The 143,622-nt window shown below is 46.9% G+C and overlaps 2 protein-coding genes, 1 long non-coding RNA gene and 1 other non-coding gene across 4 annotated transcripts; 2 read left to right on the top strand and 2 right to left on the bottom strand.

Annotated features, from left to right (window-relative positions):
* Positions 1-13,667: 13,667 nt before the first annotated feature.
* On the bottom strand, positions 13,668-16,446 carry LOC118500914. The gene is made up of 3 exons (XR_004903499.1): positions 16,085-16,446; positions 15,539-15,661; positions 13,668-14,241 (listed from the first exon to the last, which is right to left on the bottom strand). It is a non-coding gene; the product is annotated as an uncharacterized LOC118500914 (long non-coding RNA).
* Positions 16,447-24,570: 8,124 nt separating this feature from the next.
* Positions 24,571-24,732, top strand: LOC114498368. Its single transcript, XR_003684787.1, has one exon. It is a non-coding gene; the product is annotated as a U1 spliceosomal RNA (small nuclear RNA).
* Positions 24,733-34,625: 9,893 nt separating this feature from the next.
* Positions 34,626-99,713, top strand: PDZD8 (PDZ domain containing 8). Its single transcript, XM_028513538.2, has 5 exons — positions 34,626-35,702; positions 56,926-57,051; positions 63,122-63,224; positions 90,943-91,105; positions 94,601-99,713. The coding sequence occupies exons 1-5, from the start codon at positions 34,837-34,839 to the stop codon at positions 96,805-96,807; spliced, it is 3,465 nt and encodes a 1,154-aa protein (XP_028369339.1). The 5' UTR covers positions 34,626-34,836; the 3' UTR covers positions 96,808-99,713.
* A 1,690-nt stretch (positions 99,714-101,403) lies between these two features.
* SLC18A2 (solute carrier family 18 member A2) lies at positions 101,404-133,791 on the bottom strand. The gene is made up of 16 exons (XM_028513197.2): positions 133,691-133,791; positions 133,127-133,261; positions 131,031-131,388; positions 121,330-121,388; positions 120,970-121,053; positions 120,555-120,647; positions 119,674-119,763; positions 119,538-119,581; positions 119,408-119,468; positions 117,072-117,167; positions 113,375-113,453; positions 113,148-113,199; positions 112,441-112,504; positions 109,390-109,509; positions 109,115-109,248; positions 101,404-102,628 (listed from the first exon to the last, which is right to left on the bottom strand). The coding sequence occupies exons 2-16, from the start codon at positions 133,245-133,247 to the stop codon at positions 102,527-102,529; spliced, it is 1,557 nt and encodes a 518-aa protein (XP_028368998.1). The 5' UTR covers positions 133,248-133,261; positions 133,691-133,791; the 3' UTR covers positions 101,404-102,526.
* Positions 133,792-143,622: the final 9,831 nt, after the last annotated feature.

Raw genomic sequence — 143,622 nt, 5'->3', positions numbered from 1 at the left:
CGTGAAAATTCCATTTCGGGGTGAGACAAACCAGAACTTGGGTATCTGGATGAACGCAAGCCACGTTGGCTGGCCACCATCTGCCTCCATGCGGGTCACCCACCCACGCATCCCCTAACACCGACCCCGCTTCTTAGGGAGTTTGCTACTCAGCTTCTCACAGAATTTGCAGAATACAGTTTGACTGCTTGACTAAATCCTCAAGGAAAGACAGAAGAGGAAACATAAAATAACCTCTAGTTGGAAAATGGCTTTGTGCCCTCTGATGGTTGAGGACCCAACGCCACCAGCAGGCATAGCTTTGACCCTGCGAGTGGCCCTGAAATGGCTTCTCGTCCTTTCTCAGCCTTCAGGGTCCTGCCACCGTCCTCAAGCAAGACCGCACAGGCTGACAATGCCTGTCTAATAGAAGGTGGGGAGGCCAACGAAGTGGCTAAAGGCCACAGAATTTGGGAGGAGGAGACAGTTCAAGTCTCAGGGATGTCACTTACTTTTCGCAGGTCACCTCACGTCTCTGAGCCCGTTATCAGCCCTCAGCTGAGTTCCTCTCCAGGACTCGCCCTTGGCTGGAGAGAGAGAAAACTCGTCCACGGCCATGCCCTCTTCCTGGAGCAGCTGCTTCCAGTGACTGTTGACAGGGGGAATATAAAGGCCCAGCCCTCGCCCACCTGGAGGGGCCCTCCCAGCTCCGGAGCTCTGGGAGGCTGCCTGGGACCTTGGCTGTGATGGCGTGCAGCTCAGCTTCTCCCCCTGCCTATTCCTGCGGGTGTCACTCCTCCAGGAGTGTGACGCTGAGAACACTCCCCAATAAATTTCTTGCACCCAAATCTCTCTCAGAGCCTGCTTCCTGGGGAACTGGCTTGTGACTCCGTGTAATGGGGGAAGAAAGGCTCTCACTCAGGAATCAAAGTGAATCCTTGCATGCTGGAAATACCCCTGGGAGGAGTGCAGAGGCCCGAGGAATCATGGAGGCTTCCTGGAGGAGGTGAGGATTAAGCTGACATTAAACCTCCAAAGACAGGGAAAATTATAATATTAGCTGGTGTTAAACAAAGAAGTACCAACACATGCTCAATCATGGGTGAACCTTGGAAACATGCTAAGTGAAAGAAGACAGCCCCAAAAGACCACATATACATTTCCATTCCTATGAAATGCCCAGAAAAGGGAAATCTACAGAGGAAGAAAGGAGACTGCTGGTTGCCCAGGTCTGATAGTGGGGGACCAGGGGACTGGGAGGCGACAGCTAAACAGTACAGGTTTCTTTTCGAGGTGGTGCAAATCAACTGTGAAAGATGGCACGTGACTGTGGATATGCTACCTACCATTGAACCTGACGCTTTAAATACATGAATTGTATCGTGTGACTCACTGGTACATCTACAAAGACGGTTTTGAACAAAGACAGAGGAAAATGTGGGTAAGTTGACAGGAGGGTGAGAGAATGGCAGATCGGCAACCACATGGGCAAAAGTGTGGAGACCTAGGTGGAGTACATGAGCGTGTGTTTGTGCACCTGCGTGTGAGTACAGGTGTGACAGGAAGCAGAGAACAACAGAGGTGGCAGCTGGGAAGCTGCGGTCATGAAGGAAAGCCTGACGTCCAAGCAGGGAGGAAGTCTGTTCTGGAAGGTCTGGGAGTGATGAGATGACGCGGGGCGTGAGGCCGATACATCTGTGCAGAAGGTGTGGTGGCCCCAGAAAGCCAATCGTTTGACTAAAACATGTGGTCACTGTGCACGTTGCTTCTGATGAACACGCCGCTCCCGTTCCCTTTTAAACCCCGCTGCTGAAGATTCTGCCCAGGAGGAGGTGCCGTTACCAGGAGTAGATTGGTGCTAACATCCAGTGGCCACAGAGAATGAACCACCAGAGACCCTCCATCCCTCTCTTCCCAGAACCCCCTGGGCGTTCAACCAGACGAAGGAGGAGTGACGGAGGCCGAGAGCTCCCAATGGGTGCTGTTAACTTTGGAGAACTGTGTGACTTGCCTCCAGAGGCCAGCAACCTGGACCAGTTTGTAAGACGCCCGTGGGTGATTTGAACGCTGACCCCAGAGTCAGAGGGAAACATGGGGCCGTCACTGGCCCTGTGGTGAGACCATGAAGAATAAAATGTAAGGGGCCACATGGCCTTCTGGAAAACACACTGGGCTTTAAGCTAGAAACTTTGATTCCATACCCACTGCTTCTGTGTCACCGTGAGCAAGTCCCTGAGCTCTCTGTGCTCTGTGCTTCCTCATCTCTGAAGTGAGGCTGAGCCAGCCTCCCAGGGGTGAGGCAAATGGCAAATGGAAGGAACTCAAAGTGTTTTGTCAACTGTGAAGTGCGGTACAGTAGGGGCTGCGAGGGGGAAGGTGGCGATGCATAGGGCGGGGCAAAGTGGAGCCAGTGAGGGGTGCTGGGGGGCTTGACCAGATGACAGATACCACTTCCAATTCCCAATCTCACGCAAGCGTTGGAGACCCAGCCTTGGACTGCCAGGGGATTCTACCCGTTCTTCTGGACACAAGTCTCTGGGATAAACATTCATGAGTAACTTCAAGGGCCATCTAACTTCAAAAATTATATATCGAAAGTGTTTAAAAAATAGAAACATACCCCAAAGGAAAAATCTGAGGCACTGGGCATTCTTATGTCAACGGGATCCGTTCCCAGTGCTGGTTAGATCAGCAAACTGCACCCTCATTTATTTCCGTGCAATGTTTTTCTTGTGTTCCATTTGCACTTGGCCTAGAGTTGTGCCTTGGAAGGCTAGCGTTGCAGAGTGGATGCACATGCAATTAGGAGCTGACCAGAAATAGCGGAGTGGTATGTGCGTAGGAGGGAAAAGGTAGAGAGGTGATTTTGGAGGCTCGGAGACCACATTCCTAACTCTTCTGGTTTGTGCCATCCACTTTCATAAATTACTGGAATGGAACCTTAAGGTTTAATTTCGTCTTCCTGCTTGACCTTAATTCATAAGAAACGACCTACTCTCACATGCTTCCTAAAGATATCAGAGAGCACTGAACCCAAGAAATAGGATGCTGCTTTTTTCCAGATTTCCACATATCTGTCAAGAAAAAAAAATCCACTCTAGCTAGTTTAAACAGAAAGGGGTTTATTAGAGTTTACGAATTATAGGAAGGGCTGGGGGAACGTACAATTTCCGATCACACAGCAGAACCAGGCCATAAGGGAGCTGCTGACTCTTCGACCACCAAGAAGCTACCTGCCGAGCTGGAGAGCTCCAATCCGGACCAGCAATCGGTGCTCTGGTCCTGACCCCATAAGATGAGAGATTGGACATTGAGACTTCTTTTAACACTGACCCTATAGAGCTGTGTCCCTCCTCGGCTATGCTTCTCAGCCTAAGCAGCAGCAGAGCAGGTCTGCTCCACAGTCCCCTTCCAAATCTCACCTAAAGGTGTCTGCCTGGCTAAAGGTAAATCACATGTGGAATCCTAGCTGCAAGGGAGTCTGGGAAGTGTAGTTTTTGGCTGCTGCAGTATGAAAAGGAGACCAGGAGAGAGTAATGAATGGTCAGCACCAATCCACCATGTCCACTACAATATTTATTTTTATTTTATTCTAGAGCTATATTAATTTTTTATTTTAATCTTGTTTAATTACCAAAATAATACATGCTCACTGTCAGAGATAACAAACAGTACAGAAATAAAGTAAAAAATGAAAGTTTCCCGCCCCCTCCCATTCTCCAGAGTAGCGGTCCCCAACCTTTTTGGCACCACGGACTGGTTTTGTGGAAGACAATTTTTCCACGGACGGGGAGGGTGGTGGGGAGGATGGTTTCAGGATGATTCGAGCACATTGCATTCAAGCTCACTCCTGCTGCGTGGCCCAGGTCCTCACAGGCCCTGACTGGTGCTAGTCTGCAGCTCACAGGCTGGGGGCCCCTGCTCCAAAGGAAACCACTCTTCACAGTTTGGAATTGTAGCCCACCAGTGGTTTCCGTGCATTTCAGGGAGTAGGGATATTGTGCTACCTACTGTTCTGTAATTTGTTTTGTCATTTGAACATTGACCATATCTTGAACAACATTCCATAAGAAGAGATTGATTCTAACTCATGTTTTTAAAAGAGCTGCTGAGTGTCCCATGAGAGACTTACCCTACCAGTGGGCACCGAGGCTGCCCCTAATTATTCCCTATCATGCATAATGCAAAAGGAACAGCTGTTCAGGCATTTGGAAAGGTCAGGTTTCCATAAGTGAAAAATCTGTACCATATTTTGAAGCTGAATCTTCTAAATCACCACATAACCAGGGCACTCGACTCAGTTTAGCTGGCCAAAATGTAAAACTCAAAAAATCAATCTAAACCCTACAGATGTTGGTTCACCACACATTGCTGGAGCCTCAGTTGTTAGCACGAAGGGTTCATAAACAGGGACCCCCATCCTATCCTCAAAGGGTCTTCCCTCTGCCAAAGACAGGCCTGTGCACACAGCTAGTTAGTGCCCAGCTCAGGGAGATGAAGTGCAGGGGTCTAGGATAGCTGGAGAGGGGACATGGCTTTGACCCCAATGAGCAATAGGAGCGGGAGTGTCAGCAAGCTGAAGTGAAGAATCCTGCTCCAGCCCATGGGGGTCAGGAGAAAGGCTGGGTCACATGTCATCTGCTAGGTCTCCACATGGCCACCTAGGACATGTGACACCATTTGACAAAGTGCCTGCAGATCACACCAAACTGTTTCCCCTGCAGTTATTTTCAAAACCTTCACTTCAGCTTGTCTGTCGCTGAGCTGGGCTGCCCCCAGCATCTCAGCCAATCCCAGCTTACGTCTGTATAACACAGCAGCAGCCATAAGGGTGGCAGCGGGCATGTGCTGCTGTGTCCATCACGTCCAGTCACTGCTTCTCTCGCCAACAGTATTCCTTCAGAGAATTCTCCCTCCTCCATTCTCTGCCATCAAATCCAGATAGAATCACCTTCCATCCTCCCTGCACTATAACCCCCTTCTTGGGCCAGGAGCTGATTCAAGCATGGGATTCTGATACAACCTGGGCCATCGAGGAGTAGTAAATCCAGCACTTGTGCAAGATCTATGGTAAAAATATCCCCTCTTTCTCTGAAGGTCTGAAATTGGACACACTGCTACCATAAGGGAAAGGCTGAACCCTGAAGATGCAGCAGTCATTCTGTGAGCCATGGGAAGGCAGATTAGAGAGGGTTAAAAAAGTGACTTCAGGGACATCATTAGATGGAGCCTGGATCGAACATCACCTGAAGACAGACTTTTCTCTAGACTTCTAAATTACATTAGCTATTAACTCTATGGTCTACACCAGGCTAAGTTGGACTTTTCTATCATTTACATCATAAAGAGACAGACACTTTTGGGGGCATCATCCACAGGGGCATTTCCTTTAATAGTCTCTGAAAACAGTTTATGCGCAACCTCCACCATGGCTCCGGTCATGCCCCAGATATTGCCCCTGCTGGCCTCTCACTGAGAGCTCTCTGAACGTACATCCTAGAAAGTAAACTCAAACTGGCTTAGGCGAAAAGAAGAATCATCCTGGCGGGAAGAGCAGGAGGCAACAAAATGAGGGTCTCCCACAGTTCAGGACTCTCTGTCTCCTTGGCCTCTGGCTTCACACCCCAACCCACTTTTGCCAGGAGGCTGGAGCCCTGGCTGCCCTCAGCTGGGGTCTCACATGTGCGCAGTGGCTACCTGAGAGGAAATGGGCTGTTCCTCCTGCTCAAAGTACAAAATCCCTGAGTTCAACTCTGACTTGCCCAGCAGGGGTCACACACACATCCTTGAACCAGTCATGGCAGCCACAGCCGTGGTGCAGCTGTACACTACTGGGGTAGTGTAACTGGCCCTGGTTTTTTTGTTTGTTTGATGTGCTTGTGTGGTGGGAGGCAGGATCTAAGGTTATAGCCTAGGCCCCATTCCTTGGAACGAGGAAGGTGAGGTTCCTTAAAAAGGGGCAGCACAGCTGTGGAAGAGAGTCAAGGATGATGACAGTCATAATAAAAATGTCCACGACATCTCATGGCCATTGTGCAAATCAGTGATGATGGGCACAAGACACTCCCACAAAACGGCTTGCTGTGCGATGCTTTCTGTCATCTGTGGACAGGGAGTCACTGGTCGAGCCAAGAGGCCAGGTGGCGGGGCAGCCAACCCGGGACTCAAAGGCGGGCGTGACTGGCTTGTAACTGGGGGCGTGACCTGGGGGAGTCGCACGACCTCTCCATACCCAGTCCTGTTAGGATCAAATGATGCACTGTGCCCAGCACCCAAGATAGAAGAATTTAAAAGCCTAATTTTGGAAGTCTTTTCTAACGTTGTCAGCAGCTGGTTATTCCAAAATGTTGGGCCCTGGACTGAATGGGGCCCAAGTATCCAAGAGAAAAGCTGACGCTGAACCAGGCGTGACCCGGAAGAGTTTCAGCATCTCATCCATTGCAAAGAAACGCCGAAGGGAGGATGTGAAGAAGGAACGCCAGCTCGGAGTGGGCATTTCCGCCCTCTTCAAGCCCTAGTCAGTTAGTGCATCCGGTCCGTGTCTACCCCAGTTTGGTGCCTGATCGTTCTGGCTTCCACGTTGCCTCTTCCACCACTTTCATAGTGCTGAGGGGTTCATCCTCTTCATCAATGGACACAAGACCAAACCCTCCCCCTTTCAGCATTGTTAAGTGGTAAGACAGAAGTGGGCTGGTGGGCCTCTCAGGTCCCTGCCAACTCCTGTCCATCTGTGGTTTGGCGGGGGGGGGGCGGGCAAACCACAGTCCCAACTTTCCCCCCAAACCTGAGCGTCCCTCTGCTCTCTCCTCATACAAGCGGAAAACCAAGCAGCCAGGCGGCCTAATGGGGCGGGAGAGTGCACTTGGCTGGAGAGGATGAGACTCGGTGGCCTCGTGGCCTGCAGAAGGAAATTTCTGGCCCACAGAAGCAGCCCTGGGTGGAGCCCAGCTGCCCCAGTGACCCCAGCTGCCCTCTCATCGGTTGCCTGACGGAAGCGAGCTGCCTGGTGGAGGTGAGAGATAAGAAGACCAGGGAAGGACAATGTGCAAAAGACACACAAGAGATCAGCCCAACCCAGGAGATGGCAGAGAGCAGCTCAGAGGCTGGCGGGGGTCCCTCAGCCCCGAGTTGGCCCCGAAGGCGCTGCGCCTAACAGTGAGGCCCAGAGGCACGGCAGAAGGTTTGTCCCCGCTGGACAGGAGGAAGCCCCTCCTTCACGGGCAGTGGACCCCCAGAGGAGGCGGGGAAGCTGGCCAGGGCAGAGCAGCAAGCTCTCAGGCAGCCCAGGGAACTGCTTCGCTGCTTCCTCTGCTCCTGGGAGCCGAGGGGGCCCCCCAAAACGGGCACAAAGTCAACAGGCCTTGGTCGCAATGGCTGTAGCCTCACACTTGTTCTCCCCAACCCCTCCCCATAGTAAAAGGCAACTCTCCTGATTAGTTTCTGGTTGCTTGTCATCGTCCCTGACTTGCCATCAATCTCGAGGTGTGCCGGGACGCTCTATATTTACTTGAAACCGCTTGCCGAGGCCTGCTGAGTTGGCGATCCTATTAGCAGGATTTTTTCTCATTGTGTCTGTGAAATGAAATAAAATGAAAAGGCCCTGTCTCCAGAGAGTTCTTCCAGCCCCATCTCCCTGAACACTGTCAGGTTCTGGGGAGATCATGAGGTCTTTTTTGGGGGGCGGGGAGGAGGGCGCAAGGGTGCTCCTCTGCCTTTGGTGTTGAGAAGACCTGGGAAGGGGCATTGTTGGTCCTCCCTGCCTTTAATGAAGACAGGGTGGTGGTGAGGGTGGAGGAGAGGACCCCTGACTGGCAGAGCAAGGGAGCCACGCAGCTAAGCTCACAGCCAAGAGGCTGGGGTGCAGGGCTCAGGGCTCAAGGCGGGGAGGTGGGGCCCAGCCTAGTTCTGCCCTTCCCACCTGGCGGCCTTGAGCAAGTAATTCAAGCTCTGAGCCTCGCTTTCTTCGTTTGCAACGTGGAGAGAACAATCCCTGCCTCAGAAGGTGACCCTACGGATTAAATGAAATCTCACACGCATAAGTCCCTGGCACCTGGCCCGGTGCAGAGACGGCATCTGACAACTGTTTCAGTCTTTCCTTTTGGACACTGCGTCCTCTAGTACGTTACAGCAGGGGTCCCCAACCCCTGTCAGGAACCCAGCCACCCAGCAGGAGGTGCGTGGTGAGCAAGCTGGCAAAGCTTCATCTGTATTTGCAGCTGCTCCCCATCGCCCACATTATCCCCTGAACTCCGCCCCCTGTCAGGTCCGCAGGTGCATTAGATTCTCATAGGGGCGCGATCCCTACTGTGAACTGCGCATGCGAGGGATCTAGGCTGTGGGCTCCTTATGAGAACCTAACACCCGATGACCTGAGCTGGAGCTGAGGCAGTGCTGCTAGTGCTGGGGATCGGCTGCAAACACAGATGATCATTAGCAGAGAGGTTGGGCTGCCGACGGACCAGGATAAATCAATGCCTTGCAGACTCATTTTGAAACCCTGTCAGTAAGTGGCAAGTGACAATTAAGCTGCATCTGGTGGCAGGCTATAAAGCCATCTACCCTCAACCCCAACCCCAACCCAGCCCCCGGTCTGTAGAAAAATCGTCTTCCATGAAACCGGTCCCTGATGCCAAGAAGGCTGGGACCTGTCCCTGGTGCCATAAAGGCAGCTGCGTTAGAGCACGGCTTCTGGTAATGCGGAGAGAAGAGGGGCCTTTTTCTGGGTCGTTTGGAGGGAATAATGAAAGTTTGGGAAAGGCTTCAAGAGCCCGAAGCACACAGATGATTAATGAGACAAGGGAGCAGTAAGCTCTCCTGAAACCGCTCCAAGGAAGAGATTTATTATGGAAAAGCCGAGTTTGCTCCAGCTCCACGAACCGGGGAGGACTCGAGTGCACTCCTCTGGGCAGCAGAGCTCAGCCCTGTGCTCACCGTGCTCCATGGGAAGAACCTTTAGAAGCAGTGGACTCTTCACCAGGCTTTTCTGCAGCTGCCTGCTCTGTCACCGTGAGCATGGGCTGTGTGCAAAGTGCCATGTTCCTTGATTGTTGTCACAGCGGTGAGTTCCCCAGTGAAAGGTGAAGAAGAGTTTTACACAGTTCTCATAGAGAGGAAAACCCTCCTGCAAACCTGCACTCGTGTGAAAATCTTGGTACATCCCGGTGATGAAATATTATATAATCAGCAAAAAAGCTTGCAGTGAAAAATGTCTGCGAAACAACAGGGGTACAAAGTTGTGGATACTGAGTGATCTAAGCTGTGTTGAAATGCATTTTTAAGTGTTTTAGACAAAAATACACCTTCTTGTCTCTGTGCAATAGATGGCAAAGGCTTTTTTGTCTTTGTCCTACATTTCCATTTTACTAATGCTCCAATAAGCATGTATCTTTATCATTATAATAATGATAAATGACAACAAGGAGGAGGAAAGGGAGAAGATAAAGAATTTAAAGACCTCTCCAGCCACCAGGCATTGCTGGTTCCCATGATAACTCGCACTTTCCCTCTCAGGAAACTGGGGAGTCATCGGGGAGGGGTCTGGGGGAGGGAAGGAAACAGCACCATGATGACAAGTCCATGGGCATCAGACTAAAATTCCCAGGACTACAAGGTGCTGACAATCTAGGGAATCACACACCTTCACGGGGACTTTCTTATAAAGAAGCAGAAAAGGCCAATGAGGCCAGTGGTTTTCCAAGACAATCTTACACAGAAGTTTAGTGCATCAAGCAGGTTACGAAGGAGCCGAACAGGTTATCAGTGCGGGGGGGGGGGGAGCGATGGAGAGATGCTGGAGCCTCAGCCACCCCCCTGGATCCCCCAGCCCCCATCACCAGTCCGTGAGGCCCTTCTTTTGATCTCTCTGCCTAAAAAGGAAACACGGCTGGGAAACCTTGTAATATTCAAGTGGCCCAGCATGTGGAGGCCAGAGAAGCTGACAGTGGGGAAGTGGGGAGGATGCTATTTCTAAGTAACTGGGAAACATGTTTTTGCTAAAAGTCCATTTCCATTTAAATAACTCTACCAGCTCTGTTTCAGAAACTAGCAATAAGGATGTTTTCCACCAAACAAATATGTCCTCTGGGAAGAGTATAAGGATTGATTTGTGACTACAGTTAAGTGTTTGACTTATGTAGATGCGACGTGGACCCTACAGTCTATAAGACTGAATAACATTGTGATTGCTAGCAGTTGCTTCGGGCTTACAATAAATTATTTGTCCCTGGTAAGTTCTGTGCTTGGCTTCCATGTTTGGGGGCTGAGGGAGGGAACACTTTTTAGATTTGTTTCTACCCAATTGTCTTCTGGAAGAACAGATTGCTGTGGGCTTGGTTGGCGGCGGCGGGGAGGGGGGGTTGGTTTGTTTTTCTGTTCTTTTTAATAAGTGTGGGTTTGTGTATTTTTAGAACTCATTTGCAAATACCATCTGAAATTTTAAAAGCACGTCTTTTCCGCAGTTTGATGACCTGTCTCAGCACGTCGCTGAGGTCTGGGTCGCGGGGCATGGGAAGGTCTCAGCAGCCTTCAAACATGTCTGCCGTCCAGTCTGTCCAGCCAGCCATGGGGGCTGTTTCTGTTCTTCTGGCTTCGAAGGGCGGCAGCCAGGGGCATCAAGAAGCCTCCATAAAACATGCTGGCGCGAATGCGTGTGTATGGGGGCAGAGGGGCTCCCAGGGTCACTGGGAGTGTCTTTGGGCACCAACAAGCACCCTGGGGGCCCAGATGAAAGGAGCAGAAAGGGTCTGTAGAGGCTCCAGGCTTTCCTGTTTCCCACGGGCTGCACACAGCTCTGCCTGAACCCTGCACCGGGACCAAGAGCGGAGACTGAGACAAGTGAAAGCACAGGCTCTGAAGGAAGACTGTCTGTCTGCTCCACCGGCTACTAGCCGGGCGACCTTGGGCAGGATTTTGAGCCTCCTTGAGGCTCTGTGCCCACTTGGAAAACAAAGGCAATCCTAGGAGCTTGTTATGAAGACAGTTTACATAATCGCACTGGCACCGTGACGGTGCAAGAAAAGCACTGTCCAGAGAACTGTTAGAGATACTTGCAAAGTATGTAGAGACGTAACAACCTGAGCTGTGGGGCTGGCTTTAAAATATGTCCGCAGAGACAAAGTGGGATGATTTCACTTGCATCAAGCCCAAGAACAGGCAAAACTAATCGATGGTGATCAAACTGAGAATGAAAACTGAAATGAAATTGAAATGAAATGAATGAATGAAAAGAAATAAAAAATGAGAAGTGGGAATTTTCGGGGGGTACTGAATGTTCTATGACTCAATTGGAGTGATGAGCACTCGGGCATAGATATTCAACAAAACTCATTGGCCTAAGGGTGGTTCAGAAAAATCACAATAGTGTGTGTGTGTGTGTGTGTGTAATGCACGATAAAGCAAATGTGAGTTTTATTTGGTGAATCTCATTGAAGAGTGCGTGGGGCTTTTTGTACTATTTTCACATCTTCTGCACATATGAAATTATTTCAAAATACAGGTTTAAAAACTCATCAAACTTTATAAGATCTATGCATTTTACTGCATGGAAATCATACGCCAAAGTTCAAGTTAGAAGGGGTGGGGGGTTAGGAAGCATATGGAGCACAGGAGTGACAGGTGTACGGAGGTTCACACACTATTCTTTCCACTTTTGTGTATGTTTGGCTATTTTTACCATGCAAAACAAATTTTAAAAATGTTAAAACTACCAAAATATTTAGTCAAGGTTCTGGCCCAGCACAGGGTGGCTTCAGCCTTTGAGAGTGGCCCCGTTAGGGCCAACCTGCACCGTCTCTCCCGGGCGATCAGCAAATGACGCATATGTGAGACTGCTGGTGATGGCATTGCCCGTGACCACGCTTGACAAAAACTGCGCCACACCAAGCTGGTTTTCTCTGCCCTTCAACTACAGCATGGCGAACCAAACATCCAGACAACACGGGGGACACTTGTCCTTTCTAAACGCCCACTACTGGTGAATCCCTTTGCCTGGGTATCTTCCGCTGGCAGAAGCTTCACTCGGAGCAGCCACAGCCACAGAAGGCCACCAGGAAAAGTCACAGAGGACATAGACAGATATGTAAATACTGTGTGAGACAAGCAGAACCGCTCTGGATCTAATTTCACTTTTGCAATGGAAACATTTACCTTGGCGTAGACAAAGGGGAGAAGTGAGGGCTAATGACCTTTGAGGTGAATCAAAGACATCTCTTAAGAAAACCTCCGTTTTTATGAGGATGATGGCCACCTGTTCCCAAGGGCTGAACGTGAGCCCTGACCCAGGAGGATGCAGGCCTGGGTGCTTTTCCCACCTGCATCTCTAATGACCCCTGTGACCTTGGGGGGGTCACCTCCCCCCACCCCATCCTCCATCCCCCACCCACAAATGGAAGTGTGAACCAAAGGAACCCTCCAGCTTTGTGATTCTTTAAAACAAATATTGAGCCTTAGGCGGGAAGGACTCCAGGTCAGAGGTAACCTTTGTGCTTCCTGAGCCCAGGAGGGAGACAGGTGAGGACACAGGTGAGAGGCAGACGGCAGCAAAGATGCCTGGTGTGGCCAGGTGGTCCAAATTTCCCAGGAAGGTGAAAATCTTGATTTTCATGTCTTATCTCCTGATTTCCAAATGATAGTAATTCATTCAAAAAATTTTATAGGTGCTATGTGAGTCTAACGAAAATACTTTTTTGTTCTCTTTGTTTTGAAAAACTATACTTTATGATTATGCTAGTTATGAACAGAATTAAGTCCCCGAGCTGCCAGAATGTGCCTTTTGTGTGTGGCACATGGGCTCCCTACTGGGGTAGACTGGAGGTCTCTGGGCTCTCAGAAGCAGGGCTTTGGACTCCCTAAGTCCCAGAGGTCGCCAACTCGAGGCTAAAGGTGAATCTAACAACAAATACTTCAAACATTTTTTACCATAAGTGGCAGTAAAACATCTGTTTTACAGCGGTGCACATACATATATGAAACTGAAAGATTCACAAAATAAAACTTACCCTAATGCAATGCCCTCTGGTATTTTCTATTCTATTCTATCCTACTTCGTTTTTTAATGTCGATGGCAACCCGCTGAACCGATTTCATGGGTCATGTTGCAGAAACATTGCTTTAGAGTTCACATTTACTGAACTCTCATTTAATTCCCCCTCTCACCTTACGAGGTGGGAATTATTACCATTTCCATTTTACAGGCAAGAAAAATGAGTCCCAAGCCTCATATGAAAGATCTGATATTCTTTCTTTTATTCTTTTAATCAAGAAAGGCAAGGGTGAGAGGACTTAGAGGGCTCCAAAGGTCAAAGTCAGAGAGGAAAAGTCCCAGAGGCAAAGCAATGGGAGGATCTCGGGGAGGACAGACAAAGGAAGCGGGAGGCGTGAGGCTGTGTCCCGTGGGACACTCACCACTCTCCCCTCCGCCTCCCTTGTGAAATTTCCAGTGAAATCTGCATGGCTCCCCATGCCATGGGTGTATGGCTTCTTTTTTTTTTTTAAGATTTTATTTATTTATTTTAAGAGAGGGAAGGGAGGGAGAGAGAGAGAGAGAGAGAAAGAGAAACATCAATGTGTGGTTGCTGGGGGTCATGGCCTGCAACCCAGGCATGTACCCTGACTGGGAATCGAACCTGCAACCCTTTGGTTAGCAGCCCACGCTCAATCCACTGAGCTACGCCAGCCAGGGCTGGTGTGTGGCTTCTTTAAGGAGGAGCCACATTTGTCATCCAGGTGACTCCACTGCAGACTCAAAGGAAGTGATGAGATTGCTAATCTCTAAGGTCACATTCACGAACTTGAAGTTCCAGCTCCAGACTAGTAGGAGTGGGTGATTGGCAGTCACAGGGGGAGAAGGAGTAGAATTCAAATCCAGATCCGTTTGACCATCAAGGCTGGCCCCCGAAACCTCATCACTCAACTCTACAACCTCCCAATTCATTATTAACGAACTGACAAAAATCCCACGTCTTCTCCATAGGCGATGATCATAGAGCACAAGGGGCGGAAGGCTTAGCCTAGTGATGCCGGGGGGAAGGCTCAATTAGATCAACGACCCAGCAGCTAAGCCTCATGGTACTCTTCCTAGTCCAGCTTTGCAGCTGTGTGGGGTGGGGTGGAGAGCCTGGCAACACCCTAACACAGCCCAGCACACTTCAGCACGGCCCAGCATAGCCCAGTCTCCCCTTGTAGTACATCTGACAGTCTTCTAGGCTGGTTGAATCTATCTCCAGCTCTTTGCCTCTTTTCCTCGTCTCTTCTACCTCCAGATTCCTAAAGAGAACCAGTAGAGTTGAGTGTCTGTTTACAAAGCCCAGAGGCAATGATTTTAAGCATTCGCATTGGGTGGCTTTCTGCTTTCTCCAAAGTGTGTGGTACAAGCACAGTTGCTAGGTAATGTTTAAAGCCACTGTGTCTTAGATTAGCATCGCAAAAGTCAATTAACAAGGCAATTTCTTCCCTTGGTTTGTATTTGTACATTATTAATGAATTACGAGGCCTCCTAGTGCAGTAAATTAGCCTAGGTAACTGGGGAGCAGAGTACAAACATTTTTTTTCCCCTTAATGGCCCCAAACGTTTATCTCATACAGAGAAAACTATATAAAAGCACAGGGAGGCTTCCCGGTTCCAGCAGCCAAGGAAGCACATTGGAGCAGCTCTGATAAATATTGATGTTTGTTTATCCAAAGGCCACAGACAGACCACGCTGGCAAGCTGCCACCCCTGCCACCCTGCGCAGCCTTAACTAGCAGGACTCATTATGCACGGAGGAGATACAGGAACCTCGACTGCCTTTGCTGAATGATGTTCAGCTTTTGTTTCCTGAACACACACAGACACACGCACACTCAATAGGGGAACCAGTTGTCTCAACCTACAAGGGTCAGGGATAGGACCAAAAACCCTATGTCCTTCTTTAGTCGAAGGGCAGAAGTATATAGTCGCACATACAAAGAGAATGGTAATTGGAAGATCTCAGCCTCACTGCAATAACTAGCGTAGCGATGCGTGCTTGCTGCTCCGAAGTGCTATTTTGTTACAGGATCGATGCCATTAAGAATGAATTGTGCTACATATAAATACCGGAGCATTAACTGCAGATATTTATAAGCACCCATTCGATAAGTCACAACTGAGCACTTTCTAGTGTACAAGGCGATGTGAACAATACCCTTCATTTAGTCTCATTCATCTCATTCTAAGCACCATGATTCAGCCTCAACATGTCTGGGACTAAAGCAGAGTATAAATTAATAAGGCCCGTGTATTCATTCCTTTAATAAATCTGTATGGAATGCTTATTATGTAAATGCCAGGTGCTAGGCACACAACAATAGCTGAAAAAGATACAGTGCCCTGAGTAGCCCAGCAACCGGCTGGGGAGGTGGAGAGGTTGGCAAAGCATCATAAAGCAGACCGTGAGAAACAGGGGCACCGGCTCTGGGACACGCAGGAAGGAGGGGGCACCAGGGAGAGCCAAGAAAGTGTCCTGGGGAGAAGCCAAGTGTCCCCTACCCATGGCCTCTACATTTCCCCACGTGATTCCTGCTCCTGGGGTGACAAACTTACTCTCCCAGGTGGCCTTCTCAGGAGGACTGGCACACCTCCGGTGGGCAGACCTCACACGGGCATATCTCAGGTGGGAAAGTCTCGGGGGGCATCTCCCCAGGCCCCAAGAATCCCATCTTCTCCCTTTAGAGACCCAAGGAAAGAAACCCCAATAGCTCCTCTTCTTATAAGGCATTTCCTTTCTGACAAGATCTGTCATCGTTTGGTGGCCTAGGCTCCTACAGACTGAGAGCACCCTGACAGTCCCCTGACGCTGACACAGAGAGCCCTGAGGGCTCCCAGCAAGGCCGGGGATTCCGGGAGCCCCTCAAACACCCCAGGGACAGCGACAGGGGGTCTTGCAGCCTCCCGCATCCACAGAGGGCAGAAAAGCCCAGCACAACAGCCTGACATCTCATCCTTCCCGGAGTCCGAGGCCTGCACGTCAACGTGTCTCTAATTCACATTTTATGGGCTTCCACCTGGCTGGCATCGTGAACGCCTGCACGCAATATTCCCCTTGCCTCCCCACTCCTGCCAGCTTCATGTAGTTAAACACCCACTCACCCTTCCGATCGCAGGGAAATCTGCCTTCCCCCGAGAAGCCTTCCTGGACCCAAGGGGCTAACCGTTGCCTCGCCCCCTCTCCCTGTGCCAGGCACCTCTCCCCCATGCCCCATGCCCATTGTTACAGTTGCACGTTCCACGCAGGACTCACGGCGTCCAGCTGAGTGGCCTCAGGTGTCCTAGCTCTAGCCCAGGGCCCAGCATCTAGTGTGCACTCAACAAACTCTCCCAGATTATAGAATAAAGTTCAAGGAATGGACACTCCCCAGAACCCGTTTCTCCCGTTCTACCACAGCCCTGCCTGGCTTGGATCTCTGTTCGGTTTGAGGCTTTGCTTTGCTGATCAAAGGCATTATAACCAAAGTCCCTCCTCCAGCCTCCAAATGTGTCCTGTGCCATGTGGCCCAAAGGAGCCTTGCAAAGGCAGCATGAAAATAAACAAATAAACAGGTATTAAAAAAACAACAACTAAGATCTAAATCCAAAAAGAGCCAAATATTGTACCAAGAGCAGCCCAAATTTGGTTGTTTCATTAGACTCTAATAGACAAAAAAAAATCCATAATGTTTCTGTTCCGGTAGATGAACTTCATGTTTGAACAGGAAGAGAACTTCGCCCCCAGTAATATGATGCGGTTACACCGGAGCGGCGTTCGAGTCGACAGAAGGGGAGGAGGCCAAGGCCGTTGCCTCACACAGGAAGGAGGTTTGGAAAGAAGGTCAGGTTCTCCCTGACTTGTCAAAGGGTGGACAGAGGAACACTGTCTGCGCTTCAGACTATCTTCAGTGTTCTAGCAGACACCGTCAGGGATCTATGCCGGCAGCCTCCTCAACCCCAAACGAAGGCCACAGACACAAGGTTCACCCCTGGGCAAGAGCTGATTCTGCCAGGGCTGAGGGGTCCTGTCCCTGAAATTTGGAGTCAGACTTCAGAGCCCTTTGTGGGTCTGTTATGCACTTGAAATGCGATGTGAAGACAGGCCCGGTTGGCCGCGTGCATGAAGAACCAGAAGGCCAGTGTGCAGCTAGGACGAGGCGAATGACCAGAAAGGAGAGGTCAAGTGCCCACGAATGGGAGAGCCACCTTATTCCCAACTTTCTAGGCCTGGTCCTTGCTGCATGTGAGGCCAGCCTGAATTTGTCATCTTTGGAATCCACGACATCCCCTCACGTCCTTCTAAAGAATGCCCTTTGCACCTCTCTTGTTGCCAAAGTTAGTCTGAGTACATTTCTATCCCTTATGTGTTCCTTTCCTCTGGCTGCTGTGACAAGCTGCCACACACTGAGTGGTTCCAAACACCAGAAACCTGTTCTTTCACAGTTCTGTGAGCCGGAAGCCTGAAGCCAGCGTGTCAGCAGGCCCACACTTCCATGAATCTCTAGGGGAAATCCTCCTTCGCTTCCGACAGCTTCTGGTGACTCCTGGCATCCCTTGGCTTGGAACAGCATCATGCCAACCTCTGCCTGCGTCTTCACATGATCTGCTGTTCTCTTCTCGAGTCTGTTCTTCTTCTGATAACCTTCTGATCAGAGGATACTAGTTATCAGAGGATACTAGTTATTCGATTTAGAGCTTGCTTGGTTAATTCAGGATAATGCCAGGTCAATGTCATTAACTTAATTATATCTGCAAAGATCGCCTTTCCAAATGAGGTCACTTTTATAGTGGGGGTTCAGATTTTGGGGGGACCGCCATTCAGTTCACCACACCTTACAGTCCACCGAACTCTAAAACAAGTTTACCAAGTATTCCTGACCAGCCTTGCAAAGTATGACGACCAGCTGACGCACAGCCTACAGCCCAGACTATTTATAGATTCCCAAGGGCGGATGACTACATAAAGCAAGTTGCATTTGTGGGGAAAATGTTTCATGGCATTTTGTTTTCTAATATTCTGGGGTGGAGTCAAGCCTGGTCTTCCCCGTCTGAAGTAACCGTCTCCCCTCTAGTCACCTTTGAATTTGTACTCATGATGATATAGTTAAATGGCTGCTGTGGTGCACGGATCACTTGCCAGGGATCGGGCACTGCACTTGGTGCTTTAGGAGACATCTCACATTGTTTCTTTGGAGGCCAGGATTACGGGTCCCCAGCACTCACACCCAAGTTGATTTGGTACCAGCTTGGTGCTTTTCACCACTAGGATGACCTTTCTCATGACCTGGCATATTTGAGGGCTATGCATATTGGAAGAAAGAAGAAGACCTAACATGAGCAGTACCTACTATGTGCCAAGCACTGCATTTGGTGCTTCACATTTGTTACCTCATTTAATCTGCCCGTGAGAGAGAAGGTGCACCGGTTAGTGAGAAGTGACCACACTAGTCAGGGCTTCCCATGGGCATAACCTGCTCAGGTCGGTGGGACAAAGTCCCAGTTGTTCCTGCGATAAGGACCAATGACGGGGGGCAGGGGGGCAGCCCCTACGGATTTGCTCATAGTAACTCAAGGAAACACGACGCAGGCAGACACCTGTGTCTGACGCAACGGCCCTTGTAAACTGCAAATGAGAAAGCACTTCCTGATTAGGATGCTCGTTGTGCTTGAGAGGCTGCTAATGTCACCGCCCAAATTATGGGCCTGGGTGGTGACTGCATAGGGCAGCCTCCAAGGGAAACCCCCATGGCAAAGGCTTCTCTCAGCACATTTTCATTCTTAATGATTTTCTACCCCGGCCCTAGGAAAGCCTCCCTCTAGTCTCATAATGTCCCTCCTGCCCCCAATTGTAACTGCTGTCTCCCCCTCCTCTACCCTTCAGAGTGAGGACACGTGGCCCACGTAAAGATCACAACCGATCTTCCCCCTGTATTCCTTTTTGTGTGGCTCCATTCCCAGTCACCCGAGCCAGGTGCTAGGACCCTTAGCTCCCCTCTGTCCAAGAACCACCGGTCATCAAGTCCTGTCTACCCGCCCCCTACCCCCCGCATGACTTCCTCTCTTCCCCAACCATCATTTCCATGGATCTCGTCCCCAGTGTCTTTTTCCTGGACTCAGTCAGGTCTCCCTGCCTCCGGCAGCTGTTGATTTGATCTTGTTCCTTTGCTTTCAACTCCGTGATGCCCACTAACCCTCCATTAACCTACAGTAGTGGTTTTCAAATTGTATCTGGAGGACCCCCAGTTTAATGGGCCCTGCTGGGGTTTGAATGCACCCAGTAAAAAATTCTGCTGAGCTTTCGACTAATTGACAGACACAGGATTCCACTAGATAGAAATGAAAACATCCCCTTTGTTACTGATAAGTTATATTGGAGGACATGGCTCAGCTCTGGCCAAGTAGCATGGAAACACTTCCCTGAATTAAACCACAGATGCCCCAAGCTGTACAAACATTCCTCCTTTTTGAGAAGTAATTGTTCTTTGAGAGGAGGGTTTTCAGGTATGGATAAAGCAGTGTGAGTTTATGTGCAAACCCACAGGTTAGACTCTTATCAAAGCTGCCAGGCAGCATTTCCCAAAGTGTGTTCCGTGGAACACTCACCGTGAAAAGGGATGATCGGGGAAGATTGTGTTCCATGGTCAAGTGCCTTTAGAGACACTGCATATCACATTCTCCCTTAAGAACCATAACGTGCATGAGCATATTAGAGGCTCCGTGGTCTGCAGTAAGGACTGACTTTTCTTTTCAGAGTTAGCCCACTGTTTCCCCAAATTATCTGACTTAAAAAAAAAATAACTTTGGGAATAGTGAATCCCTTTATATTTCCATGTGGAGGAAACTCCATCAGAGTAAGGCTACCAGCCTCACTCTGGCACCACCCCCCCCCCCCGCCCCCACCGTCCCACACACACCACCACCAATGGGGGAGGGGAAGAGAGCTCAGCTCAAGCCGTTCTTCTGCCCCTCTCCAACTTGGGTTTCCCTAAGTGGACCTTTGCTGTTCATTTCTGTTGCTTCTAATAGATTGTAGCTCTAACGTCTCTTCTGAAATTCTGCTGTTTTGGTAGAAGAACAAGCAGTTAGGAATGCTTTAATAAAGAAGTTTAGGGCTCAAGTAGAGGGTAAGAGAATTATTGATTTCACAAACTTAGAGCAATTCATTCAAGCTTTGCATACGACTTCTGAACTCTAAAACAAAGGCACAGCCATTCGTAGTGGCTTTGTGTTTCAAAGTAGCATGAAGTCCTTTGAAGGATCCTTGCCAGAGTTGACATGTGGAACAGGGTCAAACAGAAGATTCCTAACCTTCATTCACATTGGAAACATGGGTTAGTTTTGTTCATTAGAATACAAGAATGGAGTAGTAAATGTTGGGGGAGAAAACTGTCCTTGGCCAAAGACACTTTGGTTCCTCTTTAAGGAAGGAATCCGCCCCATCCCCACCCTCAGAGACCTTTGAGGTAACTGAGCAACATGGAAGAAGAAAGGGCTGCCCAGCCAAGCAGTTTTGTGGAAAGGACCGTGCCCTCATGGGTCTAGAGTCTTAATCACACTCACTCTGATGGAGCGACTATAAAAAGGCATGGGATCTAAACTGGGCAGGATCGATAGTCTTAGCCAGCTCTTGAATTGTCTTCGGTCCAAAGACACTGCGATCTGAGCCAGGAAGGAAGACAATAAGGGTGAAAACACCAGAATCACATGAGCATCTTCTACCTGTTGATCCAAAGGTGTCGGAAGGTGTGATAAACCCAAGTATGGTTGGAAGTAAGAGGCTTTAGCAGAAACGAGAACAGAATTTGCTAGGGGTTGGACGAGCCCCTAGCCCAACTTATATCGAGTTCCAGAAAAAGAAAAGTTTGACAACCATTTGTTTACTTGCCCAATGCATTCAAGCCCTCAAATGAATTCCTTTTAAATATGTATGTATAAAGCCTGACAAGGCTCTTAATAAACCAAAACCTTCCAGTGAATCCAAGAATTGTCAAAACTCCTCTTCAGTGTGTATAAAAACATGCCCACAGATGTGCTTTCCAGGGTTAATAGTTGTAAAATTTTACTTACTCTTCTACCCATTGTTTACATTTACCAAATGTATCCAAGTCATTCACTCAACACACTTTGAATTCCTGGGCCTGGAGTGATAAGATGTAGTCTCTGCCTTCAAGGAGCACTGTGTAATTGGAGTGATAGGCAATTAGTAAATTTAAGTGACAGGGTCACGGATAGAAGCACGTACCAAGAACAATGAGGTCCAAGGAAGAGGTGTCATAGTGCCTGGGAGAAAGGATAGAGTCTTTAAGAATAAAGGGGCAGCCTGGCAGGAAGGCGAGAGAACTTCATTATGAAAGAATTCTTTATGCAAAGGCCCCGAGGTCTTGAACTGTGAGTCTGGCAATAAACTCTCACATTTATGGTCAACTGATTTTTGAAAAGGGTACAAGGTAATTCAATGAGGGAAAGAATGATTTTTTCAACAAATGGTCTGGGACTACTGGATACCTACATGAAAACAAATGAAGATGGACCCCTAGCCTCACACCATACACAAAATTAATTCAGGATGGATTAGACCAAAATGTAAAAATTAAAACTATAAAGTTCCTAGAAGAAAACTAGGTAAATCTGACTTCATCAAAATTTTAAAACCTTGTGCTTCAAAGGACATGATCAAGATAGTGAAAAGACAGTTCACAGAGTGGGAGAAGATATTTGCAAATCACACATTTGAGAATGGACTCGTACCCAGACATATCAAGAACCCTCAAAACTTAATAATAAAAGACAAGTAACCCAATTTAAAAGTGCACAAAGAATTTGAACAGGTGTGTCAACAAAGACCATTAGGCATTAGGGAAAAGGCACATCAAACCCACAATGAGACACCACCCGCACCCACGTGGATGGCTGGCGTGAAGACGGCCAGGGACGGCGAACGAGTGGAGAAACTGGAAGCCTCACACACTGATACTGGGAACGTGAGATGGTGCAACTGCTTTGAAAACCAGTCCGGCAGTTCCTCAAAAGGTTAGATACAGGGCCACCGCATGACCCGGCAGTTGTACTCATGGGTGTGTACGCAAGACACATAAAAACATGTGTCCACACAAAAACCGGCACACAAATTGTCATAGCAACATTATTCATCACAGCCAAAAAGTGGAAAAATTCAAATGCCTCACAATGGATAAATGCATAAATAAGTTGTATATCCATACAATGGGGCATTATTTGGACATAAAAAGAATGAAATGCTGGTATATGCTATAACACGAATGACCCTTGAAAGCATTACGCAAGTACAAGAAGCCAATAACAAAGAAAAAAGCAAGTACAAGAAGTCAGTGACAAGAAAAAATCACATATTATATGATTCCTTTTACATGAGACACCTAGATGAAGTAAATGCACAGAGAGAGAAAGTGATTCACAGTTACGGGGGCGAGGGCAGGAGGAGGTGGAGAGTGACTATGAACAGGTATAGGGTTTCCTTTCAGGGTGTCGACAATGTTCTAAAATTAGATTGTGGTGATGGCAGCACAACTCTGAATAGATTAAAAATCTAACCAACTGTATGCTTTAAATGGGTGAATTTTATGGTATGTGAAACATATCTCAATAAAGCTATTAAAAATCTAATTAATCATAAAGATAATGACAAAACATAAAGATATTGTCAATATCCTAATAGCATTACATGTTCCCCCATCTTTCCGCAGCTGATCCTTGAACAAACAGGGGGTCAGAGATGCCGACCCCCACCCGGGCAAAAATCCATGTGTCAGTTTTGACTCCTCAAAAACGTAACGATTAGTAGCCTACTGTTGACCCAAAGCCTTAACTGATAACATAAACAATGAACGTATTTTGTATGTTATATATTACATACTGTATTCTTGCAATAAAGTAAGCTAAAGAACAGAAAATATTATTAAGAACATCACAAAGAAGAGAAAACACACTTACAGTGCTGTATGTACTTATTGAACAAAAATCCCCATGTGAGTGGACCCACGCCGTTCAAAACCTGTGTTGTTCAAGGGTCAATGGTTCTTGAGGCCCTGCTGGCACTTTTCCAACGTGTAGAAACCTTGTCAAGTTTGTGGAACTTTGAAAGCAAGCTGAAGCAAGTCAGCATTTTGTAATTAGAGGAAAGAGGCACTTCAAAATTCATCGGTCAGATTTTTACCCAATAGGAAAGAGCAGTCAGTAAATGTTGCTTTGCCACATCTTATGATCTAACACATGTTTATTAACTATCTGCAGTGCTAATAAGACCTCTTTTCCTTGCGGGGGCGGGGGAGGACCTGAAGAGTAAGCAGAAGAAAGACGCTCAGCCAGGGGTCCTGCTGAATTTCTGCTAATGTGGAGGTGTCGCCGTGGTCACCAGGTCAGAATCTGGACACAGACGAACCCTGCTTGGAGTGCCGTCTCTGCCACTTTAGGAGCTGTGTTTCGTGCAAGCTGCTTAGCCTCTCTGTGCTCCCCTTTTCTCTTTGGAAAATGAGAATTCTATGCCTACCTTCATTTTTATTTGAGGGCTTGTCCCATAGTAGGGTGCTCATTAACATAGTAGGGTGCCTGTATTTTAAAAAAGGCCTTTAGTTGGCATTTATGAACAATATGTCTTGGTAATTTTTTCCTGATTAAAAAATATAGTGTTGGCATTTTCTGCATGTCTTTCATTAGTTCTATTTTGATGTGTTTTTTATTCAGTTACTTGTCAAAGTGCTTCCCTGAAACTCGGCTGTCCATCAGGAAAGAATTAAAATGTTTACTTGCTAAGTCTTTTCTTACTTAATTGTGGCTGTACTGTTGTTGAGCTAAAATACGTAGAGCACAGAGTGAGAATGAGCACGCTTAGCTGCAGGACCCCCTTCTTCTGACGTGTGGTGGGCAGTGAGGAACAGTGAGGGCAGAGGCTCTGCACGTATCCTTGGTTCAGAATTGCCTTCCAAGGCCCCGTTCACCCCAGAAACTCGTTGAGGGTTAGGCAAATGCCCTGAATGGCCTATCAGCCCAGGATCCAGGCAATTCCTTTTCAGACTGTTCTAAGACCTGGGCAGGGAAGAGAGGTCCCTGCTCTAGAGGACCCCACATTATTTTTCACTTTCTCTCTCTGTCACATACACACACCCATTAAAAAAACATGTCACCTTGGACCTGGGGCTTAGAACTGGCACATCACTACCCCAATCCTAAACTAAATATCCAGTCTGGGGACCAACACACTCAGGCCCCAGGGAAAACTTTTCCACAGTTTGCTTTTTGGCCTCAAAACCAAGGCCAGTCCCATGAAGGTTTGTGACTTGCTGCCGCCAGCATCTGAGATGGGTGTCGTTTCAGAGGACAGAGGGGACTGGAGTGATAGCAGAGCTTCGCAACAGAAATGGCAAATCAACTCACCTGTCAATTCCTTCCCCCTCAAAGACAGCATGAATTAAGCAGATTTTTGAATACTAAATATCATTCCTGCCAATGCTGGGCATCTTCCTTCCTTTTATTTGTGTTCCAGTTGTAGTTTCTAAAGTAATGATGAGTTAGCATACTCACAGAAAGCAGGGCACATGGGCAGTTGAGAAACACACTCTAATACTGCACAATTGTCACTTACCTGGAAGGGGAGACACCATGACCAGGAAGGCTGTTTTCCCAGAGGACGCTCGCCCATCACATTCTGGGTGTGCTGACCCTGGGTGTTCCCCGAATGTGGGACACTCAGCTGCATGGTTTGTGCTGGTAAGGGACTACATTCATGCTTTCTCCTACAAAATATTCATACTGCTCTGAAATATAAGTAGTTGCAAATCTAGGGATAACACGAGGGAAGGAGGATTCTGATTATTTCTATTGGCCACTAAGTGAAAAGAATGAGTCCTAGAATTGTAAATAGTTTTGTTTGTTTATTTATTTATTTTTATTTTCACCTGAGGACATGCTTTTTTTCCAAAAATTCTCCCTTTTTTTTAAAGATTTTATTTATTTATTTTTAGAGAGGGAAGGGAGGGAGAAAGAGAGAGAGAGAGAGAAACATCAATGTGCGGTTGCTGGGGGTCATGGCCTACAACCCAGGCATGTACCCTGACTGGGAATCAAACCTGCGACACTTTGGTTCTCAGCCTGCGCTCAATCCACTGAGCTATGCCAGCCAGGGCTAGGACATGCTTATTGATTTTAGAGAGAGGGGAGGGGAGGGAGAGAGAGGAACAGAAACATCGAGGTGAGAGAGAAACACTGATCAGTTGCCTCGTGTACACACCCCAACGGGTGATGGAACCCACAACCCAGGCCTGTGGTGCCCTGGCTGGGGGTCAGACTCGTGACCTTTCAGGTCTGTAGGGGAGATGCTCCAGTCAACTGAGCCACACTGGTGAGGGAATAAATAGTTTCATTTTTTTTAATTATGTATTTATTTTTAGAGAGGGAAGGGAGGGAGAGAGAGAGAGAGAGAGAAACATCAATGTGCAGTTGTGGGGGTACCCTGACTGGGAATTGAACCTGCGACACTTTGGTTCTCAGCCCATGCTCAATCCACTGAGCTACACCAGCCAGGGCAATAGTTTTATTTTTGTAAAAATACTTATTAAGAGTTAATTCCATTTTTAAAATGTCAAATAAAAACTGCAGATTTAAATAATTTTATTTATAGCTTTTATTCATTATTATATTTTATGCTTTAAAAATAAACTTTCTTCTAAAATATTCAATTCTTAATTTTTCCCTGTACTTTCATTTACATTTTAATGGAAATACATTCAAATTTGATACTCTTTGAAGATAATTATGTTAATTTTAATCCTTTAGATCTCTGTCAATGGCACATAAATTATGTATACATTTTGATTATAATTATATAACCAGTGATTTTTTTTCTGACATGAAAGCAAAAAAAATAAGATGTAGAGAATATATAAATGATAAAATATGCCTTTATTTTACCACTCATTGAAATATTTCTGGGCCATCAATAGCAAATGTACAATAAAAATTAAATTCAGTTTTTTTTGATATTTTGGCAACTTTCAGTCATTTAAATCTATAGTTTTATCATTTTAAAAATAACTTTGCCATTATGAAGCCCTATTTGTCAATGAAGAGGAAAAATTCAATGAATACCTTGACTTATAATTTTTAAACATTTAGACCATTCGACCCCACATATTTTAAGAATGGGCCAGATTGCGTCAATGAGATAATCAGATTGTTCTTTTTCTAAAATTTAGCTATTAATAGTTCACTGATTGACACTCAGCATGCCAGACTTTAAATTAAGTAATGCCTACACATTATCTCATGAAAGCCTCTCAAAAGCCCCGTCACAGGTAATTTTATTACCCTCGCTTTACAGAGAGGAAACTGGGCTTTGGTGTGTTTGAATGACTTGCTCCAGGTCCTATAACCAGAGAATCCCGGAGCTGGGATCGGACCCCGGAAGACCTGAGTGACTTTGGGAAAGGGCGCTTTGGGAGAAAGCTGAACTTGACTGACATCCTCATGGAGAACCTGGCCACACGGAAGGCAGTGTGGAAGGGGCAGGATGGTGGCGGAAAGGGCTGCCAAAAAAAAAAAGTCCCTAATTCCACAGTCAAGCCCAAGATCTCATGTCACCTCCAGGGAATATCCCCAAGCATCAAAGGCCACCAAATGTCTGAATGGACAGGAAGGACGGCTAAGTCCTCACCTTCTACTGATCACAACAATGGGCAGACAAGAAAAGTATTTTTTTTTTTTTGCTCTTGAATGCTCAGTCAGATTCAGAGAACTGACTCCTTCTTTCCTCCTTCCATCTTTCTGCCTCTCTCCTCTCCCATCCTCCCTCCCTTCCCCCCTCCTTTTCTTTTAAAAGTAAATGTATGTTTCACACAATGCACTAAGCACTGTCCAATGCATTAAGCACTATCCTAGGCACTGTACAAAACAGACATGGCCTCATACAGATGGAAATCATTATCCAGTGGGGAGACAGACAGAAAATCCCCACGAAACCCTGAAAAAGCACAACTACAACACAAATACCGTGAAGGAGAGAGAGTGTGCATCCGGAGAGCGCACCGGGGGAGTCCGGCCTGGGCTCTGGGTATCAGGGAAGCTCCCGGGGAAAGCGGCATCTGAGCAGTGACCGGGGCGGTGGCAGGGGTTAAGCATACAAGGGCTGGGGAGAATGTGCCAGCAGAGCGCCCTGTGAGAGAAGGGAGCCTATGGGGTGGAGCATGAAGATTCCGACTGGAGGCCCATGGGGCTGGATCTATGCCTGCAGGGCAAGGTCCCAGACCTTCCAGACCAGGTAGTGGGCAAATTATGGCCCATTGCCTCTTTTCCTGAAGAAAGTTTTACTGGAGCTCAGCCACACTCGCTGGTGTACTTACTGCCTGCGGCTGCTTTTGGCTGCAATGGCAGAGTTGAGTCGTTAAAATAGAGACCTTATGACCCACAGAGCCTAAAATATTTACTCTCTGCCCTTGAGCGAAAAAATGTGCAGACCTTTGATCCAGACCATGGAGGTCAGGCCTCCTAGGCCTGTTAAGGGTTGTGACCTTTAACCTCACATCTGTGGGGAGCCATTGAAGTGTTTTAAGAGGGAAAGGGGATAAGAAATAATAGGATCTAATCTTCAGAAGGATCACTCAGGAGCCAAATATATATATGCCCTGGGATGTCCCAGGCCAGGCTCTCCAAAGACCCCCTTGAGGAAACCCGCTTTAACCTCTGCAGTAGTGGGTTCTAAGTCCTCTCTCGCCTGTGGCAGGGGTCCCTATCCGTTTCTTCCTACCTAAGCCCCTTGTATTAGCCAGACTTTGGGGACAAGCGACAGAAACACAGTCGGAGCCTTCTATCCAGCAGGAAGGGAATGCGTCGGTTCACAAAGCTGGGAAGGTCTGGGGTGGGGGTCGGGGGAGGCTCAGAGAATGTAAGAACAACAGAAAACAGGGCCTGCAGCGCTTGAATCGGGGACTTGCCATCTCAAGAACCATCTCTTCATTCACTCTTCATCTTTGCAAGACTCTGCTTCACCTCTTGCACAAACAGGCATTTTTTTTCCCCACTGGGCACTTCCAGAATCACATTGTCCCGAGGTTAGCCACCCCAGCAGGAGGAGTGAGTCTACTTCCTATGGTCTGCATATTCTTCTTGGGTTTGGATTCTGATGGGCTCTGCTGGAGTCCCTTATCCACCCTCTCTGGAACAATCAGCGTTGAAAGGGGTTGGGCTCTATCACCTGGCCCGACATGGGTCCCATGCCTATCGTTGAGGCCGGGGGTGGCAAGGGAGGCTGGAAATGAGAACCCTGAGAGCACAGCCTCGAAGGAGAAGTTTCTGAAGGAAAGGAATGCTACACAGACAAAAAAAAAATTCAAATACCACAATGGGTCTGCTTATAGCTACACAGCTGGCACCCACAAGCTTTGCAGGGAGAGCCACCTCTGCTCTCGTGACCAGAGCTGACTGCACCAGAGGTCAGTCCGGGAACAGCCTGCAACACCTACTGGCTGGACACGGGGAGGCGGATCCGCTTCCAAGTGACTCAGCACAGCTGTCCGGTGGGCGCCCTCCTCCGAGTGGCTGCAAGCTTACGAATCAAACCTTCTCATTAGGAAATGGAAACGCCAGGTCAGCAAAAGGGGAGGCTTGTTTGCTCTCAGACTGGTGTTGCCAACAATGCGGAGGACTGGGTCCAGGTTTCCGTGTAGCTCGCTCTACGTCCCAGGGTATAAATAGAAATCCACCCAGTAAACCCTCCTTGGCTGAAGGAAGGCCGGGCCCGTCTTTTCTCCTAAGAAATTTGCCTGTCTGGGTCAGTGAAACCCAATGCTCTGGGAATTCCTTTCCCTGTCTTTTAAAAGAAGTGTTTCCATCACTGAATTTCATGCAGAAAGAAATGAACTACTCTTCTGGCAAAGAATATCACAGGCAACAGAAAGATTCCCTCATTGGAAGGGAATTTGAACACTTTGCTAGGTGGCCAAGAGAGACTGAATCACGTGACTTTCTGGGGGAGGAAGCTGAAGGGAAAGCTAAGTGCAACAGAAATGATAACCGACTGATCACTGGGCAAGAGTCCTGGGTTCAGGTCCTTGCTGGGGATTGTGGACAAGTCACTTCTCCTCCTCTCCTTCTTCTGGAAAATGAAGTTTCAAGATCATGCACTCCTTCTACAGAGCTGTGCGGCCGGAGCAAGAGGCCAGCGTGGCTGAAGAGTGAATGAGGTGGAGGGACTGGCCAAAGAACATGCATGAATAACCCACGGACACAGACAATAGTGTGCTGAAGGCCAGGGAAAGGGAGGCGCTGGACGGAGGTGGGCACAGTGGGGGGAAATGGGGTACATCTGTCATAATGTCAACAATAAATACACACACACATACACACATACATAAAATATTTTTTAAAAAGCGTGAACGAGGTAGGTGGCAGGTGAGGCCCCAGGGGTTATAGGGGACGTGTCACTTGGCTTTTACCTTGCTTGAGAGTGGGAACTGTATTCATTTCTTGTGGCTGCTACAACCAACTACCACACACTTAGGGGCTTAAACAACCAGGATTCCATTATGTGAAAGTTCTGGAAGTCAGAAGTCCAACCTCTAGCAGGTCTCCCTGGACTGAAATCAAGGTGTCCGCAGGGCTGTGTTCCTGTCTGGGGGTGCTCCAGGGAGCCTGCCTCTCTCACCTGCTAAGCTCCTAGTCCCTTCCCCTCTTCAAAGCCAGCAATGCCAGGTCGAGTCTTTCTCACATCCTGTCCTTCCGACCTCCCCTTCTGCCTCTCTCTTCCCCTTGTAAGGACTCTCATGATTGCATGGGGCACAACTGGTTAATCCAGAATGATCGCCCTATTTTAAGGTCAGCTGATTAGCAACCTTTAATTAGCGAGGATCTGCAACACTAATTCCCCTTGGTCAGGTAACAGAACATACTCACAAGGGTTAGGACTCGGACCTCTTTAGGGGAGGGGGGGCATTATTTTGCCCATCACAGGAACCACCAGGTGCAGGGGGGCCAGTCTGGGCAGATGAATGACATGATCGAACTTGTGCTGACCACGGTCACTTTGGCTTCTGTGTTGGAACAGACATCGGGGTGTGATGGACAGAAGCGGAGAGGCCAGTTAAGTGACTCCTCCAGTAATCCAGGCTCAGCATGGTTCAAGCACCAGGAGAGTGAATGCGGAAGTGGTGAATTCCAGGTGTATTTTTTTTGAAGGGCTTTGTTGACCGAGTGCGTGCGAGAGGGAGGCTGGAGTGTAAGCGAAGACCAGATCACAAAGAGAGCGGTTTCCCGTGCTGACATGTTTGGGCTGTACCCTAAAATGGGAGGCTTTGGGGTTAGACAGAGTTTACTCAAATCTCTGCTCCTCCACTTATTAACGTAGTGACCTTTATCAGGTTATTTTATCTGTGTTTTGTGTGTCTCCTTACCTATAAAATGGAGATGATGCTACCTACCCCAAAAGACAGTTGAGAGAATGAAAATGCTTCTGAAGTGCTGAGCACGCCTCCAGTTACTATGCTCTTGATGTATGACAGCCATTATTATTATTAATAGGGCTGTAGAGAGCCACTGAAGAATTTTTAGCCATGAAGCGACAAGATCAGATTTGTCCTGGAGAAACGTCACTCTGGCAACAGTGGGACTTAGGTGGTGGAAGGAAAAGGGTTAAAACCATGCTCTTGCTTAAAAACCTTTGGCAACTTTTGAAAAATGGTAGAATAGAAGCCAAACTTACCCTGACATTCAAACCCTACATAATTTGGCTCAGTCCTACTTTACCTTTTTTTTTTTTTTTTTTTTTTTATCTCTATCTATTTTCCTCCTGCGTTGACCATTTTCAAACCACCCTGCAGCCATCCTGGTCTCAATTTCCCTAAACTGTGTTGGGTTTCCAGCTTCTGAACTTTGGCCTCCTCCTGATTAGAATATCCTTCTAATCATCAAAGGCCAGTGTGAATTCCACTTGCCCCAAGAAACTCCCCACCTTTCCCAGCCAGAATGAACATTTCGTCTCCCATTGACCTAGAATTGCCCATCTATGCTCATTCTCAATCCTCTCCCCCTCTTTGGAGAGCTTGCTCCACCCACCAGCAACCCAGAAGCGGCAAGGCAAGACCCGTGGGCATAACTGATAGGATTAGGAGAGCCCAGCTGTGGTTCCTCCTCCAGCGCTTGAAATTGAAGTGGCATCATTTCACATTAGGCACCAGAAACATAGGCCCCTCAGGATCTGGGTATAGAGCTGGTGCCTTTCAAAGCTGCCTGTGTGTTGAGGCTATGAGGAAGGAGGAATCAATAGTCTTATGGAGGAATGTGGTACAGATATACAGAGAGATGTGGAGACAAGATACCAGGTGGGGGTGGGGCCAGAAGGAATGAGAGAAACGGAGAGAGACACCTCTCACTCCCAGGTTTCTGAAAATTTTGCAGCTGAGTTTTTGGAGGTTCTCCAGTCTCTTTAACATAAATCCAATTTCAGAAGGTTCTGTTCCCACAATACACTGGGTACTATCTCTTCTTAACATCAGTTACGTAGGGGTGTGTCTGCATCCACCTGGACATGGCACCCCCAAAGGCAAGGATTCTGTCCTGTTCATTTAGCACCCCCAGAACCTGGCACGTGCTGGATGCTCAAAAATGGTTGAAATTGAGCTGACAGTTCACAAAATGGTTTAATGTATTGTTTTTAGGCAATTGTTCTAAACTTCTCTGCTTTTCACCATATGTTGCTATATCTGCATGATTTTATGTCACTATATCATTTTTATTAGGTTGGTTTTCACCCTACTTCCAAACTCTCCATATTCACAGGCTTTGACCTGTCTTATTTGCAACTCACCGGGAACAATTCAGAGTTTAGTAGTAGAAGTGATCCATGCCTCTCTCTAGTTGGTGAGAATGCTTGTCTTACATTTTCCAGTATTCAACAGCCTTTACCCTTGAAATGAATACTTCGCATGAAGGCTGTTGGGGCAGCTTAATTTCAATGATGTCATTTAAAACTCATTAAAAGGTCACCAGGCAAGCTAAGTACCTTCTTCCTTCAAATACCTATTCGGAATCATAGATTTTCAGATCTGGAGCCAAAGGATCTCAGACTCTTGAGTTTCTATGAACCAGCATTAATATTAAAGGGGAAGAAAAGGTTGCTGACTTTATATTCTTCCAGGGAATGCCATGAAAAATAAGAAGCTTCTATTAACACAGCATTACCTCCTGCAATGCACAGGACAGCCCCAACAATAAGGAATCTTCCAGCTGCAAACGGCAATAGTGCTAAGGTTAAGAACCCCCTGGGTTAGCTGACAACCTGGTGAAAGGGAAAAGCAGCAAAGACTCCCCCTCACCCCCGGCTGGTAGGCATTTGCAGGCTCAAAACCAGGAATGGCCTGCCCAGCTGGGCTGTGATGGGATCGGCCAGCTGGGGGCTGGACCCGCTGCCCCCAGGCCTGGGCAGAGTGGCGGAGCAGGGCTAACACTCACTGACATTCTGCTTCTTAAATGGCATAAGGCACATACAATGCCTAACACTGTGCCTGGCACACAGTCCATTCTCCACATATATTACCATTATTATTGTAAGGGTTCAACTAATGCTACTATTTTTAACACAAGGGAAAAATATTTGTCTTTTATCTTACCAAAAGGTGTGCTGAGCTCCTTCATGGCTTTGAAGCGTGCCCCTCAGGAGATGAGTTTTGCTGGGCAATCAAATGACTCTAGTGGATTTCAAAGATTTGGGGTTCCCAGAGGTCATCAGAGAAGTAAGAAAGAGGGGGGAGGAGGAAAGGAGAAGGAGGAGCCTATGGGATGGAGTGTGACGGGAGGACTCTCTCCCATGAGGAACAGCAACTTGCCCGGTGGGTGAGAAGGTGGTTGAAGAGTATCTTAAGATGCAGGAAGGGTCAGTATACAGTTGGAGGACTTTGTGTCTCAGTAACATGAGGAACAAATCTTTTGCTCCACCCCATCTGCAGCTTCTGTGACATTTTCTGCCATGGTGCATACATTTTATAAACAAGGTTTTTGGTGGAAACCGAGGAAGAGTCCACCATTTCCATCTGGGCTGAAACAGTGTAGAGCTGAGGCAGCAGTCCAGAAGCAGAGGCCAGGAGCCAGAGGTGGTCACAGGAACAGGGGTTGCCTTGAGCTCCCGGAAATCCCAGTAGGCCCTAGACTTTCTTAGGATGTGGAATGTGGGGGTCGAGGCTAGTTCCTCAGCAGACACCTATCTTGCATTTTTGTAGTAAAAGAGCCATCTGGTCTTACACCTGGGCATGAGTAAGACGAGATGGACCTGGTCCCAAAGTTCTGCACTTGCTCCAGCTGGGTCAGAAGGTGGCCAAACTCCGGTCTTTGTTCTAGAATCACCCAGAGTCAAGACAAACACCTCCTTGAAGATCTTGGAGGGCTAGAGAGGAGCCCCGCCCTAGCTCCTCCGGGCCAACCAGAACTGGTCTGAGTTTTGGGTGTGTAATATCTAATCCTCATAGGAATAGAGGTAGAACTGTCACGGTGTTCTCGTGACTGAAGCCACATAAGCATCGTGACAACCAAGTAGCCAGAGGGCATGAGGAATAACAATGTTGTTGGCAACCTGACTTAATTACCTCTATGACTTTGGACAAGGTGCTACCCCGTGCAAAATTCCCTGAAGTCTTCCCTGACCCCGCCTCCCCAACTCCCCCTTCCTGTGCACCAGGGAATCAATAAGCCCCCTTCCGACCCTAGCAATCTCAGCGTCACGGTACAGAGAAGTGACCAAAGGCTTGGGGTTTATTTCGTGTTGGACAAACCAGGCTGCACTGCGTCACCCCAGGCAACTTTGTCTGCCTCTGTGCGGCAGTGTTGGTACCTGTAAAATGGGTGGGGGCTAGCAAAAACCACCACATGGGTGGACTAAAGGTGGTAATACACAGGGGGCTTATCCCACTGCAGGAGCTTGACAGCGAACCACTATCCACCTTCCAATCATCTGGCAAATTCGTCTCACTCACCTTTCCTGTCCCATCTCTTTAACTTCTTTCCTTCTCGTTAAATCTTAATTGTTTTTCTCTGTCCCTCCCTCCCAGGGCCCACCCTCCGCGGACGCAGAGCGTCTGCTGGTGGGATGGTCGGTCAGCGACAACGGTCTGTGAGGCAGCCAGTCTTCTCTTGTCCTGGGTTTAGGAAGTCTCCGAATGGCCAGTTCTGGGTCTCCGTGGCACTGCCCTGCAGGGAAATCCCCCGCCGGCCCACATCTCAGGGGCGCGAGTGGAAGAATCACACTGCAGCAGAGGTAACCGACGGGAACCGCGGCCAAGGACGGGGGATGGGCGCACTAGAAGATAACGGGAGGACCAGGATCGACACCGCGCCACGCCATCTCCTCCGGGCCTTCTTATCCTCCAACCGGTGGCCCCGGTTATCTTCTCCGATTTCGACAGCGGCTTCAGAAGTGACAGCCACGTGGATCGCGGGGGAAAGGAATGTTGGCGTGGGGGGCGGGGCTAGAAGGGCGCTGGAGAAGGAAAGAAGGACCCACGTACGCGCGCCCCGGCGCCTGCTGCCGGGCGACACCGCCGGGAGCGAGCACGCTACCGACGTCACGCATCGTTCATCCAATGAGCAAAGGCCGAGGGAACGCGCCGTCCCGCCCCTCCCGCCCCCGCGGCAGCCGCGGCCAAAGCGGCCGCCTCCCGGAGCGTCTGGGGAGCCGCGGGCCGTCGCAGGCTCGGGCGTCGCAGGACGCGGACCCGAACCGCGGGACGCGGCCCTGGGAGCAGCTCGCCCCGTCCCCGCCGCCCGATGTCCTCAAGATGGAGGCAGCGGGGGCGGCGGCGTGAAGAAAGCCGCGCTGTGCGCGCGGGAGCAGCTGCCGGGGCTGCCCGGGCGGAGACGGCGGCGGGATGGGGCTGCTGCTCCTGATCCTGGCGTCGGCGGCGCTGGGCTTCTTGCTCACGCTCCTCACCCAGTTCCTGCTGCTCTACCGCAGACAGCCCGAGCCGCCGCCGGACGAGGCCGCCCGCGCGCGCGACGGCTTCCGCTACCTCAGGCCGGTGCCGGGCCTGGCCCTGCGGGAGTACCTCTATGGCGGTGGCGGGGCCGAGGAGCCCGCCGGCGGGCCCTCCGAGGGCGGCGCCACGCCGACCCCGGAGACCCCAGCCCCGCCGACGCGGGAAACCTGCTACTTCCTCAACGCCATCATCCTGTTCCTGTTCCGGGAGCTGCGGGACACCGCACTGGCCCGCCGCTGGGTCACCAAGAAGATCAAGGTGGAGTTCGAGGAGCTGCTGCAGACCAAGACGGCCGGGCGCCTGCTGGAGGGGCTGAGCCTGCGGGACGTGTTCCTGGGCGAGACCGTGCCCTTCATTAAGACCATCCGGCTCCTCCGGCCCGTGGTGCCCTCCGCCACCGGGGAGCCCGACGGCCCCGAGGGAGAGGCGCTGCCCGCCACCTCCCCGGAGGAGCTGGCCTTTGAGGCGGAGGTGGAATACAACGGGGGGTTCCACCTAGCCATCGACGTGGACCTGGTCTTCGGCAAGTCCGCGTACCTGTTCGTCAAGCTGTCCCGCGTGGTGGGGAGGCTGCGCTTCGTCCTCACCCGCGTGCCGTTCACCCACTGGTTCTTCTCCTTCGTGGAGGACCCGCTAATCGACTTCGAGGTGCGCTCCCAGTTTGAAGGGCGGCCCATGCCCCAGCTCACCTCCATCATCGTGAATCAGCTCAAGAAAGTCATCAAGCGCAAGCACACCCTCCCCAGCTACAAGATCAGGTGAGAGGCCGGAGAAGGGGGCAGGTATCCCACAGGTGCGGGGGCTTAGCTGCTGGGCATCCGGGTTTGGGCGGGGAAGGCTGCTGCCTGCGTGGGGTTGGGAGTCCCTGCTTTTGCAGGGATCTTCCCAGCCGTGGACAGGGTCTAGATAAAGGCCAGTGGCGCACACCTTTTCTTCCGAAGGGCATCGAATGGGGCTAGCTTTGAGCAGCTAAGAGGTGCTGTCAGTGTGGGTAGAAGCAGCATACTGAAGGGGGGAGGGAAGCCCACCCTAATCCCCAGGAGTCGGCTCTGGGGCCCTTGAGAAACTCGGTGGTTGCCGCATTAGGGGCACTTTGCAGCATCTCTTGAGTCACGTTGAGAAATTGTTCCCGAGCACTTCGCTTGCAGGAAGAATGCGCTGGTGGCCCCGGGCTGTTTGTTGGGTTGTGCAACTGCAGGCCACTTTTGCTATGACAGCTGTTGTGAAGGAGTGCTTCTGGGCCAGTTGTAAACGAGTTGGGATACTTACTGTCGTTCTCTGTCCGTGTTGTATTAATGACACCTGCCCTCCTGGGGCGGGTTCCGAAGCACAGACCTGCACCCTGCCCCTCCTGTGTCAGCCCCCTGTACCTGTGAGCTCCTCGCACGGTACCTGGAGTCACCCTGCGGAGAGCATCCTAGTGATAGGTAGTGACTGCAACTTTCCAAAGCCCTCCTGTATTTGGTGGCTTAATTTTATGTAGTATACTGATTTGGTTAATGTGCAAGGTGTGTGTGTGTGTGTGTGTGTGTGTGTGTGTGCTTAGTAGAAGTGGAAGGGAAAAGGAAGTTTTGTGGGACCAGACTTTGGTCTGGGAAGGATCGTTGGAGTAGAAAGGGTTGTACATAGCTGTTTCTTCTAAAATGCCTGAGTATTTAATTTCACTTTCTGCCCTTTAATTTTGTGTTCATTAAGGTAGTCAGCTCTTTTGGATTTTGTCCGTTATTATAAAATTATGTCCGTCTGGTGTTTGTCTTTCCTAGTGCTCACTAGTGGGAGTTGCCTCTTTCTATGGAGATCACTGATTTTCTGTGAGCCTCAAGCATCAGTGACCCACATAATCCAGGAATATTTGAGGTTTGGGTTTGGGGTGGATTATTGACTTGTGTATGTGGCAAATTGGCCTTACTAATTATGCTTTGTTTAGGCTAACAGCCCAGAGTAACAGCTTAAAACCAAAACTGCGAGGTGGCAGGAGAGGTTGACTCTGCAATGGAAATATTCCCATAGGTTTGCAGGGGATGGTGGTTCACAGCTGGGCGTCCTGCTCTGTGCAGTAGAACACGGTGTACGGGACCTGCTCTGTGGGCTCTGGACACACATAAGTGACTAGGTTATAAATGCATCCTAGTGCGCGTGCAGGAAGAGGGTTATAGCGGCGTGTTGCTAAGAAAGTCGTGAGAAAAGTTACAGATTTTGATATTCTGTCACAACTTCGATTCTGGTATTTTCTGGGTAACTTTCCAAAAATAGAATTTGATTTATTATTTGGAGGATATTAGCAGAATAGTCACAGTGGCAGTGAAATTACATGCCATTATGGAGGTCTTTAAAAATTCAGACTCAGAATTCAGTTAACCCTGAAGGAAATTATGGATAGAAGTTATGAAGCCATTGCTAGGGCTGTTGCTTTGAAGGAACTTTATCAGCTATCATTGCACATCATCACCATTTAAAATACAAGTAAATTGCTTTCATTTACATTATCTGGAGTCAATGGTTGTGTATATTTCACAATTTGGTTGTGTATATTTCAACTTTTAAACCTTAAACATTAAATGATCACGTCCAGAAATGTAGACACATGTGCTCTTTATATTAGAAGGCATTTCCACATTCAATTAGTAAATACTGCACAAAATGTATCACTCAGTCTGTAAATATTGTACACCTACTACGTGCTTATCATTGTTCTAGGTGCTGGGGCTTCAATACCGAACAGCCTCAACCTTTGTGGGAGCTCAGAGCTTAGTAAGATTTGAATTAGCTTTACTTAATAAGATTTAAACTAGAATGTGATTGATGGGGTTGAAGTAACTAGGAAGCTAATTTTAGTTTAGTAAAAGAAAATGAGAGAAGTGTGAGGATGAAAAGGACTGTTTCAAAAGTGTTGAGTTCTCTTGCTTGTGTAGCTATTCTACCAGAAGTGGGGTGGATTTTTTTTTTTAAGATTTTATTTATTTTTAGAGGGGAAGGGAGGGAGATAGGGAGAGAAACATCAATATGTGGTTGCCTCTTGCACGCCCCCCACTGGGGACCTGTCCTGCAGCCCAGGCATGTCCCCTGACTGGGGATCGACCCTTTGATTCGCAGGCTGATACTCAGTCCACTGAGCCACACCAGCCAGGTCAAACCAGAAGTGTTTTAAACTACTGATATTGTGGATCAGATTCAAGTTTCAGCTAAGAAAATGCATTAAAACATTTAAGATGTATCACAGTTCTCATAATGAGAATTAAAGTAGTGTTTATTTTTTTTTAATAGATGAGGGAATAGTGCTCAGAGTAGTTAAATAATTTGCTTAAAGTCACACAGCTGTCGGGTGATGAAACCCTGCTCTGTTAAAACCAGGCTGCCTTTCTCTTGAACTCTAACACCTTGTTCTTCGGGAGTTAAATCTTTGGGTGGTGCCCCACGTAGCACTTCTTTTTAATCCAGCAGATTTTGTTCCCAGACAGAAGGTCTCCCTGGTTTATTCCTTTTGGCCACCTAATTCACATAGTAGAGCTAAAGTAGTGAAGGAAATTGTGTTGAGTCCTAGGATCCTTTGGCACTGTTACTATGTAACAGAAATATCTTGCCAATTAACATGGCTGTCACCTCTTCCCTCCTTCATTTGGTTTTCCGTTTTCATGTTACCGAGGTGAAGGCGGCCCACCAGGACGCCAGCTCCTGGGGTCTCATGCAGAGACATGAAGGAGCTCGGGGGGGTCGCTCTCTAAGGACCCGGCTGATTGACACTCATTTTAATCAGCTAACACAGTTTGTAAAACATTGTATTCTTTTAAAAAAAGTTTCAATATGTATACATTTTCTAGATATTATAATTCTAATGTTACTAATATAATTTTAAATGTAGCCACCTCAATATTGTTTCGATTTTTTCCTTTGAACGTATATTTTAAAATAGCAAATTAAAGTAGTCGTATTTTTCACTGCAACTCTTGTCTAATAACCTTTTTCCCAAACCCCTTACCTGCCCTTTCTTCTCCTTGTAAAAAGGTCAGCATGAGGTGAGATGTTAAGACGGTTTTTGAAGGTACGTAACCCACCGTTTTCTCAGGTAGCCAGCATCTGAATAAAGTACCATAAAGATTCAAAAAAAAGGGTAGTATTTTTAAAAACTAACCTAAAAATTAGTCTTCAAGAGAGAAAGATACCACTAATGCTCTTGACTACGTGGAGAATCCATCTTTAACATGAAATCCAAGTATAGTAGTCCTGGGGAGGTTAAGGTCTGGGACGCAGATACTTGAGATTCTTACTGAGGCTTGTCCTAGAATATTACTGCTGTGCAGCTAGCACTGATTACATATTGTGAGGCCAGATTCAGTTTGCAGGTACGTTTTAGTTGGCCTGCATTGGTTTTTTATTGGCTTGTTTGTTTCTTAATTGCCAACATTTTAAAATGGAAGGTTTTGCATGATTTAGCTTTCTGGATGCTCTCAGGAAAAACTGGAAGGTCTTGGGGCCCTAGGGTGGCGGTCCTTGTAGCAATAACAGGATGGAGGGATGGAGTCTGGTGACAGCTGCAGGAAGCACTCATTCATAGTTTATAGTCGCACTTGCTCGTTGCACTTCCTGATGCTACTCGCCTGGCCCGTCTTCATGTGAACTTGAGACCCTCGCTAAATGCTCACCATTTAAACAGAATGAAAACGAGGTGAGTTAATATGGATAGTAGAGGGTGATAATTTTTACCCCTCTTTAAACATTATATTTTCAAAGGGACTTCCATTGAACACTTTATTTTATAAAAGACATTATCAGTATAATGTTGAATTTTTAAAAATCATTCTTCCAGAAATATTTTTAGATACCTTGAAGCATTTTCCATTTCTTTGCAGTATAGAATGTAGATAATGACTGCTTTTCATTTACTTCTCTGATCTACAAATAAGGGGAGGGGGTGGTGCATCCACCTATTGACAGAATTTGAATTTAACTAATGAGTATGGAATAAATATTTGGGGAAAACATCACTTTTCAGGCTCATGGAATGTCTTCTGAAAATGACTTTTTTTAAAAGATTTTATTTACTTATTTTTTAGAGAGGGAAGGGAGGGAGATAGAGTGAAAGAGAGAGAGAAACATCAATCTGTGGTTGCTGGGGGTTATGGCCTGCAACCCAGGCATGTACCCTGGCTGGGAATCGAACCTGGGACACTTTGGTTCCCAGCCCGCGCTCAATCCACTGAGCCATGCCAGCCAGGGCTTTGAAAATGACTGTCTTGTTACCACTATTTTATTACTCCTGAAAATAGTCTGATAAGTATTTGTGGAAATTTTAAAATATTCTTAGTGATTAAAAATGGAGGAGGACCTCTATCCTCACTAAAGGTAAGGTCAAGGCTTTCAGTATTTAATTAGAGCTATTTTCATATTTATAGTTAAATCTTCTCTAAATATACCATTTATTTCAGAGAACTAAATTAGGCCTGGAGAGCCTCATATTCTATAATGTGGTTTGTAATTGAATCATTTCTTTGGTCTTCTGAGATGGGGAAATACAACATTTATTCTTAATTACCGCTTTTCTATTTTATAGTTATTTAAGATAAAGATGGTTTTGAGTAATCCATATTTTCTGAAAAACTTTCCAAGAAAATTTGCTGGGAGCTGACAAAGTCATTTGTAAAGCGAAGTGTAATATACTTTATTTATTCACTTACTCTTTCATCCTTTTTTTTCTGTATGTGGACAACTTTTAAAAAGTCTTAAGCAGGAAAACACTTTAAAATAGCTGCTACAATTTTTGCTTATCGTAGGAATTGTGGTTTTACTTCCCAGTGTTAGGAACTGTTTGGGAGCGTCACACAAGGACATAGTGTATCAGTCTCGCTGTTCTGCAGTAATGATGTAATGCAGTGGTAGTTAATTTTTATCTGTTACGGTTTTTCTTGTACTGCTGCTCAGATGAGTATCTTTCTGTGAAAGGAATGGAAAGATCATTGTCTTAGAGCTGAAATAAGTTGTTTTAAGAAGTCATTTCTTTTCGTTAGTTACTTCCTGAAGACTACCAACACCTAGTGTTGTGGTAGGTCTGGTGAAGATGATAAAAAATAGTTGTAACACAGTTCACGCTCTCAAGACGGTTAGTGTTTCTGGGGAAAACAAACAACAGTTAAAGCTTGGTAAGTAGGCATTTGGAGATATGTATATATATATTATTTATTTATTTATTTTTAGAGAAAGGGGAAGGGATTGAGAAAGACAGAGAAACATCGATGTGCAGGGGAAACATAGATTAGTTGCCTGTCACCTGCCCCCAGCGGGAGACCTGGCCCCACTTGGCCCCATACCCATGCATGTACCCTGACCAGGAATTGAACCAGCGGCCCTCTAGTTTGCAGGCTGAGCCACACCAGCCAGGGCACGTTTGGATGTACTTAAGACCTTTAGCTTTGTGAGAGACAGGAGGAGGAGAGACAGTGTCTCTGCGAAGGCAACCGCGTCATTACTATGTGTTGTATAAAATTTTGTGACCTCAGGTTTCTCAGTACACCTAAACACATTCCAGCTTACTTGCTGGTTTTACTTATTGCAAGTTGTTTTTTTAATCTTCACCTGAGTATACAATAGGGAGGGAAAGAGAGAAGGAGGGAGGAGGAGACACAGAGAGAGGAAGGGGGAGGTGAGAGAAACATCCATTTGTTGCATCCCCTTTGCCCCAAGACTGGGATTGAACCTGAAACCTAGGTATGTGCCCTGACTGGGGATTGAACCTGCAACCTTTTGGTGTACTGTACAATACACCCGACCAGCTGAGCCTGCAGGCCAGGGTGAAGTTGGGTTTTCTTAAAGCTGCTTTCAATTATTGTGATTTAGGCATTTAAAACATTTAGATGGTAAATAGTGAATTGATCGATTAAATCTTTGCTTTAGAAATTTGATTTACTTGCTGAAGGGTACAGAGTAATTCTCACCATTGTTAAGTGTAATATTTTCTGTAAAATTTAGGAGACGTGATGTCTGGTCTATTTTAGTGTTTGAAAAGCTTATTCTCAGTATTTAACTTCAGATTTTAATCAGGACTAGAATTGCAAATTCTTGACATGGCAGAATTTAAAATATGTTTGTGGCAAAATGTGTCTTTTTTAAAACTAATGCCAGAGTACTAGATAAAACAGATTGAATTTAGCTCAGATATTTTTGAGGTTAAGGAAGTATAAGGAGAAAATTTGTGACCGTTTTGGTCTGTAATCAAGCCCATGAATACAATTTATCTAAATCATGGGCTATTGTTTTAGTGAATTGCTTACTTAAAATATTTGGATAAAGTACTCAAAATATGTGAGTTTTTTTAGTGCTAGAGAGTTAGAATGTGGACTCAATTATTCAGAGATTCGTGTCCGCAACAAGAGTTCGCTAGACTGGACGGTGGCAATCACTGCTGGAGCCTGGGGGCACGCTGCTCTTCGGTTCCCCTGGAAAGTAGCTCCGCCTCCTTCCGGCAGCAGTAGGACTGCGTCGTGAGGAATTGACATTTTATTTCTGGAATTACTATTGGTTTGTCGCTTTAGTGTATCCTTGGGCAACTCATGCAACTTGTTCTTTTTGAGACTGAATGAAATAAAAACCTAAAGTTGTTAAAGATCTTAGAGAAAAGAATTATGTAAATGTAAGGTAGCACTAGGCATTTCTCTGTTATTTTTGCATAAGTTTAATGCAAGGATTTTTCTCAAATATGCAGGTACAAATCATTTTAAAAATATTTCATATGATAAGTTCTGACATTAGGTAACTATAAACTAAGAGAAGCAGAATACAGATACAATAAAAATCATTTATACTTCCAAAGAAGCTTTGCTGCTTTTATTTGGATAGAAAAAAAAATGAGAGACCGGACAGGTAAGTATTAACTTTTCTCATTTCTCTTGTTCAGATATTTTTGCTGTTCCTTACTTCATACCTGGAATGCAGTTTTTGTCCATACAGCTAACTGGCTTTAGAAGATCAGACCTCTGTATCATAAACTTTATTGTTCGTTGTCTTGACCATAGTAGAGAGGTAATGATTTTGACTTAAGATGTTTTCTCTTCCCTCACTCACTAGACTTACTTCAAAAGACATTTAATGTACTCAGTAAATGTTTGACACCATTGTTGTCCAGGGTGCTATGCACTGCAAAGACCGTTAGTGCTAAGAGGAAATAACTAAGACAGCCCTTCCTGCAAGATTTATTTTGAATGTAGTAGTGAGAAAGGGCTTACAACTTAGGATCTAGGAATTGCCGTAGGTAAGCGTTGGCACTCTCTAGCTCAGTGGTTTCAGAGTGTGCCTTGGTGACTCTGCTGGATCTCCAAGACCCTTAGGCTCGGCGCGTCTGCCGGTCAAAACTATCCCCGTATAATACAAAATGTTACTTGCCTTTCTCACCCTCATTTCCTCACAGGTGTACCATGGAGTTTTCCAGGAGTTACAAGAGGCAATGGTGACACTCTCACCCTGGTGGCTACAGAATGTGAGCTTGAGTTATTCTTACACTGAAAAGTGTCATCATTTTTAATTTCTAATGTAGTAAATATCCGTAGATACAACCCACATAAAGAACAGGTCTTTGGAGTCCTTACTAATTTCTAAAAATATAGGGATTCTGTGAACAAAATATTTGCGAACTGCTGGGCTAACCTGAAGATTACTTGGTTTTACCCTATGTAAAGGAGGTGCTCCCGTTGCCTGACTTGCTGAGCCAGCTGTCATAAATATTAGATACATTATTTTTAATTGACTTACAGTACTGCTTTGGTAAGGAGCACAGGGATTGTTGCAGTTTTGACTGTACCGTTTACTGTGTGATCAGGGAAAGCCACTTGAATGTCCTCATCTTTAGTTTCTTCATATGTAATATAAGACAAGGCTGTACATGGTTATGAATCATGAGAATCAAGGATGTATATGAAGGTGTAATTGACAGGTGTGCTAGAAACATATAAAATGGTACTTTTTATATTGTTTAAAGGCATGTGTTGGGGGAGCTGGTAAGGAGGAATAGGAGTTTCTATTTGAGGGCTGTTCTCATGTTTCTGTCTCTCACCCCCCCCCCCCATTTATTTTTAAGCTTTGCAAAAACTGGGAATTTTAATTCATCATAGGCTATGGTAAGGGACCCTCATATTATGGGTTGTGGTGAACATAAAAAGATAGGAGATTTATCAGACATGGTCAAGAGGATTACTTTGGTTCCTTGAGCAACTCATTTGATACTTTATCTCTGGTGCATGGGGTATCAGTTAACATTGACTCACCTTTGAGTCACCAGCTATTGAGTTCTATTATGAGGGACCTGCGACCTCTATTAGCACGCTTTTGTTCCGTGCACGTCTAAAACCACTTCAGAAAATTGTGGGGCATTTCAGACATTGGTTATGCTGTGCAGAATCAGGAGTTTGGATAAAAGCAAACATTTCATATTAGGTAGAGGATGTATGGAAGAGTGGGGGTAAGGCTTTTTGTAATGGTATCTGTTATCCTCGTTCTTAGTTTTATAACTGTTCCGGAGCACTTTTTTCTCCTTAGGAGTGCAGAAATTAAAATCATTTTCCCAAGTATGGACTTTGTCAGTATACTGTGCACCAAGAAATTCCATAAATAGAACATTCCTCCATTGGTTCTGTAAGTCAGTTTCTTAATATATTCTGCTTAACGTAAGCCTTGGTTATAAAGCTCAATGACGCAGAAGCAGAAAGCTGATACTTAGAGGAGGGAGGCACCCTGCCTATTGTTAATTTGATATCCTCACAAAGAACACGATTTTTTAAAAAACCAATTAGTATGGCGGCTGAAATTATGGCCACGTGGAATCTGAAATCTGAGGAAGACAAACAGCTATGACCTTGGACATCATTCGTGGTGAATGCTGAGTTCTGCAACGATTCTCACGGAAGGGACGGCATTCGCTGTCTAACGTGTGTCTAGCAGATCAGCCTTAAACAGATAAATAGAACGTGCGATAGGAAGTGTTTCTAGAGCACCTCACTGTGCCACACGCGTGTATGAACTTTCTCATCGGTCCTTACAATGACTGTCTTCTGCTGATGAGGACCCTGGGGCTTTCAAAGTTGTCGCTTGCCCAGGGTCTCAGAGCTAGTGAGCGTTAGAACCAAAATGCAAAACCAAGTGCTGACTCTAAAACCTGTGTGCTTGACACCTCTTTAAATTGCCTTGTCAGAAAGAAGCTGAGAAGTGAAGGCTGCTAAGAGCTTTTTTATTATTTTATGTAACCCTGATAATGGTCCTGTGAGGTGGAGGTGGAGTTATTATCCTCCTTTTGCCTATGAGGAAACCGAGACTTACAGTCAAGGGCTTGCTCAGGGTCACATTGCTGGGATGTGGCAGAACGGGATCCCAAGCCCAGCTGCTTGGCTCCGGGAGCCCGCCTTTAACCGCTGCGCCGCACTGCCTATCGTGTTTCCTTTCCTCAGGCATCTCACAGCTCAGTCGCAGGGAGGGGGTGGTCTGGGGAGAGCCAGAGAGAGACAGGCATGTAAACAGGGTGGTTAGTGGCGTAGTAGAAATATATATAAAGAGCATTTAGAACACAGACGAGGACGTAATTGCCAGATGGTAGAGGGAGGGACAGGTTACAGAGATGAGGTGACTTTGAAATAGAACTTGAATAGTGAAAAGGAGCTCACCATGTGGGGCTAGTCACGGGATCAGAGTGGTCAGCAGGTAGTGTCTTAGAAATAATGTGGCAGCGCTAACTTTAGTAAGCATGGAGCAGCTTGGTGTATGAATTGTCTTTTTAGTGTAATGTTCATTGAAAATTGTCGAAATAAAATTGAAGATTTGGAATTTAGGCTCATGGTTTACCAGCACATACAGAAAGTTAAGAGTATTTTGAACCACTTGCACTTTGTTTATGTCTACTTTAGGTTATATCTACTTTCATACTTGACATATAATGGACACCATAAAATATGACTAATTGAGGTTTTGTTATTATATTTAAATGCAACAGGGAACACATTATTTAAAAGAATACTGCGCTGCCTATGAAGAAACAATTTGAAAAAGATCTCCCTGTTTATCTAGTTTCCATATTTGGTGTAGGAGAATTTGGAGCACACTTAGGTTTGCTGGTTTCTTACGTGAGACTAAAAGGTAGAAGCCTCACAAACTCCTAGTTGCCTGTTTCTAGCTGCTTGTTCTACTTTCTTTCCTAGGCAGGATGCAATGTTTGTGTTCCTGAGCCTGTAGAAATAAGACTGCAGTCTCTGAGTGTCTCGCTGTGATTGGTCTCTCTACTCCCAAGTAGGCATAGTTAATGAAGAGAGGAAATGACATCTGAGTGCTCTGGTGAAGGGCAGTTGAGCTTTAAACACGGGAGATGGGATGGAAATACAGTGCAGGGGTGGGGGAGAGAAATAGCAAAGGGACAGAGTCAGGATATTGTGCGGTGTCTTCAGAGGTTCAGTAAGGACATCAGTTGGATAAAAGTTGAGCACTGAAGAAAATCATGATTTGTGTGCCCATTGTGTGCCAAGAGCTCGACTAGGTGCTCCACACCTGCGAACTCTCTAAATCTTTGTGATAGTCATGTAAGATAGCTTTTTATTAAAAAGTAAAGAGGCTTTTGTTTTGGGTTTTAAAAATACTCTTTTTAAGAAGAGGAAACGTAAGTTGAGAAATTTGAGAAATCACAACATTCTGACTAATCGTGAAAACCTGAACGGGGCCAGGGGGAACACAGAAGAGCAGCAGAAGAGACAGGTCAGCAGTATTATAAGGGGACGGAGGTGGACCTCATGGGTTGTGAGGGGGAGCAAAAGGTAACTGCTGGTTCCCTAGTGGCTATGAAATTGGTGGTGCCAGTGAGAGAAAACAGGAGTGGAGGAAGAAGTTTGAAGAAAACTTGTTTAATTTACTTTTAAGCATCAGTACAGGGAACTTACAGAAGCAGTAGTAAGAGCAAATGATGTCGCTCGGGAGAGTGTAGAAGGAAAACAGGAAGAGAGAACCCGGGTGGTTTCAGTGTGTAGAACAAACCTCTTCGAATTCTTCATTATGGAGTATTTCAGACTCACTCAGAAGTTAGGAGACTAGTTCAGTGCACTCCCATTATCCACAGGCAGATGATTGACTCGTGGCCACTTTTGATCATCTGTGTCTCCCCACACTCCCCTCCATGATTATTTTGAAACACAGCTCTAGGAATTGGAACTATACTCTGTATTCGTATGATTTTAAATTTTGCACTTTTCACAACACCTTCCCTCCTTGACAAAGCCTCCTCCAGCCTCCGCCCGAATGTTTCTAGAGACAGAAGGCGTGCAGTGCAGCGAGGTAGCTGTGTCCTTTTTTGACTAGCTCCGACTGTTAGAAAGTCTTCCCTTCTACTGAGCCGAAAACTCTAGCAGATTTGATACTTTGCCCATTCTGGAGTCAAGAGTAGATTTAGACCTCTGACTATTTTTATATTGGGTTTGTAGTAAACCTTCTTTCCCTAAAGATCATAGTGTTTGCAAATAGTTTTTCTGCTGCCATGTGATGGAATTGTCACCAGCTGGCATTCAGGGTGCTTATAGAGCAGTCTTGAAAAAAACATCTTGGAACGAAAACATATTTTAGATGTTACAGAGCAGATTCTGGTGGAGGACTCCGGTCAAGATGGAAGCATAGATAAACAGAGCTCGCCTCCTCACACAGCAAAAATTACAGCTAAACTACAAAACCACTATCACCCAAAATCCAACTTTGTGGAAGTCTGACAACCAAGGAATTAAAGAAGTCACATTAATACAGATGGGTAGGAGGGGCAGGGTCATGGAATGGTCAATCTCACACCCATGTGTGATGGATAAAAATTGGGAGAAGTAAACAACTAAAAATTGGGGGGGGGGCAGGTACCTTGGAAGGCAGGGACACCTTGGAAGCAAGGGATCCCAGCCCCACATCAGACCATCCAGCCCAGGGATCTACCACCAGGAAGATAAGTCACCATAACTTCTGGTTGTAAAAATCAGTAGGAGTTGGGGCACTCTAAGAAACTGAGGGATTCCCATGTGTCTCCTTTTAAAGGGCCTGCAATGGATGTAGGACCTATACAGACTCACTCCCTCTGGGCTCCAGCACCAGGGCAGCAGCTGGAAGGACACCAGTGGCATACCGGGAGAAACTGACGTGTATGGCATCAGGGCGAGTGCAGGGGGACAGCCTCCTCCTAGACAAAACTCCGGAGACCAGGCAGTTGACATTGTTCCCTTTCTGAGCCCTACCCCACACACAGCCACAGAGCAGTGACACCATATCACAGACTCCATCAATCAGGTTCACACAGGCTGCCCTGCCTTGGTGGTTACATAAGGCTCTGCTCTATCCAACTTACCACTATGCTTTTCTACAATAGGCCACACTACTAAGATTGGGAGTCAAAGCAACTCTACCTAATACATAGAGACAAACACAGGGAGGTTGCTAAACTGAGGAGACAAAGAAATATGGCCCAAATGAAAGAACAGAGCAAAAATCCAGAAAAAGAACTTAACAAAGGGGAGATAAACAGTATACCAAATGCAGAGTTAAAACACTGGTTATTAGCATGCTCAGAGAACTCCTTGGGTACTCCGAGAGCATTCAGAAGACCCAGGCAGAAATGAAGGTTAGTTACACTAAGTGAAATAAGAAAAATTTACAGGGAGCCAACAGTAGAGTAGATGATGCCGAGAATCAAATCAATTATTTGAAACATAAGGAAGAAAAAATTCAATCACAACAGCAAAAAGAAAAAAGAATCCAAAAAAACAAGGATAGGCTAAGAAGCTTCTAGGACAACTTCAAATGTACCAACATTCAAATCATAGGGGAGACGGAGGGAGGAGAGAAAGAGCAAGAAATTGAAAACTTACTTGAAAAAATAATGAAAGAAAACTTCTCTGATTTGGTGAAGGAAATAGACATGCATGTCCAGGAAGCACAGAGAGTCCCAAACAAGAGGGACCCAAAGAGGCCCACACCAAGAAACATCATAATTAAAATGTCAGAGATTAAAGGTAAAGAGAGAATCTTAAAAGCAGTAAGAGAAAAGCAGCAAGTTACCTGCAAAGGAGTTCCCATAAGACTGTCAGCTGATGTCTCAAAAGAAACTTTGCAGGCAAGAAGGGACTGGCAAGAAGTATTCAAAGTGATGAAAAGCAAGGACCTACAACCTAGATTACTCTATCCAGGAAGCTACCATGTAGAATTGAAGGGCAGATAAAGTGTTTCCCAAACAACGTAAAGGTAAAGGAATTCATCATCACCAAGCCATTATTATATGAAATGTTAAAGGGACTTATCTAAGAAAAAGAAGATAAAAACTATGGGTATTAAAATGGCAACAGATTTCACAACTATCAACAGTTGAATGTAAAGCACAAACTAAGCAAACAAGCAGAACAGAAACAGAATCATAGATAACAGAGATTATTTGGAGGGTTATCAGTTGGCAGGGGGAGGGGGAAGAATGGGGGTAAAGGTACAGGGATTAAGAAGTACACATTGATAGGTACAGGACAGAGGGGTGTTAAGAACAGTATAGAAATAGAGTAGCCAAAGAATTTATATGCCTGATCCATGGACATGAACTGACGGAGAGAGGTTGCCAGGAGAAATGGGGGGTACCAAGTGGAAGGGGGCAAAGGGTAAAAAATTGGGACAACAATTAATAGCTTAATTAATAAAATATTTTTTTTAAGATTCAGATCCACATATGAGAATGCTTAGCTACTCTTACAGGTGTAAAATTTAATTATATATTTTTTTAAATGTTACCAAAGTTATTCACATTTTAAAATTAAATGTTTTTTCTTTTAAAGTTTTAGTAAGTATACTAATCGTAAAGATTCGGCTCAATGAATTTTTACAAAGGGAACGGAGCCGCGTTCAGAACAAGCACGAGAACATCACCAAGAACCGGGAAGTCCCTCTTGCCACCCACGCACTGCCTTGTCCCTGCCCCGCCTCAGAGGAGCTCCTGTCCTGACTTCTGCCGCCACTGCTTTTGAGATTTTTCCTTTTTCTTGCCTCTTTTCAAGCTTTAGATAAATCAAGTCCTGCTGTGTGCACCATTGTTTTCCTAGCTTCTTTAGTTAATGATACGTTTGTGAGATTAGTCCGTGTTTACTGTGTATAGATGCAGTTGATAAATTAATTGTGTATAAATATGGTTTATTATATTTGCTGTAGAGTGTTTCATTGTGAATGTACCTCAGTTTATTCCATCTGTTATTGATGGGCAATTGGGTTAGTGCTGTTATGAATATTCTTTTCGGGGTGACACTGGTTAACAAAATGATGCAGGTTTCAGGTATGAATATTCTTACACAAATCTTTTAGTGAACATTTGTCCACATTTCTGTTGGATATGTCTAGGAGTAGGATTGTTGGATCATTGGTTATGCATCTGCTCAGGTGTAGCAGGTACTGCAACGCAGTTTTCAAAGTAGTTATAATAGCCTGTATTAGCAGTTTTGCATCCTCTTTAACATTTGGTATAGTCTGTCTTTTTGTTTTAGTTAATGCAGAGTTTAAAAATCAGATTTAAAAATCAAATACTACAGAAGGACTTAAAATGAAAATCAGCAATTACTTTTAAACCCTCTGCTTTCCTCCCCTAAATCACACTCTTCAGAAGCCACCATTTGTATAATAACTATTTCTATTTTTAACAACTTTTCAGAGGCAGTGATTAAGAGCACAGGTTGTGGAGCCACACTGCCGCGCTTACCTTGGCTTTCCCACGTACACCTTGTGTAACCTGGAGCAAAGTATTTAACCTCCGTGTGTCTCAGTTTCTTCATCTACGCAATGGGGGTTAATTGGAATACCTATATCGCGGAATTATTGTGAGAATGAGTGCATGTAAAGCCTTTCACATGGAAGGTACTCACTGAATGTTAACTACTCTAATTAATCATGGTGGCACCTCTGTATTGTTCAACAGCGTCATCCAGCTGTTCCTGACGCAGCAACTTTGGACATTGTCTCTTGGTTGACTTCCTACCAAGACAGATGAGGATTTAACTAAGTGACACTTTTCTCGCCTTCCCTTCTGCCTTTTCCCAATCCAGCTGTATCGCTATTTTCATTTCATCCCTTGAACTACATCCTTATTTGTAAATAACTGATGACATTTATGTTCTGTTTAGAGTTAAATCTTCCTTGGCTGGTCTATTATTTACATTACAATGCAGTCTGTGTCGTTTTTAATTGCGGATCTGCCGAAGATGCAGATTCATGTTTTCTTCTCTGTATTTCTGTTTCAAAATATTTGTGCCATTCAAAGCAGCACATTCCTAGAGTCAAGTTTGAATTTTTTTAACTCTCTTGCCTAATTGCCGTAACTAGATTTTCAAGATGTGATTGGAAAACTAACCCCTTCTTATTTTTCCTTCTGCCTATCATGCCTGTTCCCTTTATTTCCTGGAGATCTTCCCCGAGCTTTCATCACCTGCCCCAAACTGGACTCTTCTCTTGGCTTCCACACACCTGTCTTCTGGGTTTGGGAGATCCCTGCTTTCTTGACCTGGAGCCACTGTTTTCTGGATTCTTCTTCTTTCTTGCTTTATGCCTTCATTTTGCTGGCATGTGTCATGCGTGTCTTATAACTCTTTGATGGAGGATGCAGTCTCCAGCAGGCTCTCTGTTCTCTCCGAACCTGTTTCCTTATCACTGTGGAATGAGACGATCTGCAGCCGCGCGTCACCAAGTTACCGTGAGGGTCAGGCACCACCATGTATGTAAAACCCTGAGTGTCCTTGCCAGGGACCTTCGTGCTGGGCGTAGCGTGTGATTGTTCCAGCAGAAACCAGGGTGGCAATCAAATCAGCCTCAGGCTCTGGAGTTACATTGGAGTTCTGTTGTGGACTGATTTTTGTCCTCCAAAATTCACGTCTCGAAGCCCTAACCCTTAATGTAATTGTATTTGATAGGGCCTTTAAGAAGGTAATTAAGGTCAAATGAGGTCGTAAGGAAGGAACCCTAAGGCATTAGGACTGGTGTCGGGAAGAGGAAAGGCACCAGGAGTGCGTGTGTAGAGAAAAGGTCATGAGAGGGAGGACACAGGGACACAGCAAGAATGTGGCTGTCTCCAAGGCAAGGAGCAAGGCCTTGCTAGAAACCAACTGTCCCGGCACCTTGATCTTGGACTTCCAGCCTCTGAGACTGTAGGAAAATAAGTTCCTGTTCTTTAAGCCATCCCATCTGTGGCACTCTGTAATGGCAGGGCTGGGAGGATAATGTAGTTTCCAATTTTGGCTTCAGTGTGTAATATTTGTGAGGCCTCTCAAACTGTTTCCTATGTACAGTGTACCCATAGTTTGGGGGTTCTTGTAAGGGTTACGGTAAGTGAGCAAACACAGTAGCCCCCCAACCGGGGATGCCTGAAACTGCAGATAGCCCCAGACACCATATATACTGTTTCTTTCCCTGTGCATACACACCTGTGGTAAAGTGTAATGTCTTCTCTACCTTAACTCAACACTCACACGCACCGTGGCCGTAACTTGCAGTTTGAGGTGTGACTGAAAAACTGGTATAAATTTCTTTTCTCTTCTAAACAATTTCACACATAGAAGATTTGTTCTTATATAGATCTTAGCAACCTCAGCATATGATTTTTTTTCTTTCCTAATTAAGTCAATAACTTTAACCTTTTGACTTGCAGGAAGCACTTTATGGCTTCCTTTTGGCATACTCAATTTGGCAACATCACCACTCCCTTCCTTTGGGACCATTATTAAGTAAAATAAGGGCTACTTGAATGGCACGATCACCAACTGGCAGTGACCGTGGAACGCTGCAGATGGCTCGTCAAAACTCGAAAAAAACATACACAGAGACAACCAGGTCCTGTGGGGAAGTAGGAACGGAATGGCCACTCTCTCTGGTGGGGAGAGTGCCCCGTTCCCCCTCCAGAGAGGCTTTTTATTGGTTTCGTTTGCTTAAGAATTCGGGTAAAGCTCATTACTCATTGCTAGGAAGTAAGGATCAAACAATAGGTAACAAGGAAGTCTGAGGGCCTATTTTGAGTCAGGGTCAAAGAGCTGTAAAAAACTTTAAGGAACAAACTTACTTCTTCCCTGGACCCTTATCATTCAACTGAGAGCATTCTAAACAAAACAGGTTTCACAGGATTTTACATATTCTTTCTTAAGCCTGATCACCCGGGGAACCCGCCCTTTTCAGCACAGGGCTGCACTACCCTGCCATTGTTTCAGGCTTAGGTGGAGCAAGGGAACTAAGGCAACCGAGAGATAAGGAGATTGTCTCCCAGAAGATGAGGACTCAGGCTATGTCAAAGCCAAGGGGCAAGGGTCCATCACTCCCTTTTGCTGTAGCCCCCAAAGTCCTTCCTTGGGGGCCTCCCACGTGATCGTGCCTGTCTTAGGTCATTCCCCCCTTGGGGGATTTTACCCATCATTGGCTAACCGACCAAGCGTTGGGGGCCAGTTATGAATGAGGTAGCAGAAGCAGGGCTCCTGCCAGGGAGATAAGCTTGCCTCCTTGGTGGCTTACGGTTCCAAGGTCGTTCCCTCAGCCTTAGCCTTGGCGGGGGCTACAGTTTCTGAAACCAGGCAGGGCGGTTCCCAACACTTGAATGCGAGCACCGCAGGACCGCCACAGTCTAGCTGACACCTGAGACAGGGAGCACATAGAGCGCGGACACGCTGGACAAAGGGGTGACTGACTCGCATCCCTGGCAAGACGGGGCAAGACAATGCAAGATTTTATCACATTACTCCGAACAGTGCACAACTTAAAACTTATGAGTTGTTTATTTCTGGAATTCTGCATTTAATATCTTTGGACCAGGGTTGGCCGCGGGTAACTGAAGCCATGGGGAGTGAAACCAGGGGTACGGGTACTGCTGCCTGTAAGTACATTAACAGCCAGTGCCGGTCATGGCGACCACTTAATAACGCTTTGTGTTTCCCGGCCTTAACGGGGTCTGTACGTCGTTTTAGCGGAGCTGTGTTATTTATTATTCTGTTTCTTATTTAATCGGATAGTTTAACCAGACGTTTACCAGTCAAAGCAATGGCAAGGAAAATTATTTGTGGGCAACTGGGTTGGGTCTTTTTTTAAATGGTTTTATGGAGATGTAATTCGTATTCCACACAATGCACCTGCTTAAAGCTTACAGTGCAGTGCTGCCAGTGCCTTCACAGGTGTGTGCAGCCGTCATCACAACTTTGGAACATTTTCATCACCTCCGAAGGAAATGCCGTACCTTTCAGCCGTCGTCCCCCTAACCCACGCACTGCCCCCAACCCTAAGCGACCGCCGGTGTACTTTCTGTCTCTGTTCCGGATTTTCATATACGTGAAGTCATGTAATTTGCAGCTTCGGGGCTTACTGGCTCCCTGTGGCATTTCTCTGAATATTTTTTTCTGCTCCTCTCTCTGTCCCTCTTCCTTCCCCTCCCCCTGGCACTCCCAGTATACGTGTAGGTCGGAGTACTTAATAGTCTCCTGCATTTCTCCTGAAATTTCTCTGAAGCTCATTCTTTATTCTTTTTTCCTCATTATTCTTTGATTTGCATAACCTCTGCTGAGCTGAGGATCTTGAAATTCACTAATTCTTTTCTTCTGCCAGTTTATATCTACTGTTGAAAGCCCTTTTGGCGAACTTTTTATTCCATTGTTGTACTCTTCAACTCCAGAATTACCACTTAGTTCTTTTTTTTTTAATTAAATTTTATTAAAACTTTTGTGAACATATTTATAGTAGCTATTTTGGAGTCTTTTTGTACAATCTAACACCAGGTCGTTCACACTGGCTGTTCGTGTTGCCTGGTTTTCTCCTGCCTTCATGGTCATGCTGTCCTGGTCCTTTGCATGCCTCGTCATTTTTGTTGGGAACCAAATAGTTTATTATAGCAACTCTAGCTACTGGTCCCTCTCTCCGGGGTGTATTACTTGTTTGTTTTTCAGTGATTGCCGGCACTGTTCTAGAGAAGTCCTCCCCTGCCATGTTGGGTCTTAGAGGTGTGAATGTGTGGGTTTTCTTCATCTGCTTGCTGAACAAACAGCTTTATCCCACTGCTTATTATATTATTTTACAATGGAATACAGCCTTCTGATTTTATAAACACTATGGCAAATGCCCCCAGAAGCATTAATAAACCCATATTAAACTGTACTCCCTATAACATTGAAGTCGCACACCTGTGAGAAACTTGATTGAATTTTAACTTTATACTTGGCAAGAAAAGTTGATGCATAAAACAGCTGTGATTTAGCAGACTTGGATTATTTTATTCAAAGTTGCTAGTGAATTTAGTAACATTTTAAATTTTTTGCAGAGTGACAGAGTCAAATGTTCTCCAGAAGCCATGAGGCTTATACATTAAAAGCCCTCAGCTGCAATGTTGTATTAACATGATAGATTTAGCTCCTAATTTTTTTCCCTTCAGAAATTTGGTGCGAGTCTTTCTGAATCAGATGGCCCAAATGCAGAAACAATGGGGCTTTCTGTTTTTCTTCTAGTTCTGAAGCAGAAGAAAAGCACTGGGCATTGTCTGTAAACCTATTTATTTTTCCCTAAAAAGTTTTTCCTCTAATCCCCTTGTTTGGGAAACCATAAAACAGCATTTCTCCTCCTCTTTCAATACACAGTATTTCAGCATGAATTGTAGGGCGCTGTTAGCATTTCCCAAACATTTATTTCATTTTTGGTGTTGGATTTTATTCATCAGCTCAACAAATACTTGAGTCCTGAGTTGGGGTGTGGGTGGTGTGGAGGAGTGTGAGACCAGGTCACCGTTGAGATTCCAAGGCACAGAGTCACAGTGACCACTGACTGCAGGGTGGCCGGGGGTGGAAGCAGTGCTGTGGCCCGCCACCGTCCGGGCCTGAAGCCCACTGCAGAAGTGTCTGGGTTGGGACGGGCTTTGAGGAGTAGGGCGGGCCTCCGGTCGGTGCTGTCGAAGAACAGTTAGACTCTGCCAGCTTCACGGAGAGCTCTAATGGGCTTTGTTCATGGATCTGCAGTGTCCACTCTCGCAGATAGAGGAATGTACAAATTGGAAGGTTTTTTAGGGAGAAAAACGTAACAACAAGGAGGTTTAGAGTGGAACATTTCAGGCAAGGACACCCTCTCTTAGGGAGGTGGCGGAGGGGGGGTCTTATCAGGCAGGTTACCTCACTAATGTTAACCAGGAAATTGCAGATTGACTGGATTAAAATTCCACTCATAGGAGAGGCTGAAACTACAGTTGAAATGTTAGGGATTAAGTCTTGGTGGGGCCTAGCAAAATGACTCCACCGGGGGCCTGTGGGTTCTTTTTAGCAGTAGGAATATGCATGGTGTCTTGTGGTATGCGAAGGGACTAGTCACTATCAATTATATTTATATATATATATATATATATATATATAAATTTTTAAAGATTTTATTTATTTATTTTTAGAGAATGGGGAAGGGAGAAAGAGAGGGAGAGACACATCCATGTGTGATTGCCTCTCGTGCACCCCCTACTGGGGACCTGGCTCCACAGCCCAGGCAAGTGCCCCAACCAGGACTCTATTGAAGCAGAAATTGAAGCAACGGCCCTTTGGTTCAAGGACCAGTACTCAAGTCCACTGAGCCACACCAGCCAGGGTGCCATCAATTATTTTGTTTCCATAGACCAGTGCATTCTGAATTGTGGTCGTATATTGTAGGAACACTCTTCCATCTGGTCCAGAAAGAATCTCTATCCTGCCCCACCTGAGTTTCAGGGCCACCTGGTGACCCTTTAGATTTCCTTTTTCCTTGTTTGAAGTGTCCTGCCTTGTCAGTGAGGGTATGCCAAAAATCGGGAGGTCTGGGTGCCACAGAGAAGGCACCGTTTGCTGCCGGTTATGGGGCACGCAGCAAGCATTGGTTTTGCCGAGCACCTGCAGTACTAGGTGCTTTGTTTTGTGTTGTTTTTCTATCAGTAGGTAGGCTTGGTTACTGTGCTTTAAACGGTGGTATTTACTATTCAGAAATTTAGACTTATCTTTCCTCTTTCAGGTTTAAGCCATTTTTTCCATTCCAAACCGTGCAAGGATTTGAAGAAGACGAAGAAGAGCATATCCACATACAACAGTGGGCACTCACTGAAGGCCGCCTTAAAGTCACGCTGTTAGAATGCAGCAGGTACGGTCTCCGTCTCGTGCTCACCGCATTATGGGACAGAAAGTGCGGCGAAATGCGTTTAAGCAGTACAGCGTATTATCGGGGAAATCTTTCATCGTAAACTTCATAAAAATAGTCCTTTCCAGCTTGCAAAAATATATATAAACCGTACTTTAGAAACTTTCTAACATGGGGAGAGGAGGTTATTTATTTGTTCAGTAATTCCCAAAGTTTTCACAGGCGCAATGCTGGGTTGGCATCTCTGACTTCCTACCTGCAGGGGAGCTGTTCATAGCATAACAGTTTTGAGAATTGTGTGATAATTGAAAATAGCCTGGAAAGTTGAAAAATCAGACTGGATTCTTAAAATTTCAGAGCTTTCTGAAGGGATCGCAGATGTAACCCTGCTCAGCCTTCTCACCGTGTTTTACCAGCCCCATGGTCTAAGCTGTGTTCATATTCTGAATGACTTATTATACTAGTCTTTTTACTTATGTCGACATAAGAACATCCACACCTGTACAGAATTTTTTATAAGTGTCTATTTGAGCCAAACTAACAACGTGCCAGAAGCAAGGGCTCAGATGCCCCAGAGAATGACGGTGTCGCGTTGTCTTTTATACGCTGGGGTTAAGGCGGGACTAAGGAAGAGTCCATGAAGGCGGGAGAAGACGACGTTCCAGATAGTTTGAAAGATTACACTGTGTGCTTGGGTGCCCCTTGAAGGTGGCTGTGCCTCTGAGGGGTCTAAAAAAGGGGTTACTCTGGCATTCACAGGTGTGTGTCTTCCCCATTACTCTAAACCACAGACTCACACCTTTGCCAGAGCTTACATGCCCTCTCACCTTTCTAGCTTTTTTCTCTGCCCAGCCCTCACTCGCAGTTCTGAGCCACATAGGGTCTTTCTAAGGCAAGAGTTTGGCAGCCTCTTTCTCCGAAGGGCCAGGTTGTAAATATTTTAGGCTTTGTGATTCACGTGGTCTCTGTTGCAACCACTCACCTCTGCCTCGTAGCGTGAAGACACTCAAAGATGGGCAGCAGGGGGACAGCTGGGCGTGGCATGGCCGTGTGTCCGTAAAACTTGACGTAATGAATTTCACAGGTCTTGTGTGTCGTGAAATTCTTTTTTTCCAATCCTTTGAAAATGTAAAGAGCACTGGTAGCCCACAGGCCACACGAACACAAGCAGTGACCTGGACTGAGCCCGCGGACGACCACAGCTCACCCTCCCTGCCTCAGGTATTCTAAAGCACCAAGCCCTTGTGTGTGGGCCCCGCTGTGTCTCTGCTGGAGGTCCGACCCCGTGTCCTGCTCCTGGAAACCAGCCTTCCTGGTTCACCCTAAAAGCTACGTCCTTAACGTGTCTCCTGATCACTCCACCTGCAGTGTACTGTCCTCGTGCTACATTTCTGTGGCACTTGTTGTACCACTTATTTCATACTTATCACCTCTGTTTTTATTTCCAGCTCATAAGAAAAACAAGTGCTTGAGTACAAAGGTTATATTTTTGTACCTAATGTATTCATGTCCTTAATAATTAGGTTAATTTTGAATATCTTAATAATGTTCTAAACTTTTTTTGTTGTTTGTCTTGAGTGACTCGTTATTGTGTACCATTATGTCAGAAAGCTGGTGGAAAAGGAGTTCTTTTACCAAAGGCTAAATATACGTAAATTTTATAAAAGGGAACTTCAGTGTATACCAAAATGCCATATACAACAAAACATGGCTCTACACAAGTCTGAATTTGAAGTTGCTGAGCTAATGTGCTATAGTAAGCCTAAGTATTAAATACGCAATTATGATTTGGGCTAGTTATATTAATATTTAGAACATTTTTTCAAGTGGCCTGAGTCAAGGGAAATTTTGAACTGATGCTCTTTTTCTTTTACTGAATTTCTTGTAGATCCACAAGCATCAGAATTATACTTACTGGATTATCTTTTCCAAAATAACTATAGCAACTTATAAACATTTGAAGGGCAGTTTTGCACAAAATTTTTTGACTCTGCTATTGTTAATTCCTATCTACTTACTTATCCACCCATCCCCCAACTGGTCAAGATGGCCTTGACTGAGATTCACTCATTCATTCATTCATTCATTCATCAAACTTAACCTGTTGTAAAGCTTTGAAAGTGAACTTTCCCAATGAGGAAAAAATTAGAAGTATTCATGGAAAGCAAACTGTTTATTGAAAATAGGGGAGTTGTCGTACAACTGGGAACTTTATGCTTCCAGAGGCAACATGAAGTGGAAATAAGACTGACTTTCAAACTGGAAAGTGCCATCTTTACATCCCAGCTGTGTACCCTTCCTGTTTGTTGTATGTTCTTAGGCACAGTGGGGTCAGAGGTAAGTAGACCACAGTGCCGACCACCACGTAGTGAGCCTTCACTAAAGGGAGTTTCTGCAGATTATGCCTAACTGTAATCCTTATAGTTTTTATTACGAAGGAAAATCTTTGTTTAAAGATTTTCCTCAAAAAGCTACATCCTTTCAAAAAGCTACAAACCTGTTCTTTTTTGCATATTTCATTGTAAAAACAGGAATTTGACTTTTATTAATTTAAAAGGGCCTCAGACTGTAAAGGGAGGTTCTTTCCTAATTATTTGAAGTCGAGTGTTGAACTTCCCAATTAAAAGCGTGGGGATGGGCCCTGCTGGTGCAGCTCAGTGGATTGAGTGCCAGCCGTCGAATGGAAAGGTCGCTGGTTTGATTCCCAAACAGGGCACACGTCTGGGTTGCAGGCCAGGTGCCCAGTGGGGGTCTTGCGAGAGGCCACTGGTTGATGTTTCTCTCTCACATTGATGTTTCTCTGCCTCTCTTTTTTTCTCTCTTCCCCTCTCTGTAAAAAATAAATAAATAAAATTAAGAAAAAAATTTAGGAATGGAAACACAATTTTATTTGTAGAAATTGGTTCTAGCATTGTCTTTTGTGTTGAACTAAAGTTGTTTTGGTTTTTTTTTGAGTCACTGACGAACTCAATTGCTGTATTTGTAGTGCTATGAGGAAACGAGATTATTGTACACTGGTGTTACAGTCACATTATTAAGACTATTTTTAATTTATAATTTACAGTCTTAAAGGATTTGAAGTATTTTACAAAGAAAACATATGCCATGTGCAGTTAAATAGAAGATAAATTAGATTAAAAACAACCACATAGAGAAGATCAATTTTCTGGCAGCAAAGGAAACTTAATGGATTATTTAGCTTTCCTTTTCAGATAAACTGAGTGTGTTCTTCAGGGGATAAGAAATTTGGCACCAAATTCTAGCTCAATTTGTCACATCCATCTTTATGTGACATTTTATGTATCCATTTGCATAATGGATACATTTTCTTTGCTTTGCTTTTCTTCGGCTGGTTTTGTCAACCAGTTTTATTTTTAAAAACAAACTAAAATTCTGGTTAGTGAAAGTAAAGCCTATAATGTTTTGTTGTGTGAGAGTTCTGTACTCCAAAGTGGTATATTTAGGCTATAATCTGTCCTAATTATAGACAGAAGATTCTAATTAAGGTCAGGTCTTTACTGAGTCACATTTACACTGTTTTAAAGCCCGTAGTTTCTCAGCAGCTTTTAGAATGTTGTTTTGTTTAACTGGGTTCCAAAAATAAATCACTTAAAATTTTTTTAAGGTTAACACAAGTACAGAAAATTATAGAAGTTGACATTCTACTCTATTACCAAGAGTCCTATCTTACTACCCAATTATCTATTTATCAGCACAGACTCATAGATTTCTGTATTTTTCAATGGTCATAATTGTTTACTATTCTTAATTATTTTGTGTGTGAATTTTCCCTGAGTTTGCTACTGGGAATCCTTCACACTGACTCTGTATGCTTATGTATGCTTTGTATGTCTTTCTTGCCTTTTTCTTTATCTTCATCACTTTCTGGTGTGACAAGCTATTCCAGGTGCACTTTGTACCTTCCCTGCCACAGTCTTAGAAGCAACTATTTTACCAAAAGCCCCGACTCCTTTTAATAGAGAATGATATTAGAAATTAAAATCTGGGTGTTACGTTGTTCACTGCTACTTCATGTATTCATAGGCCCCTTCAGGGGACAGTTGTGCATATACATGTGTGCAGTGCAAACTCACACATATATGCACACGTCTACACAACATAGAAATCCGGAGTTCGCCCGATACTCCCAACTCCAGTTTATCCTAGGGCTATTCCTTGCCTCGCTTCTTCCTTCTTCTTTTACAATTAGTTTCATGCCCTTGAACCCTGGCTCCAGTAGCATCAGCACTTTGACTCCTTTGCCCAGTTCTGTAATACATCTCAAGTAGTTTCAGAATTGCTTTGTTCATACACATTCAGAAAACATACTTACTGGAAGGAATTCGGGGTTTATTTGCAGTCTTTACCCAAGATTGAGGGTGTATGGTCAAGTACTGTGCAGTCCCGTGCTACATAACCACGTTTTGATCAGCGATGGACCCCATAGAGGATGGGGGTCCCATCAGATTCTGATGGGGCTCAGTGTCACATAAGAAATATGTGGTTCAGGAGCAATTTTTTCTCCGATGGGAACAGTATCTGTGAGGCTTGGCGGTAGATTCCCTCTCGCTCACAGCACCCCAGTTTTGAGTGCACAGATCACACCCCAGTCAGTCGGCCACTGACCTCTTTCAGCACGGAGGGGCCTGTCCCCACACTGCGTGTTAGAGGACTAGACTGCCCCCCCCCACCCAGCCTGACGGTCTTCAGGGTGCTTGCTATACGTTCTTTGTGGAGACGTAAGGTCCCCAACAAGGACACAGGCGCACAGGATCTGCAGATATTTTCTCCCGTTCTGTGGATTGTCTTTTCGCTTACTTGGCGGTGTCCTTTGAAGCACAAAAATTTTGATTCCAGTGAAGTCCCGTTTATCTATTTTTCTCTTGCTATCGTGCTTTCGGTGTCCTATCTTAAGAAACCATTGCCTAATCCAAAGTTACAAAGGTTTACATTTTCTCTGGCATTTAAGTCTGTGACTTGCATTTTGAGGGGTTTTTTTTTGTTAAATTTTGTTATTCTTTTTAAAAACATAAAAGTGGTGATATGAGAAATACAGGCTAACTGACGATTTCAAGGGAGGATTCCAAGAATTGTGCTTTCTTGTTCCTGGGTCCTGAAGAGGAATCTTTTTCGGGAACTTGGGAGCGCTGGCCTGAGCATAGCTTTCTCTGCTCTGTAGTAAAAGCCCGTCGGCAGTTTGCTGTTTCGGACAGAAGGTGGCAGCAAAGCTTTGCTAACTGACAGTTCTCAGTGTTCTAAACTTAGTATTTTATAGTCGTGAATCTTAGTATTTTTGACAATAGGTTGTTAAGCACTGTTTAACAAGTGTGTGCGTGTGTGTGTGTGTTCCTAATTAAGTGCGTATGTGTGTTCATAAGCATCTATGTTGTACTGTTTTATACCTGTTTAAATTTTATAGAGATGTTATTATATTACAGCAGCAATTTTCAACCTTTTTATCTCATTGCACACATGAACTAATTACTAAAATTCTGCCGCACACCAAGAAAAAAATTTTTTTGCAACTCGAACAAGAAAAATAGGTATAATTTTGGTTAATGCACAATGGATGTCTATTGCTGTGTTGGCTGTTGTCTTTTTTTTTTTTTTTACTGGACACTCTCAGGGAAAAGAGGTCGGTGCTCCTGACTAAACAGTCAGGTACTGCATGTTTTAAAACTTCTTTTGGCACAACTATTGAAAATCACTACTATAGGCATTATCCTACAACTTTTTAAATTCAACAGACTGATTTGAAGATCTATAGCTCGTGCTATAGATCTGTATAGCTCTTGTCAGATACCTGGTCAGTTTGTTTATTACCTGTTAACAGATGCTACTTTCTGTTTGACCTAGCTGCCGAAAAATAGCCTGTCTTGGAATTTCACCTAATTTTAGCTTTACTTTACTTTTCCACTAGAGGGTGTACCAAGTATTTGATTTCGTTTTTTCTGTTATCAAAATTACAATAGTAATGGAATAGTTTATTACTTTGTGGTTTAGTGGTCTGAAAGGAAAGCTTTAATGCACATCACCGGTATAACAGTCTCCCCGTTGTGTTTCCGTACTGCAGGCTGTTCATTTTTGGGTCCTATGACCGAGAGGCAAACGTCCACTGTACACTCGAGCTGAGCAGCGGAGTTTGGGAGGAGAAACAGAGGAGTTCTATTAAGACGGTAAAGTCAATTTGCACAGTTTCATGTCTGTCTCAAGCGTGTGTTCTGTAAGCATGCTTCTATTAATATTTCTATATTCCTAGTTACTTTTGATCATGTGCAAATAATTATAAATGGCTTTCATTTATTTGTCTTGTTACAGTACAGTATCAGTAATGAAATGACTCACATAAAACTGTGTTATTCAGATGGTTTGCTTGCGTAAGAAACTTGGACTAATTTTCCTTCCAGAACTTGGAAATTGTTTCACAGGTATAGAATTAGAAGTAATTCTAAACACCTTAGAAAGCATATAAATTCAGAGCATTCATTCATTCAACAGATATTTAGGAGTGCTTACGTTGTACTAGACATTGTGTTATGTGCTAGGGAAACCATTCGAGACAAGCAAAGACCCTGTTTTTGTGGTGCTAACACAGGGTAGAGGTTTGGTGTGAGGGGTCGACGAGAGGGGCGGTGACCTACACATTAGAAGATGGAGGAAGAACATAGCAGTAAATGAGTGAATCAGACAAGTGACAAAGAACATTCCAGAGATTGGCAAGGATGATGAAGAAAATAGGGCTATGGTGAAGAAGTAGTGAGTTATGACAAAGGAGACTCTTTAGATATGGCAATAATTGGGAAATTCTCTAAAAAGGTGACATTGGAGTGGGCTTTGCCAGTCCATGACCCTGGAGCAGATGCCCAGTGAAATTTGAATTTAAGATAAACAATGAATCGGGGTTTTTTTAGTGTAAGTCCCCTAGTTTTATTCTGTAAATCTGAAACCTTGCACCAGAGATGAGGCCCGAACCATGGGGAGGAGCAAGCCACGTGGAGCGTTTGGGGGGCAAAAGACTCTCCAGCAGAGGGATCAGCAGAGGGGAAGGCAGGGGTGTGTGCGGGACGGGAAGAAGGCCAGTGTGGCTGGGGCACAGTGAGTGAGGCGGTGGCATGCACAACCATGCAGGGCATGGCCCAGGTACACAGGGCATTGAGTTTTATTATTTGTGGTGGGATCGTTTTAAGATAAAGAGTGACAGGATCTTGTGTACATTTTGTAAAAAATTTTCTGCCTGTGTAAAGAAAGGATTGTAGGAGGTAAGAGTAAACCTAAAGAGAAATCAGTTAGGAGGCATTCAGGTGAGGTGTTAACTGCTTCAGGTGGTAGCCAAGGAAATGGAAAGGAGAGAACAGATTTGAGGTATACGAGGTCTGTCCAGAAGGTATCCAGTCATGTAATATGAAAAATAGATGTTTATTGAACAAAATACAAGAAATATTGTGCATAGGACAATGACACCTCAGTCCCCTTCCAAGTAGGCACCTGGGGACCTCACACAGTTCTCCCACTCGCCGTCAGCTGCCCCATCATATTTTCCTGAATCTCATCAATGGTCTGATATCCCTCCCCTTTCAAAGATGATTCGAGTTTCGGGAAAAGGCAGAAGTTACAGGGCTCCCAGTCTGGGCTGTAGGAAAGCTGAGTCACCTGAGTGATTGGATGTTTTGCCAAAAAACTCTGCATGATACATGATACTTAAGCAGATGTGTTGTCGTGATGAAGCTGCCAATCATCAGGTGCCCACAGCTGCGGCCTTCTGAATCATCCAAATAGTTTCCGTGAAGGAATATTCAAGCTTAATGCAGAATTTGATGCAGATTTGTTGCTCAACTCGGCCATTTTGAATGTGACAGCCACACAGTACACACGCTCACTCAGTAGCATCTACCACCCCCGCTGACTAGTACAGTATGTTCACACATGTGCATTCCAGTCCCCTTGGCTATTCCAGTTTCTTTATGCAGTAACTGTTGTGAACATGCATAAAAACGGAGCAGTGTAGAATTCTTTTGGAATAAGTAATGTTGGTCAGGGGGAACGCAGGGAGCAGTGAGGCTGGGGGCGGGGGGCTGACCCACGGGGGGAATCTGCGAAGCATTAGGGAGCCGTTGAAGATTTTGAACATGGGAATGGCGTGGTCCACATAGTGGTTTTTAGGAAATTCTTCCCCTTTTTGGTGGTTACTCATGCCTTAACTTTCTTCTAAGTTACATCTCAGCCAATTTGAAGCAGCTCCTTAGAGGAATAAAATAACCAGCTTTACACTTTGTTCTGAAATACATAAATGGGTGAAAAAACATTGTTTTGTCCGGGTGTGAAATAGTCATAACTTGCCATTGCTATTGGCATTTTCCGTTTCCCTTATGATATGAGATTAGACAGTTTTAATATTTTTAGCAAAGGTTAGGAAGACTTTAATCTTGTCATAATTTCACATCTTAGCATATGTCATAGGTAGTTTTAGAGAAATTGCTCTAGTTACTAATCACATCTGGTGTCGAAAATGTCAGCAGCAGTTAACTGTCTTCAGGCATTAAATTGCATGTGTCTGAATTCAATAACTCTGGGGAGGACAGTTACAGTGTTCTTCAAGAGTACATAAAACATGGCAGAACAGGATTTGAAAATTTGGAATACATTATAAATTTGGATGGAAAAAAGAGCATCATTAAAAAATAAATATGCTAAAGCATTTGGGTAGTTTGGGAGCTATCTTTTTATAAACATAATCTTCAGGTTTAAATTAGTTCTTTAAATGTTGAAATTTACTCAGTCACTAATTTCAGTGAATATGCAGAATGAAAGAAACTTGATTCCTTCCGTATTTTAAATATCCCTTTGTTTTTGAAGCACTGTGATACACCTAATCATGTCATTAATAGGGAAAGGTCAGTAATAGATGGGAAGCTTTAGATCTGTGTTACTTGCACAAGTGTTGAGGGTGGAGATGGAGCGGTTGTAGTGCATTAGCTGCATGTATTAGCAAAATCTGATGAATGTGGCTTAAGCAGAAAAGAAACTTGTCTTGTGTGATGAGTCTTGGGTTAGTATATAATCAAGGAGCCTGACCCTTACTGGCTTTCTCCTCCATCATCCTTAGCCATGGGGGTTTCGTTCTCGTGGTTTCAAAACATCTGACACACTAGGTGTCCACCTTTCAAGAAAAAGGGTGGGGGTGTAAGACGTGCCAGAGGCATGCATGAGTCAGCAGGTTTTGTCCTTTCTACACTCTTTCCTGGAAGCTCCACCCAGCGATTTCCACTTAAATCTCATTGGTTAGAACTGAGTCATATGGCCCCCCCAGCAGCAAGGAGGTGTGGAGAATCACTGCAGTTTCTCAGCCTTTGTAGAAGTTAGAAGGTAAGAGAAAAGGGGTTATGAATGCCTTTAGGTGGTCATTCTACGGTCTTGACACAAGAAAAGATTTAAATCTATTTGATGACTTTTTATTTTTAAGGGAATTTTTCTTAAATTGGGATGTCAGGGAATAGTTGAAAAGAATCATTTAAATGGCTTGCGGAAAGCTTACTTTCTTCCTTGTTAGAAATCCACTCAGGCCAGCGCCCTGTTTGTTATCTCGCTTGCAAAATAAAAGGGCACGTAGGCTAAAGGATGTACTTCGTGTTTGTTCTTTAAAAATAATAAGGAAAGATTCCTCCTGAGGATCCCATTAAATATGACAGCTGAGTTGCAAATAAACTGGATATTAGGCTTAAAGAAAAACTAGAGGGTCATCATCTTATAAGAGATGACAGAGTCAATACTGAAAATATGCTCACCTCCACGGAACAGGCAGGACCATGTATTTCATCCCGTTGCTGTGTGCGGGCTTGGTGATGGTAATCCGCTTCCCTTCCACTAATGAGCAGATTTAAGGAATTCAGATTTTTAAAAAGTTTCAGTCCACAGTTGATATTTCAGTAGGAAAATTCTAAAAAACAGCTAAGTTTCTCTACAACTTACAGTGTTATCAAGTAAAATCCTCAATAAAATTCACCTGACATATTAAACATGTTTAAAGCATAATCATTATTGTGTGTGTGGTAAAACAAACAGATTGTATAAGTATCACATAAAAACAGTATTAAAGAGAGAGACCCTGAGTGTTACTCTCCCAAAATTGGAGTTCCCTCACCATTGACCACCCGCTTGCTAATTTCCCCTTCGTCCCAGACATGAAAATCGGCAATGAGTAAACGTCCTTTTCCCTCACCTTCTCTCCGCCTGTTTCAGCCATCCTGCCTCAGCCATCCTGCCTGTACCATCTATGTCATCTTCTCTATCATTATCCACATTGTCTCTTCATTCTTCAAACTGATCATTTTGTTCTTTGTGCCATCTGCAGTGCTTGAGGCCATTTGGGGACAGGAGAGGACACCATGAAAATGAGCTGTGGGGCCTCTGAATACGGAGTTCTGGGGTCAAGGGGAAGGCATGGGGGCCAGCTGGCACCCAGCTGTTCTGTCTAGTTCTTTCCCTTGGGCTTCATTTTGAATAAGAGGATGGAATGAGTTTCGATTTTAAAAACAAGCTTTCCAATGTACATTTCTGATCCCGACCCTGCTCTCTTCTTCCAGCCTGCACCATACTCTGCTCTCAGACACTTGAAAGCAGTTGTTCTCTGTAGGAGACCACGTCTCTCCTTCTGTGGTTAGAGAGAACGTTAAAAATCTATGTAACTATGAAGTCAGTACAATCGCATAAATATGTCACTGTCAAAGAGGAAGGAGGAATATGGACTTCTTCCTGTTCAGAAGTGGAGCCGGAAGTAGGAACCGTTTGGGTCCCTTGGATGATGTACACGGTCGATGGGCGGAAGAGAGCCCCCAAACAGCCACGTGCTCAGTGTAAACAGCAGCGCGCTTCATGCCTCACGTGGCCTGGCGTGCAGGTACCGGGGGAACTGTGGTGAAGAGCATGAGATGTCATGGCATTTCAGACCTGCCCGAGAAATAAGTGAAAAATCCCTGAAGCACTTTCAGCTAACAGTTGGGGAGAACCTATAAATAATAATTTGGAACCCTTGATCAGATGGGTATATTCCTTTCAGAGGGTGCTATGGTGTCAGTTGGCAGTTTCCCATTGGCAACTGCTGAGGGCTTTAGACAGCGACTCTGTACCCAGAATGATGAAATCAGAAGGATTCGCCTCCGAGATTCTGGACTTGATCTCTTCATTTGACTCAAGTGGCGCTTTTCTTTCTCTTCAGTGTTGCTTCCCTCATTTTCGAAAGGATCTGGTTCTGAGAGGTAAATAATTTGTATCAGGCTTCCTTTGTTTTGTTTTGTTTTTAAACATACTTTTACAATTAAAAAGACATTTGAGGAGATGATGCCTAGAGTTTGTGAAATGCTTTTGCCATATACAAAGAGCCATTGTCTCCTGCCTGCAGAATCTATACCTGTTCCATTAAACTCCATTCTTCTAACAAAAACTGGACTGTGAATGGTGTTCTGGTAATTAGGAGACATTTTGGGAGTGGCCATAGTGAAGTCATTTTAGGACGAGGCAGGGAGAGCTCTGGAACTATAGCTCGGATCTGACGGGAAGGGCCTTCGTAATGGGATTAGCTGTGTCCAGTTGCCCGAGACTGAGCCCTGTTCAGAGGCACTCTGCCTTGTTATAGAACCCAGTGAGTCTCCCTTTACTTGCAGAGTAAAGCTTAGGGCAGCTAGTAGAGGAAAAATTGGTAGAGAAAAGACAATCAGTTGGGAAAAAATATATTGGGTTGGCCAAAAAGTTTGTTGGTTTTTTCCATACAATGGCTCTAGTAGTACTTAGTTGTCTTTAACTTCATTCAAAACAATTTTGTTAGATTGTATTGTGACAGTTGTCATATCAGCATACATTTAAAAAATTATCAAAATTGGTGAATTTTTGTATATCCATTTTAATATTGAAGGTGGAAGAAAATACACATATTTGGCATGTTATGCTTTATTATTTCAAGAAAGGCAAAAATGCAACTGAAATGCAAAAAACAAATCTGTGTAGTGTATGGAGAAGGTGCATGACTGATTGAACATCAAAAGTGGTTTGTAGCCCTGGCTGGCGTAGCTCAGTGGATTGAGCGCGGGCTGCAAACCAAAGTGTCACAGGTTCGATTCCCAGTTCAGGGTACATGCCTGGGTTGCAGGCCGTGACCCCCAGCAACCGCACATTGATGTCTCTCTCTCTTTCTCTCTCTTTCTCCCTCCCTTTCCTCTCTAAAAATAAATAAATAAAATCTTTTAAAAAGTGGTTTGTGATGTTTTGCGCTGAACCTTTCTCGCTGGACGATGCTCCATGGTTGGGTAGACCAGTTGAAGTAGGTAGCAACCAAATGAAGACATTAATTGAAAACAGTCCATGTTATACCACACAGGAGAGAGCCAACATACGCCAAATATCCAAATCAATAAAGTTATTGGTGAAAATAAAAAAATATGTTTTTTATATTATGGCAAAAACTATACAGACTTTTTGGCCAGCTCAGTAATGTAGGAAAATCATTCCTGTCTAATATGAAGATGCTAAAGAAGCATGTGGAAGGAACGGAAACAGCAAAGCTTCCCAAGTCACCTGATAGATCTCTCTCAAGGGTTTGGGAAACAGTAAGTTTGACCAGGTGTAATATCCTGAATTATTCAACATCTCATGAGAGTAGGTTCATAAAATGAATATACTTATATAAAAACCATGAAATTCTTCTGAGAGAGAATTATTTGTATATTTCAGGTTTCTACAAATACAGGAAACTTACAACAGCTGGATCAGGTGGGGAGAAATAACTAAAATTAACATGCAAGTGAGATAGCCATATAAAGATTAGTGGATGGGAAAAGTTAGTAATCTGCAGCTGAAAAGACAAAGGCGGGTGAATGATTAATGGGAGCTATAAATACAAAAAGTAAACAGTAGGATAATCAACAGAGTTACTGAGCAGGGAACTAAGTGTATGAGGCTATGAAGATAAATCTCACGTTTCTGATGATATCAGATGATAAATGCAAAAAGGAGGGTACTTAAAAGGTCTTCAATAACACTGCACACGGCAGACTTGCCGGTAGACCTCACAGGGGCACAGTCATGCTATATGTGCGCGTGAATGTCCTGGGGAGTGGGGGGAGGGTAAGTGATTGTTTTGAAATATAAATCTGACCCTATCAACCGCTTCCTTAAATCTCAATGGTTATTTACAGCTCCTAGAATAAGAACAGATTCCTGATATGGCCTAGAAAGCATCCTCTGGCCTCATCTCTATTTCTTCAGCCCCACCATTTCTTCAGCCTCACTCCTCCTTACTTGGCATGCTCTCCACTACACAGCCTTTGTACACGTGCTTCCTCCCCGCAGCCCAGTTCCCCACATGCGTACCTGTACCTACCCCCGTTCTGCAAGTCTCTGCTTATGCCAGGCCTTAGCTCACTTGCCCTCAAACACCCCTGGGCCCTTCCCCTGCACTGTGTCATGAGAAGGCTGACCCTCTACTGACGGTGTGTCCAGAGCTTCACTGTCAGCCGACTTGCAGCTGGGTTTGACCACATGTAGCTCTGGCGCAGCTCTGGCGGGAAGTAGGAGTGGGCTGGAGAGGCCAGGCCACTCTCCGCCTTCTCCTCCGCCTTGGACAACAAGTCTGGGGGCCTCTCTCTCTCCTCCATGATGCCATGCCTCTCACAGGATGGGCCCACCCTGCTCCCAGCTTCTGCCTGATGCTCCAGCCCCTGGCCTGTACACACCCTCCCTCGGTCCTTCCAGCCCAAGGTGCGTGTGAGTTCTGGCTGTTGCTGATATTTGAGTTGCCTCGTGGTCCCCCGTTTGATTCTCAGTTCTTCCATCACTGAATAGACGTTTCCCTGTTTTCAAGTTCCCCAGTGTTCTGTTTCATCAGATCCTGACGCTGCAACCAGTCATCATTCTTCTGGAAAACTTTCCCTGATGAGCATAAACCTCTTTGGTAATGCTTATCACAGTTGGGAATTCCCATTTATATCTGTATGAACGTTTGATCAGTGTTGTTTCCACCAGTATCTTCCTTTACAGCACATACGGTGATGGCTTTGGCTCACAGCGCTTGGCATTCAGTGGGCATTTAATAAATGCTTCTGGGAAGACTGGCTGGCTGTCTGGCCATGAACCTACATTTACCCTCAACCCTGTTTCTTTCACGCATTCAGGTTTCAGCGTGACGTAGCCACACTGCTCTCTCTTTCTCCCTTCAGGCTGTGTCTGATGTATGTCTTAACCAAGTAAAAATGTTTAGGTTGAGGAAGTCCAGAGGATGAGATTTACTATGCAAGATTCCCATTGTTAAAAAAAATAATTTAAAACCTTGTTTTTAAAGTAAGGATTTTAGCCCTGGCTGGTGTGGCTAAGTGGATTGAGCACTGGCCTGCAAACCAAAGGGTCACTGGTTCAATTCCCAGTCAGAGCACATGCCTGGGTTGCTGGCCAGTTGCCCAGTAGGGGGCGCAAGAGAACCACACATTTGATGTTTCTCTCCCTCTCTTTCTTCCTCCCTTCCCCTCTGTCTAAAAAATAAGTAAATAAAAATCTTAACAAAAAAGTAAGGATTTTAGTTTATAAATATGGTATACAAATAATTATAATTATTTTAATAATTCTTATGTCAATGATAATACTATTATTACAGATATCAAAAGAACCTCTAACTCTATGTGTGTAATTTAAATAAAATGACTGTGTGAGCTACAATTTTACTTTCCTTTTAGTTTTGGAGAGTTTTTGCAGCCTTACTGATGATTTATTTAGACTATCTACAAATTATTGAATGTATATACAAAGAGTCTAAAAGACTCTAAAAGAGCTCCCTAAAGAACTTTGATTTCAAGTAAGAACATCCGAGACACACAAATTTGTAAGGACATTAGGCAAGATGCTTCCAAGTTGGCATTTTGGTGCTTGTTTAAGGCCAGATGCCGTGCAGATAGCATAGTGGTGCTCCTGTTTAATCATTTGCCATTTACAGTCTTAATCTTAGCAAAGGAAGAGAAAGATTAAAGCAAATAAAGCTTTTTTGAAAATGTCAGTCTTTATGAAAACTCTGGTTTAGTTCAATTTCATAACATTTGTGAATACAGCAGGGACTCGATAAATTTTAACCACAGATACTGTTCTATAATTTGGCTTCTTAAATAAGCTAAATGTTTCTGAGCTTTAGCAGTAAATCCTATGAGGCACTTCCACCCTTAAAGTTTGTTTATCTTGGTTAAAAATGAAGAATGAGCTTCCCGGTCTCATATTTCCCAAGTGTATTTATTATGATTTTGAGATACTGTGTAAAGAGTAGGAACTTTGGTTAAAATGTAGAAATAGCAGTGCTCCAAATTAAACAAGTGCCAGGCACTGTGAGTGTGAGAAAGAAGAGGTGAGTGTGAGGTGTAGGCAATGCTAATGTGGTCCTTTCCTCCGAGGAAGATAAGCAGTGAGGAAATGAGATCGACAGTACAGTGAGCCTCAGTATCACTGTTAGCATGTGACTGCTCCAGGAGTTTCAGAATAAAGTACCGTGAGGTTCCAGTGATGGGGATGGCATTCCTTTGGGAAGATCAGGAAAGAATATTTTAAGGAGCCACAGTATACCAGGTCTGCCCAGAAGGCATGCAGCCACGTACTATGAAAAATAGAGACATTTATCGAACAAGATACAAGAAACATTGTACATAGGACAATGACACCCCAGTCCCTTTCCAAGTAGGCAGCTTGGGAGTTCACATAGTTCTCCCAGTCACCATCATTTGCCCCATCATATTTTCCTGAATCTTGTGGACAGTCTGAAATCTCTTCCCATTCAAAGGTGATTTTAGTTGTGGGGAAAGCCAGAAGTTGCACAGCACCAAATCTGGTATGTAGAGGGGCTGAGTCACCTGGGTGATTTGATGTTTTGCCAAAAAAATCTGCATGAGACATGATGCACAAGCCAGTGTGTTGTCATGATGAAGCTGCCAATCACCAATTGCCCACAGCTGTGGCCTTCTGAAACATCCACATAGCTTCTGCAGAGGAATCTTCAAGCTTAATGCAAAATCTGATGCAGATTTGTTATTCCACTCACTCAGTCATTTTGAATTTGACAGCCACACGGTACACTTGCTCACTCAGTGGTGTTTACCACCCCCACTGACTAGTACAGTGAAGATGTCATTGTTCACACATGCGCATTACAGTCCACTCTCCTTACATCGGAGGCCAGTTACACTGATGTTGTACAAGCCGTTCTCATTGTATTAACAATAGTTGGACTTTTTCCAGACAGACCTCGTATGTAGGGTTTTGAGATGGTAGGGAGGACATTTCAAAGTGGAAGGCATGGGGTAAACCCAAATAAACAGGGAGAATATTTGAATATGTTTAGGATACAGTGCGTTGTCCGAGTTGGCTAAAGAATACAGCAGTGTAGGAAGATCATGCAAACAAAAATAAAAGCATTGGACCATATTACAGAAGTACTTTAAATAGCAGGCTAAGAAGTTTGCCTCTTACTCTAAGACAGTAGAAATAATGGGGGCTTTTAGAATGAAAGCGATTTCATCATAATCTGTCTTTAGACAGACTCGGCTCTGGAGCTTTAGTCTTAGGGCACCGCTTGGCACTGTGATCTTCGTAAAAGTCCTCAAACCCACCTCATTCATAAGTACAGTACTTTATTCTTCTTTAAAATAGGACCGGTAGTACTTCACACGGTTGTATGAGCAACAAGTGAGATTCTGTGTATAAAAATATCTAGCACAGTACCTGGCATACAGTAGGTAATAAATAATAGGCTTCCCAAGTCTGGTAGCAGATGGGTAAAGTCAAGAAAGTTGACGGAGGGAAGGCTGGAAACAGTAGAGGCGAGGGCAGTGCAAGTCTGAACCAGAGTGGTGGCAGTGGGAATGGGAAATAGAATCGGTGTGGCTTCGACATCTGGTAGGTGTAGGGTTTGGGGAGAGTGAGAGGAAACCAGAAGTGCTGGAGCCACAGGAGGGAGCAGGGAGAGCCGTCTCATTCTGGACGGGCGGGGCTGGAGGTAGACAGCTGGTCAAAGGTCAGTGCAGAGATGGGTTGCCCTCCTGTGCTGCTTTGACCCAGTGTTTTTACATTGTTTTTACATTGTTGCCACTCCTGTAACAACTTGGAGTGTTGACGTCTAGTAAGTTGAACACTTTATTTGGGGTATATGCTCTATTTTTAGATCTCTTCTTGGAGGTAAAAGAAAAAGCGGTTTTACGATGAAGTAGTAAGATTCTAAGTATTCTTTTAAAAGAACTTTTGAGAACAACAAGTTAAGGAAGTGACATTAATAAAACTTACACATTGTTTTGGGTTACTGAGCACCCTCCAGTATTCTGCAGTCCAAATAAAACCATTGACTCCGCCCATTCTCTGTCATGAACTAAAACATCCTATTCAAGGCGTAGTAGCACCTTCCCGTAGAGACCCACTTAGCTAAAAAGCTCATTTTATGAGTCACACACTCGGAATCAGGATGCAGCACTAGGAAATAAACACGTAGGAAAATGTTAGGTATTGTCAGAGATCCTGCAGTCGTGCGCAAGTCCCTGCCCACGTGTACTCGGTCCTGCGGAAGTTAGGGGCAATAACAAGACATTATATATGTAATAACAATGGCAGAGGAATAGCAATTTCTCTGTGCCATTCATGATTTTAACACCTTACATTCATTAACCATTTAATCCTCAAAACAGCCCCAGGAGAACAGGCACGACAGCCATTATCAACTCCATTTTATATGTGGGGAAACTGAGACGCACAGAGAGAAAGTAACTCACCCAGACCACCCAGCTGGCAGGGGGCAGAGACGGCCTGCAGACCCGGCCCAGGCAGTGTGAGTGACTGCAGAGCAGATGGTCTTCAATTACTAGATCATCTCCATGAGTGGTAGGCTCTTCCACTTGGGTTCTGTGCCTACGAGCAAGTTATTTCATAATCTCTAAAATAAAGGTAATACTGACAGTATAAGGGTTAAACGTTTGTAAAGTACTGAGCACGGTATCTGGCATATAGCAACTATGAATTAGTAACTGTGATCATTGAACGTGACCTAATTGCCATACTCCTGATGGTTTGTGTGTTTTATTATTAATCCCCTGCCCCTTTTAAGTCCTTCCTATGGCAAGGTGAGGAGGACAGAGGAATAGCTTCCTCAATCATGAGATGGTGGTGTTTTGTTTGTTTTTAAAGACAGGAGGCTTTAAAGATAGTGACTTCTAAGAACATCAGCAGGTTTTATTAAGGGCTTTTATAAGAAGGATGGAGATTAATTAGCTGCTGCTCATCTTGACTGAGGATAAAGCATGAACAAACATCTACATTTCAGAAAGGTTTAAGATTAATTAAGAACTTCTTAGGAATAAAGAGTGTTAATGTAGCATACAAAAAATCTACATATTTGTAATTAACAACGTAGTTTTAGAACATTCGGGAAGGAGTAGCTCATGGTACTAAGCAGTTGGAGAGCTCTAGCACTCACCTTTGCATTTTACTGTAAATGTGAAGTAATTGAAGGTACTTTAAAATGACAGGCTAAAGTAAAACAAGGTGGAAATTTTTGTTACTATCTTCAAACAGACAAGTGGAAAGGGCGGCAGCAGCACTTAATTCATATGTGCTATTACATCAGCCTTTTTCCATAAGGTGTTGAATATTTCCTTACATAAATATTGAACATGGGCAGGGTTTAAAGTGGGTTTGGGGACAGCTGTGTCTCCCATTTCTAAGCATGTTGATTTACATTGATAACTGGGTTGTACTAGACAAGTAGGCAGTTATATTCGAAAGCTGTTTTGTGTGAACAGTGTGCTCTATACCGGAGGAGATAAGGTTTTATTAGTCATTGTAAATAAGACTACCTCAGCGTAATTCATTATTATTTCTTTAAAGGTCATCAAGTGATTCTCAGAGTGTGGACAGATGGCTTGTTTTCTAAATAAATGATATGTGAATTTTCTTTCATAAACTGAGCAACACTGAAAATGTTAGAAGTCTTAGTAGGAAACCATTGAGCATAAGGCAGTGGGTATCACAAAGCAGAGTTTTAAATTTTTGTGATATTTCATTGATGAAATTAAAGGAAACTTGCATATTCTAACAATCTGCAGTTTCTCTAAGATAAAAATGATACATGTTTGGAAATTGACATGAGCTATATATTTTTTACCCAGTTAAAACTTCAGAAAGCTGTGGTGAGAATTGCCAAAGTGAACCGTAGCCTCACTTCTCAGAGACCAGAGACCACTGTTAACTCCCTAGATGGCCTTTATAAACACAAACACACGCACTGTCCACGGGGTGTGTTTTTGGTTCTGTCTCCACACGCACGTGCCCTTGTTTTTGTGTCTGCATGGTGTTCCATTGTGCACCATAACTTCCTCACCAGTTTTTATGTTTAAAGAAATCCATAATGTCAGCGTGTGTGCATTCATGCACATTTATTCATTAAGTCATGGTTTAGCACACTTTTTATCTATGTACGTATTTGCCACACTTTTTATACTAAATATTTTAGACTTTGTGGGCCAGACAGCCGCTGTCACGATCACTCGGCTCTGCGCTGTTAGCATCTAAGGCAGCTCGACACAACAGATAAACAGAGTGGGTGTTTTCCACAAAACTTCTTTAGAAACAGCCCAAGGCTGTAGTTTGCCGACCCCTGACCTAAGTGACTCCTTGGTCAAGGATTTTGCAAAAATAATTGGTACACATTTTAAAGTTGCATTCCAGCTAGAATAAAGTCTTTAGAGTAACTAATAGTACTATATCAGTATGAATTTTCTGACTTTGATGATTGTGCTGTGGTTAGCAATGTCCCTTTTAGGAGATCACACTTAAATATTTAGGGGTAAGGTGGCATCACGTCTGAAACTTACTTTCAAATGGTTCAGAGCACAATGCAGAGAGAGAGGAAGATAAACAAATGTAGCAAAATGTTAGACAATTGGGAAATCTGGATTCAAGATAAATGGAAATCCTTTGTAATGTTTTTGCAACTTTTCTATGTGTTTGAAATTATTTCAGGATAAAAAGTTATGAAAAAGCAAATACACAGTCTGTCCCTGAGGCCCTCACACTTCTGAGTAAGGTGTAAACCCCTGGGCGGACAGACGTACAGTGATGATGTATGGAGCTGAGGGCTGACTTGATGGTTCAGAATCAGAGCTGTTTCTTTCTGACAAAGGAATTAAAAAGGGGGAGCAATCCACTCTCTTGTTTCCATAACAACTTCAGATTCTTCATATTTTCAGAGGTTTTTATTTCACTGGAATGGTTGTATAAAATTTAAATTAGTTTCAAATCAAAACATTGGAGACTTCAATCAGATTTAAAGAGAGAGGGAGAAGGAGATACCGAAGTATATTATTACAAGGTAATCATTTGGATGCGATTACTTTCCTAACAGCCTTTGGACCCGGGCAGAGGATCATTTTTTTCAGGCCTCTCACTCAGGTCAGCTGTGCTTGTCTGTGGACTTCACCGTTTCCGCTGTCCCCGTGCCCTTCTCGGCTCTCAGGTGAGGCCACCGGAGGATGCAGTCCTGGTTTACTGCCCTGTTGCTTTAGAGACCAGGCAGTTGGATGGCCATGCGGGCATTCGGTTTCGAAGACGGAGGGGCCTCTCTTGTGTCTTCACCCCCACAAGCACTCTTCCTAACCCACCCGAGGGGAGAGAACGGGAGCGCCTGGATTGTGCTAGATGTTCATGCCCGTGGTTGCCTTTAACCTGACAGCAGCCCAGTGTGGTGGAGGGCAGTGTCTCCTTTTCACAGATGAGACTCGGGGAGGCGGGCTCCTCGGCCCGAGGCTGCACAAAACTGGTAAACGGTAGCGCCAGAATTCAGGCCCAGCACTAGCCGCGTGGAGGCCATCCCAGACACTGCACTGTGCCTGCAAGAGAGCATCTCCAGTCGGCCGTGATGCCGCGGAGAGGCTGGCCTCGGTGTTGTGTTTCGTTGTCTCACTGTCCTCTAAGAGGTAATTACTGAAAATTGAGGCATTCTCCCGACAAAATGTTTACATGTAAATTCCTGTGAGAGAATTCAAGATTTATTTAATACGTACTCTTTAAATATGTCCCTGTAAGACCTATTTTTAAAAAATGTAATTCTCTTCATCATTTGGGACAGGGGTATGAAAGCAGCACTTCTCTTTACCTGACAGATTCTCTTCATTTATCCTGCGTACGAGTTTAAGAACTGTTCTGATTTAAAACTTCAGGAATTAACTTTACTGACAGGTCTTTGAAAAGTTCTGTGGGGGCTGACAGTAATTTCTGTACCAAAGAATAGACCCTATGTCTGTTTCAAGAGCTGTACTTTCTGGGGGGCGGGGGGGGGATGGGGTCGTGGGCATCAAAATGCAAGACCTCTTTGCCGATAAGGACAAGTTTCAAAGAAGTTAACTAATAAATATAGTACTGTATTTCCTTTTTTCTGTTAGAGTGATGGGCCTAAATGGAAGATGATTGAGAATTTCGCTGAGTCTGTGAAAGCAAAAATGCATACCCAGCAGTTGCAGGTGCCATGAAATGTTTCAGTTTGCATCTTCTGTGCCGTTACAGCTGCTTGTACTTAAAAGTAGGTCAAACTGATACAGAATGACCCTTCAGAGACTCAATTTTTCTTTCTTTTCATAAGTATTTAGTTTTTCACTCTAGAACTTAGAAATTGTTTTATTAACATTTCAGAATTATAATTTTTGAATTTTTATGAGTTTATTTTAGCCAAACTGATGTGCTAGGAAGCAAGATCTTAAATACTCTCTGAATTATAATATATTGAAATGTGTTTAACAGAAATTGAGTAGTAATAGTACTCACTCTAGTTCTAACTCATTCCCTTCAGAACTGAGCTAAGTGTTATCTTCACACTCGAGTGTGTGTGCAGGGGAGAGAGAGGAAGGAAGAGAGGAGGAGCAGGGGAGAAAATGGATACGGACAAACACGCATACTTCCTGGCCAGTGTTTAGCATGGCACTAATGGAGTTAGTAGGATCATCAGCTATGGTTCTGATTTTTAAAGGTGATGGATGGTGGCCCTGGCTGGGTAGCCCAGGTGGTTAGAGCATCGTCCTGATGCACCAGGGTTGCAGGTTCAATCCCTGGTCAGGGCATGTGCAAGAATCAGCCAGTGGATGCACAAACAAGTGGAACTACAGATTAATGTCTCTTTCTCTCCCTCTCTATCTCTCTCTCTCTAAAAATCAATCAGTAAATAAAATTATTTTCAAAAAACTAAAGGTGATATGTAATGGTAATATGTGAAATCTGGCCCTAGGTCTTCAACAGCCTTGTAGCTACTTCTAACTGAGATGGACAGTGAGCGGTTGGTCCCCAGCCCTGCATGAATCCGTGCCCCGTAACCGTAATCAGATGGACCCGTATCTGGTCCATCTATAATGCACTAGTCCAGCGATTTTCAACCTTTTTCACCTCGTGGCACACAAACTAATTACTAAAATTCTGTGACACACCAAAAAATATGTTTTGCTTATTTGACCATCGAAAAAGGATAATTTTGATTCATGCATACTGGATGGCTATTGTTGTGTTGGCTGTTTTCATTTTTTTATTTGACAATCTAAGGGAAAAGAGGTCAGTGCCTCTGACCAGATAGCCAGGTTTTGCATGTTTTAAAAATTCTTGCAGCACACCGGTTGGAAACCACTGCCCTAGTCATAATTGCCTGGGTCCTTAATGTTCAGAATTCAGCTCTATATCCCAGACCAAGCCACGTGAAGGTGACTTGTACAATGGCCCATCAAAAACGATGACTTTTAGTCACCTTTAGAAATCCTTAGCATTAGAGGTCTGGCTGTTTTGACAAATGAAACTGTATTCTATTTGCATGAACATAGCAACCAAATTTTGTAAACCCAAGTAGCCTTCTGACAGAAATATTTGGATGGTGAATTAATAAAATGGTTTTCGAAGATCATTTTGTAAATTTGAGTAATCCCGGAATATCCAGGGATTTGGTGGGCATAAACAGATAGGTCTACTTTCAGGTATGTGTTCTTGAAAACTTCAGTTCATATATGAGCTAATTGTTTTCAGAACCTCGTTACTAGTCACTCCCATTCTGCCCCGCAGAGGATCTTTGCCCGGCCAGAGGGCCCTTCAGCCAGAATGCCAAGCTCTTCTGGGGTGATACGAGTGAGGAAGCCAGGACGGACCCTAGGTGCTTGGTGGCTGTCATTGAGAAGGAGGGGAAGCAGGCCAGCTCTCTGCACCTGTGAGAGCGCAGGTGAAGCCAGACAACCGCCTGGTCCTGGCGAGAGACCTGGAGGAGGAGGAGAGGGGAGAGGCGGTGACAAGAACGGGGAGTCCCCACGCAGACTGTGCCTGCGTGGGTTCCTTAGCCACTCCACGGAAACCTGTGTCACAGCTGGAAGAGTGCGGGTTTTCAGTGTTTCAAAAACACTGTCACTGTTCTCTGAGTCTGGGTGATACACATACATTCTTTGGCCGGTCCTTTCACCTTCTTTCCTCCAGCCCCCGCCCCGCCTTTTTATGCAGACAGCGCAAGCGCTGGAGATTCGGTGGCAGTCGCTGAGCACTGCGAGTAGGAAATGCCCTGCCAAAAATGGTTCATGATGGGGTTGAACTTCAGGGCCCCCTCTGCCAAAGTCAGATCCTGTTTGTCACTTAGCCGTCTCACGTTGCTGCGTTCCTCAGAAAAGAAAGCCCCCATCGGACGCTCTTCTGTTACTCCAGGCCATCTCTGCCCTGAAGTCAGTCCTGGGCCCCCTCCCAAGAGCCGTGTTAGTGCAGTTCCTCTTCGCCCTTTAACCTTGTTGTCCTGGGCCCCTCCTGGGTCCTCTGGGGGCCGGCTCGGGGCCCTCATCCACTGCCCTGGGAACGGAAGGAAGGAGAAAGAGAACTAGGTCTCCGTCTGCCCACAGAGATGGGAAAGAAGCAGTCCGGGGACTCTCCCCGCCACGTCCTGGCCCTGCAGCGGGGCCGACAGCCAGGCCAGCCGAGCTTGGCCGAGCTTGCCCGGGACGGGGAGCCGGTGCTCATGCTGCCCGTGTCCGACCTGCTTCTGCGCTGCTCCCCGTTTTCCCCACGATGTTCAGGCATGCAGAAGTGGGGTGCTGTATCTTTCAGGACTCCCCATTTGGGGTCAGTCTGGGCAAATAAATGTATCCACGGGAAATGTCTGTTTGCAGACCCCTGGGTTTCTGCTGTATGCCACAGGGTTTATTTCAGTGTAGCGTGCTCGGGCTTTGGGACTGTGGGGGGCGTGGCATGGCCTGCGAAAGAGCAGCGCCCAGCGGTTCACAGATACGTGCGTCTTTATGAAACGTTTTTGTAAGTGCTATGTCGTACATCAAACTTTGAAATAATTTGAAACATTTTTAAACATTTGATTTTTTCGTTGTTTTTTTTTTTTTAAGGAAAAATTCCTGTTACACTAATATTCATGAAGTTGTGTTTTTTTTAAAGGAGACTTGAATGGATCAACGTATGTGAAATATTATTTGCATTCAAGTTTTCCGTCACATTATAGCATTAATTGACAAATTATACATACCTCCCTTCCCTTCCCCACTACTCTACCAAAGTAGTCTTCATGCTGTCTTTTTCAGAAACTTATTTAATGAAAGAACACTCCCAAGTGTACCTGGCCACAGTAATTTCAGGTCCTTTACTTAGTGATCCTTTTACTCTTTGTTGCATTTTTGGTTTTTTGCCCAATGCTATAAGCTTGTGTCAGAGAGAACAGTTTGTAAAAGAGTTACATTGATGTGTTACTAAAATATATCCTTTTTGTCAATTGTATAAAATTATATCCATGTTAGGAAGGGATTTAAAAATCAATGTTGTTTTTCCCCCAGGTGAAAATAAGGCATCCCAGCTGGGTTCTAGAAAGGCTACAAGGGACGTCGGAGCGTGAGAGCTCTCAACGGCTCTCTCGGTGCTTTTACTAAATTGCTCGCCACAAGACAGATGCATATACCAAGCTGGAAGTTTTTAACCTGCGCCTGGCAGTATTGGGGAAGTTAAATGCAGGCTGTTCAAAATCCTGTGTGTATTGACTCGTGGCTCAGGTCCTGTAATTGCTATTTAGTTAGTATGTGTCAGAAATTCTTCACGATTGATTACTTTTTATGTATGTTGTATAAAAAAGGACTAGAAAGAGTATTTCTACTGCAATTTTGGTTTCAACAAAAGTCAGGCCAGTTGACACCAGCTAAGCCACAGAGGAAACACTTTATATCCTTTATGATGAATTCTACATTTACTGCGTATTTGTAGCTTTCTGTTTTGATAAACACAGCACTTTGAGTGTAGAGAGATATTGTATGTAACAGTTTCTAACACGTGCCTGGTAAGGTAGAACCTTTTTGAAACAGGTACCCAAAGAAGGGGTACTTATTCTGAAGATGGTAGTTTCCTGGCAGGGCGGGCGTCAGGGCCTCTGTTCACGGTTGCATGGGTTAGCGCTGCGTAGCTTTTAGCAGGATTGCAGCCAGGCCTTAGAAACAAACCAGAACCAGAGACAGAACCACCGCCAGGCCTCTCTCTCCTGTCTGCTCCTGGCTGTTCCTGTACTCTGTTCTCACTCTGCAGACTGCCTTTCCCCACTTCCCGGTTCGTGAGAAGGTACCCAGGTGCCTGCAGCTACATTTATCTCTGTTCCATTCAAGGAATCTCTGAATCCAGATCCCCACCAGGTAGGAAGGAAGTCTGATCCGTCCAGCTTGGGTCAGGCGTATGTCCCTGGACCACCTAATGAGGCAGAGCAGTGGAACCATTTTCCATAAGCAGGGGGGAACCATGCTGGGGATTGGAGGGGAAGGGCTTGACAACCATTAGTGTAGGTGTTGAGTAAGTATTACCAGTTTCATTTCTCCTATAAAATATCAGCAGGTCACAAAGTACAAGTTTAAAGAATATGGTATCACAATAGATATTAATAGATGTTTGCAAACGCTATACATTTATTGCAGGATAACATATTAAAGGACTTTTTCCCTGTTAGATAGTCAGAATAGGCAGGATTCTGATAAGTTTTGTGAAAGGCTTCTGTCCTAATCGTGATAGGAAGTTTCTCTCCTGTTAGATTTCAACTGATGTCATCATGATGGTTTTCATTTTGGGATGTGCCCTGAGCTCTTGTCTCCATCTCTTTGCTTTAACAATGTTACCACAGCCTGGAAATGGTAGCCTCCTACTCCCTCCCACACCCATTTCCCCAGCCCCAAGAATATCCGTTCCAAGTCTGCTCACGCTTTAATACAGAACCTGAACGTCGCCCCTGCAGGGGAAACCTTCCCCCGGCCACTCACCCAGAGGCAGTCTTCGCTCCCCCGCACTCCCATCACCCCATGTCTGTACATGTCTGTGGCACGTCAAGCTTCAGCCTTAGGATATAGTTTACATACTCCCTGAAACGATCCTAACTAATATTTGGGTACTGCCCACGATGCCTTTAGCCCTGTAACGAAGGTAGGATCTCATGGTATGAGCAGTCTCAGAATCCTGGAGTTTCTATAGTTTATATAGCCACCTATTTGGATTTGAAGGACTTGGCCTAGAACTTCCAGCCAGTTCCGTGGATGTAGCCAGATGACTGTTTCAAAGGGGAGGGGTGTGTGATTCCATTTATTACCTTTCCTGCGGCAGAAATCTTAATCCTCATTTGGGACACCAAGGAACTGGGCTTTCCTTACTCTGTAACAGAAATGGAGAAGGCAGACATTCACCGTCTACAAAGATTTCAAGTGAAAAGTTCCAGAGAGGTTAACTTTTCCTTCATCATAGCTTACCTTTTAGAGCAGGGGAGCGCCCAGATTTTGGTAGAACCTAAAAGTATCTAGTTGGCTTCTTTAGAGAAAGGAAGTTACTGCATGATTGTCGGGATTGACCGAAAGCCTCCCATCCACAATGTGTACCTGTATTTGTTACCACGGACATTTCGCCACCGCTTTTATCCCCCACCCTGTTTCTTCTTAAACAAAGATTTCATGATCAGCACTCCAAAGGACAACATAGTATTTCATGTTCATTTTTTCATTACTGTGCTCTTATCTGTCCATCAGAAATAATACAGTGTTTCTCTTCCTGCTCTTCCCTTTATGGCCCCTTCTTTTTCCTTTCGTTTGATAAGTCTTTAGTCTGCTGCACCGGGGAAGCTTTCTAAAGGGATGGAAACTTACAATTTTGTAAAAAAGTAGATACTTACCACCGTCAGTGTAATCTCTACTCTTCGGAGGTGAAGACCGTGCTTGGGCTCATTATTCTCCTGGGGGGTTAAACTGGCTATTTTTCTGTTACTAAATACTGACATTATTACCATCTTTGTCTTTTCTAATAAGACAGTTATTTTGTAGCTTCTCAATCTTGATCCTGTAAAAGTAAATTAATGTTTGAATGACATAAGATAGTTTAAATATTTTGTCTCTAATTGATGTCTGTTTCACATTTGCCTTATTTCTTTCGCTGTACATTGAGTTCACTCAGGGCAGTCTGGTTTTGCCTTCCTTTTATGCCCTTGTCTTGACTAGCGGTGCCCCGGCTTATTAATAATGATAACAGCAACAAATACTGAGCCTTTCCCCAGCTCCAAGTCTGAGATAGAACTTATCTTTACCGATTACTTTCAGAGAAGTTAACATTTGCCTAAAATTATAGGCAAGGATTGTTGTAGAAATCATAATTCACCCCTAAATATTTCAGTATGAACCTTCTAAAAATGGGACTTGTGCATAGCCATTGTCACACATAACAAAATTAATGTTTCCCTAATTTCACCTAATTTTCAGTTTGTATTAAAATGCTCCCAATGTCCCTTAAATGTTTTTCTGTAGCTTTTTCCCTAAACTAGGATCTCATCAAAATTCATACATTACATTGGGTTGACTTTCTTTGTCTTTCTTAAAAATCTAAAGTAATCCTTCTAACTTTGAGTGGAGTTTACAAAATGGTGATTTTTGTTTGTTTTAATCCTCACCAAAGGATTTTCTTTTAGTTGATTTTAGAGAGGGAGGGAGGGAAAGAGAGAGAAAAGCATTGATCTTTTGCCTCCTGTATGGGCGCAGACCGGGAATTGAACTTGAACCTTGTGGTGTATGTGACGATGCTCCAGCTGACTGGGCCACCCAGCCAGGGCATAAATGGGTGATATTTCTAATATCATTCCTTCTACATTTATTAACTGGGTTGTTTTTGGCAGGAGTGGAGATGGAGGTTAAAGAGAAACTTCCCTTCTACTGGGTGCTAAATAAATAATTTTATATGTAAATAAATGGATAAATTTAAGAGCTAAGTGCAGAAGCAGGGCTTATATAAATCCTGCATTTAAAGTGAAAGCTGTGCTGTTGAAAGAAAACAAAACACCCAAGAAGAACAAAAGGCTGTATAAAACAAAATGTAATGATACCCAGATTTGCAAAAATAATGTTTATGTAGTCATAATATAAACACTGCTCATTTTTTAGCCTTCAGAATCAGTCAACCTTGACAGCTTGCTTAGAGTTAGAACATAAATACAGCAGTCACCACCTTCAGCGGTAGATGTTAGAAGGTAGAGTGTGCAGAGAGGAGAGGTGATGGGCAAGGATAGAAGTCCGACTCTCAGAGGGATGTTGTCTGTAGTCGATGGGAAAAGACATAGGGGTATATGGGTATTAATTAAAGTTGTAGAGAGATTGTGCAGAGGAACTAAAAACGTGATGTGACTCCACTGTAATTTGGGGAAGGAGAATGGGCAAACATCCTTATCCGTTACAGTAAGTCAGCAGGCTGTCTGAAATTCGGTACATTAAGAAATGATGTGTTATCCAGAGGGGACAATACGGGTGCTCCCTATGGCAGCTCAGAACAGCAGGCGTGGAAAGTGGTGGCTGTGTCCTCGGAGTGGAGGCTTGGAGCCGCAGAAGACGGTTGGCCTTCATTGCACGTTCTTTTGTGCGTTTTCTTTTATAATTACACGAAAGTATTTGATGCCAACTTAAAGGTTTATCTTTATGTTTTATTTAACAGCAAAATAAAAATGAGGGTTACGTTTTTCAAATGTCTTTTTCTTTCAAACACACTGTTTGTTATTCCTTCTGATCATTCATGTCTGGTGTATCCTGTACCTGGAGTCTAGCAGTTCCTGTTATCTGTCGTTGAGAGTCCGTGTGCATTTGGTTGACACAAGTCAAATGGAAAAACTGTCTGAATGTTGCTCTCCTTTCTGATTGACTGAAGGACCATTTAAATACATCCCAAGTTGTTTTATTAAATTAAGTATATTAGAAAACTAAGGGCTATCTGAATGGATTACCAGTGATCTGTATTTTAAGTTTCTTAGACAAAAATGGCATATTCAAGGTTTTGTGTTCCCTTTATTTTTAATAGTTTTATAAGGTATCATTTAAATACAGTAAACTCATTAAATGTACAGTTGGTGAGCTTTGCTAGTTGGGTACAGTCCTGTAACCTTCACCCCAGTCAAGTTATAGAATACTTCTTCACCTTGACAACTTCACTGGTGCGCTGGCCCTCGATAGTCAGCCCCAGCCCTAGTCCTTGGTAGGCCCTCATCTTTCTGTCACTGTAATTTTGCCTTTTCTAGAATTGCATACAAATTGAATCATAGAGTATATCGTCTTTTATGTTTGATTCCTTTCACTCAGCATAACTTTGAGAGACTTATCTGTGTTGTGTGTGTTAAAATTTTATTTTTGTTGCCGAGTAGTGTTAATAGTTCGAGTATCAATTCACCAGCTGACCACTTCTTGATTGACCAATTAATTTATGAATGATGTTTTGTGAATATTTGCATTCAAGTCTTTGGACATATTTGCATTTCCCTCTGATAAAATACCTAAAAATAAGATTGTTAGGTCATAGGGTAAGTGTATGCTTAACTTAAGAAGGTGTCGAATTTTTGCATAGTAGCTGCACCATTTTATATTCCCACCAGCAATGCATGAGAGTTCCATTTGCTTTGTTTACCTCATCACCACTCGGTATTATCGGCCTTTAATTCCAGCCATAGTAGTAGTAGTACTATCATCTCACTGTGGTTTTAATGTGTGTTTTCTGTAATGACTAATTGAATGTTTTTAATGTGCTTATTGGCCATTCATATGTATCTTTTTTTGTGAAGTGTCCATTCAAATATATTTTGCATATTTTTCCAAATCTTGTTAGTTTTTTTGTTTAGTTTTAAGAGTTCTTATATACTCATGGATATTTTCAATCCATATTTGAACATTAGAATAATCTATCATTCTGCCTTCCTGTTTTGCATTTGTCTGGGTTTGGGAATTAGGGTAACATTGACCATAACTTGTGATTTCAGAAGTGTCCCTTCCTTCTCTGTTTCTCAAAGATTCCAGATAGGATTGCATTTCTTCCTTAAGAATTCACCAATGAAGCCAGCAATCTAGACCTGGAGGGGTTTTTTGGTTTTGGTTTTAGTTTTTTTGTTTTCTGGGAAGGTTTGTGAATTTGATACATTTAATTGGTATAGGGGTATTCAAAATTTCTGCCTTTTGGGGTCAGTTTTCATTTATATCTTCCAAGGAAACTTTTACATTTCATCGAGGTTGTCAAATGTATCAGCATAATGTGCATACATGTATGTGCATACATTTTTCGAATGTCTGTAGATTCTGTAGTAATACTCTTCTCTTATTTTGATTTCAGTAATATGTATCCTTTTTTTCTTCAGTCTAGCTTAGCAGTGTGTCAGTGTTATTGAATCATCTTATCAGGCTTATCAATTCATTGAATCAGTGTTCATGACTTTTCTGTTGTGTTTCTATTTCATTGATCTCTGCTCTTTATTCTTTCCTTCTACTTTGGGGTTTAGGAACAAAGATCGCTAATGTTTTTAAAGATTTCATTTATGTTTAGAGACGGGGGAGAGGGGAGAAAGAGAGGAAGAGGGAGAGAAACATCGACGTGAGAGAGAAACATTGATTGGCTGCCTCTCCTAAGCGTCCCAACCAGGGACTGAACCAGCAATTCAGGCGTGTGACCTTCCACTTTGCAGGACACGCCCAACCGCGCCACACCGGTCAGGGCCAGAGATAGCTAATTTTAGACACATTTCCTAACATCAGCATGTAAACCTGTAAAGATTTCTCTTTTGACTTCTTCTCTGACCATGAACGATTGAGAAGTGTGTTGTGTTACTTTGCAGATATTTGATAGGGGTTTTTCTGATTATCTTATTGTTAATTGATTTCTAATTTAATTTCCATTCAGAGAACATACCTTGAACTTCAGACTTTTTTCAGTTTATCGACCCTTGCCTTATGACCTAGCACACCCTGGGGAAGTTTCCGCGTGCACTTGAAAAGCCTGTGTGTCCCTCCGTGGTGAGGTGCGGTGTTCTGCAGACGTCACTGGAGTCGAGGCTGAGCCTGCGCACATAGTCTGTGTCTTCGCCTGCCTTTTCTACTTACACTGGTGTTGGAAAAGTATCGAGCAGGTTACATCTCTAGTGGCAGGTTTGGTAAACTAGTCATTGCAAGGGGAGGTACGTACAGGAGCAGTAGTAACTTGTGGTCACAGGGTTCGTGTCACCTGTTACCTTTGCCTTTGTATATGTTTAAAATTTTCCAGAATAAAATCTTAAAAGCCACAATCTCTTGGGTAATGATGTTATATTTCAGGGAGTTAATGCCACTTGCTGCACTAGAAATAGAAAAAGTATTTAAAATTTCTGTTTTTACCTCACGACTTAAAAGGTTCTATTTTGGCACATGTTTTATAGTGCATGGTGTATCCAGTCGTCTTAAATATAATTTTAACATATAGGTACATGTGTATGGGGAGAATTGTGTTACGTGATATGCTTTTTGTCTCTTTTTGTTTTTAAATAGTTTTACCCCAGTGAGAGATGGCAGTTTTGTTCCTAAAGTCACAGTATCATTTGGGTGGTCTTGTAAACTGTACCTTAAATTTTACGTTAAAATAACAAAATGTTGGTGATACTCATTTCTAAATGCTTTGTTTTGTCAGATTTTTAATTAAATGCTGTTTTTATATTCTAACAAATAAAAGAGGTAAAATGGTGTCTTAAGTTGTGTTCCCTGTATAAGTATGAAATTAAGAGCATTTACTAATAATCGGTAGTAAAAATTAGGGAGGAAGGGAAGTAATTTTGTATTTTCCATTACTGATTATTCCTATTGAAAACCTTCTCTCTCTTCCACCTGAAATGTGCACCTCAAGGATCATCTGAATTTGGGAAAGCAAAGAGAATCATATGATTGGCAGGCAGAAAATAAATAGGAAACCGCATCACACATAGCCCCGTAGGCGCCTCAGCTCCCGTCTCAGCCCCACCCTCCCGCTCTGTTCTGCTTTAAGGGCAAAGTGCATCCCACGCATTGCAGATCCGAGTGTCAGCTTTCAAGTGTGTCCTCAGATTTGTGCAGGTTAGCTCTTTAATGGACTAGCTACCATTAGCCCTCTGATACTAGAACAATTTACATTCTCAATATTTGCTTTGGTACTTTGTATTAAGAATATATTTATGTTTGGGAAGTCGAGAGAATGTTCTTAGGGGCTTTTGTTAACTGGAAACACTTTTAACATTATAAATGGTTATTTAGACAAATTGTAGAGATTTAAGCACATAATGTTTTTTGGAAGGGTTTTTGTTTTTTATAAACTTTCAGATCATCAAAAACTTGACTGCATTTTCCCATTTCTTGAGTATAATATGATTAAGATTTTCCTTAGCATAAAAACAAATTTACAAAATCTATTAACACTGCCATTAAAGAACAACTTCCAGTAAGGACTTTTTCACTCACCAACATCATTAGCTAGGAGAGTTGAATTTCCGGCTTCCACATGGGGTTTTCATATTGAAGCAATATAGACGGTGACATATTTGGATATTAGCAAGTTGTTTGGCACAGTTCCTCGTGAAGAACACAGTGATATCTTGAACAGAACTAAGAAACTTAAGCTGACCAATAATGCAATTAGGCTGATTTGTAACTGAGCTCAGTAAACACAGACGGCATTCTTGCCGTCTCGAGGGCTGTGGCACTCTCTCCTTTGATTCGAGTGCAGACAGATAGCAGTATTGTTTCTTAAAGTCACAGATAATGTGAACCTGGGGTACATACTCCTGATAAATTGGATGCATTCATTTAGAAAACAAAATTATCTTTATGAATTAGAATAGGATATCTCATTAACAAGATAACTCTTAATAAAACATAAATGTAAATGCTTTTCCTTTGACCCCCTCCACAAAAAGAATATTTAACAGTACACCATACGAAATGGAGGTTCCAAAGTATATCTAGCCCTGGCCGGGTGGCTCAGTTGGTTGGAGCATCGTCCTGTACACCCAAAAGTTTGCGGATTTGACCCCCAGTTAGGGTGCCTGTGGGAGGCAACTGATTGATGTTTCTCTCTCACATCGATGTCTCTCTCTCTCTCAAGAAAAAAATCAATAAACATGTCCTCTAGTGAGGATTAAAAAAAAGTTAAAAGTATATTTAATGACATAAGAGATTTTTCCTATTATGTTTCCAAAAAGCAAGATTCAGAATTACATTCCTAGCGGGATCTCAATTTTGTGTTAAAATATATACATTAGAAAGTACAAAATATTGACAGTGTAGGTCTAGATAGTACTACTAGAAGTAGTTTTCATTTTGCCTTTCTGTTTATTTCCAAATTTTCCACAGTGAGCATGTGTAAGACACAGCGAAATAAGGAAATGATTTTTTAATGGCTTAGACTTGCAGTCAGCGTGTGTTAATTTCTATTCATAATAAAGATTTCCTTCCTGCTTTACTTGTTTATGATTCTAGTCACCGTGGTGCAAAAGTCAGCATCAACTGTAGCGTTCTCGGTGTGTTAGTGCTTTCTCACTCCGCTGCTACGGCCCCACTGAGTGTCTTCATTTCTTTCTCTTTACCAAAGGTTGAATTAATTAAGGGGAATATACAAAGTGTCGGACTTACACTTCGCTTTGTCCAGTCCACCGATGGCTATGCCGGGCACGTCATCATTGAGACTGTGGCCCCGAACTCGCCGGCTGCGATTGCGGACCTCCAGAGGGGAGACCGGCTGATCGCCATCGGAGGTAACCGTGCGGGCGCGCGCCGGGCTGCACGTGTACGGGGAACGCGGCGGGCGGGTGGCCGGTGGGGGGGGCGGGGCGGGGGACAGCCTCTTCATTCACTGCTGTAAGCACGTGTTACTTTTTAGTGGAAAGAAAGTGATAACTTTTTTCTAAATAAAAATCTGAAGGAAACCTTACAACTTAATTTCAAACACATGTGCCATAGACACTTAGGATAGCAAAGCCATAAAATAAACCTCACCTGTCACTTAATTGTTTAACATAAATATAGCAGTTACTCCTTCTCATCTAAAAACCGCAATTCAGTGTAAAGTTTTTTTATATTCACACATACTATTTTGGTTTTACCTACAGGATAAAATTAATTTTTTTCTTATGTACTTTTTTTTTGAAAGGGTTTTGTTTTCAGTTACACAAGTAGTAAATATCTATTACCAAAAATTAGTAAACCTAAGCAAAATAAATGTATGCAGAGTGGAAAAGTAGATCTAACATATATAAAAAATATTTATTGAGATAAGGGGCAAGTGTGATATACATTAATTTTTTATAGCTATAATTCATTTATATGGGTCTGCAGTAATTTTTAAAATATTTAATAATGGGATTGATGACAGTTGAAATGAGATTAACAAAATGTTTGTTATATTTGGAACTCAGTAGTGGAGTTTATTTTACTATTTCATCTACTTTTGCATACATTTGAAATGTTCCAAAAGAAAAGGAATTCCTGTTTGGCCAACCAGCCCTAGCAGGCACAGCGGCCGTCCCAAAGAGCTCCTGGCGGCTGGGGAAGCGCTGAGACGTGGGCAGGTGTTACATCACAGAGAACGGGTTTAGACTGAGTCAAAGTTTTTGCCTGCTACAGATCGTTAGATGGGCGTATTTTTCATTCATGCACATGTCGAACTACAGTTTTGCCGGGACATACTGTGGTTAAAGGGAAGTAGTAGAAGTTAAGGCTGGATGAACCATGAAGAGTCACGTTAGAAAGCTCTGGATGTCCGTGTGGTGAGTTTATAGGCCGAAGATGTTTGAGCGATATGTTGGGTGACTCAGATAGGGAAGGTGTGGGGGAGGGGCCACAGCAAAGAGCTGTGTATTCCTGCGGTCGAGGCCAGTGGTCTCGAGGAGCTGGAGAGGAGATGAAGACGGACTGGAACTTGGACAGTTGGCAGCTGAGAAGGGAGTCAGCTATCTCTGGGACCCGCAGCAGGTTACCTGAGGGTGCAAGCTGATCCACATAGTCGTGAGGACAGGGGCAGGAGAAGGCCAAAGAGGGTTTTTAACTGCCCTGAATTTGCAGTGTCGGAGAAACAGCCAGGTGCTGACACCCAGGAGAAGTTGGGAATGTAGGAAAGAGGGGAGGCCAAAGGAAAACTGCCAGGTAGTTGAAGCTACTGAAGCGACTGTGGTCCAGGAAGAGAGCGAAAGGCAGGGAAAACTAGTGCTGGCCTACACCCTGGGAACACCTGCGTGCAAAGGGCAGATGTCGGTGCAGAAAAAGTAGAGAAGAGATTATCTGGGTCTAATTGGTACAGTGTCGTGAAAATGGTTTTAAAGCAGGAGGAAGAAGGGGCTGAAAATACGAGGATAATTGACGGAGCCAAGCACCGGGGGAGACGGTTGGGGGAGAGTGGGATCCGAAGTACAGGGAAGAGTGTCCCCCTTCTCTGAGGCGGGCGAGCACCAAACACGATCAGCAGGGAGGAAGGGTGGCTTCTGGTTGGTCTTTTCAGTACCTTCGGCGATGTCTTCTCCAGAATAAAGGAGCAGGAAGGGTGGGCTTCCGGGGACTGGGAGGGGTTTGAGGCTGGTGTTTTAGAGACTTGGTTGTTTAGAGACCATTCAACAGAAGCTACGGCAGCACCGAACGCCGTGCTGAGATGGAGAGTGTAACTTGGTGCTGGGTCGGGTGGGAATCGCAGGAGCAGAGGAGGGAGACCGTGGGACTAGTGGTCCTGGAGCCCAGAAAGACGGGTGGGTGTGGGAGAGGAGAGGGCCAGGGCAACAGAATAGAAAATCTTGGTGTGAACATCACCGAAACCTTGAGACTGAGGTCAGAGAGGAAGCACGTGGTGTCAGGAGAACCAGGTGGACCAGGAAAGCAAAGGAGGACTGGTGAAATCTGGAAATGACCTCAAAGCAGATTCAGTCTGCAGAGTGGGTTGTCCGAGGTGGGAAATAAGAGACTGCGGCCAGAGATTAACTTCCACACTGGCCTTTGCTGCGGGCAAGTGCCAGGTGATAGCCAGGCCTGCCGCGCGGTCTCCCCGGGCAGCTGGAGTGAGGGAGGAGAGAGGCTGAGGAACTCCAGAGGTCAGGCTGTTCGATGGGGCTGGTGTGACTTTGATTCATTTGGGATGGCCCTAGGACCTTTGGGAACCAGGCCCGCCACACCTTTCTCTGAGTCCTGCAGAAAGGGATGGCTTGGGCGGGCACTGTGTTCAGGAGGGCAGTGACAGAGCAGGAGACCAGTGGGGCCTGTGAATGACACACGCCTGGGAGATCGCTGGAAGAACGCACGAGAAGCTGCTGGCTTTGACTGCCTCGGGGAAGGAAGAATATTGCTAGGAGATAGAGGTGGGAGGGAGATTTTTCAGGACACATCTTTTGTACCTTTGGATTTTGACCTATGTAATGTAGCACCTGTTAGAAAAATAATAAAAGGAAAACTTAAGATAGATATTATCAATATACATGCAGATAGTAACCAACTTGTTTAACTTTAAAGCAACTTATGCCTTCCTTACTCTTCTGGTTCTCCAAAGGATTGGTTAATGGGTAAGGCTGATTAAAAAAAGAATCTATGACAGAGTACATTATGTATAATATAGTATTTTGCTAAGTTTATTTTAAGCACCTGTCTCTTAATTTGAACCAATTGCTTGTATAACTTAGTATATTTTGGGATTTCCTGCAGTAGAATCAATTTCCTATCATTCAAAGTCTGGTTTAACCATTAATATTCTTTTTTTTTTAATTTTTAAAAATTATTGATTTTAGAGGGGGGGGAGAGAAACACCAATTTGTCCCACTTTATTAATGCATTCATTGGTTGAGTCTTGTATGTGCCCTGACCAGGGATTGAACCCACATCCTTGGTGCGTTGGGACACTGCCCTAACCAGCTGAGCTACCCAGGCAGGGCCATTAATAACATCCTTTTATAAGGTCTCACTCAGCTCCCTTAAACTGAGATACAGTATCATTCAAACCTGGGAAGGAATGGGAAGCAGTTAGGAGTTACCAGCTTGGCACCTTTCTGAGGATTTTCGTGTGATCATTTGGTTTCGGAAGGTAAACATTTCTAGACGTCAGCACATTCAGGGTTTGAGACTCAGTACACAGGTGCATCCAAAAGCCAATCCTGTATTTCGGAGGTTTCCATATTACTTTTTCATTAGTTAAAGAATCATGAGTTAGTGGCAGTTATATTTAGCAATTTAGGCCATTCTTATTGCAGTAATTTATGTTTTCCCTTTCACATTCTTAGGTGTGAAAATCACGTCTACGCTGCAAGTGCTGAAGCTGATCAAGCAGGCCGGAGACCGCGTCCTGGTGTATTACGAGAGGCCCGTGGGCCAGAGCAATCAAGGCGCCGTGCTGCAGGATAATTTTGGACAGTTGGAAGAAAACCTCCTGCCAAGCTCGTGCCAACCGAACTACGAGGAAGAAGCAGCCGGGCTGGCAGTGGATGCCGAGAGCAGAGATCTGGACTCGGAATTTGAAGACCTGGCGAGTGACGTTCGAGCCCAGACCGAGGGCAGAGAAGAGGCGCCGGCGGCGAGTCACAGCCCCAAGCGCACCCCGACGTCGCTCTCCGTCAGACCCCTTGGAACGGTGTCGCCAGTTCTCAACCGCAAATTAGTCGTAGGACCTCACCCCCCACCACCAAAGCCCCCGTCCAAAGAAGGGAGCAAACCCTTAGCCCTCAAGCCTCCCGAGGTAACAGACCCAGCACAAGTGTCCAAACCCACCCAGGGGTCCACGTCCAAACCGCCGGTGCCACCGCGCCCGCAGCTGAAAGCCCCTTTGCCTTCCGCCGACGCCCCGAGTCCGGCGGAACCCGAGGCCCCTGTCGAAAAGCCAGAGAAGGCGCCGCCGCCTCCGCCTGCAGAAAAACCCGCTGAGAAGCAAGCGAGAACGCTGGAGCACCTGGAAGACGTGGCTGCGGCAAAGCAGTTCTTAACGAAGCAAGAGGTGGCGAAAGACTTAGCTTCCGAAGGTCCCTGCCCCCCTAAGGACAGTTCGGACGACCCTCAGATGTGGGAATCCTCAGAAATTCCCTATCGTAATAAGCTAGGAAAATGGACACGAAGCAGAGCGACCTGTGTCTTCGACATAGAGGCCTGCCACAGGTACTTGAACATTGCGCTATGGTGCCGGGACCCGTTCAAGGTGGGGGGGCTCATCTGTTTGGGGCACGTGAGCCTGAAACTTGAAGAGCTGGCTCTAGGGTGCCTCGCTACATCGAACATGGAGCATCTCTCCAAGTTCCGGCTGGAAGCCCCGTCCCCTAAGGCTGCCGTCACCAGAACCGCACTGCGCAACCTGAGCATGCAGAAGGGCTTCAATGACAAATTTTGCTTTGGTGACATCACTGTTCACTTCAAGTATTTGAAAGAAGGCGAACCGGACCACCATATAGGTACTAACTTGGAGAAAGAGAAGGAACTTCATCTGGTTGAGGAGGTTTCTGCCTTCCCGAAGGAGGAGCACTTTGCCGGGCAGATGGGTTCCACGGAGAATAAGCATAGCTTCCAGGACACTCAGTTCCAGAACCCGACCTGGTGTGACTACTGCAAGAAGAAAGTGTGGACTAAAGCTGCCTCCCAGTGTATGTTCTGTGCCTACGTTTGCCACAAAAAATGCCAGGAAAAGTGTCTCACCGAGACTCCCCTCTGCGGCGCCGCCGCCGACAGGCGGCTAGACCGCGCCCTGAAAACCCTCAGGCTGGAAGGACCAGAAAGCCTCCTGGGCCCGCCTGCCCGCGCTGACGGCGACGCTGGCAAGTCGGCCACCAGGACGACGGGGTTGACGAGGCACATCATCAACACGAGCTCCCGTTTGTTAAACCTGCGGCAGGTGTCTAAAACCCGCCTCTCCGAACCGGGAGCCGATCTGGTAGAACCCTCCCCAAAACACACCCCCAACACGTCGGACAACGAGGGCAGCGACACGGAGGTGTGCGGCCCCAACAGCCCCTCCAAACGGGCCAACAGCGCGGGGATGAAGCTGGTGAGGAAGGAGGGCGGCCTGGACGACAGCGTCTTCATCGCGGTGAAAGAGATTGGCCGCGACCTGTACAGGGGCCTGCCCACAGAGGAGAGGATCCAGAAACTGGAGTTCATGCTGGATAAACTGCAAAATGAGATCGATCAGGAGTTGGAACATAACAACTCCCTCGTCAGAGAGGAGAGAGAGACGGCCGACACGAGGAAAAAATCCCTCCTCTCTGCCGCGTTGGCTAAGTCGAGTGAGAGACTGCAAGCCCTGACACTGCTTATGATCCACTACCGAGCGGGCATCGAGGACATCGAGTCCTTAGAGAGCCTGTCCTTAGACCAGCCCTCCAAAAAGATAAGCAAGTACACGGACGATACGGAAGAAGACCTGGATAGTGAAATAACCCAACTAATAGACTCGCAGCCCTTCAGCAGCATATCGGACGACCTATTTGGCCCATCTGAGTCTGTGTAACAGTCTGTCTAAACTTTCAAGCGATTGGGGGAAAGTTGCATCGAAAGCACCATGGGTATGACCGCGCTGACACCCTCCTCTAATGCGCTTCAGTCTGCTTCTCCACAGTTATCTGCTTGTGTTAAGAACCAGAGTGAAAAGGTGGTTTTCCAGCAAAAACATGACCGGCTCACTGAATGGGTTATTTCAGATTGCATTTACAGCTCTGCTTTTTGGGTTTATACTTGGAATTTATTTTTACTAATTTATTTTTAACTTTTTCTAATTATGAGATTATGTAAGCGGACTTTTCATGTTGGTGTATGTGATGTCTCATCGTGCTGTTTTCCTTCCTCTTCATTTTTGAATCAGTGTCGAGTAGGATGCTGTCCGGCTTCTCGTAACGTTTGTGTCTCTGTCACGGTTGTAACGGACTGCTGCGCGCCCGAATCGATGGCAGCGATCATTGAGGGAACAGGCTTTGAATCTTACTTTGCGTTAGAAGTTTGTTATCTCTACTTAATTGAGATTTTTATTATTTTTGGGATTCGGGGGGGGGGGGCTTTTTGTCTTGTTTTTGCCAAATGTATCATGAAAGCAGATGCTATGGTTTTAGTCAGTTCTACTGATTTAGTAAAAAAAAATTTTTTTTACATATATTGCTTACTTTATATGCCTCTGTGAAATTTTTCTCTAAAGGGTTTGTACAGTTGAAGTATAGTGAGGATATAGTGATTAATTTGAAGAGCTTGCACCGAAAAACAAAATGTAATAAGGAGTAAATACAGAACAGAGTTGGTAAAGGATTCCGTAGCGAGATGATGAGATTGCTGAAAAACAGCAACCGTCAGGATTTTGAAACATCATCTTTCAAATGTTGCTTTCCCTTTAAATGGAAGTTCTAAACATTTGGTTATTTTTCATCTTCAGTTCTCCCATAGGAAATAAAGCACGTGCAAGTTTCAGAGGACTGTTCTTAAAATGACCGTGCTGATAGCTGGTTCGAGCTGTTTTGCTCTAGAAACACTTTCATGTGGGAGCATGTGAAGGAGAAGAATCATGCACAGTGGACTCACTGCTTTGTCTGACTCCCTACGGGCTTCGAGGAGTGGTGATCATTCCGAATGCTTCTGTAGCTCAGACTTTTACACACGAGGGAAAAAAGAAAATTAAGTAGAAAAAATAGACAGTATAGATACATAGGAAGCGGGGCCAGTTCTCTGAAAACGAAGATCTGCTGTGGTCCCTGGGCCATCGCGTGGGTGCCAGTGACACGCGAGTGAGGGCGACGTGAGCGCGGCCCCGGATGGTGCGCCATGGCAGCTGTGGCCTTTCTCGTGCCTCTACGAAGATCCATATGTTTTTCCTTTTTGTTGGTAACTACTATGATAATATATATAAAAACTATATTATATATACAAGCCGTCCCATCTAGTTTTATATATATAAAGCTTGTATGGCTGGCAGAAAAAGGCATGGTATGATAGTACGGATTCTGGCCCAAATCTGTAGCCCAGGACACCACACTGGAGTTTTAAGTTCAAGCTCTTCCGCTGGCTGTAAATGAACTGTATAACCATAAGCAAGCCACAAAAGGGCTTCGTGCTCCAGCTCCACCGAGTAGGAATAAACAAGGTTTACTCTACCTCACGAGATTGTTGTGAGGGCAGCAATAGCATTACATAACTAAGTGCTCTGAGTAGCAGAGTTATTCCAATAAAGGTATGACTTACATGGGCGATAAAAGCATTTTTGAGGGTAGAAAAGTTATTCCACTCTTTAAAATCAATAGCCAATTCTCATTTCTGCTATTAAGTGAAATATTAGGAAACAATACTTCTCTTGGCCAAGCTAATAACAAAAATATAGCTGTGTATGCCCCCCTTGGTTTATTTAAGCATGCTTGTGTTTTCCAAGAACACTGCTGTAGAAGTCTTTATACACAAAATTCTCTGAAAGCTAAACCGTTATTCTGTAACACGTGCTTGAAACAAGCTGCCCGACGTGATAACCAACGTTCATCTTATAAAAATAACTTACCGTCGATAACCGGGAAGGTGGCGTGTCTGTAAGTGGCTGGTGTTTGTGGATCATACCACAGAAGTCGTAGTGACTGACATCCAAGCACGCTGCTGAGACGGATGCATTTGAAAGAGCTGTAGAAAGGCGGCGAAACTTGGGTTTCACAAAAATCTACTCGTGCTTTGCAAGTGTTTTAACGCTGTAGGACCACAGCCATGGAAAGCTCAGGCACGCTGCTCATGCTGTTTGTAAAATAGCCCCTCGTGCAGTGCGGTGTTTGACCCATGTACTGGGAGGAGCGGGAGAGGCGCCGTGGTCGTGCTTTGGTGCAGGGGGAACGCTCCAGGTAGCGTAGCGGGTAGCAAGGGTGAGGCTCCGATGAACACAGTTGTTATTATATTACATTCCTGATGTAATCTTGCTGCCATGCTATGTTATCAATAGCTTAAAACAATAAAGAGAAACTACCACAGAAAACAGGAATATCTTCCTTTGACGGCATCGGGAGAAGGCGGTCACCGCGTCTGGGCAGTGAGCGCCCGGGGTCACCTGGCCGTGCAGACGCACGCGCTCAACGGTCCGCCGCTGCCCAACAGAAGTGCTCTTCTGAAAACCGCCTGAAAGCGTTGAATTTGGGTTTTACTCCTTTCTTTAAGCTTTAAAATACCAGATTTATGGATTTGCCTCTGCTACGTATTTATTAGTAGTTAGACTATTTAGAGTATATTTTCTACATTGGTATTTCATGATTGGGTTAGATAACCAAGCTGAGCAACACTTCAGCTACTGTTTTTGGAATCAGAATTAATATGCTACATTTTGTAATGCCCAGCCTTAAATATAAGCCTTTAATATCAGAACTAGTTGACTACTATGTGACCATGTGTGATTTTGAGAAAACAGCTGAAAATGTGAGGGTATTGTCAATTTCTAAAAGTATATCTGAATTTTTTGAAAGGCAATTTGAAGGTATTTGGCTCTTCACAAATAGTAAGATAATAAAGATGATAACATTTTAAGTCCACTAAAAGTGAATAAATTTAAAGTCGCTTTCATTTAAAAATGTATTGTGTTTCTCTAAATGGAGATAATAGTTTTCCTTTTATGGGGGGAGGGTCCCCTTTGAAGATTTGATTAAAACTAGACTCTTAGCCCTACAAGGCGCGAGCACACACACACACACACACACACCCCCCCCGTAAGCTTTACGGAACTTCAGGAGTCCACTCTCTCAAATGGCTGCATAGTTTAGTTCACTTTATCAGATGTGTTTCTTTACAGCAATCAGGAAAATATTTTGAGAGCTACAAGGATACCTTACTGAGTTTTTCCACACTGTTGACATGTGACTCGTTACGTATTTCACTTTAAAGCATTTTTCAAACTAATGTGGAGTGGATTTCACCCGGTACCCGCAAGCAGAGAAGGACAGTTTTTCATGAAACGTCAACCGTCCGTTATACCCGGTCATGCATCCGGTCCCAGCGGGGATGTCCGGTGTGTAAAGGAGCACAAATAGGCGCAGTGGTGGTCAGGAGGTTTATTCAGTGAACAGCTAGAACGTGACGGAGGTACACTCGGCAACCAAAGGAAAGAACGGGATGGGCGTGGCTGCCCTATTCAGGCTTCTCTGCCTGTTTGCCAGGCGCACACACAAAAACCACCTCTGCTCAGAAAGACATACTCAGCTGTATGCTTTTTGTTTGGACTTTTTTCCCCCCTAAAAACCTCTCTTTTCTGTCTTGGCTAATCCCAGAATATTAGCCACGCTGAAGACCCTACAATTCCTTTTTCCCTCTCAGCTAATTGATCACTTTTGCTCCTAAAACAGTCCTGAAAAACTCCACCGATCTTTTATGTTATCTCTAGGAACCAGTAGCAGGTATGTCTTTACCAGGCGTTCTTGAAGAGGCTGAAGCCTTCAAGGCCAAACTGGAGCAGGAATAAATGATACGGTATCGGGGCAGGGAGACCCACACACCCTCCAGGAGGACCGATTGGTCGCACGTTGGTTCTTGAGGCTCTCCCCTATGGAAGGAGGGAACCACCCACCCGGGAGCCCCGCGCATGCCTGCAGACCGCGTCCCAGAGCAGCGCGCTGCTGGCAGTTGCCCGGTGCAAATCCGTGAGCGGGAAGCTTGCTAGCTCCCACCACCCTGCCCCCCCCCCCCCCCGACAGCAGGCTTCAGGTCATTCAAAGCCCCAGAGAAAAGCTTCCTAAAGCAAATGGGACGGAAGGATGAGCTCACTTCTCCAGAGATTTAAAGGGCTGAAGGGTCCTTGTGCTAAAAAGTCCTTGGCCCCTCATCCAAGTCAACACGGTCTTGGCTTATGTAAGAGAGGCGCCCCCGGGTGATCTTTGTGTGCACTGGCAGAACTACAGAAGCCAGGGGTAGTGCTGGAGACGCTCCACGCTGGGGTCACACGGCAGTCACCTCATACAAAACCGGATGGAGACGCGATGATGTTCATTAACACGGTACTTGTCGTTACACTGGAAAGGCACGTACATCCACGTCATGCCTGGAGACACCATGTTACACAGCAGCAGACAATAGGGTAATACACAGACGTTTCTAGATGTTTGGTTTTCTCCCTGCCTGCAGAAGGGGGTGTGTCTTGACCACCCTATCACCTTTACCTGTTTTCCTAACACGATTCAAGACATAACGTTTCATCCCTTCTTCATCTTTAAACCTTTTTCACATCGATGTGAACAAGGTCCAGAGTCTAGGAAAGGGTAGTTGCAGACGACTCAAAATTAATAGATGCCTAGGAAACACTTGGATGCCCCCCAAACAGATCCGAGATGGCACAGTCCGACCTGTTCTGTCGTGGCAGCTGGCCGCCTTGTATTGTAAACAACTTTGACAGTATGAGGTACGACTACCCTCAGTGTTCTTCCATCCAGCAAGGTAATCAAATATGCATCTTAAAGGGAAAGCTTCGAGTTGTTCAAGACTGCTAATTTGGGTGCTTTGCTCTGCTTTCAGAACATGCACTATGTCTTCCCCCACTGAGCTGAATGTTTGCTTCCAACCACGGGACACATAATTTATAACCAGCTGTTTCCCGGTAGGCGATGACACAGAGGTAACCAGTGCCAGCTAAGATTTATGCGTAAACCCACGAGTTAACTGACAAGTTCTTGTCTTCTGTGCTTGAGAGAACTGGCCTCTAACTCATGAGTATACTGATGATAATTACGAGCTGAGTATCTCCACACTCGGTGTCACTATGTAACCGTGTGCTGTCGTACTTGATTCTGTTTTGCAGACTCCCTTCCAGTTTCTTACTGCTGGAAGCGTTTCGGAGATAATGTGTGCTTTAGTTTGAAACACTCATTACCAGTATTCAGAAAAAATATACGATTTTTTTTTTGCCCAAGTGTTTGTGAATGTAAGTTAAAAAATTATATCTGGTTTGGATTTCAAATATTTATAGATTTACACTATATTTCGTCAAAATATATTGTATAGTATTTAATAAAACCAAATACATAAAATAAAGTTTTCAACACTTTATACAAACCCCTAGAAAAGATGCTTTTTCTTTATAAGGCTATTGGCAATCAATCACAACCATGGAAAAGAAAGGATAAGCTCCGGTGGTTTCCTCTTTCACCAGGGACGAATGGGGCGACGAAGACAATTCTGGGTGAGTCATTTCACTGGAAACACTTTTACACAATTAAATACTTTGATGACTTTTGAGGATCTCAGTCACTTTCGCCTTCTTCTTCACCTAGCGGATACGACTGCATGCTATTCTGAGTGTACATTTTTGTTTTAATGGGGCAGTTGTGATCCATGAGAATAGCCTGCAAGAGAACAGAGTGCAGGTACATTAACTTCCCATTTCATAAAGATGAGGTGGTTTTTAACCTACTGCTTTTAAGGATCGTGTGTGTGTAGATGAAAGAATGGAGGGAGGGAGGGAGGAAGGAAGGAGGAAAGGAAAGAGGAAGGAAGGGAGAGAGAGAGAAAGAACCACCCACTATTGACCAGCCACTTGGTGCAGCTGCAGGTGCCTGGCCCAGCACACCTGTAATCCCACACTCGGTGAGAATTTCAGGCAATGGGATACAGCAGAAGCCGTCTGCCCAGTATTTTCATTATACCCGCCAGGGGCCGTTAGTCATTTCGGGGGAGCCTGTAAGCTCTGAAGAAAGGAGTATGCAGGTTAGGTTTAGGGAGAGTTACGCTCAGAATCTTCGAACTGGGGAACGGGTGGTCCCTGGAGATCGCCTAATCCAGCTTCTGCTTACAGATCTCATTGTGGCAACAACCTGCTCTCTCCTTCAGGAGGTGGGCTCCGACGCTAGAAACCCACCTGAGGCTGGACCAGGACCTGTCTCCGTTGTTTCGTGGATCAGGTTCTGATTTCAGCCGTCCTCACGGACTGCCCTCGCGATAGTTTAAGACCACTGCGGTAGCCCCTTAGGTTTCCCTAGACTAAACATCATGTGGCCCTTTTTGTAACTGGCACTTAAGAGCACCTCCCTAATTCCCGGCTGCCCACCTCTTGCTTAAATGTATGCTTCAAAAAAAATAAAACACAGGCCCTGGCTGGCATAGCTCAGTGGATTGAGCGCGGGCTGGGAACCAAAGTGTCCCAGGTTCAATTCCCAGCCAGGGTACATGCCTGGGTTGCAGGCCATAACCCCCAGCAACCACACATTGATGTGTCTGTCTGTCTCTCTCTCTCTCTCTCTCTCTCCCTCCCTCCCTTCCCTCTCTAAAAAAAAATATATATAAAATAAACATTTAAAAAATAAATAAAACACATTCCTTTTATGAGCATAAAAATTTTGTGCCTTCCCTTGTTACTGAAAATTAAGCAAAAAAAAAAAGTCAATTGATATTCAAATGATCAGCACCTAAGTCATCATTCCTCGCGAAAGTACACAGGCCCGGCCTGGGCTGACCACACAGCTGATGCGTATCGGCCAGGCCCGTGCTGAGCCTTTTCCCTGAAATCCCTCAACAGTCTCCCCACGTGGGGGGCTGGTAACCCTTCCCCTCCGCACTGAGGTTAAAGAACTTGGGCAGGGGACATCCAGCTAGAGTACGGGGGACGTGAGGCCAGACAGCGTAGGCCAGCGCCACCTCGGAGTGCCGTGGTCCCACCAGGAGCGCGGGGGACAGCGGGGGGACGCTGGGTGCAACTAAAGTGAGTTCTCCCGTCGGGTTACATCTTCCGGAGCTTCCTTCCACGTGAGCTGATCTCCTCACACCTGTCTGTGCGGTTTGAAAGTCTGTTGGGCACGGTCACGTGGGTTAAAATGTATCCCACACCGGCCTGCTGCAGCCTCAGTCGCTCCGGGTTGGCCTGCTCCTCCTCCCAGTTCCCGTCCCTCGGGTCAGGTTCGCTGCTCTGGCCCCCCTCAACACTTCACCCCCTCTCGTTTCCCGGGAACGGCTTTGGGGTACAGTAAGGACTTCCTGGACCCTCCGTGTGAGGCCCCCAGCTCCCATCATCAGCTGCAGACTTAGCTCCGTTGTTCTTACCCTGCTTCTTGCCAAGCGAACTGATACATGTGTTTAATAAAGGATCAGTTTATAAAAATAAGTAACTGGGGCCATCGACATGGTCTGTGCCAGGACCATCCTCCCCTTGTTGCCAAAGGGCTTAATTAGCCCCCAAAGGGCTCAAGGTCTCAGCTCCCTACACTAATGGTCCTCAAAGAAACGCGGCCTGGAACCACTCTGGGGGGACACACAGGGGAAGAGTGAATGTCAGGCCCCTACTCTCCCATGAGAGCGGTGTCGATGTACCGAGAGAAGCGCTGCCCTACTTGCGTGAGGCTGTCTGGGCTGCAGCAGGGTCACACAGCTGACAGCAGAGTCGCACAGCTGGCAGCAGCGTCAGGGGCCCCTGCTGGCCTGTGGGTCAGGGCCCTGCAGGTCCTACACCAGCACCTTAGCTGCCTCGCTGCGCGGGGCTGGGCAGGCTCCGAGGGGTTCACAGGCAGGGCGCTCACTGCTCAGGGTCCAGTGCTCAGGAGGCTGTCTGGGACAGATGAGGGTGGAGCTGAACCCGGAACCAGGGAAAGAACTGGCACCGTGAGGCAGGTGGGGATGAGCAGGTGGGGATGAGCAGCCCGGGTTGTGCACCAAATGGGACCTGAAGTCAAACAGGGACACCAGAAGCCAGTCTCGCCACCATGGAGATCTAACAATCGGGCACAGAGGGACAGTCATAGGAAAGCCCGATTAGAACCAGAATGCAGGGCCTTCAGTGCCAGGCTCAGGGGCTTGACGCTTGGCCCAAGGCAGCAGGGTGGCCTTGGAAAGGACGGCCATCGCTCCTCCGTGAGACCTGACGGTACCTCTGTGTGCACTTCTCACCGACCCCCGGATCCGAGCACTGGGCACATAACACAGACACAACCCGCATGGCGAGGAAACCAGTTCGGTCAGACCAGCCGACACCAAGCAGATTTAAATGGAGAATTCACTAGTTCAGCCGAACCACACAGCCTGTTCCGGGTAAAGAAGTTTTCTTCCTTGAAATATTGTTCTTTCACTCTTAAAACCTAGCTTACTGGCTTCTGAACCTCTTTTGAAAGAGGTATTATAAAATGGGCTTTTTTTCTTTAAGTTATACCTGATTGAATAAGCCAGGTGGCATGTAGCATTCCAAAAGTGCCTTGAAAAGCGAGGCACGACCAGGGTCGAGTGGGTAAGTCAAGTGCGTGAGGGTCACTACAGCGTGGCCATGAGCAGCTCGGTAATTTAAGCGAGCACCCAGCACCCTGCGGTAGGGAGAAAGGTGTGCTGGACTCGCCACGGAAGAGGAAATAAAAGGAGGAGGTCGCCCTTTGAGCTCAGGTCTCTGAAGCGGTGAAACCACGTTGAACCAAATGACGTGTAAAGATAATGCAAATCGGAAGCCGGGACAGTAATGGTAAAAGCATTAAATGCAAGAGTTCCAGGATGTAAGACCTAGAAAAATACCAGGCCTGCATGCTACAAAAGTTTTATCTACCACATCAAATAAAAAATAGTGATGGTTTTGCATCCGCTGTGTACGTGTCCTACAAAGGGACACGTTTCTTTCCACAGACTACGATATGTGGTCTGCTTGGCTTCTGGCGGCCCTGTCCCTGCCCGACCCACAGCGGCACCCAGGACACAGCGGGAAGGAGCTCAGAGCCTCCAGAAAATAAAGCTACAATCCTCAAACCACCTGCTTTCCCATCTGGGCAACAATGAGAAACTTCACGAGTAGGATGTAAGACATGTGCCCTCTCTTGAAAACTAATTCTTCAACCTGAAAAACACACCCAGGCCAGAACACAGCTATTCTCAGCTGGGTCTTCTGCGAGTTACAGCAGCACGTTAATTGTCTCGGAATAACTAGAACACCGTTTTCCTCAAATGCCTGTGTGGATATTTCTTATACTTGCCGAGGGGCTTCTGTAACAGGTCACTTCTCTCCACCTGTATTGCTAACTCGACCCTGAGTGTTTGTTCAAAAACCAAAAAAAATAAATCCAGTGAACCAAATGGAAGAAAAACTCACATGCTCGCAAACCAGCTCCTGAGTGTATGACTTGGGGGTCTATGAAAATGGCATTAGGCCCTGGCTGGTGTAGCTCAGTGGACTGAGCGCGGGCTGTGAACCAAGTGTCAAAGGTTCCATTCCCAGTCAGGGCACATGCCTGGGTTGCAGGCCATAACCCCCAGCAACCGCACATTGATATTTTTTTCTCTCTCTCTCCCTCCCCTCTCTAAAAATAAATAAATAAAATCTTTAAAAAAAAAAAGAAAGAGAAAATGGCACTAGACCGTTCAATATAAAATAGCCTAAGTCCAGACACGACGCTACCAGAACGCTGCCCAGTGACAGAATTATTTGCTAAGGTTCGTATTTATTATGGCACTCATGTCCCCCTGCCTTTGGTAATGGCTGGTCCTGGACGCTGACACTCGAATGGGCAGTCATTGATTACTTTTCTGTGCAGCACCCACTGTCTCGCCCTCGGCCCTGCTGACCATTAGGTGCTATCGGTTTGCACAAGGAAGTAGGCAGCGGCTGCTGGCCACTGCCCTCAGATGTTGCCAACGTGCCCACAGATGGCATCTGATGCGATGCCTTCGATGGTGGCATCGATGATGGGCAGCGAGATGCACATTTTCCCCAGTGTTTAATGATTCATCTTGCTAGGCACGTATTAAGGAGTCTGACATTTCACAGTGAAAGTGGCTTTCTGGAGCCTGTAATGATTGTTGCTTTGCCTTTCAGGATTGTCTCCCCGACTTCCTTCAGCACTTTTCTTTTTCAATGAACGAAAGCACTGGGTTAAGTGTGGAAGGAGAAGCAGCACAGCTGGCCGGGCCAGCCTCTGCCGTCCCGTTGCAGATCTCTGAATGGTAGCTGGCTGGGCGGGCTTACCCCCCACCCCCACCCTGCACCCTCCCTCGTCCTCTGAGGTCACCATTTCCTCTGGTCCCTCTGATAAGCCATCGTGCTGCCAAACGACAGACAACACAAGAGCCCCTGGCTAACACCCACTGCCTTGGCTAGGGAAACCCATTCAGCAGTTCTGGGGTCCCGAACAGCAAAAGGAAGCTCTCTCCTTACAGAGGGAAGGAGGGGAGGATGAGACAGGGGACTGGCCACTCATTAGCTGGGCTGACAGAGTAAGTTGGATATTTAGGCAAGAGCAAGAATTCTTGAGCACCTACTGTGTGTCAGACATGGGCTAAATTCTCAGTTGGGATTCTTTCTTTCATTTAACCCTCCCAGCAACCCTATAAAATAGCCATCACATTCCCCACGTGACAGTCCTCCTCCAGGACCCGAGCCAGCCCTGCGCTCTCTCTCCACAGTCTTAAACAGTCTCCTGCATGACAGAGGCATTTGTAGGTGATCAGCCTCAGTCACACTGAGGTCGTGGCAACAGCATGCCAGTTTCCAGCTGTTGCACTGAGCTGATTTCCTCGCCCTCATTTGGGCCAGGTACTGTGCTGGGCTCCAACAAAGACAGGAACTTAGACAAACGGGCCAGAAAGGGGGTAAATCCCCAAGAGACGTACACTAAAGCACTACGGAGAGGCAGCTACCTAATAAGCAAGGGGCAGGGAGAACAAGGTGACCTCCATCGGGACGTTTCCAGTCTCTTCTCTGAGTCAAATAGGTCATGAGTCACTCAAAACGATCTCGTTAAACCCCACGTGGTAAAGGGCACAGTGCTGGGTAGAGCTCCCAAATACTGAGCAGATTCACAAATGCCAAAAATGCCCCCGACAAACAAAGGCTGCAGGTAACCTCATTTCAGGGCCTGTGTCTGTCTTCGAAGCTACTATTTGGGGGGAAATCACAGAAGGGCAGTTGAAGAACCACCACAGCATCAAGCCCCATGTGGGTGCCACGGTCAGCAAGAACGTGGGCAGCGCTCCCAGGAGAGCACCACCAGGGGGCTTCACGCCCACTGATGAGCCAGCAATGCCTCCTCCCCTCGCCGCCTTCCTCTCGGCCACTCCTCATCTAAAGCCCCCTTTCCGCTGGAGGAGCGTCTATCACCATTTGATGTTTAAAAAAAAAAAATCAGCAACTCCCACCACCTCCAGCTGTGAGTGCTTATCAGAAAGGTTAAAATGGCCGAGGCATTTCAAAATTCAGATTTAGGACCGATAAGCTTGCCTGTGCTCAAAAGAGGAACACTTTATGTTCTGTCCTGCCTCAAGCTGTGACCCTGCACGAAATTATGCACGTCAAGGTTATGTGTGCTCACGTGTGCCCACAGGTACATATACAACATTCTCCCATAAGGGTCTGTTACCCACACGAAAACCACCTCCAGAGCCCCGTGCGGTAAGGACTGAGTCACTGTTACCAAGAGCTGTAAGGGTCAGGAGAAAAGCAAACAGCACCAAACAATGGCTAACCTTAGAGTAAGCACAGGAGGAGAAACACACACACATGCACACATGCACACATATATACATACACATATATATACACACACACACATATATGTACTTATAGTCATGATTTTCAGGAGCCATAGAAAATTAAGCTATCCCATGTATATATTTCATTGACAAAATAATGACTGCTAACCTATGCCCCAAAATAATTTTATTCTTCAAATTTATAAACATAGTGGTTGATAGAATAAAAGAAGTAGCTGCCCTATGTGATATGAACTAAAAGGAAACCCTTATGATTTATGTTTGGAGAGCTCTGCCCCAAAAGGAGCAGAAATATATTTCAGAATTAAGCCACAGTGAAACCATCCAAAAGACCATGCTAAAATGATCAAGAAACACTTCAATACACCCTAAAGTGTTCTTACCATTTTTTCTTCCTTGGCAGGTGGACTTCGAAGGAAAAAGCAGAGAGGAGCGAAAAGAATATCAATTATTCCAATAATTGTCATGAGCCACGGAAATCCAATTGCCTTGGCGATAGCCCCACCAGCGGAAGGACCTTGCAGGAAACGGAGAATTAGATAAAGCTCTCGGCCAATGCCTCGCACATAGGAAGATACAAAGGTTTAAATCATTCTCCGTAGGCATTCTCTGCCGTGCATTCACGGAAAAGGTGGGTTTGTAAAGCCAGCGTCCTCACCGATAGCGTATCCCATACAGAAGGCCACATCCGCTATGGCGTACACACTCCCGTAGACCGACACGTGCCGCAGGTCGACCAGGTAGCCCATGATGGGCATCATTGATGAGTCCACCATGCCTGTGGGGTCAGGAAACACAGTGTGTAGAAAGCTGTCGTCAACTGAAGATGGGATGGATGTCAGGACCATGTCCTAACCTCACAGCCCAGGTGCCTGTCTCCGCCACCTGCGACTCTTGAGGCAGACCCCCTAGAGCAGTGGGGTCCCCAACCTTTTTGGCACCAGGGACCAGTTTTGTGGAAAACAATTTTTCCAAGGATGGGTTGGGGGGTGGTCGGGGGAAGACAGGAGGCAGGACTCAGGTGGTCATGCAAGCGAAGCTTTGCTTGCTCACCCGCCACTCACCTCCTGCTGTGTGGCCCACACTGGTCCAGGGGTTGGGGACCCCTGCCCTAAAGCAGCACACCTGTCACTGAAGACCAGCTATAGGCAGCTGAGACCGGGACTGGAACCCGGGCCACCATTTGCCTGCTCTGTCTCTCCTCACCTGGGCCTCCCTATCTGGAAGGTCTGCCCTCTGGTGGTCACCCAGTCCTCTGCTGACCCACCGCCTTCTCCTGACCCAGCGGGTTGCTGGTTACTGGCCATGCCAACCCCTCTCCTGCTTCCTGTTGCCGCTGTCCTGATTCGCTAGTTTCCGGTGCACCTGTCCCTTGCCCTCAAAAACAGACACACCTACAGGCCTCACGCAGTCTCCTCCCCATCCACAGCTTGGCCTCACACAGTTGGGGGGATCACAAGGAACCAGAACAGGAGGGAGTTGGAAGGACCAACCCACCCTACTCACAAAACTAAAACCCAAAGAGGTTTGCTCGTCACTGGAGGAACACAGAGCCACCACCTCCAAAGCCAAGATTATGGATTCTGGTCTCTTGACAATAGTTGGGGACAGGAAGCATGAAGGAAGAGCGTGTGTGTTCAGAATTCTGGGCCCAAATCCCTGGCTTCCCGAGCCCAGTCGCACCTTATCTCTCAGAACATCCGCTTCCCACCTGTCGGATGGGGATGGAAATGACGGGCTACCAAGAGACCACGTCTGTGAACACGCCCCGTAAGGCACTCAGACATGACTTCTCTCCCCTGACCCAGTCCTCGTCGGGGCAGGAGCAAGAGGGAAATGTCTTTCGTTCATCTAGTATTCGCTGATCACTCGGTACGTGCAAGATGTGGGGACACAGGAGAGAAGAGGCGAGGCAGGCGTTAAGCAAAGGGTTGAAAATGAATTATAGTCATGACTGATGCTGCGGAGGCACGTGAGAGGACACGGATACGCAGCGGGGACCTAACCTGGCCCGGGGGCTCAGCAAAGGCTCCACTCTTTCTTTCCACTGTACCCAAGGCTAGAGTCCTGCCCTTGCCTGTGAGAGACACAGCGCTCACTTGTGTCATAACCCACCTGTGTGTTCTAAATGAGAAGCAAACGTGCCCTTGTCTGGAGCTGACCCACAGCCGACCCTTGACACAGGTGGAATGAGACGCATCTGCACAGCAGGGGCAACTGTGGCTGGATCTACTGTCTGTCTCCTCCTGTATGCCTGTTCCTACTAGCAACAGGCGGTGGGATTTTTGGGATACCTGTGCATTATAACAAAAAATCTGCACGATGCCTCTGATTGATTCTGCACGAAATGATTTGCTGACCACAGAATAGAGACCCCCAGCAACCCTAATGCTATCTGCTTCCCTCACCTGGGAAGTTAAGGACAAAATTAAACTATGGGCAGACCAACTGCCAGAACGCCAAAGGAAGCTGTTGTTAGGAATGTTTCTTAAGGAGTCACCACTCAAAAGCTCAAGATTTATTAGAGCCACTACCCCTCCCGTACCGTGGACAGGAGTGTAAAGAAGCAAGGAGTTCTAGTTGGGAATGATAATCTCAATACATGGAAATGAATATAAAACATGCCCCCCCAACATGTGTAAATCAAAAAATCTAGGCAGGAAACCAGTTACCTAACCAAGACAAATCTAACCCCAACAGACAGTAGCTAATTTCTATATAACCTATAAATCACCCCTTGCACCCTTTCAATTTAGACCAATCCCTAGAATCTTAATAGACACCTAGTTACTAATTGGCACCTGAAAGTTTGTGCCCGTATAGCTTCGTTGGCTGTCTGATTAATGACCCTCTTGGTCAAAATAACCTTTGTTTAATATGGTTGATCTGTGGGACCTCCTGTACTTTTCGGTTATTTCTTTGTTTAACATGATTGAGCTATAAAACCTTCTGTGTTTTTTGAAATTATTTCTATGGTAACTGTTTCTGTTTTAATAATCACACTATGCATTGAATGTTGTATAACCTCCCCTATAAAAATAAAGATTGATTTTTCTCGGCGAGTCAGTCAGGCCCAGAGAGCCGGGCTGTCCTTGGGCCCCCCACTTGGTGTCCTGCTTCATTTGCTTCGCCTGAGCCATGCATCCTTTGGGGACCCTGAGACCCCACCGAGGCTGGACCCTGGCATGCACTATTTATCCAAAATACCAACAGGCTTTTTCCTAACATATTCTTGTTCCTCAAGTTACGAAGACCTATCTCCTTTGCCCATGAACATTCCTGAGGCACAGCTGGTCGTTGCTACATCGGCCCGCCTTTTCTGTGCCGAACTCTATAAAAACTGCACGCAAAGTCCTAGTCCCTCTGCCTCCTCTGCGGAGGTCTTCTGTTCACAGACCTGAGCCCAGACAACGCGCTCTGAGTGGGGGACTCTTGTCTGCCCACGCACAGTGGTGGAGCATCTGCCTGCGTCTGCAAATATCAGGCTTTTCCAAATGCCGGTTTTCAGGAAACAGATAACTAGTACTCGGAAGCAAGGCGTCTTTCTGTGGACAATCTACAGGCTGTACCAGAGCCTGGCAGCCCACAGCCTCCTCTCACGCTTCCAGCATTCTAGGTGGAGTAATTATGGTCTGCCCGAGTAAGAAGAAATCTTTTTAGTAACGGGAAAACAGCTCTAAATGGGAGGCACGAGGCTCCCGTGGCTTACCAATTGCAAAACCAACTCCGAAGTTGGGAGCTATGAGTCCGTAAATGCTTTTTGCAAAAGGAATCTGTAAGAGGAAGTCAACGTTACAGTAAATAACACAATATCCAACTCTAAAACATCTGGGGAAGTCTGAAAAACGTGTTCTCTCCACCCAGCTGTGCATGTTCCCTTCGGAAGGAAACAGGAAGGAGAATGGGCTTGGGGAGAGCCGGACCCCCCAAGGCCTCCCAGCTGAAGCTCGAACAGAGTTTGCATGGGCACCACGAGAAACTGCTCAGCTCCCGTGTGTGAAAGATCAGCCTCCATTTCTGACATGGGCCCGAAGACCGCTTTCGGGGTAGACTGTGGCCATCGGTAGAAGATGTTTTATTGTAGCAAAACATCTTGCTGTTGTTTCTGGGTCATCGCCCCACAGTGTTAAAACTTTGTAATGTTTGAGATCCATGTTTGGGATGGGTGCAGTACAACCACATCCGAGAACCTTGCAAATAGCTTCCCACCGACATGAAATGAAAATGTAGCGCTTGGACACCCTTGTTCGAAATGTTTAAGAGGATAAAAAAAAGGAGAAGAAAAATGAAAGATGGACTAAAACTCAGCATGGACAAGCTTCAAACTGCTAAAAGATACTTCTCGGTGCTTCGCGCCCAGAGCAGACATGTAATTTCCTGACCGTCTGCACTGGCCCGGGGCTGCCTTGTACTCACACATAAAATGCTGACTCCCACGATCACCATTCCCAGGAGGGCACAAAGCCACCTGCCGAGAAATAAAACAGCCCCGTCAAGAAGTGACTGTCCCTTTTCTTCCCCCGGTCCAAATTTTCAATGGGAATCAGAACAATGACTCGTGACAGCCGAAGCAGAAACACAGAGTAATGTTTTTGGCAAAGACTGACAGTGTTGGAAGACAGTGAGCGTTCTTTTCATCTTACCTCCCCATTTTGTGCGCGAGGATCCCAAAAATATTGGTTCCGATGAGATAAGAGACACTAGCCGGCAAGAAAGCCACGCCTGTGGATTGATGAAAAGGACACCGTATCAGGGCTGGCATCAGTCAAGTGTTAGGAAAACTAATAATTGCAGCCACCGCGGCGGCGATTAGAGCAGATGAAACCCAGCCCTGCGGCCGGCACCCGGGCAGCTAATATCCGGCAGCTGCCCGAGCCAGGCTGGCCCCACAGGGCTCATCCGTCGCGCACGAGGCTGCGGAGACGCTCCAGACGTGAAATTCATCTCTCTATCAGCGGCTCCATCTCGCCCCCGTCGTCTCCGCCCGGTGGCCGGCTTCCCGCACGCACGGACGCCGGAGCAGGGCACCTGCCAGCCCGCACGCCTGCGAGGCGTCTCTGCCTGCCCTCTCCCCCTTCGTTATTTGTAGGACAGCAGACCCCAGGCGTGGAAAAATTAGGGGACGTTAAGAGAAGGACACAGAGGAAAGCGGAAACAAACCCCAAACCCCATCACTCGGATAATCACAGTTCTGTTTTCTCATAAGGGAAATAACACGTGTGTGCAAAGGATTTTGTTTGTTTTTTCCCTAAAAGATGGGATTATACCTAGTGTTCTACGTCCTGCTTTTTTCATCTAGCTTTAGGAACACCTTCCCTGTCAAACACGAAATGTCTGTGTGGTCATTTTTGCGGCTGAGTCGCAGGTGACGGAAATGTTCATGCCCAAGGTGGAGCGCTCTCCCAGGACAAGGGCCCTCGCAACCCCGCTGGCACGGAGCCGATGTCCAGCTGCTGGCGGCTGAGGCGGCCCTGCCCATGACCTCTGCAGTGGACAGGGGTCCGCTCTGGGCAGCCAAGCCCTGGCTGCCAGGGGACTCGCCCACATCGGCTCTCTCTGGGCCCTATTTGTTATTAGGACAACAGGACCCTCTCTTTCTGAAAGATGGCCTTCCGAACTCTGTGTGTTCAAAATCCTAGTGTTTTTGTTTCCTTGAAATCAGATACACCAGGTGTGATTCTGAGCCTTGCCCACAAACGGCGACAGCTGCATTGTTATCAGCCACCTGAGCGCATCAATCAGACACACGTGGTCGGTGCTATATGGTCGGCAGGTGCTCACCGCCCTCAGCACGTACAGGACTGAGGCCTTCCTCATCCAGACGGCTCTCGGCACACGGACAGGCGGTGTGGGTGCCTCTCCCAGGGTGCCCTGGCCTGTCACTGCGCCTCCACAAGCAATGAAAGCCATCAAACCTCCAGAAGGCCGAGCCTCCCAGCCCGGTCCGGCTTCAAGATGGATGGTTCTAGGAGCATTCAGCAAGAGCCATCGCAAGCCATGCATGCAGCTCGTGAGACTGTTCTGCTCCGACTCCCAGGTGTAGGGGAGCCACTGGGCAGGCAGGCTGCCCTCGGGCTCGCACAGGACCCTGACCGGGGAGGGCTGAGCCTCAGGGGCCTCGGAGGCAGGGCTGTGCCGCTTGGCCCTGGGTCCTCGACTCAGGGGGATGGTCCTTGCATTGTGTCACCCAGGGCGCCCTCCTCACGAAGGCTCAGAGGGGCCTGAGAGGTGCCGGCAGGGGTGAGCCACAAGCTACAGACAGCGCATGCAGTGACAGGCTTCCCCACACAAAGGACACAGGACAGGTAGAGACAAGTGACTCTCTTGAAGAGACCCAAGAGGCAAGAATGGGGTGGAAAGGGGACCGTCTGGCTGGGGTGACAAGCCCCACCAGAGCAAACTGAGGTGGCCTGCAGCCTGCCACCCAGTCCAGATGACCCAGGGGGCTCAGACTGACTTTAAAGATTTTATAAAGAAAGCTTCGGGCTGTGTCTGGAGAGGAAGAGGACAAAGCAGCTTAAGTGCCCCGCACAGGGCCTGATGCATTCAATTAGGGTGATGAGCCCATTAGGTGGAGACATCGAAAGGTCAGCAGAGCATCTCAGCCCCAGAGCACGGCAAAGCCAGCGCAGGACCCTCCCTCCCGCCTTGGGCCACCAAGCACAGGGGGCATCTGCTGGAAACGCCCGGGGGGCCCAAACCACCACAGGGACCAGAGAGAGCGGAAACCTGGAGAAACACCTTCCGTGGGGCCGGGAATAAGACAGGAAGAGGATAGTGCGCATCACTATCTGCTAACTCGGGGTTAGAACAAGTCCTCCTACAAAGTGACACGAGCTCGCGCGCGCTCTCTCTGTCTCTCTCTGTCTCTCTCTCTCTCACTCTCTCTCTCTCTCTCATAGATTCCGGGCGTCCTCCGCCTCCACAGCCAGGAAGTTCAGAGCCAAGTTTTCTGTCTATGAATCAGCCTTCGCTTCACTCCAGGAATCTTGCCTCCTTCCCCAAATGACTGCTGTAGCCAGGGGCTCGTTTTTGTGTGTGTGTTTTGTGACATAATTCCCACACGGTAAAATCCACCTTCTTACAGTGGACAGCTCATTGGCATTGAGGGCATGCACAGGGTTGTGCAACCATCACCACAATCTAATTCCAGAACCTTGTTCTCACAGCGAAAAGAAACTTCACGTCCCTTAGCAGTGCCCCCTCCTCCAGGCTCTCGGGGCTTTTTAACGACTCTCTGATGAAAGGACGCAGCGATTCCACGCACAACCCAAAAGGCGGGCGCTCGGGCCAGGCCAGCTGTTGTGAGGCAGAAAGGACAGGGACAAGTGTGACCCTGGAGGCAGCGTCTGGCAGGGCGCCCCTGCAGAGGGCCAACGTTGGAGGGGAGATACGGCTGCCAGAGGGGGCTGGGGGCACAAAAGATGTCCCCTTAATTCAGAACAGAGAGTCTCCATCTGAAGATGCTGGTATTTGCATTGAAAGAACTGTGGGCCCTGGCTGGCATAGCTCAGTGGATTGAGCGCAGGCTGCGAACCAGTGTTGCCGGTTCGATTCCCAGTCAGGGTACCCCCAGCAACCACACATTGATGTTTCTCTCTCTCTCTCTCTCTCTCTCTCTCTCTCTCTCTCTCTCTCTCTCTCCCGTCCCTCTCTGAAAATAAATAAATAAAATCCTTTTAAAAAATCCTGTAAAAACTTGGTTAAAAAAAAAAACGAACTGTGAAAAATAATCCATCTCTAGGAAAGATAATCAACATCCTTAAAGGAAAGGGCGTGTGTGCAGGGATGAGCCTTCCTGACAGTAAATATTCTAAAGGCACAGTCATTACATAGGAGAGCATGGGCACAGGAGTCTTAACAGACGAATGACACGGAAGAGATGACCCGGAAATGGACGGAGGAACACACGTCATTCTGAGTCTGACAGAGGTGGCAGCAGTCAGACGTGGGAACTCGAGGAGCACTGGGACAACTGCCCGGCCACACGGAGAACAGCAGCGAAGACACGTGTCACACGCCCATGTGCATTTAATGTAACTGGCACAGTTCGGATACATGGGGAGAGGCTGCGCATGTGTGCCCTCTCTGATCTCCACCCGGGTCTGATGCCTCCATGTGAATTCCGAATCCATCGAGGATGGCACAGAAGACACAGAAACTAGAGCCAAAAGAGGACCCCAAAGCTCACTGCGACCCTGAGCACTGACCCCATTAAGTGTCAAACAGAAACAGTCACTTTACCATCATCCTGGTACCCCCTGTTCAGCCGGGCTACAATGGTGAGGCCCACGCTGGGGACCAAAGCTGGGGATCGGAAGAGCCCGCCCCAGTCCTTACCCAGCTGCCACTTCGAGGAACACATGGTCTCCATCATCCAGATGGGCAGGGCCGGCTCCAGCATGGCGATCCCCATGTTCGCAAAGCAGATGGACCCTGAAAGGGGAGCGAGAGGGTCCGTGGGCTTCGGGTCCAGGTCTCCAGGGCCCCCTACCATCTTCAAGCACAGTTAGACCCCACGTGCCCACAGCCAGAACCATCCGTCTGGAAACCCAGACCTTCTCCCACTGCTTTTGTAAGAAAAAAATAACAGATCAAAGGGATCATGGAGAGGGTGCGTTTATTATTCCTATTATTGAAACAACTAGCTTCCCAGAGTCACGAGGTTTAGAACCGGAGGGAGCCTTGGAGATAGCTTGGTTTAGCTCTCCTGATTCATTAACAAGGAAAGGGGGTTCCAGCTCACTGATGAGGGAGCTTGCTTGAGGTCAGCGGCACAGACATTCCAGCCCGCACACAGGTGTGGGTGACCTCGGGGTGGGGGGGGGAGGGGCTCCCACTCTGAAGATTTTTTTTTCTTTCTTTGTGACATTTAAAGGCAGAACACAGAGATGATGCAGAAATGGCTGGACCTGCTCACCCACCTGTTCTGTGTTGTCTTAGATTCTGTGTCTGTCTGCCTCACTTATATTAATTATAGAGCCAAAGTAACTGCCACACTGTTTACAGTCCCCCCGTGATCCAGAGCCCCCACGTGAACCCCTCATTATCCAATTCCGATACACCAAACCACTACCCCCTCCCCTAAATCTGCTCAGGGCAGACTCAGGCAACCAGACAGGCCCCAGGCCCCAAAGACTGCTGGGATTACTTAAACTAGCCAATACTAAGCTGTTTACCCGGCCCTGCCTTGCATTTCCCATGAAAATTCCAGTAAAGGCTCTGACCTAGACCTCCCCCTGCCCCTTTCTGCCTCCTGACCGAACCTGGGGCTTCCCCACGTGGCCCTAAGTGATGTGACATGCCCCCTTTCCTTGGGAAAGGTAAGTAATAAAATCTTCTTCCAACGGTATTGATCTCTCGATGTCATCAGTTACCTCCATAACCTGAAATCCCACTGGTACCAATGAGATACCACCTGGCCCCCAGCTGCCCCCGCTGAGGCCGCCTGGGCCTGCTGGCGGGCTGCCACTTGGTGCTGGCTGGATCTCGGCCTCTCCCTTGAACAGGGTACAACAGTGAGAGGCAAAGAAAGGCGGAGGCAGGAGGGGCCCAGGCGTCTCAGCCCACCCAGGTGTCTGCCCCCTGGTGCGGGCGGTCACATCTCTGGCCCCCGTCTCTCACCACACCTTGGGTCAGGGCTCCAGGGGCCTCTGGGCCATGGAACGCTCCCTGCATCATCGGGGACACAGAGAGCTTCCCCCATGTGAAGAAGTCACCACACCAGGTTTATAACCCTTCGGCCAACAGGCAGGACAGGACAACCAGGGCCTGCACCAGCATCACAGAAGGGCCACCCTGACCAAACCCTGCAGCCAAAGCTGAAACAAAACCAGCCTGGGGTTTGGAAAAAGCTGAGTTTGAACACCCTCAGGCAGGGCTGGCACCACGTCACCCGGCTCACCCAGCCACCTCATGTTCTCGCCTCCCGCTTGGACAGACCTAACCCCAACCGGGGAGAAGCTGCCCTCACCCGGCCTGACCCTAAGGGCCGCTGCCGACCACAGTATCGAGGCCCCAACAGCACAAGGCTGGGCCCTCATTAGGCGGTCCCAGGCCTGCGTCGCTGGGATAGTCTTAAGGGGGACAGTCCCTTGGATGAATGCTGCCGTGACCCTCCCTGAGAGCCACAGGACCCTTGGCTTCCTTTGAGCCCATCTGGGCCAAGAACCCAAAGTCCTGAACTTCCTTAGCCCGAGGGCATTTCCCAGCCCGGCCTCTCTGTAGCTGAACAGGACGCCCTCTCCGCAGAAAGGGAGGCGCCCTCGTGGCCCTCGGGGGCCACGCTGTGGCTGTCTGATCACACACACGGCAAGGTGAATCAGACCCCCAGCTGAGACGCCTGCAGGGAGGCCATGAATTCCTTCCAGAAGTTCAAGGCCAAACAGCCACACACACAGGCACAAGGTTGACCCCAAAGAACCCTCTGCTGCAGGGCGTCTCCATGACTCAGACACCTCTGCCCCAAATGAAAAGCAAAACCGGAACCTGGCTGCACCTCAGAAACCGAAGACGGAACAAAACCACTTCTTCTGATGCGGGCCGACCCTCTCTGTGCCTGTGCCGCTTTCCACAGCCCAGCACTTCCAGCAGCAGCACGAACACTTGTCCTCCCCATCCAGCCCGCCCCGACCCACCTCTGGGCTGAAAGGACCAGGGGCTGGGAGGAGCCCCACCTGCAGCGATGAGGATGTAGGGGTCCCTCAGCAGGGTGGTCAGCGGCGTCCCCTTCTGGCTCTGTCGAGAAAACAGGGGTTAGAAGTGTCAGCATGGCCGGTGCAGCGCCCTCTGCACCCGGCGGCTTACCTCTGGCTGCACCCGGGATGGCTGGAGCACAAACAGCTGAATAGCTACAATGAGAGAAAAACAAAAGGCATGGCCCCAAACCCATTGTCAATATATATATGCCCAGGCCAAGGCCCAGGTCCCCACGCGGACTCACCTCCATCCAAGAGCACCAGGGCAGCCAGCACCAGGAACGGAGCCGCCTTCCCCACAAACTCGTAGAGCACACTCCCAAAGGGGGGGCCCACTGCAAGCAAGAGAAAGAGAAGCATGCCAGGCCCTAGGGCCAGCGCCCAGCCCACCCCACCAGGCCCCTCCATTTGTTTCTTGTGTTCCGCTCTGTTTTGTCCCAAAAGCTAGTTGAGGCGGCCACTCTACGTTACATCCGGTAGTGTGAGTGGGCCCGGCAACGTCCTCCGAGCAGTTGCACGTCTAGCACACGGGCAAGAGACTCTAGGGGTCACCTCAAAGTAAAGATCGGAGGGAAGCAAGGTCTCGGCCACCGAAGGCACCCCGGAAACTGGGCAGTGAGGACTTCCTCCCTCGTGGGCCCAGACAGGGCCATGGGCTCCCGTCGGAAGGCCAGGGGTGCAACAGAGAAGAGCGAGAGGATCCAGGTCTCCTCTTAAACGAGATGCTGGCCCCTGGCCTGGGAGGACAGTCTGGGAGGGGGCGGGGCAGACTCGGGAGGCAGGGAGGCCCTCTCGGGCGGCAACTCAGAGAAAGTGTGAGAGGGGCGGAAGGATCTGGGAAGGCCAGCCTGTCCCAGCCTGCCTGCGTTTCACGTCTGGGCCCGGGAGGTCCGGGGCTGGCTTCCCAAGGATCCCCAGGAAGCTCGGGAGCAGAGGCAGTGGAGCCCAGGTTCCCCCATGTCAGGAAGGCCCCACCATCTTTCAAAGGCTCCATGAGAGCAGGCAATAGGAGGGGACAGCAAGGGAATCTGTCGGCGTGCACGTGGTGGAATCGGTGGGGAGGGGACTGTCCCTGCCTAGCGGTAGACAGGGCTCCCAGGTTGCCTCCACCGTGGGCTTCACCCACCTAAGACCCCCATGGCCAGGCCGCCCAGGGCGATCCCCATGGCGTTGCCTCTCTCTTCGTCATCTGTGTACACGCTGGCAAGCATGCCCATCCCTGCACAGGGAAAGAGAAGTCAGCCGACAGCCAAGCTCTGGAAGCACCGACAGAAGGATCCGGGACTCGCCTCCCCTCCCCATCCCGGACCTGCGAGCTTCCCAACCCCGCCAGATTCCTGAAAACGCCAGACCAAGCAGGGCCCAACGTGGAGGTGGGTACCTTCTCCGAGAGCTCACCACAGGCCACCAGCACCAGTACTGGATTCCCTACATGACCCAGCCAGTGGATCTCGGGGCAGGCCAGCGGGGCAGTGACGGTGGTCCCTCGCACAGGCAGAAGAGCCCCGGGCACTGACTCACTCGGGCATGTCCACACCTACCAGCCACCGAGGAGCAGGAGGAGCCGATGCCCTGCAGCGACCTGGCGATCAGCAGGAAGGCGTAGCTGCTGGAGAAGGCGAACACTGCCGGGAGAAGGGGCCGGGCCTTGTCAGGGCGGGCCAGCCGAAACTGCAGTCCCACCGAGGCCAGCGGAGGCACCTCTGGGACCCGTAACTGATGCTTCATGTCCGTATTAGCCACACCGTGTGTCTGCCCACCAAGACCCTTCCCTGTCCACCTCTTTCTGCAGTTTCTGCCAACACGCCTGCGCCCGCCCCAGCTGTGTTCCCAACTCCCCACATGTGGCCATCAGAGCCCGTCCCGGGACCCAGGCTCCAAGGCACACACGAGACACTTACTGATTGTGGAGACAAACATGATGCAGAATCCCGCAAACATGGGAATCGGGTAGCCGATTCTGCAAGACAAAACCATGAGGAAAGTCAGGCCACGGCTTTGTGTTTTCTTAAGGCTTTGCACGGCGTCTCTCCCGCTTCCCCTGTGGGATCAGGCGGATTAAGTGTTTGGTCGACTCTTCTAAAAATTCATACAGTTGGTGCTTCCTGCGTGACCTTTTGGTGTTTGACTGTCTTAGAATGTGGATCCGTCTGCGGGCTGCCGCTCTGAACAGACATTTTTCTAGAACAAATGTTAACACAATATTGGCAAGTGACCCAGGGCACAGCCAAAATATATATGGACAGCCCTGTTTCCATCATTTTCCAAAGTTATTTCCTTAATTATTGTCTTTGCTGGAACTTCACCGAAGGGATAACGGCAATCAAATGATGCTACAGAAAGGGCATCAAGCGACTTGACCGACCACAGAGACAACTGCACTGTGTCTAAGAGCCCTCTGTTTCTGCTGATTAAGCTGAAAGCTGGGACCCTGCCGTGTGGGTGGGGCATGAGGGTGAAGGCAGCTTCCCAAGCCCCCTGCCCAGAAAGGGAGCGCAGAGCTGGCCAGGCCACTGCCCTCCGAGAGGGCTGCGTCCACCCAGAAGAGCCCTGAGCAGCTCCAGCCCCTGTCCTCCCTTAGCCCTGCATCTGAGACCAAGAAAGTCCTGAATCCCAGTCACTCGGCCTTGAAGAAAAAAAACCATAGTATCCATCACTTAGTTCTCCAAGTGTCTCCACCCGTCAGCTCAATGATCGGCTGAGGACAGCCGACCACCTCCCATGTCACACGTGAGCAAAGGCATGCCCGAGAAGGGACCCGTCAGTGTCCTCAGGCTAATTCCACTCGGGCCGTTCCAGGACTGTACCTTGCAAACTCCCCCACCTCCCCAGGTCGCCAGCGGGCATGTCTGGTTTTGAACATAAGCTTTCCAACAGTTCCCCTGGCCGTGTTCTCATCTGTCATCTGGATGGCCATCAGACGCTGCTTCTCTTGTCTCTGTCAGCTTGCAGCCGACGGCGCTGTGCTCTCTCTTCACACAGCAAAAGGTGCCTGTGCACGAGCCCAGGTCTGCACCTACTGTGGGGTGCATTCCGAGTAAGGAGGTGTCCGGGGGGCTCAGAGAGATGAGCAGCAGGCAGTCTATGCCTCTTGGTGACTACTGTGCTTCTGGGGGAAGGACTGACAAAGGACAAGACTGGCAGCTGCCCCGGAATAAACACGGGCTCCTCGCCACTGCCCACGCACAACCTGGAAAACCATACCTGTGTCAAAGCTGTCGGAATGCCAGCGGTACCTACACCTGAGGTCGGAGACAGTCAGGAGGGAAGTGAAGTACAGGGTGTCAGTCACCACCTCGCCTACACTGGGACTTCCTTCTGCCGCCTCCTCATCAGGCCCACAGACAGTCTCTCACGCCTGCCCTCCATGGCTGACTGTTGGCCTTTATACCTGGGCCTATACCTGACTTGCCTGTTGTGTAGGAAAGGTTCCTACTGCATTCGTACGCAGAATATCTATTTTGGAGTCATCAATGGTCCCACTGCTGAGTATAGTTGCAGGGATGAGCCACTCCTGCCTTTAGCTTGTGTATACCACCATTGCAAACAGCAGCATTGGCCAGCGCCACTTACCAGGCGCCTGCTGGTCATTTGTTACCAGAAACAGCCACATGGAGCCACTCTTGCCCAATTAGTCAAATTTAAAATTCTAAAGTGGTTTACTTGCTTCTACAGGGGTATTTTAACTTCCCCTCTCAGGCCATCATCCCACAATGAGATCCACCGCCGGCACGAAGGGGTGGTTTTTAAACACTCCTTGAGGTCCCTTTGGGGCAATTTCGGACTCAGGTACAGTCTCTTAAAGCTCTAGAATAAGCAGGTAAAAGAATACCCTAGTGTCCTCTTTACGATTTGGAAAAGAGTCATTTTACAATAAGGTCATCTTGGTGCCCCTCTTGGTGGCTTACGGGGTCAGACACTACTTCGGGGTAAGACACTTCCTTTACCCCAGACCTGGAGGCTCCCAGGAAGATGAGGGTCTGCGTAGGTGGAGGATACAGGGATGGAAACGTACCCAGGCTACCTGGGTAGAGTAGTGCGTCTGGGGTCTTCAGGATGACGGAGTACCGGATGCTGGAGTGGTCCCCTCCCTACAGTGCTTTGCAGGCTGGTCACTCGCTAGGACCACGAATTATGCAAATAGTGTCCAGGGGACTCAGAACCTCGGAACTGAACGTAGGAAAAGAAGCAAAACTAGACTGGGGTGATCCTCTCAAGTCTTTTACATTTCTGTCAGCTGACACTCACTAGGGTTTCTTTCACCAGAGACATGGCCCGTGGGCCACATGTGGCCCAGGATGGTCACCAATGCGGCCCAACACAAAATCGTACATTTACTTAAAATTTTTCTCTTGCTCATCAGTTTCCATTAGTGTTTGTGTATTTAATGAGTGGCCCAAGGCAACTCTTCTTCTTCCAGGGTGGCCCAGAGATGCCAAAAGGTTAGACACCCCTGCTCTAGATAGAACAGGGTGAGAGTTCCGTGGTTCCCAATAGGCAGGGACCACTGCCCCATCTAAGCCAGAAGGTGCGGAAGAATGATCTTTGCCCTTCAACAACCCCAGTAAGAGTTTTGAGAACCAAGTCTCTCGGGGGCGAGTTGAAGCAGGAGGCAGTCAGGAGGGAGGAAACTCCAGAGGTGGGCCAGCGTCAGGACAAAGGACACAGACACGGAACAGACACTCTGTTCTGAGGGCTCCTGCAGAATGAGAAAACTCCTGAGACGCCTCAGGGCTAGGACAAAGGTCACCGATACAGGACAGAGATCCCGTTCTAAGACCCACTGCTCCACTCCCTGGAAAAGTTCTGAGTCATGGTGAATCATGACTGCACCTGAGCAGAAGGTGCTACGCGACCCCTGCTTCATTGTAATAGTGTCGTAATAAATTAGCATTGTGGGACCCCTTCCCCAGTGGGCAACCCAGGAAAATCATGGGACACTGCATGTGCAGTAGCTCGAAAGTCATATAACTATGTCTCCGTGCGCGATAAACCCCCCCCTCCAGAACTAGCCAGGAAATAGCCGCCCTGTAAGAATAGACTCGTCCAGCCCCTGAGGTCAACCTCTGCTCGGAGTTGGCCCGTTCCCATGTTCTGTGAAATGTACTATCGCTTTATCAGTCTGCTCTCTCTCTTTGTGCTGCAATCTTTGTGCGTTCTGTTCAATTCATTGTTCGTGATCACTAAGAACCTGGTCACCTGCGCCCACCTACGACACGCCCAATCTGCAGCTTGACCACCATCCCAGATCACCTGGCAGAACACAGGTGGGTTGGGCCCCTCCTTACCAGGAGGCCCCAGCATTCCCTGAGACTGTTGGTGGGGGACCAGCGGACAGTGCCATCTGAGATTCTCACTGCAATTGTGAGAGGTAGCTGGCTGGATTCCCATTCTTCAGGTGGCCACACTGAGGCTCAGCCACTTTAAGTAACTTGGCCCGAATTCAGGGCAACAGGCATAACTGCAGCATCTAAGCTGTGCCTGGTCCTGCTTGTGTGCCCTTTGGCGGGGACGCCAGTCGCAGGAACACGGGCTGACACGGGGCGAGTGGGACGGAAGGTCCACAGTGTCACTGAAAACCGCACAACTCTGCACCTGCAGGGCCCTGTGCCCACGGAGGGTTCTTCCCCCCAGGCCCAGGCTCCGTGTTTTCTTAAAACGCACTGGAGCTACTGTCTTTAAAATACTCCCTGGGAACTTCACTAAAGCACGTATGGGATAACCGAATGGCAAATGTGGAAGGACACTCCAAGGCTGGCCAGTCCGAACCCCCCGTCTTGGGTGAGAGAGCAAGGTTCAGAGATGGGGCGGCTCACGCAGGGTCGCAGAGCAGGCCAGCAGCTTCAGACACCAAGGCTGACACCGCTTCCTTCTCATCGCCAGGCATGCATGCCCTCCACTTTCCCTGCTGGCCAAGCTGCTGGCACGGCTGCCCCATGCAAAGTGCTGGGCCGTGAGCTCAGCCCCAACGCAAGACAGCACTCCCGGATCTGCACCCTCGACCTCTTTTAGCCCCCTGAGTTCCCACTTCAGAACGAGTCATCCAAGGCCCCGGGGACATTGAGTGACGGGCAGATCCCCAGTGCCCTTTCTCCTTCCCCATCATGTCTCCTAAACGGACAGAACCTCAGCTGCCATTAGTCATAAACATGTGAGTCGGCCTCTTGTCTCAACTCAATGCCATCTCAATTCAAGTACTGCTAAGCAGAGCCAGACCTGACGTGGCAAACCCGTAACCAGACCTCCCACCGTCGCCCCCTGGTGAGTCATCCCAGCCCACGACCATCCTCCTCGGAGCAGCAGGGAGCAGTTAGTCCAACTGGATAAGACTAAAAATCCTACTTTGGGTCCCTAGAAAAAAGGACAGAGCAGTAAAAGTTGTAGTCACTATATATACACCCCTACGGGGTCAGTGGAGAAACCTCGTGTCCCCTAATTCATCGCTGACCAGCAATACTTTTTCTTTACGTTACAAACTAGTTCACCTTTGCCACGGAGAGTATGCATGCTCCGCTCTCAGGCTTGTCAGACCTCAGTTCCCCGCTGCGTGGTCAGTGACAAAAGCAAGGACACATAGGAGGGTGCACACTATCGCCAGAAGGGACAGGAGGTGCCCCTTCCATGAGCCCAACACACTCCTACAAGGTGAGGGACCGTCTTCAGTAAACGGAGCAAATTCACAGGATACACGGGGAAGTTGACGGTCGGTCATTTTGTAAACAAAACCAAATCCTCCGGGTTAGCCCGTGGCTCCGTCTTTTCCAGCAATTATACATGTGCAGGGAGTAACGTGAGTCACGGGTTTCTCACTGTCCTAGTTGCCCCCCTGTTCCCTGACACACAGCTCAAGTGGGGGCTTTGCTCCCGTGACAAATGCCCGACGCTACGGCCAGCTTCTTCTGAGTTCAGAAGCGAAGGCTCCGACACACCCTCCTAACAGCGTCTGGGGCAGGAGCTCGCTTTCCGCAACAGCTGGTTTCCCTGTCCACGGAGAAGCTGAAAAGGTCACTGCTTATTCCTGCAAAGCCCACTTTAGACCAACTGGCTGAACGAGAGAAAAAAATAGCCACCCGTAGATCTCACGGAGAGTCTGTGCCCCGTGGCTTCCTCCTTGTCATTCAGATGTTAGCTATGATTGGTGAGGGAGGAGACCTGGCTTTCAAATATACTAGGTAACTATGGAAATAAATTAAGCCACTGTCGCTGGCTTGATAAAAAGCAGACCACTGACACAACGAGGAGCTGAGGAGGGAGTTAACCCTTTCCCTCGCCACCCGGGATGTTTGGAATAACTCCCAGTTCTCAAGACGCGAATACTGCACAACCCTTATGCTAAGCAAGTGAAGACCAGGATGCTACGTTCTTAACCTGACCTGCGGACAGAGACACGTGAAGGTGTTTTCACATTCCTTTTAGGTGTGCGCATGTCTAAAAATTGCTTGCTGGCCCAAAGGAAAGTCTTTCCACCCCCTTTCGCACACAAGGCAGTCAGGAAATAAACTGGAATTATAAAATAAGTCACACGAGCCTCGAAGACAGAAATCAAGCCAACCACGGTACCGGCAGACTTTAGCACATCCTATTGGATGTGCAAGCACTACATTTGGCCAAAATCAAAGGTCCTCTGCTCCCATCTGGGCACACATTTTTTCAGTAAAACTATGGTACCAGAAGAGGAAGTAAAAGAGAAATGACTTGTATCATATTAGCAGCCAGATGAACATGTACATGCTTCCCAAGAACTGTCTTTTTTTTTATTTTCAGGGTTTGTCATGTGGTCTTATCTGATACATAAAACAACAGGAAGACAGCCTGCCTCTTGTATCATCCACCCCCAGAGGCCACTCGCGAGCAGCAGCCTCAAGCCCGTGACTATGGGGGTCTGGGGTGTACTGTGGAAGATCCGGTTGTGACGTGTGTAACGCTGGGGGTCCCACTGCAGAGAGGGGTCTGCTTACATTACTAGGCTTTGGACAGAAGTGGCTCCAAGCAGCCTGTCTCCAGGTAATATCCCGTGACTATGGGGTGCAGGAAGCCCCCCCTTTTCCCCCACTGTCGAGAGCACTGCAAGGATGCTAGGAAGCTGGACCAGCGCATCTCAGTGGCTGGAGACAGATTTTTTTTTTTAGGGCCAAGGAGGTAAGGGAAGGTCCCCAGAACCAGGCTGATTGCTTTCTGAACGCCCCGCCCATTGGCACAGACAGCAACCAACAACTCACTGTTTGGGCCTTTACCAGCTCAGCCCGGCTCCACCCAAGAGCCCAAGGCCGTGCCACAAAGACAGACTTTGACCCGTATCATTGATTTTCAGTAGCCAGACATTCAGACGGTACGACAGGAAGCAGGTGGGAAGAACGGGAGGAGAGAAAGATGCGCAGACAGAGAGTCCGGGCCCCGCAGCTGGAGGGGCCCTTCCTCCTCCCGAACAGCAAACTCCTTTGCCTAGAAAACCCCAGGCCTGGCCCAAAGACTTTGCTGCAGTCTCTCCAAGCTCTGGTGCTCTGTGTTTTTAACCACTCTTCAACCACAAACATATTAAACCCGTGGCAAAATGCTGTTTCACACACACTTGTTTACAGCACTGAAAAGGTGAATCCCACATCTTGTGGGTAATTGAGGATGTGATTGGCACAAATTACCTCAAAGACGGTTTGCACTGGCTCAGGAAGGAAGATTCTGTGAAGGAAGATGGGGCGTGTTTACCCCTTCTCTGCGCAGACCCGGGCGGTGCCCAGAAACGCTGCAGGTCCCCGGGTTCGGGTCTGCCGGGCTCGGAACGTATTAGAAACATCACAAATCGTGATCATCGTCGGAGGGATAGCGTTCACTCTATTATTTTGCCAACATCCATATTAAAATGTATTTGCATTTCCCACATGACAAGGCAGCACTAAAAGATGGTTATTTTGAAATTTGAAGTAAGCTAGAGGAAGCAGGGAGGGTTTAAAATGTTGCTGTAGATAAATTCCAAAGCCGACTGCTCACCCTAAGAATAGACTAAAATTTCACAGGTCACAAAAGGAAATTAGGTTTCTCTTGGAAGACTTTTTTTTTTCTCAGAGCCCCAAACAGGAGTCTTGGCTGGCTGCGACGGCAAAACATCTGGAGTATTTAATATAGAGGAACATTCTCACGAGCCATACACAAGCTTTTCCTCATGGAATGAACAAAGCACTGAAAACAAGAATGGGGCTTCTTTAAAGCTTTTTTCACTCGCCACTTGCATTGGGAAGACGGGCACGCTCACGTCATTTCAGCCGAGTTTTTAATCATTACACTATATGGCTAGTGACATTGGCACCCAGGGTAACAGCGAGGCATCACTTCAAGAACGTCCTCAATTTCCCCTTATAGACCTCGAGCTGCCTGCTTTCTGAGAATGCAAAACCCCGAGCCGTTTTCTGTAATTATACCAGATGCACTTGAAGAAGTGCTCTTAGTCTCGAAGAGAGAAAGAAAACCACCCTGCGACCACTGAGGACAGTTTGGGTTTCCACCTCAAGAACAGAGGAGCCCGGTGACATCCCCTCGCCAATGGTGCTTCTTGGTGGGCGCCATCAGGCTGTCACGGCTGAGTTAACTTGCTTAGCTGATCTGAGGTGGCAGCTTCACAGCGCTGCTTCGCATGGACTGGGTGGCTGGACACGGCTTGGGATGGTTCAAACGGAGTCGGTCCAGAAAATCCAATTGCAAAAATTTAAAATGTGCTTTTTGCCCTGGCTGGTGTGGCTCAGTGGATTGAGTGCCAGCATGCAAAGCAAAGGGTCGCTAGTTCAATTCCCAGTCAGGGTACGTGCCTGGGTTGCCGGCCAGGTCCCTGAGAGGGGGCACTCGAGAAGCAACCATACATTGATGTTTCTCTCCCTCTCTTTCTCCTTCCCTTCTCCTCTAAACATAAATAAATAAAATCTTCTCAAAAAACAAAATGTGTTTCTGTCCAATTCACCGTAGGTACATCACCTGCTACCTCTGTGTGTCTGAGGACAGCTTGTACTAGGACAGGGGAAGGTAGACCTTCAAGCCTCTGCCACACAACCCCCTCCCCCGCCACTCCCCGCACCCCCCCCTTCTCTCATCGACCCCCAGGTCACACACAGCCCCATTCTAAGAGGGCCCCAGGCTTGAATTAACACTTGCTGTTACCCTCTTGAGATGTTAATATTACCTGAAACAAAGGACCCTCCTGGTCCTGCCCACCACCTGCTTCCCTAGGCCCGAGCCTGGGCAAATGTGAAGACCTTCCTATTCCCAACCTACACTGGGCGTTGGACGGACCTACTTAAAATTGGGCTTGGCACCCTGGCTGGTATAGCTCAGTAATTGAGCCCAGGCTACAAACCAAAGAGTGTCGCAGGTTCGATTCCCAGTCAGGGTACATGACCCCCAGCAACCACACACTGTTTCTCTCTATCTCCCTCCCTTCCCTTTCTAAAAATAAATAAATAAAATCTTTAAAAAAATTGAGCTTGGCTTGCTGTCTCTTCTACTTGGCCCTGGAACCTCGAATAGCTTCCAAGGGAGCCCCACAGTAAAACCCCACCCTTTTCTCAACCTCCCACTTGGGGCCTTGAATAGACCAGCCCAGCCTGTTCCCCCTGCTCGCCCTCAGACCCGCCCCCACCCTCACCACCATGGCCCTTCTTTTCCACCTCTGGTCTCTGTCTTTGTCCCTGTGTCTAGGTCTGGTTCATGGGTAGGACTGTGGGCACTTCCTCCTCTATTTTGACGCTTCTGCCTTTGGGGCCACACTGTTGAGATGGTAGCCCACCACCACCAGCACTTATACTGTTCTGTCTCCTTCCCCTTGCAGCTGACGCCCCCTCCCCTCCACTGCAAGCCCTGGTCCCACCCTTGGAGCCCCACGGACCAGGCAGAGCTGGGCCACCTCCGCTATGGAGCGAAGACTTGCTGCCAGGCCACCCCCCAACAACAGGGGCGTGAACAATGTAACAGGGGTCCAGAAGTGTCCAGAACATCCGGGGCAGCATGGAGCTAGTCTGGCATTATTTGGGGCATTATCAGCTGGTGTGACTCATGCAGAAAACAGCTACACTTCTCTGCCCTGTGTGCACGTAGGCACAGGTCAGGCACCGCAGGGGACGGACCTGTCACACTGCCCAGGACCTCCACACCAGCGACAGCTTTCTCAGCAGCAAGCCAACCCCTCTTTCCCCACATCCTCCACCCAACCGTCCACTTGACCTTCACCCGGCCAGCTCTAAAGAAGCCGCCGTGGCTTTCCATGAGGAAGTGCACGACCAGGGGTGGCAGAGAGGAGCAAACTGCGTGGCACAGAGAATCCGACTGCGAAAGGTGGCACACTGGCAGAATCAAAGTTCTCCCGCGTGGGGACGGCCTCTGCATGCTGCTGCAGTAGCCTCTTCCTTTTCAAGCAACAAGGGTAGCAATGGAAGTTGAAGCAAATGGGCAATTGTAATGAACGATGGACAGAAACATAAGGGGAAGGGATTAACTTTTTCCCCAGCTCACCCCGCAGTGGTTCCCAGATTCGGTATACATGAATGAGAAACAGAACCCCAGGGGGAAACGAGCTTGGAACAACATAAATACAAAACTCTTCGGCCAAAAGGACACAGCTCACCTGTTGGTCAACAGTCCTATGAACGGGTTGGTGAGGAACTGGACCATGGCCTTGGAGGCGAACAGCAGGCCGACCTGCACGTTTTCGTTCACAAGGTCTTCGTCCTCCCTGGGGCAGTTGGAAGGGCTGACGGAGGTGTTAGTCACCGTGTGCTGGGTGGTGGTGGCCTTAGGCAGCGGGGTCCCCTGAAGGTCTCTGGTGTCGTTGCCGATGGCCATGGTGGAGTTGTCGTAATAGGAGAAGATGCCCTGGAAAGTGCTCGAGGCGGTGGGGGCTGTGAGCCCTGGCCTGGCGGTCTGGATTTCCGTCATGTTTTTCTCATGCTTCATGCTGTACAAGTAACTGGGGATGATGGGCACTGGGGGCGAGAGCAGAACAGGAAGGTGGTGACTGCGCTGCAACCCTCCCTGGGGCAAATGCCAGAAAAATCTGTGGTCACGTCAAATGCCAAACGAGACACGGGGAGGTGGGACACCTATCCCAGGGACGGCCCCCTCCCATGCTGACTTTGGAACAGTTCCACTCGACTTAGCTCCCTAGGGAGGACAAAGCCCCGGGAGGCGGAGAAGTTCCGTGCGCTCTCAGAGCCCGTTACTGTGCAGAACTGCCCAGCCACCCCCGGGAATCCTGTCCTTCACGGGGCCTCTCATCACGGGGCCTCTCATCACGGGGTCTCTCATTACGGGGTCTCTCATCACAGGGTCTCTCATCACGGGGTTCCTGAGCAGGAACCCATTCGGGAAAAGCAAACTTCAGTTTGGGTTTGAGCCCGTGCCGACCCAGGGTCAGCCAGGGCTTCTCAGAAAGATGCCCCAAAGACCTTCAACTGAATGAATGAAGCAAAGAGAAACCTAAACTTAAAAAAGTAAACCTGCAAGAAGTAATAATTTGGAAAGTCTGCAACAGGCCCACTTCATCTCTCTATTTATTTTTTAAGTGGGAATTGGCACATGTTCATGCTACCTGGAAAATATAAGACTTTCTGAGAGCCCCGGTCGGGTAGCTCAGTTGGTTGGAGTGCCACCCTGATACTCCAAGGTTGCGGGTCAGATCCCTGGTCAGGGTTTATACAAGAATCAACCAATGAATAAATAAAGGAGTGGAACAACAAATCAATGTTTCTCTCTCTCTCCCTTTCCTCTCTTTAGAAAGAGGAAAAGAAATAAAACTGTTTTTAAAAAAGAATGTCTGAGACTTTGATAAAGGAAAAGGAAAAAAACCTTTCGACGTAGCAGAAGCTTCCGGCAGCTGTGCAACAACAGAGCACGGAACACAGAGGAGACAGAGGCCCTCGTCACCGAGCTCGGACGGACGGGCCTCACGCCTCTGCCACTCCCTGCCGCGAGAAGCTGACTACGTGATGCCCTGAAAACTGTCTCGGAAAACCCTACAAACGGAGAGAGAGGAGATAACCCACTCCTGAGAGTTGAAATTTTTTTTAAAAAATCTTTTTTTTATTCATTAAAAATTTGGATTTTTTTTTTTTTTTCAGGAAAAACATGCCAAATGTTTTGCTGTTAATGGGGCTAATGAAGAGACCTGGGTTTAAATTATTTAGTTTCTTAAAAATCCACGACAGAAAAAAAGGCTAAAATGAACACTGTTCAAATTGCTCTTGACACAGTCTTGAAATGTTCCCGTCTCGAGTCATTCACGGATACAATCTATTGAAATGTCACTTCCCTCTCTGGAGGGGGGGATGTTTACTGTTCCTTTAGATGTCACACCGAATCCTGAACCCTCCTTTGGGGGTGGCATAATAATTATTATAACATTACTCTGAACTCTGGGAATGGCTAGTCCTCAACAGAAATCTTCTTCATTGCGGCGACCGTGGGCAGGGGGAAGCTGGAAATTATCAGGAGGAAACACCAGCTCTGGGTTTTATCGATGTCACATTTTTGACCAGACCGCCAGGAAAACGAAGCCACAACGCGCTCTTGCTAGCCCAGGCGTGGCGGTCTTGGGGGATGTGTTTCTGCAAAGCGTGTTCTCCAACTTTCCCAGGACGCGCAGAGCGCTCCAGGACCACGCTGGGGTAAGTGGGGCGCCCAGGGGAGGGGTCCGCGGGGAGTGCCAGCTCAGCCCGTACGTACCCACGACGGTCAGCAGCATGTTGTCCAGGAGCAGCGCGAGAAACACGATGAACAGGATGAGCTTCCTGGAGTGACGGCTGTCCCCCAGCCAGCGGACCAGCGCCCAGTCGCTCAGGGCCATGGCTTGGGGCTCGGCTGCGGGCGCGGCGGGAGGTGAGTAGCTGTGGCGGGCCAGAGACTCCCGCCGACCCCCGTGCTCAGACTTCCCGGGCCGTAGAAGGGGCTAGACCTGAAGGTCCCCGGCGTCCTACCCTGGGCTCACCTGCGGCGCCTGTCCTCACCCACACCTTAGCTCCTCGCTAATAACGCCCAGAGGCGCCGTCGGGGCGCGCACCCAAGTCCTGCTTCTACCACTGCGCGCTAGGAAAGCGCCGCGGGACAAGCGCTGTGTGCGTCCTGGGCGCCCGCTCGCCCCTGCCTTCCGGAGCCCGGCCAGCAGCGCCTCCCGGGCTTCCCCAGCCACCCCCCTACCGGTCCGGCCCCGCTCTCCCCTGCGCCCCTGCGCCCCGGCGGCGCTCTGCACCCGCACGGAGCACTGCAAGCAGGGAGCGGCGTCCGCGTTACCTCGCGGTCCCTGGCGGCTGTTTGCTCCGGCTGCTGCGAGCTCGGTCCGTCCGGGCGCCTCGGGGTCGTAGTCTCTGCCGCCCCGCGGCCGCCGCTGCTCAGTTTAGCGGGTCCGGCTCTGACGTCACGGCTGGCGCCCGGCGGGGGCGGAGGGCTGGGGCGCGGGAGGGGCCGCGGTCGCCGCGCCCGAGGGGCCTCCACCCCCGCTCCCGCCCAGACCCCTGCTGTCCTACCCCGGGTTGCCAGGTCCAAAGCCGCCCGGAGCGCAGACGCCCTTCCGCCCCTGCACTTGGCCTCATTTCCTAGGGTCCTGGGCTAGGGGGTTGGGGGGAAGCGGCTAGGGCGCAGAGGGAAGAAGTTACATCTCCTGGGCAAGGAGGGGTCAGGGGTCCCTGGGTGAAGGGTCAGGAGCCAAGGTGAGGAGCTAGGGATCAGTGTTTTCATCTGGCCCCAGGGAGGGGCTTAAGCCGCCCTTTGATCCCCACTGTCCCTGAAATCAGCCACGAGGTCCTGGAGACTACCGCGGACTGATGCAAGAAAGGGGTCATAGGGCATTGGGAGCCAGGAACAGGTCTTTCTTTCTTGGGGGAGCCACTCTGCACCCCATCCCCCTCCCCTCCCCCACCTTCGGAGCCTGAGGCTGGTGACCCTTGAAGTCCCCGAGCCTCTGGTCTTTGGGTCCCCTCAGGCTGGTGGTGTGGAGACGGGAAAGGGTCCAGCAGTTGGTGAAAGAAGGTGTGATGCGTCCTTACAATGGACACTACTCAGGCATCAGAAATGAGGAAACATTGACATTCGGGACAACATGGGTGGATGTCGAGAGTATCATGCTAAGGGAAGTCAGACAGAAAAGGCCAAGAACCGTGTGATTTCACTCATACGTGGGATATTCAACAAAAAGCAACAAATGGACAGATTTAAAAAAAAAAAAAAAAGGAAAAGGAAAAACCTACAAACAGAATGGTGGCTACCAAAGGGGAGGGGGTGGGGAGAGGATGAAGAGGGCAGAGGGGGTCAAATACAAGGTTAGGGAAGGAGACTAGACCTCAGGCAGTGAGCACGCAATGGGACATACAGGGGATGTATCACAAAGCTGTCCACCTGAAACGTATATGATGTTATGTTATCAACCAGCATTACCCCGATAGATTCAATTTAAAAAAAGAAAAGAAAAAGACACGGAGAGACGGCTGACAGGCAGAATGCTGGTCTTGCCTGGGGCTGATGTGGAGCCGGGATCCTCACTAGCAAGAGGTGAGGGTCTGTCTTTGACTTACTTCCAAGTCCCTCCGCTTTGTACACAGAAGAGAAGGAGACGTCCTCCTGGCGTAGCTGGAGCTTTGGAGGCCTTTCCAGGGGGCCGGAGGAACAGAAGCTGTTTTCTTGGAAAGCCACTTAGAATAAATGTTACCCTGCCACTGTCTCTTAGGCGTGCAGTCCGGGCTTGTTTTATTCGTGTCTGTTGCCGCCGGCTGCAGACTGCTCGCCGCCTCCCCCCCACCTCCTTACCTCCTCCCAGACGCCCCCTGTGCGTCCCTTCGCTGCCCCTCACGTGTGCGAAGGATGCTTGGATAAGTATGTAGGTCAGTAACACGGGGACTCCGGCACGTGCCAGGGTGTGTGTAACTTAAACACGAAACAGGGAGGAGGGAGGGAAAACCACTTAGGAGGCAAGAGCTGAGGGCAGGAGTTGTTCGAGGTGGCTGTGAAGGGTGTCGCATTCACAGAGTGCCCCAAGGTGCCCAGAGTTCCAGAACCCAAAGACGCAGGCCCTCACGCCCATGTCCCTGGGGCGAGGAGGCATCTCAGTGAAGGGCCCTGGTGAGGATGCCTGGGTCCCAGCCCGCTACTTCCTTGATCAGTGACCTTGAGCAGGTTACGTATCCCCTCCGTGCCTTAGTCTCCCCATCTCTGAAGCGGGGCTGCTGGTCGGACCTATGTGTTGCACTAGGATTCGATGGGAATGCACAGGCACCCCTTCGAGAGTGAGAGCTCAGTAAGTGTCTGCCATTCATTCATTCAACAGACATCTGCTGAGGACTTACGAGATGCCAGGCACTGTTGATTCTGGGGAGGCAATAATGGCCCAAACAGACAAAATCCCTGCCCTCCGGTTGCTCACGCGTTCTGGGAGCAACACCACTGTGCTGAACACAAGAAGCCACGTCAACACCAGGCCAGCCAGCTGGAGGAAGAGGCCCCGCCTCCTGACCTCCTGACCTCTGCCACCACCCCTGGAGCACTGAGGTCTGTAACAGAGTTTCAAACGTCTTTGTCGACACACCTCTAAAAGAATTTTTTAAAAATATGTATGCCTCAAACCAACCAAAGGGGAGAACATATTTGTAAACAACAGCTCCATCAAGGGGTTAGTATCCAAAATATTTAAAGAACTCATACCACTCAACACCGAACAAACAATCCATTTAAAAAGTGGGCAGGGGACCTGAACAGGCACTTCTCCCCAGAAGACATAGGAATGGCCAACAGACATACGAAAAGATGCTCAACTTCACTAGCTGCGAGGGAAGTGCAAATCAAAGCTACAATGAGAGGCCGCCTCACGCTGGTTGGAGAGGCTGTCGTCAACCAGACAGGTGACAACACGTGTTGGAGGGGCTGTGGAGAGAACAGAGCCCTCATTCCCTGCTGGCGGGAATGTGAGCTGGTGCAGCCACTATGGAAAACAGTATGGAGGTCCCTCAAAACATTAAGAAGAGAGTTACCATATGACCACCCAGCAACCCCTCTTCTGGGTATCTACCCCAAAATTTTAAAAACACTTATTTGCAAAGATCTATGCACCCCTCTTTTCATTACAGCATAATTCACAGTGGCCATGACATGGGAACCACCAAATTGCCCTTGGATATATGATCCGACACAGAAAGTGTGGCTGGTACATACATATAGGGGAATACTACTCAGCCAAGAAAAAGAAATCACTACCATCAGTGACACATGCGTGGATCTTGAAAATATCATGCTAAGGGAATTAAGTCAGACAGAAAAAGTCATGAACCAGATGATTTCACCCATATGTGGAAGATAAAACTGAAACTCATAGACTCAACAGTGTGGAGTTACCCGAGGGAAGCAGGGCGGGCCAGTAGTAAAGGGTAGAGGGGGGCAGGGATATGATGATGGAAAATGATTTGACACTGAACCAATCACATATCATAGAATCATACATTTGAAACCTGTATAACCTTGTTAACCAATGTCGCCCCAATCAATTTAATTAAAAATAAAATAACATATAAATAAATATGTATGCCTCGTACATTTTTTAAGTTTGCATCTAAAATAGTTTTTTAATCACAAATTAAAATCATGTGGGGCATATTGTATTCCCTAATGTAACCTAACACTTTAAACAAACATGAATTGAAGCGATGGACAGCGTCCTGGCTGGGTCCCTCCTACAAGGTACGTGACTGTGGGCATGGAACCAGACTTTCCTGTGCCTCAGCGTCTCATCTGTCACTCAAGCATGGTGAAAGGTCCCCCACTCAGAGTTAAGGGGGTTAAGGGGGGTGGTCTTTCCACAGTGCCTGGCAGATAGCAAACACTCACACTCATTAGTGTTCTCTGGCACTGGGAAAGTGAAGGTGCTGAGTGTGTGGAAGGTGTAGGTGGTCCACGGGGAAAATCTTCAGGTGCCCCCTCCCCCAGCAGAGAACTTGGATGTAAGGAAAATAAATGCATCCCCTGGGCATTAAGCTGTGAGATGCTAATAATGGGTCATAGCAGAAATGAACAAAGGCGTCCTGAAGAGACACAGTGGTTGCTAGACCCACAAAACCTGATCTGCTAACACAGGGGTAGGGCAAGGAGGTGGGCTGCCCAGGGGAGAGCTGAACACTGAGCGGGTGTGCTGTTAAGGGGCCTGTAGGAGATCAGAGCCACTCAATTTGGAGGTTCGGATTGGCAGACAATAAAAACCCTAGGTCACAGGTAAATAGTTAAGCCTTTTATTAAGCAAGAGCAAAGAGAAAAGCAAGAATCAAGGGCATACATCTCCAGACGGGAGTTCACCAACCCCTGAACATAGACGCTGGGGAATTCCAGAGTCAGCAGCATTTGGGGTTCAGCTGGGAGAGTGCCGAGCGAAGCATCCTTCCGTCAGGTGAGATTCCAAAGTCTCACTTTGGGGGCTGTGCTTAAATATGTTTTAGACAAAAGTGGCTATGCACCAAGGGCCTTGTGTGACAGCTAACCAACAGGTCCCTCTGGGAGAAGGGCCAGTTCTCCCTGGGAGACAGCCCACCTATATTTCCTTTTCATAATAAAGGTCACAGCTCGGGCATAAACAGGAAGCATTCTCAATGTCCCTTTAACCTGACAATTCATCCCTAGAATCCGATATGTTTATGGTGTAGCTGGTTAACATCTCGGGGGTCGTGGTCAAATACATTTTCCTTATTCAATAATACATGAAAATATCACATACATAGAGCAAAACTGTTATAATAATACACATTAAAGTGGGGTGAAATATTGCATTTCAATACTTAGACACAGATACAGACTTAAACAGGAATCATACCAATGGTGATTAGTATCAGTTCCAGTAAGATGGGAAGGTTCAAGGAACTTATTAGCAAACAATATGTGTTTGTATTGTATGTTCTGATTTTCACCTAGTACTTTTTGCATTAATGTGGAATTCTTGATTAGTCCTATCAAGGGGTGTAAATACATATGTACAGATGGAAGGGGCACCGACATGGGTACCCAGGTGAGAGAAGCATCACCCACTCAGACAGGGGAGAGGTAAAAGTCATCACCCTGCCGGTGGAGAACCTCTAGGTGCTGCAGACACCCAGAGTTTGGGGCTTCTGCCCCAGCATCCCTGTCTGACTACTAGTAACCAAGCGTATATGTTGCACTCCTGTTTCATACAATGCTGAATAATTGTCAACAGGAAATACAGTGAGAACAGATAGATTAGAGCAAGGTTCCGTTTGTCTAGTCAAGCCATTGCACCAAACCTCGATGGGTAGGAAGACAGTCTTGGAGATTACACATCACACTTTGCAAATCTATATATGTCCCAGTTCATTGGGGCACAGCAAAGATGTTTCAGGGGTGTGCAAACTCACGTTCACTGGGGTGCCACATCAGCCTCAAGGCTGCCTTCAAAGGGCCGAATGTAACTTTAGGACTGTATAAATGTAACTACTCCTTAACAGTTAAGCGAGAACTCAGCTCTGCCGATGGGTAGAAACAAGGTGCAGGGCCGGATAAAACAAGGTGGAGGCCGGATTCGGCCCGAGGGCCTTGTGTTTGCCACCTGTGCAGGAGATGATATTGGCAGAACGTTTTAGCATGCTGAGGGTCATAATAGATGATTTCCCCTGGACAGCAGTTTTCAGCAACCGTTGTTGGTTGGGTGCATGAAATGGTCTTGTTGGCGGGGTTGACTGTGGTTTACTCAGAAGAGTCACAGTTTCGATTTAGAACCAGCAAGAAGGGTGCTGGGTGTCCAGGCTTCAACCATCCATATCATCCACCCTTTGAGGAGAAGCCCTAAGAGACACTGTTATTCCCGCAGGAACAACTGATTAGTGGGTAGAATTTAGATGTTGTCCTGTCCCGTGTAGGTAACTGCTAGGGCAGTGTTAGCTTCTTCAGCAATAACTTCTGCAGCCCAGGGCCTATCATGGGGATATTTCTTCACCCACATACCTCAGCTCCAGTCTTCATACTGGTAGACCCAGAGCCTCCAACTCTGGTGGTGGCATCAGGGGCCTGGGGAAGTTGTTGCCATTCCCCCTTGAGATAGGGGATAGTGACTATTGAGCCACCCATTCCTGGGCTGGCGGTGGTACGGGTTGTGAGGATACACTATACAGTAGTGCTTTTATTTCTCCCACACAATCTGAATCAATGACTCCAGCCATAATTTGCAATCCCTTTAAAGCTAGCCTGGATCATGGGAGAATATGTCCAAAATGTCCTTTTGGGATGTGTATACCTTATCCTGTCGGAACAGTCTGAGCAGTATGAGGGTCGATCCAGATCTCCCGCAGTGTGCATGAGTCACTCCCTGCTGATCCTGAAGTGCCCATCAACGGCGCCTGGGCATTAGGGTCGATCGCCCACCATTTTAGGGTAGTAGGACATTGCTGGCTACGAATCTGCAAATCGGGAGTCATCGTTCATGCCAAAGGCGTAGAATTGACTAAAGGCCAATGATTCAATTGTTGCAAAGCAAGGAGTAAGTGGTCTTTACCAGGGTCCAGCCTCAGCGGGGCCTCAGGGTCCCCGAAGGATGCACGGCTCAGGCGAAGCGAATGAAGCGAGACACCAAGTGGGGTGCCCGAGGACAGCCCAGCTCTCTGGGCCTGACTGACTCGCCGAGAAAAATCAATCTTTATTTTTATAGGGGAGGTTATACAACATTCGATGCATAGTGGGATTATTAAAACAAAAACGGTTACCATAGAAATAATTTTGAAAAACACAGGTTTTACAGATCAATCATGTTAAACAAAGAAATAACCGAAAAGTACAGGAGGTCCCACAGATCAACCATATTAAACAAAGGTTATTTTGACCAAGAGGGTCATTAATCAGACAGCCAACGAAGCTATACGGGCACAAACTTTCAGGTGCCAATTAGTAACTAGGTGTCTATTAGGATTCTAGGGATTGGTCTAAATTGAAAGGGTGCAAGGGGTGATTTATAGGTTATATAGAAAGTAGCTACTGTCCGTTGCGGTTAGATTTGTCTTGGTTAGGTAACTGGTTTTTTTGCCTAGGTTTTTTGATTTATACATCTTGGGGGGCCATGTTTTATATTCGTTTCCATGTATTGAGATTATCATTCCCAACTAGAACTCCTTGCTTCTTTACCCACCTGGTCCATTAATAAACATTCTTGTCCATGGTACGGGAGGGGTAGTGGCTCTAATAAATCTTGAGCTTTTGAGTGGTGACTCCTTAAGAAATATTCCTAGCAACAGCTTCCTTTGGCGTTCTGGCAGTTGGTCTGCCCATAGTTTAATTTTGTCCTTAACTTCCCAGGTGAGGGAAACAGGCAACATTAGAGTTGCTAGGGGTCTCTATTCTGTGGTCAGCAAGTCATTTCATGCAGAATCAGAGGCATCATGCAGATTTTTTGTTATAATGCACAGGTATCCCAAAACCCCACCCCCTATCGCTAGCAGGGACAGGCACACAGGAGGAGATAGACAGGAGATCCGGCCACAGTCGCCTCTGCTGTGCAGATGCGTCTCATCTGTCCCAATTGGTCGGCCTCCAACAGATCTTTCCGGGGTTTTTTTTTAAGAGTTATGTTCTAACTTCCTCAGCTTTTCTTTGAGGAGACCATTCATTCCTCCAATCAGGCCCCACAGCCTGTGGATAATAAAGAATGTGACCTACCCATTCTAGATTACGTTGCTGGCAATGAGTCTCAATTTCCTTTCCTTCAAAATGAGAGCTGTTACCACTCTGAATTTGTAAAGGGGAACCATAATAGAGTGTAATGATGTCAAGGGTTTTGCGTGTATTTTTCTGGGTAGCATGTAGGTATGCACAGGCAACCAACACCCCAGAATAGGTGTCTACACAAGCACAAATAAATTGGCATCCCCGACTCACAGGCAATGGTCCAATATAATCTATTTGCCAAACGTGAGCAGGGAGCATTCCTCTAGCCAATTCCCCCGCTACTATCTTGGGGATGGAGCGTAAGGCATCCTTCTGACAAATTTCGCCCTCATTCTTTATTTGCCTCAAAATGGAGGGAGGGGCATCTACTCCTCGAGCCTGTGCCCATCTGTGCATAGCTCGAGCTCCTAAATGTCCCGCTTGATGGCGTATCCATCGGGCAGGGGAATGGTCATTTTCAGAGGTGGTGTCTTCAGCAACTATTTTTGCCAGAGCGTCCGCCGTGGCATTATACTCACCCTCAGGCGAATCCGTCCTAGTATGCACGTCTACATGGAAATTGGAGACATCAGCGCACTGAACGATATCCCAAGTTTCTCCCCATAGGGGTTCTCCCCAGAGTTCCCCTCCATGGATTTCCCAGTTACTACGTTTCCAGGTGGGCATCCATGTAGCTAATCCATCGGCTACTGCCCGGGAGTCAGTGAACAAATGACGTTCTCCCCACTTCTCCTGTGCAAGGGCTTGGTAAGCCGCCTTCAGCTCAGCCAGCTGGCCGCTGCCCTGGTTTCTGGTGGTTTTTAAAGTGACTCGAGTATGGGGGTCACAGGCAATGGCCTCCCGATGCCTTTCTTGACCAACGTATGTAGCTGTTCCATCCTTACACCAGGCACGCTGTTTTGGGGCAGGGGTGAGGGGAGTATGTCCCGCTCCCCAGCAGATGGGGGAACTCAGCTTTTCCTTAGTACGGGGGGTATAGTTGTCTCTCCTTCCAGTTGTCCTGCATCCATGACCGGTTTGTGGACACACGACACCCCTGATTTTTGCCGGCCCTTGCCCTATTCTGAATGTACCGTTTCCATTTAATTACACTGGCTTCTAGGGCATGTCTAGTTTTGTGGGATGCTGGGGCATTCAAAATCCACTTCATAGTGGGGATTCCAGGTCGTAGTGGGACATCATGCCCCACAGCTAACTGCTCCGTTTCCGTCCAAACCCAGGAAGCAGCAAGGAGTTGCCGTTCAAAGGGAGTGTAGGACTCCCCCGCATTGGGCAACTTTCCAGACGGGAACCCTAGAGGCACCCATTTCCCTCTCGCTGCTGAATGGGACGTGCTCCTGACTGAGGGGGATACTTTGCCTCCTCCTCCAGTTCTCTCACCCCAGATTACCCGGTCCCACTTCTCAGGGTCCCAGCCAAGTGGGGCAGAAGCATTCATGACACGCACTTTCTTCTTGTTTGTCTACCCCCCGGGCGCTTCTTGTGTTTATACTGAGCACACCGCACCGCAGCCTCTTCGGCCACCGCCTGATCATTTCCAGCTGGGTCCCCCGGGATAAAGTTTTGACACCGTAACATGGAGAGTTTCCCCTGCAAATCTGCGAGCTCTTGCTTGAGCTGAAGTTTTTCCTGCAGGATCAGCTCTTCCTGCCTTTCATGACACTTTCTGTGTGCAGCTAGAATGACCCATCCCGGGCAGCAGATGGCACCCGTTTCTTTTCCCGTCTCTGCCCGCACTCCCTGGAGGCATTCCACCAACGGGGGGCGGCTCCCCGGTCCGCACCTCGCCTCCCCAGTGCTCACAGGGGGCCGCTTCCCGTGGCCCATTCTTGTGCAACCCGGGAGAACGGGAGTCCTCCCAGCCCCACACGTCACAAACCACACATTTCACTTCAGGCTTGCTGGAAAAGGGCCCATTGTCCTCGAACCCTGTTCATGAGGCCAATTCGTGTGCCATGGAGGGGCAGGTAGGAGATCGTGGCCACTCAGTTTGGAGGTTCGGATTGGCAGACAATAAAAACCCCAAGTCAAAGGTGAATGCTTAAGCCTTTTATTAAGCGAGAGCAAAGAGAAAAGCAAGAATCAAGGGCATACATCCCAGATGGGAGTTCACCAACCCTGGAACATAGACGCTGGGGAATCCCGGAGACAGCAGCATTCGGGGTTCACCTGGGAGAGTTCCGAGCGAAGCATCCTTCTGTCAGGTGAGATTCCAAGGTCTCACTTTGGGGGCTGTGCTTAAATATGTTTTAGACAAAAGTGGCTACGTGCCAAGGGCTTTGTGTGACTTAGCTAACCAACAGGTCCCTCTGGGAGAGGAGCCAGTTGTCCCCGAAGGAACAGTTAACTATTAAAAGTACTGATCTCCCGGGGAGGGAGAAGGGCCGGTTCTCCCTGGGAGACAGCACGCCTGTATTTCATTCTTACAATAAAGGGCACAGCTCGGGCATAAACAGGAAGGATTCCCAATGTCCCTTTAACCTGTCTCCAGTACGACAGGCAGTCCTAGAAGGGGAAGCCCTGGTGGCTAC

Source organism: Phyllostomus discolor, chromosome 5 (genome assembly GCF_004126475.2).
Source record: "Phyllostomus discolor isolate MPI-MPIP mPhyDis1 chromosome 5, mPhyDis1.pri.v3, whole genome shotgun sequence".
NCBI lineage: Eukaryota > Metazoa > Chordata > Mammalia > Chiroptera > Phyllostomidae > Phyllostomus > Phyllostomus discolor.
This window is presented reverse-complemented; position numbering and strand designations above follow the sequence as displayed.

Bases quoted from the DNA above. Each gene is read 5' to 3' on its own strand.
- PDZD8 (XM_028513538.2), top strand. From the start codon at position 34,837: ATGGGGCTGCTGCTCCTGATCCTGGCGTCGGCGGCGCTGGGCTTCTTG. The intron at 35,703-56,925 runs GTGAGAGGCCGG...TTCCTCTTTCAG, and splicing joins CTCCCCAGCTACAAGATCAG to GTTTAAGCCATTTTTTCCAT. The intron at 57,052-63,121 runs GTACGGTCTCCG...TCCGTACTGCAG, and splicing joins ACGCTGTTAGAATGCAGCAG to GCTGTTCATTTTTGGGTCCT.
- SLC18A2 (XM_028513197.2), bottom strand. From the start codon at position 133,247: ATGGCCCTGAGCGACTGGGCGCTGGTCCGCTGGCTGGGGGACAGCCGT. The intron at 131,389-133,126 runs GTACGTACGGGC...TCTCGCCCCCAG, and splicing joins CATGCTGCTGACCGTCGTGG to TGCCCATCATCCCCAGTTAC. The intron at 121,054-121,329 runs GTAAGTGTCTCG...TTCTCCCGGCAG, and splicing joins CATGTTTGTCTCCACAATCA to TGTTCGCCTTCTCCAGCAGC.